Source organism: Abrus precatorius, unplaced genomic scaffold (assembly GCF_003935025.1).
Source record: "Abrus precatorius isolate BTA unplaced genomic scaffold, Abrus_2018 Scaffold11, whole genome shotgun sequence".
Classification (NCBI taxonomy): Eukaryota; Viridiplantae; Streptophyta; class Magnoliopsida; order Fabales; family Fabaceae; genus Abrus; species Abrus precatorius.
In genome coordinates this window covers 6,959,585-7,089,229 of record NW_020874303.1, presented here as the reverse complement: position 1 = coordinate 7,089,229, position 129,645 = coordinate 6,959,585, and the positions used below count along the sequence as shown (strand labels likewise).

The 129,645-nt window shown below is 29.3% G+C and overlaps 11 protein-coding genes across 17 annotated transcripts; 7 read left to right on the top strand and 4 right to left on the bottom strand.

Moving 5' to 3' along the window:
- Positions 1–14,876: 14,876 nt before the first annotated feature.
- On the bottom strand, positions 14,877–17,549 carry LOC113854643 (probable BOI-related E3 ubiquitin-protein ligase 3). The gene is made up of 3 exons (XM_027485778.1): positions 17,173–17,549; positions 16,734–17,094; positions 14,877–16,507 (listed from the first exon to the last, which is right to left on the bottom strand). The coding sequence occupies exons 1-3, from the start codon at positions 17,226–17,228 to the stop codon at positions 15,896–15,898; spliced, it is 1,029 nt and encodes a 342-aa protein (XP_027341579.1). The 5' UTR covers positions 17,229–17,549; the 3' UTR covers positions 14,877–15,895.
- Positions 17,550–33,650: 16,101 nt separating this feature from the next.
- LOC113855354 (cysteine-rich and transmembrane domain-containing protein B-like) lies at positions 33,651–34,345 on the top strand. Of its 2 annotated transcripts, none has more exons than XM_027486970.1 (3): positions 33,651–33,818; positions 33,982–34,144; positions 34,241–34,345. In XM_027486970.1, the coding sequence occupies exons 1-3, from the start codon at positions 33,785–33,787 to the stop codon at positions 34,284–34,286; spliced, it is 243 nt and encodes an 80-aa protein (XP_027342771.1). In that variant the 5' UTR covers positions 33,651–33,784; the 3' UTR covers positions 34,287–34,345. The 2 variants fall into 2 exon arrangements, with proteins under 2 accessions (XP_027342771.1, XP_027342770.1); XM_027486969.1 differs by having other exon boundaries at positions 33,979–34,144.
- Positions 34,346–39,126: 4,781 nt separating this feature from the next.
- On the top strand, positions 39,127–39,980 carry LOC113856491 (cysteine-rich and transmembrane domain-containing protein B-like). The gene is made up of 3 exons (XM_027488323.1): positions 39,127–39,222; positions 39,594–39,780; positions 39,893–39,980. Exons 1-3 carry the CDS (start codon positions 39,189–39,191, stop codon positions 39,936–39,938), a joined length of 267 nt encoding a protein of 88 aa, XP_027344124.1. The 5' UTR covers positions 39,127–39,188; the 3' UTR covers positions 39,939–39,980.
- A 1,009-nt stretch (positions 39,981–40,989) lies between these two features.
- LOC113855408 (protein Iojap, chloroplastic) lies at positions 40,990–45,788 on the top strand. The gene is made up of 5 exons (XM_027487042.1): positions 40,990–41,390; positions 42,354–42,480; positions 44,267–44,405; positions 44,515–44,603; positions 45,318–45,788. The coding sequence occupies exons 1-5, from the start codon at positions 41,151–41,153 to the stop codon at positions 45,437–45,439; spliced, it is 717 nt and encodes a 238-aa protein (XP_027342843.1). The 5' UTR covers positions 40,990–41,150; the 3' UTR covers positions 45,440–45,788.
- A 6,921-nt stretch (positions 45,789–52,709) lies between these two features.
- Positions 52,710–53,369, top strand: LOC113855550. The gene has a single exon (XM_027487189.1). The coding sequence runs from the start codon at positions 52,710–52,712 to the stop codon at positions 53,367–53,369; it is 660 nt and encodes a 219-aa protein (XP_027342990.1).
- Positions 53,370–61,710: 8,341 nt separating this feature from the next.
- Positions 61,711–62,331, top strand: LOC113855549. Its single transcript, XM_027487188.1, has one exon. The coding sequence runs from the start codon at positions 61,711–61,713 to the stop codon at positions 62,329–62,331; it is 621 nt and encodes a 206-aa protein (XP_027342989.1).
- A 3,681-nt stretch (positions 62,332–66,012) lies between these two features.
- On the top strand, positions 66,013–66,618 carry LOC113855548. The gene has a single exon (XM_027487187.1). The coding sequence runs from the start codon at positions 66,013–66,015 to the stop codon at positions 66,616–66,618; it is 606 nt and encodes a 201-aa protein (XP_027342988.1).
- Positions 66,619–71,672: 5,054 nt separating this feature from the next.
- On the bottom strand, positions 71,673–76,148 carry LOC113854527. Of its 4 annotated transcripts, none has more exons than XM_027485552.1 (4): positions 75,928–76,148; positions 74,016–75,087; positions 72,963–73,299; positions 71,673–72,201 (listed from the first exon to the last, which is right to left on the bottom strand). In XM_027485552.1, exons 2-4 carry the CDS (start codon positions 75,055–75,057, stop codon positions 72,186–72,188), a joined length of 1,395 nt encoding a protein of 464 aa, XP_027341353.1. In that variant the 5' UTR covers positions 75,058–75,087; positions 75,928–76,148; the 3' UTR covers positions 71,673–72,185. The 4 variants fall into 4 exon arrangements, with proteins under 4 accessions (XP_027341353.1, XP_027341352.1, XP_027341350.1 ...); XM_027485551.1 differs by having other exon boundaries at positions 74,016–75,137; positions 75,928–76,107; XM_027485549.1 differs by having other exon boundaries at positions 74,016–75,120; positions 75,928–76,013.
- Positions 76,149–78,864: 2,716 nt separating this feature from the next.
- Positions 78,865–83,673, bottom strand: LOC113854529 (serine/arginine-rich splicing factor SR45). Of its 3 annotated transcripts, none has more exons than XM_027485553.1 (12): positions 83,351–83,673; positions 82,725–82,793; positions 82,449–82,537; positions 81,940–81,986; positions 81,745–81,825; positions 81,492–81,657; positions 81,170–81,395; positions 81,026–81,094; positions 80,821–80,937; positions 80,192–80,255; positions 80,077–80,111; positions 78,865–79,348 (listed from the first exon to the last, which is right to left on the bottom strand). In XM_027485553.1, exons 1-12 carry the CDS (start codon positions 83,575–83,577, stop codon positions 79,279–79,281), a joined length of 1,260 nt encoding a protein of 419 aa, XP_027341354.1. In that variant the 5' UTR covers positions 83,578–83,673; the 3' UTR covers positions 78,865–79,278. The 3 variants fall into 3 exon arrangements, with proteins under 3 accessions (XP_027341354.1, XP_027341356.1, XP_027341355.1); XM_027485555.1 differs by having other exon boundaries at positions 79,111–79,348; positions 80,058–80,111; positions 83,351–83,659; XM_027485554.1 differs by having other exon boundaries at positions 79,111–79,348; positions 81,504–81,657; positions 83,351–83,633.
- A 2,119-nt stretch (positions 83,674–85,792) lies between these two features.
- LOC113854737 (protein NARROW LEAF 1) lies at positions 85,793–91,560 on the bottom strand. The gene is made up of 6 exons (XM_027485925.1): positions 91,378–91,560; positions 89,633–90,133; positions 89,355–89,498; positions 87,607–87,847; positions 87,010–87,510; positions 85,793–86,548 (listed from the first exon to the last, which is right to left on the bottom strand). The coding sequence occupies exons 2-6, from the start codon at positions 90,119–90,121 to the stop codon at positions 86,115–86,117; spliced, it is 1,809 nt and encodes a 602-aa protein (XP_027341726.1). The 5' UTR covers positions 90,122–90,133; positions 91,378–91,560; the 3' UTR covers positions 85,793–86,114.
- Positions 91,561–103,197: 11,637 nt separating this feature from the next.
- Positions 103,198–111,372, top strand: LOC113854262 (protein PAT1 homolog). Its single transcript, XM_027485169.1, has 5 exons — positions 103,198–103,588; positions 104,341–104,483; positions 104,618–104,674; positions 106,585–106,648; positions 107,783–111,372. Exons 1-5 carry the CDS (start codon positions 103,498–103,500, stop codon positions 110,083–110,085), a joined length of 2,658 nt encoding a protein of 885 aa, XP_027340970.1. The 5' UTR covers positions 103,198–103,497; the 3' UTR covers positions 110,086–111,372.
- Positions 111,373–129,645: the final 18,273 nt, after the last annotated feature.

Below are 129,645 nucleotides of genomic sequence, written 5' to 3'. Positions count from 1 at the left end.
CCACCTTTTGTAAAACACTTTGGTAAAGACGGCCATTAGCACGTGACAAGTTCTAATCAAATGAAGATCTTTGTTTTTTCTTTTTGGGTTTCTTTTGTTTTGCTTTGTATGAATTGGAAAAAGAGAATACGGCTTAAAGGAGCAACATCAACCTAAATGGTTCTCAGAATATGAGGTTCCACTTGGAATATTATTTGTTGAACATTGATTGATAAGAAACTATTGCATGCGAATCCAGATTTATGAATTGCCTCTAAACTAAGGACTCCTGCATGTTCTCTTTGCTTTGGTGGATTTGTGGTCATTTAAATTCTTCCACTTTGTATCCCGATATGATGTGATACTTCGAGAATAAAGAAGCTTATTTATTCCTTCTTACTAGCAATTTTTTAAACTTGGTATATATTTTTAGATCTGCATCAATTGTCCATCGTTGTGATTTTATTATTTAATTGAATCCCTGGCATTTCATGTAATGATTCATTAACCAATTTAAACATGAATTGACCTCACAATTCAGTGGAGCATCTGAAAGCATTTGGAAATTAAATCCATAGCCATTAATTGAGTAATATATTTGCCTGTCAGTTAAGTTCTGAATTCTGATGTGTCTAATTTGTACCCCACACACAAATATATCCTGAACCCTTCTACAGCATCACCAAGTAATCCCTTCTTTTTAAAGTGGACCTCATCAAATGGTCACATAGATACCTATCTTATCCTAGACTACTGGGGTTAATATGATTTGTCTCTTAAGATCATTTTACTATACAATAAGTATTTACTTATAATAATAATAATAATAATAATAATAATAATCCTGAGCATTAAAAAGAGAGTAAAGTCTTAACTTAGTTCCCAAATAATATAACATTCAATTGTATTAGCCTAAAAGATAAAAATTACCTCATAGTTTCTGATATCATTAACACAATATCTAATTTGACAGGTAAAATATCTATGTGAGGTCTTCTGATAATTTAGAAACTAATTTGGATATTTATTGTCAAATTGGTATTAAAACATCTGACTGAATGATGAAAATGGTTACAGCTAGCAGCAGCAAGAACTTCTCTGATTAAAACGCCAGGTGCTACCACATGCAAAGTACTTTCAATCTCGTTATTAAGACAAAAACAAGCTTCCACTTCACTCCTTGATTTTTTTCTAATAATAATCCAAGTGGTTCTTTTCTTTCTTCCCTGACTTTTCCTGCATGCACGTAAGTGGCCCCCAAATATTAATGTTGTTCAATCAAAATCATATCAACTGTTATTTGCTTAAGGCCTTTAATAACTTTCTCCCCTAAAAAAATACTTAAATAATGTCATTAATATTAGCCCCATATTTTTCAATTGGAATAGAATTTTTGCTTTTACTGATATCACATAGTAGTATCACTTTATCTCCTAAAATTCTCAAACCCAAAATTCATGGTCATGGACAATGTCTCATAAGGATTATGCTACCCCTTTGAGATGCATTTTGTTTTTTCTGGCTAATAATATGGAAGATTAAACTGTAAGAATGGAAATGAAGTGATAAAATTAACTTTTGTAGGACTACACATAATGCATTAATTATCTAGTGGCCCTATTCATATATTAGTCATTTTCAACTTTCAAAGCATGTAAACCACTAGGATCTGTTAACTAAAAGACACTCATTTCGACGTTATCTCCTGTCTCTTTGTATTGACGTGTGCATTATGTCTGTCGCACACACTTTTTTGCTTCACATGCATATCCATGTTTTCGTTTTCTAGTTAACACACTACTATCAAACAAGGGTGTCTATTTCAGCATCACTATGATTTGTCATTGTGCATCACTAATTGAACACCGACTTTTGTATTTTACAACATTTTTCTCATCACTCATCATTTTAAGGTACGTAATTATTTGGGCTCATCTTTAGATTTTAGCTGAGATATGTACAAAAATTGTAACATCATGTTAGCACTCAATCAAATTCGTGTTCATCTTGAATTAGTGTTAGTGGTGGGAATTTCCATCTCATTCACAAATTTTCCAGTAAGGAATTTTTTTTTCTTTCAATTTATATCCATGTTATATTTTGGACGGTAGAAAAGGCCTTATAGCCTTCTTTAATATACTTCTTGTCGCTTTGTGATAATAGATTATTATAAAAAAATAATTTTAATTTTTTAGATTGAGTTTAAACAACTAATAATAATAATAAAATTAAATTAAAAAAACATTGATTATACTTTTAAATTAATATAAATAAAAAGTTGTTATAATTGTTGAAGGAGAGGGCAACAATCATCTGCATCATCATTCAATTTAATGTGTCATTATTAATTTCTGGGATATCACCCCTATAACATCAATGAATGATAAGCACATGGGGAGTGTTAACCTCATACTACACATTCTGTGATGCCAAGGTGGGGACAAGTCTAAGCTGTGCAGTCACTATCAGTTATTCCATTATAGGCTTAAAAGAGTCAGATATTATTAAAACAGGGACATTGCTTCATCAAATAGGTCAGATCGTTATTGCCATTCAAGTGGATCTTAGTGCCATTGAGGCCCAACACATTAATTCACACCTGTCTTCCTTTTGTTCAATACAGCCCTATTTGTTTTTCCACAAGTACACTAAACTAACATTTTAGGCTGTGCAATATCATTAGAAGCTTCAAGTGGCAAGTGGCAAGTGGGTAGATGATAGACATGGCCTCAATTATGGGTGAGTAAAAGTGATGGCAATTGAAAATGTATAATAGGCAGTGCTAGAAGACAATTCCAAGATGGAGTGTGCTAGTCCTTGAGTTACTATAACATAATTGTGACATACTATCTATCTCGTGTTGTAGGGTATACCACTAGGACCAACTCATGAAAAAAAACAAAACAAATATTACCAAGATCAAAATTAAGGGTCTACTTCCATAATGTTGTTAAGATAGAATTGGAACATGAAACATGTTGTTACCATTTTAGTCTACAAACACCAAGAATAGTATGCCTGCCATCCAAGTCAGAATTGAATGGATGAATTTGATATGATATAGCAATTGATGCAATCTTTTGATCTTTCCATTGATCCTCCACTAAATTACTGAATTATGAATTGATTGGACATGCTAATAGTGGAAAGAACATTGAGGGGACAATTCCCAAGTGTGAAAACACTATGATCCTTCTTTAAAAAGCATGAGGGGAAAGGTAAAACTGATGGTGTACCTCCTATTTGACTAGAATCATGTAAAAAAAAAAAACTTCTTGCCTTAATTATGTTTTATTTATAATTTATTTTTTATTCCATAAAGTGAAAAACAGAAGCTTGAGTGATTGTAGAAAACCCACAATAGGAATCTGCCAGAGTTATCAAAATGGAGTGTCAATTCCAACAACAAAATTTTATGGTCCATTACTAGTGTGGGCCTGATCTTCCTCCTTCACAAGAATTGTGGACAGCACAATATGATGCACTCCCTTATTGATGATAATACCAAATATTTTTCCTCTCATATATTCGGTCCAAAAGTGATAGCTGGTCGATTCTCTGTGATGTCAATCTCAATTCTCTAGCTCATGACTCAATGTACGACTTTCAAAAAGAAAGGGGATAAAGGAAAAAATAAAATATCTTTTTATCTTTTTTTCATTTGATATATGTATATTTTTTTTAAGTGGGAAAGAGGGTTACATAGTACATATCTATGTCAACCTAGCTCTTGATTGGAGATCATTCACTAGAATGACTTAAAATATTTTATGACATGGTTAGTCCAATCCCATCCCACTACACACTATCCATCCACTTAGAAAATCCTATCTATATGACACTACATATCATGAGTGCCCACGTATCTCAACCGAAGAGCAAGCATGAGGTTTAGCATTTAGTTGTTAGAGGGGTGCCTAATGTAGACAAGAAGGGACTATTAACACACTTTTAGACGAAGTCCCCACTGAAAAGAAAAGAGAGGTAGAGAAAGGATGGCAAAGGCACAATCATTTTACCCAAGATGGGGGAAGTTGGGTTTGTGACCACAAACTCCAAGAAACCATTAATGGGATGAGTAAGCCTAGGTGGCCTTGGCACATGGATATTATTAAGTTAATGGGAGAAGCTGATGTTTACACTCGCACACACCAATCTATATAAAGGTGAGATGAAAACAGTAGTTAACAATGTTCCTCCTTTTTATTCTCATGTTTCTTTACTTTCTCTTTTCCATGTTTCATCCATAGTGGGAGAGAGGGGGCTTCTTCATTCAAAAATGCAATAAATAATGTCCTTATCTTTAGCCTTACTCCACCTATCGCACCAAATCCATCCTTGTAAAGTAGACTCATGGCAGGTCATTCAAATACCCCCTGTGAAGAAATTTTCATTATGTGAGATATGATTTCTAGGTGAATGGTTCATGCCTCTTTTTTTGCGAGGATTCTTAATTACTTATCTTGACCCACCTTGCCTTTTTTATCACATTATCCTTACAAAGTAATTTGAGAATCAAAGAATACAACAAAGAAAAGAAAAGATATATAGACGCCAGCTAGACACATCGCAATATACATAATCCCAAAAGAAAATTTTTTGTTAAATGAATAGTCAAATAGAGGACACCAATTAATAGTCGGTGTGATGCTAAGGTTTCTTATTTTAATATTTACTTTATTTAGAGATCAAAATTTTATATTTTTGTATAAAAATTGATGTATTATTGTCACAAAAAAAATTTAAAAAGTAGCCGTCAAGGTTTATTTTGATGGGGAGTATCCTTTTATTTTAAAAAAATAATCTACAAAAATCAGGTTAATAATTATTAATCTGGTTATGGAGATAATTTAAATCATTTAATTAAGAAGGGAATTTTGACAATAATTCAAAGCTAAATAAAAAAGTAAGCATTTAATATTAAATGCAATAGTCATATTTAAAATTAAAAATACTTAATAATTTAATAATAATTTGTGGATGGTTTAAAAAAATTTAAAATGTCAAAAATAATATAAAATATCATACGTTAAAGTTAGGTTACACAAAAATTTGAAAAGAAAAATGATCATTTCAAAAGTAATATATAATAAATAACGTAAGATGTTCAAGCTTTACTTCCTTTTCTTAACATTTTTATTTTGAAAAGGAATCAAAAGGAAAGCAGAAGGCTCTCTCATATCGGCTATGGAAAGAGAATGGAGTATGACCATTCACATCAATTTCAGAAGTAAATGTGATTTTTAAAAGTTAGGCCAACCTCAAATAGCAATATGCCATTGGTGATTGAAAGGCAAGAATTTCATTCTTTGGATTTCTAAATGCCTTTCACTGTGGCACCTTTAGACTTTGAGATTCACAATTGTTATGAAGAGAGAATTGGATATGCTACTTTGGGAGCCAGCTTCATTCATTTCAATTCTATCTTACCCTAGTTGTTATCATTTTATTTTTCTTTAAGCTTGTGATATGGGAGAGAGAGAGAGAGGGAGAGAGAGTAGTAGTAGTAGTAGTGGGGTCCTCTTCTTTAAAGAAGAAAACATGTGTTAGGATAGAACAAAAGGAAGCAACAAAATCAATTCTATGGTGATGGACTAGTACATGAGTGCCCCCTTTCACAAGGGAAGAAAGTTAGGTTCACCATCATGGACCCCTCATTCTTTCTTTATTTAGATCCATATTCTATGCTTTGTACTATCCCAAGACTTGGAGTAGACCCACCCAACCCCCAACTGAAAATTTGGAATATGTATATCACCGATATGGACAACCTATGTGACACACATTTCTAACCCTTTTGCACTAAGTCTAACACGTCTACACATTCTTGAGCAAGATAATAAAAGAAAGCAACATGGCATGGGTCTAGATACTTACAACGGTTTCCTATCACCTTAGCCCCCTTATGAAAAAATGTTTTTTTTATGTGCCATTGGGTTAAGTATCATTGTCCTAATTGGAGGACAGGTGCGTGGTGTATACGTGACGATGGATTTGAACCTTCCCTTGATAATTTTCAATTCCACAATTAACTATTCCTATGAGTGGATAGATAAAGATGTTTGTTTAATGAATAATTTAATTACTCATCAAAGTGAATATCATTGGAATGAGAAGAAGATGGAGAGGGTGGGAACAAAGGTTTTGACCCCACATAAAATGGATGTGTGATTCTAGGCAGAAAAAGGGACCAAAGCAATGAAAGTGGGTTAGTTTATTCACACGTCTCTGTCTTAAAAGGGAGACATAGAGCACTGTGGTTTAGTGTTTGTTGGTTTGCCTTTCCCTTAGGCAATAATATTATTCAGTCATATATTGATATTGGGTGTCTCTGATTGGTTGATGTTAGATGATGATTTGCGTAAAGGCATTTCAAAGCTTGGAAAAGTTTTGGATTCCAATGTGCAATGCACCACTCAACAAAAACACCCTTCATTAGATATGCCGTTTGACAAACTCAAAATACTTGAAATTGAAATCCCCTAGTTTGACAAGTCCCAATTATATATCTTCAAAGACATCATTTTAAACAGAGTTGCCATTTCTTTAATCCTCAAAGACCCTATAATATAGGTTGAATTTTTAAAATTAATCCTATATCCCTACGTTACACCGTCACCATCAATTGAACCTTGTGATAGTATGCAAAGGGTCCCACACACATTCATCAATGTGGGTGCACTAAAAAAGGATTGTGCTTAATTGATTAGAAACAACATCCTTCTCAATTGCAAGTTACATTTTAATTCTCCCAATCAAATATAATTGATGTCCATTATTATATTGATACGTGTTCTTTGACTTATTTATTTTAAACTATGTTTATTTTAAATAATAGAACTTGAGCCAAATGTTCTATCATGCTTAAGGTCAAATTTCTCAAATGAGTAACCCAATAACAGTTGAAAAATGGGATCAAAGCTCATAGTATAATCAATTCTAGAGTCCACGATGGCTCAAGGTGCTTCGTAGACGCCTAATTAGTGGTGGTGCCAATCGTTGAAAACAAAGCAAGAAATGGAATTTATAAGTGGATGAAGCTTAAAAGGAATAATGTGATCATAAAATGGAATTTGAACCCATCACCTCATTTAAAAATAAGAGTCAATAAATAAAGATGTGAGCATCGTTGATTGTGTTAGTGACTCAACCATTTGGATCTCTTGTATAAAATTTAGGCAAGTACATTGTAGCTTGTAGGCCAATATTCATAGTTATGGGTGCAAAATGCCGGTGGCCTTGGTAACAATCTTCCCCAAAAAAAAATCAATAATAACAAATAGCTCCAAAATGAACGCACTAAAGCAATTATTTTATTACTGTTATATTATAGTACTCCCTTTCTAATTGACATAGTAAGACAAGGACCTCTCAATTTCAAAGTACAATAGTTGGAAATCCCAATAAAAATATGTGAGGGGGGGGGGGGGGGGGGGGGGAAACAACCACCGCCAAGAATATGATATCTAACATAACAAGATTCCTAATGGGCAATCAAATTCAACACGGCAAATTGATGGGAAATAGAAAATTTATAGATCATACATTTTTGTTTTTGGGTGTCATCCATTGCAAATCAAATAAATAAATAAAATTAGTCAAAATTATGTTGTCTTATCATAGTGTTAGAGGTGACCCAATAGAATGCTTCCACAATCTATAATTGAGAAAACTAAAAATAAATAGTCAATTTCATGGAGCAAAATATGATCCATACATAGGTGCGTGGCATAGACAATTCAGAGAGAGAGACATAAATGCCATTCTCAACGATCATATGGGTTGTCAATGAATTATTAAATATAAAAGTTAAAAAAAAACACTAATTATAATAAATGCTAAAACTATTGAATGGTTTATTAAATTGCAATAAAATGCAGGCCAAAGAAACCCAGAAGAAATAAAAGGACGATATTTCCCAATCACAGATGATGTCCACTAGCGTCTGAATTCTGAAGCCTGCAATACAATAAATATTGTTTGAGATAAAATATTGCATTATTTTATAAAAGCATGCCCAAAACGAATCATTTCTTGATTAGGTAAAATGTTCACTAACTTTTTTTTGCCTAGATTCCTAGGTAGAAACATCCTTTCCAAGTCTATATTTTATTTTCTCTCCATTTTTTAATAATTATTCAGGTGGTAAGTCCAACTCCACTGGCTCACTATGATTATTAAACAACTTGGCCATAAATGTCAGTAGTTTTAAATGAACGTGTTCATCTTTTGAAGAATATAAAATGCTCAGATTCATGTGCAAACACAGAATGCATTATACAATTATCAAAATCAATAAAATAAGTAGTTTACTTATTTAACACACTTTAATTCAACAAAGTTTCACAGCAATAATCTCGATGAAGCAGTTTTTTATTACATTTAGAGCTTATTTTAATCAAACACTAGAGTTATTTTACAATATCTTTCAACCATATACTATCATAATTTATATATGTTATTCTTTTAATAACATGATAAAAAAAAGTTAAAAGATAACAAAAACAAACTTTATACCAAAGCAAAATTGAAATTAAATTAATTGAAAAGGGAATAAAAAGATTAATTAATTGGTTTAATGATGATATTAAATTGAAAAGAATAGAAGGGGATGAGTGGGAATCAGATTCACGTGTTTTGGAGAGCTGCCGGTCACAAAGGGACAGATGGTCCTAATCGAGTGGGGGCCCACAAGAGCCCAAAAGATCCCATCCTACAAAAATGAAATCTACCCATTATTTTTGTGTTGTCCTTGTTAGGGACTCATCACTAAATGCTACCTTTGGCGTTTGTACCTGCTCGATGTGGGGTCCTCTCCAAGGGCTCTGTCCCCCAACTGCATCAAATCAACAAACATCATTTTTTTGCTTTTTTCTGTGTGAATACATAAATCTCTTTTGGCCCATCTAAGCAGGGAATTGAGTGGGACTGTGACACTGTGTGGAGGGTGGTGGTGACTGGTCCATTCATTTGGAACCTTTGCCTCTATCACTGCACAACCAACATGGAACAATGTCACTGCTCCTGTGCTACCTAAGCTATTTTCTTCTCAATTGGAAAGCCACTATGCCATACCCTTTTATTTATTTACTATTACTACTTTTCTATTGGATGAATGTCACCAAATGTTATTGAAGCTGATTCCAATGTCATTACACTATCTGCTTTTCGAATTTGTCCCTTTTCTTTCTTTATTCATCTGTTTTCTGAATCAAATCCAACTTGTGAGTTCAAGTATCATCTAATTTCCAATTAGCTGCACCAATTAAATTGAAGTTTAACAGCTGTGCTTAATTAGTACCCATTTGTTTTTCTCTTAAATTATTCTTATTTTGCACTATTTTCAAAACATTGTTACTTATAACTAGTATTGTTTTCATTGTACGAATTTTATTAAATTTGAATAAAAAAATTTGACTTAAAAAAATATAGTTACAGCATAGGATACAGATATGATATGATACCAAACAAAATTTGAGATCATATGACACTACATAATCATAATATATAAAATTAGTCTACAATTAACGTATAATAAAAAAGTTATATTTAAAGAGAGAACATTCATAGTTTAGAAAAATAAAAATAAGTCATCGTACATATAATAAAATATTATCATTTATCTAATTATTTCAATATTCTAATTTTTATTAGTACGCGAGTTTATAAATTGAAAAATATAAAATATAGTTTAAAATATTCAAAGCATTCGTACAGTTAAAACACGTATTTTTATATAATTAATTTGAGATAATGTATCAAATTTTGAAAAATAAATTGAAGTTATCATTTATTAAATTTAAGAAGATGTTTAAATAAATATAAAAAAAAAATATGCGATATAATTTGTTAAAATGAAAAGGTTAAATTCAAGTTTATTATTTAAAATAATTTGATATGGTGTATTTAGATTTATAATTTAACTTAACTTTAGGCTGAGACCAGTTAAATTAAGTAATAATAGTTGAAATAAATAAAAATCTTAAGTGAGAAAATTGAGATATTTAATAAAGAAGATATTATAAGACTTAATAAAAAAAAAGTTATAATATGAATATAAAAGTTTAGAACAATAATTTAACGTGGGACAATAATATATACCTGTTTTATGAAAGATAATACGTATACTCCTAGTCTAGGTTATTATTGGACATGTTAAATTAGGGCACTATATAACAATGAAATTGTTAATCATATAGTTTTTATAAAATAATTTTGCCAATAACGTCATTCTACACTTTACTTATAAACATTTTAAATTACAAAGTTGTTGATGCAAGGATCACAGTGTCTGAAACTTGATTTGTGAAAGATACATTGATTAAAAGTCAGAAACTTACATAATAACAAATATGAAGTTGTTGATATAGTCTTTATCCGTGATGTAAGTTGATGAATTCGATTGATGTTTCATGAGATGTTTTCCATTCACCCAAATGCATATTACTCATTAATCGATACATAGGTCCCACAAATGCTTCCATCAATTAAATTAATTAATTTAAATTAAATATACAACTAAATAAATTTATATGCTAATGTAGGTTATACAGCTAATTAATAATTAATTTAGGTAGCTTTAAAATTCCACCAAACACAACATCTACATTTAAAAAAATGTAATGTATAATTTATTAAAAAATTTCAGAAACAGAAATATAGTTTCAAGAAAATGTGTCTCATGGGTCATTTTCAGTACAATGACATCTCCATTTCTATTTCTCTGTAAATCATTGCAATAGAAATTATAGAATAGATTGAAATTCAATCACATCATTCTATTAAAGATGAAATGGCGCTACGTGCTAGCAAAATGGACCTTTCTTTAGCCCTTGCATTTGCATTTCAAAACAAAGTAACACAAAAGACAACGAAACGTTGGTTGTCAAAAACCATGTGATTAGCGTCCAGAGCTACCGAGTAATACTAGAAATTGTATTTATTACCATATTATTAAAAATATGATTTCATAAAAGTATAATTATTTTAAAATAATATATTAAATGTTGAAAATTTTATATAAATTCGCAGAAATTTTAAAATTTTATATATAATAAAAAATTAAATAAAAATTTGTATCTATAAAATTTAGAATATAATTAATTTAAAAAGTAGAAAAATAAAACTATTACAATAAAAAAAATCTATTTTATACATTATTTTCAAATAATTTTAATTTTTAAAAATAAGCAAAAAATAATTTCACTGATGTTTCACTTTATATTAATATTAGAACATAATAGATGATTAATTAAACTACAAACTCAATTACAGTCCATGTTCAAGGTAGTCGTAAGCTTTTAATATTTTAAAAAAATTATAACTATTATAATATAATGTTCTTATTTTTATTTTTATTATTATTATTATCTTTATATGCCATTAATTAACTTTATTATTAGGAGAATCATCCTTCGCCATAATTAGAATTGTTAATATTATTCTCGTTATCACTTTTATCACTAAACATAAAATTAAATTTTATAAGATAAATATTTAACCTAATTGTTAAATTTAAAGCTTAAACTTAACTTATCTATTTTTTTAAAAAAATATGAGTTGATAACTTATAAAAGAAATTTAATTAATTTTACTTTTTTATTTTTATCTTTTGAAAGTACTTATTAAAAAATTTGTTCAAATTAAATTATGGGAGAAAATGAAAAAGTAATTCATAGAAAAAAAATTAACAAGGGAAGGTAATTAATTGGAAAGGGATTGAAAAATAGTGACTAACAATTTTTTTAAAATTAAACAATGTTACTTTTATTCAATTTAAAGTGTATTGTATTTCTTAATTAAAATTAAAAGTGATATATATATATATATATATATATATATATATATATAATTTCAATTAATATATAAGACCATTATTCTTAAATTTGTAATTCTTAAAGTTATAATCTTCAAAAAATAAAGATGAAAGATCTATACAATTTCTATTATACTTTAATATGAATAGTCTTTATAAACTTATTTCAGAACATCCTTTGTAAAATTTAAATTATGCCTCAATCAAAACTTAGACAAGTTGTTAGAATATTAATTAATAAGATTAACCAGATGATTATTAAGGATCTGATCAGAAATCAAATTTGGATTCTCTTATAATTAATCTTGTAATGACTTTTTTGTATTTGAACATAGAAAGGTTTGATCGAACCTTATTATCAATAATTTTTAATCTATGATATATTTTCAGAAGAAAAGAACCTAAGTTTCAATAGTTATATGGCATATAACATTTATGGATGAAATATGGATGACAAAATTAAGTATAATATTATGAACATGCCTCAACATGTAATCATCGTTATATTGTCTATCAAAAAGCTTACGAAGAATAAGAATTCTATATATCTATCTTTCGAGAAAGATAAATTTTCAACAAATGTTATATTAAGGTAAAAACTAATTAAAGTATTAACAAACAGTAATTTAATATTAATAAATATAGTTCTATTGTAAAAGTTCCTTTTTCTAGAGAAATATATTTTTATTCAAAAACTAGAGAAAAACTTAGTAAGAATATCTCATACCCTCCCTTTATATATTTATTATGTTTTAATTAAACTAGATTTAAAGGTTTAGATAAAGTTAGATTTTGCGATCAATCAAATTGTTGTTACAAGTCTCATTCGTTTTAATATCTAATTCACATTTAAAAAGAAAAAATAAATCAAAACAATATAGATGAGATAGGAAAAATGGTGCTTTTCTAAATATATTTTACTTCATTTTCAAGCGAAGAAACAAATCAAAACATAGAAGAACATCAGTTCTTTTCTTATCTAGATCATCAATAATGATAGTCGAGCCAAAAGAGAGTAATTAGTTGAGAAGAAATAATATATTGCTAAATAGTATGAAAACATTTATTAGCATACAACAGAGTTTAGAGGTTAAATACGACAACAATTTATTGCATTGACAATCATGAAAGATTTCCTTTCTCCTGTGAAAAATTCAAATACAGAATCGCAGTTTCCATCCATTTTATTTTTCCTTTTCTTTGTTGACACTTTTTTCGTTAAATTGAAGTGTAACTTTTAAATACTAAAACAAATCTAATAACCTAGTTGTTACTAATAGCTTTCTTAGTTTATCGTTAGTCAATATGAATATTTTGTCAATAGTTACTAATTGCTACTGTATATTGACTTGTTCTCACCACCCAAATCCGCACGACTCTCTCCTCTCTTGGTCACCTCTTATTATAGAATTATCTATCTATCTATATATCACTTTCATCATGTAAAATGCTCGAAATATTCTTCATAATACAAAATTCAATTGAAAAAGCATTAATGTCGTTTTTCATGATGGAAAAGAAACCCACTTCCCATTATCAAACACACATTCAATGAACAACATTATCCTTCTGTATCTACAATTTATAATAACATTTTTAAAAATTTACAGAAAATTTTATTTAAGATAAAATCATTATAAATGTGACAAAGAGTTTACATCCATTTTGTTTTCCTCTTCTTCGTTCTTAAATAGATATATAAAAAGTCGACAATTAATGATAGATAGTCAATATCTAGCTATAACTCCAGAAATAACTGATGATATGGATAGGAAGATTATTTTGGATATTTATAAACCGATCTAATACAACACGAATTGTAAAAATTTAATTGATAAAAAAATAAAATTAAAAAATTTAAATCTTTTTATTACATTGCATTCAATTTTAAATCTAATTTTAAAAATAATCACAACTAAATTGAACTATAGTGTGTGTAATTTTATTTAATAAATTAACTACTTACTCATACTTAATTACTTATATAATTATATATTTATGACAATTTTCGTACTTAATTCTATTTTCACGATTTTACTCTTAAAATTATTTATTTATTTTTTTAGAGATAATTTATTAATTTAATGCGTTTATCAGTATTAAATTTAAATTCTTTTTCACCTCATTTTGACTTTATAAATACAAGATTTTACATAAAAATGTTATAAAAGATATGTAAAATCATATTTATCGTCTTCTAACAAAATAAAACATAAAATATTAACAATCTAACCTAATTAAATTCTTTTAAATTGGATCAAATTGAACTGATTTAAAATTCGATTTAAATCAATTTAAAATGATTTATATTATATTTTATGATCGGATTAGATAACTTTTTTAATTAAAAAATAGATTTAAATTAAAACTTGTATTTCTCCAATGACTTTATCTGACGATGTATTGTTTTCATTGTTTTGAAACAAGCTCGAGTGAAGTATTGATTTTCAAAGTACGTTTGGTTGCAATTTTCTTTTGACGAAATGTACACTAATTAAAACACATAATAGCAGTTGATTTATTAAATATTAAATTTAGACAAGCAGTGCAACAGACGTAAGAAAAGTAACTAGTTGCATAAATTTTGAATGGTAGTAACTTGCCCAACACATTTGATCTTAGTTAAATGGAGTGTTTGCATGCAAATATGCTAATTATTTTGTTAAACCCCTTCTTCTTCATCGCTGGCTAATTGACTATTGTTTTATGAAAATAAAAGAGAAGCTTAAAAATGGGATGCCCCGATGATTGAGTTGAATTAGGGAGACAGAGAATAAAAAAGAAAAAAAGAAAAGCAAAGGAATAGACCACTCACAGGCATTAAACCGAATAGCATTATTGTGTGTTTCCTGTTTTCGAGGGAATGAAAATACTGAAGCAGTAGCAATGGATTCGGTAAAAGGCATTGATCATTGAGTCGGAATCAGAAACAGAGGTGAGGCAGCACAAACAAAACGAGTAATAATAGGAGTGAACCAGGGGTTCCTATTTTTAACCGCGTTCTGTGAAATCTTAACTGCAAGGGATCTTAATTTGTACACGCACAATAATTAGTCAAAGGACGACCGTACCCACCTCGGTAACAGTAAATTTTCAATTTTTCTAATTAAAATTCCAGTGAGTTTGACATAAAGGAAGAGGAATATAATTGGAGTAGCTACTCCTAGCTCCACTCCCTATTTAACAGTGACGAGAGAGTCGCACAGTAAGTTTCATATGACACGCCGCACTCAACCCCCTCTCTTTTTCACTCCCCAAAACGATCATGATATCCACCTGCACCGCCTCCGAAATTAACACCACCTTTTTTGTATTTTCCCTAAAAATAAAACGCCCTCGTCTTATGCCCCTCTCAATATCATCATCACAATTATACTAAATATGATTATTTACTTCGGAACCACCGGTTATCGTGTCGGGTTCTGGTTCTGTTTCTGTTTCTGGATTGTGCATGATGCAAATGCATCCACCTTTGCTCTAAACCCACAGCTCTAAGAAATGCCCGTTGCAGGCACTCTTCAACAACAGCGACATTTGCGCGCGTCCTACGTGTCAGCTTTTGCCGCACACCTGTTGCTTTCTGCCTCCACTTCGTTGACTCCACGCGCGTAGGGATGTGCGTGTCCACGCGCACCTTTATCGCTTCCTATCGGGGTTACCTAGTTTCTGTATTGGGAAACTGTCCAGTAGATGCATCGCGGGTCCCCCCATTCTCACCCTTTTCTTTTTCCGTTTTCACCTTCCACAGCTCCGAATGCGCCACCCAACTCCACCACCTTATCTATGTTCATTTTTCATCGTTCCATAAACAACTCGAGAACCTAACTCTCATAAACTTCGATTTTGATTTTTGGTCAAGGAAATTGTGCCTTATGGAATACATCGTTTTGTATATTATGAAATTCAAATTAAATATTTTTTATTCGTTCCTTAGACACTCGACTGAAAACGTTATTAGATTATTTTTTATCCCTTCAAACTTTACTGGATAGGAAAAAATAGAAAAAATTTGGGATCAAAATAAAACTTTTTTTATATATGAAAAATGAATTTTACTTTTCTATGTAAATGGGCTAAGACTAGAGAGAGTTTTCTCCAAAGTTAGGACATGTTAACATGAACGCTAGCAGTCTTGAAGGATTTACATATGGGACAAGTGTGCAGAGTAGACCCACACCCGGTACACACACACAAATGTCTACACGGCAAAATCAGCACACAAGACTCTACTTTCATACAGTTCCTGCATAGCCTGCTGATCCCGTTGTTCGCCATTTTCGTCCTAGTACAACCATCATCTTCATATTCATCCTTATCCTTCACCCCTGCGCATCCTGCTAACTTGCGCCACACCTCTTTCTCATTATCCCCAGTGCTGCCGCAACAAGACTGTGCGTCGTCCATCACTACGGCGGGGCACACGGTGACCCCCTCGTCGTCGATGACTCCGCCGCGCTGCGCCAACACTTGCTCCAGATTGGTGCGCAAGGCATTGGCGGTGGCTTCGTTAGATTGCGCTAAATCACGCCATATCTGATTCTCTATGCACAGAGCCTTCACTCTTTCTTCCAAAGCCCAATTTAATTTCCCTATCTTCTCTATCTCTTCTTCTTTTGCCTTCAGCTTCTTCATCACCATGTCTTCAACCTCTTCAATCATCTTCCTCGCATGCCTCTTCCGCTTTTCTCTTATCTCCACTCTAACTTTTTCCATCTGAGAAAAAGTTAATAAATAAATAAGTTTTCGCAAAATGACGGTTAAACTTTAATAATTTTTTTTTTAAGAAATCATCTTACAGAATAATGCAACTTCTAATAAAACTTGCTTTATATGTATAAGAAATAAATAGATAAAAACTTTTCATATGTATATAAATTTAGAATACCCAGAATTTTTTTTTTAAAAATCCACCTAATTAAATGACTAAAATGAAACTTACTCGTTGCATAATGAGTTGATCGATGGCTAGTTGTTGTTGTTGCATCTGAACAGAAATATCTTGACCGAGAAAAGAGTAGGAGTCTGAATAAAATGGTAAAGAGAAGTGGTTGATGGAATTGGAGTTGTCTATGTAACGCTTTCGCAACATGGGAACAAAATTGTTGTCGTTATTGTTGTAAGTAAGGCCACTCTCAGATTTCACGGCGGGTTTTCGCAGAAACGAATCGGCGGCAAAAGAGTTATACGGCGGCGGTGGAAGCGATGCTTCAGTTAAGGCAGTAGTGGCCGAGAATGGAAGAAGAGAAGAATAATCGATGTGGGTGTTATACAGATTGGCCTCAATGGGATTCATTATTTCCCTGCACAAATCAGCCACAAACACTTAAAAAATTGGACAATGAAGGAAATAAGAAGAAAGAGAGTGAAAGAATATCTACCGGTTGCATATGAGTTGAGAGGGGAAAGGGTTGAGTTGGTGAGCCTCAACGGCCATCTGAGTAAGAGGGGAAATGGTTTATATTTGCTTCGCTTGGTTGAGATATTCTTCTTGAGAGCTTTATATATCTATGTCACTCTATATGCGTTTTTGGCTCTTGGGAGAGAACTCGGTGAGAAGAGGATGAGGGAAAATTACAACAACTCTATGCAAGAAAATGGCATGCAAATAGAGGTGTCAAGGCTATATGGTGGGGTTTATTCAGGGTTTCCCTCTGTCCACACATTGTTATTAATATATATTATTTTATTATTATAATAATAAGTAACCAAACGTTACAGCAAAGAATTAAAAATAAAAATAAAAAAGAAAGAGTGAAGAGGGTGTTTGTTCTAGTGCTAGATCTTTTTGTAGACCAGAGAGGTAGATAGAGATTTGATGTGGCAGGTTCTTCGGCCCATTCTTAAAGGGCATTCTGGTAAAATCAATGGGCTATGTATCGTAGCCAGAGATTGGGTATGTATGCAAAGTACATTGATTACCCTTAATTTCTTTTACCCAACAATAAAAAATAAAAATATAAGAGTGCCAGGTAATACCTGCCGACTAGAGGTGCCACGTAGGCAGCGCTAGAATCCAACAAATTATGTTGAATATTTTTAATGTTAGTGTTCTTTTAATATTTTTATCTGTTCTGGTCGTAGAAGGAAGAACAACGTGATGTGGTGGTGGGCCCGAGGTGTGGGAGAAACACGTGTGTGGCAGGGTTGTGGGGGAACAGTACAAGGTGAGGATGGTGGGCACGTGCGAAGTGCCAGCGTGGAAGAGGGAGGGGGTACGGTGTACCCGGCGGAAGGGGAAGGGCTTTTTGGCAGTTTCCTTTGCTTTTTCTGAGAAAAATGTTTTTGTTTGTTTTGTTGGTTGAGTCACGGTGGTGGCATGGGAAACGTTGCTTCTGCCCTACGACCATTCTCCGCCACGTGTCCTTTTCTTTGGGTGGCTTTTATGGTCCACACCACTTGTTACGCTGCACCTATGTCATTTTGAAAAATCCTAGCCCTTGGAAATTGTAATTTTCAACGCTCTTGATTCTTCATGCTCGTTTAGATGCTTCATCACATTTATGTTTTCCTAAACATTTATTGACTATTGAAATAAGAAATGAAATTTCAAATTTCCAAAATAAGTAACTTTTTTTTTTATAATTTGTGCAATTAAAAAAATTAATAAATCTACGGAAGCATGAATTAAGGATACTGGATGATTTCAAAACTATAGTATTTCTTAAAGTTAATGGACTAGTGTTACTCAAATATTAAACACTGTTATTTTAAAAAATCTTATAATTAAATAACCAAAAGCATATCAAACGTTTGCATTAAAGATCCATTTTTAAACCAGAGAAGGTAACTGAAAAACAAATTAGTATATTAAATTGAATCCATTAGTAAAGTAATTAACTCATTCTAACCAATATGCAAACTAGACTAAACTAAATTTATCTTAAGTTATAACGAGATATTTTTTAATTGACTAAAATAAAAAAAATTGCAAAACCAGAAAATTAAAAAATAATATAAGATAAAATCAAATTTAGATCTACGTTAAAAAATTAATGTGATCATATTCATATCAAACAAACAAATATATATTATTTTTTTATGAAAATAACTTCTCATTTATACATTTATATATTTATAAATTTTAATATATAATTATTATTTTTCTTTATTAATTCTTTAAAAATTTTATTTTAATGTATTTATAAATTTTTAATTTAATTTTAGTTATTCTTGCATCTCATTTTTTATCATATAAATCTTATGTTTTATGTTAGAAATATTTTAGGCACAAAGACAAACATTATAAGCACTTCGTTTTGTAGCATAGAAATATTTTAGGTTAAATTAGTTTTTTATCTTTTAATTTTAAAATAAAATTTGATTTTATCTTTTAATTTTACAAAAAATCTAAGAAAAAAAATAATGAACAACATCGCAGAAAATACGTGTATAAAATGACAAAATATTTTAATGAAATTAGAATTTTTAACAGAAAATAATCTATTTAAAACTCTTATAAAAATTAAAAAATTAAAGTAAATAAAAAATAAAATTTAATATTAAAATTAAAAGATAAAAAACTAATTTTATCAATATTTTAAAGTAAAAAATAGTGTGAAATTGATAATAAAAATTTTATTTAATTTTTTAAAATAAATTAAAAATAAAAATATCTAGAGAAAATCATACAATTCATCAATTCAAACTACTTTTTGATGTATCAAATTGGATTAGTTTAAAAATTTCTTTTAAATAAACCCAAATTGATCCTCAATTTATTTTGAGATTAAACTGAATATTTGTTTTTACCTAAAAATCAATTCAAACTAAAATGCAAACGTCCCAAACAAAAAATCTAAATTAGAAAAAAAAACAATGGGACCAAAAAAATTATAAATTTTGAAAAAAAAATTCTTTTTGTATTATAATTATTTTGTTCAAATTTATAATGGATAGAGAGTTTTTTTTAGTTATCAATAGAAAATAAACAATGCATTGAACGTAGACGAAGGAGTTCAATTATACGACAAAATTCTAAATTCAAAGTGATAATACATATTTTTCATGCAAGAAAAGGGGAGAAAAAAAGGGTATGCATTAACTACTAATAATTAATGTTGAACTTTTGTGAAGATATCAAATTTGTCATGTGCTCGACTTTTTATCTTTTTCACTTTTTTTGAATGCGTAGGCTTTCTTCCATTGAAATTTTCTTCCAAATCTAACTTCTAGTAAGGTCTAATTAATTCGAGATGCCAAGAGCTGATATAATGCATTCTCTAAATCTAACACTTTGTCCACATCCACCAATTCATGGCAAGAATTTCGATGTTGTGGATAGACATGGATGTGTTGAATCCATTATTGTTTAGCTAGCCTCCATCCATGGTTGCGTATAATATGTTACCACTTTTCCATGAAAGTTGCTTGTCATATATCGTGTACTCTATCCAGTGATTATTTTACTACCTATGTTTCTTTTCAAGATGTTAATATCTATAATACAAGTTAAAATATTTTTTACTTACTAATCATATTTGAAAATTCAAATTTTATGATCAAAATATCAACGTATGATTATTTGGCTATTGATTCTCTCCATTACGTATCATTAAGACTTGCCAAGCCAAATACAAATTTCAAATTAAATTGAGCCAAAATTGACACATATGAGTGCAGTGGTTCAAACTTTGAACAAACTTAGCCCCTAAGGTTTGGCTAGAAAGGAAAGAAGTAGCCCATTATTCTCCAAAGTCTTTATAGAACAATTTGTGGGAACAACTGAAAGATATAGACGACATTTTAAACATTTTTAATGAAATATTTTATATGGTATGATGCATGCGTGTGTCTTTTATTCAAAGTATACAATTTTCGGAAGTAATTTATGTCATTAATGTTTGAATAAACTTGCTAATTTCTTTTGCTTATAAATTGTGCTTAAAATCACGTCAATCTTTCACCTTACCATCAATATGAACGCAGAGCATCATACACTAACGTGTAACATAATAACTCTAGAAATAAATTTTAGATCCTTCTTAATAAATTAGCAGTATAACCTCAATTATTTAATGGTAAACATTTTTATATTTTTAAAAGAATACATTTAACACCCTAAACAAGAAACGTAAATACACAGTAAATATATAATAAAATTTTTAAAGTAAAAAATCTACCATGTACCGTGATAAAAAAAAAAAAAGTCAACAAATCACTTTTATTGAAATCAATTGATTATTTCTCTCCATATGATTTTTTAGGCGAATCTCAATATGATATTTAAATTCACATTGTGACCACTTTAGGAGAGATCTTGCTTCAAATTATTTAATTAGCACACATATGTTGGTGCCATTTCAGTAAGTAAACATATCCCAGTTTGTTTCATTTAAGAAAATTAATTTTTATTGTTATTAATTATAAAAATGTTACTTTTTTAACTTTATTAATTTTTTAAAACTGTACTTATGCAATAATAAAAAACATTGTAATATTTTCAGAATTTATCATACAAATTATTAAAAAGTAAAAAAAAAATTGATATTTTCATATTGAATAATAAATTAAAATATAAAAAACAATTTTCTCATTGGACATTATCATTACAACGAGACATGGAGGTGTGGTTTGTCTAAAATAGTGATCTGCATATGCTCTTATTATGATTATTATTTGTTATTATGGGTGACACAAGGACAAGGAGGGCTGCAATGATATTCAATTAACACAATGAGCTCAAACAAAATAAGACCATACGACGTTGTTGTAGATTTTTCACTAAACATTTTATATTTTTTTACCTATCCAATCTCTTGGACATGCTAGCTTGCTTTTAGGAGACAAAAAATAAAATAAAAATATTTGAGCGTCTTATGCAATTGGCAATCAAGGGAGTGTCGCTAAATTTAATTCCCAAATCAAAATTAATTGATCCAATGAAAATTAAAAAAATTACAAAGCAAAACTAATTAAAGGTGCTAACTAAGGATTTCCCAAGTTGGTTTAGTTTTCATGCAAATTATTATTATCAACCTACTGATGAATTGAGGAGTCTTAACCTTATAATAACATGACATAATTAAATATGATTAACATGCAGTCACATTAGATTAATTCAATAAATAATTAAGTTTATCATAAAGTAAAGTAAGCTGCGTGAGGCAAGCATGCCGTACAGACAGGGAAACAATGCATTGTTCATGTATGGCAAATTGGCTTATTTTTTGTAGTCCTCGATATTCCCTTAATGTGACTTTAAATTTAGCTTTAATGTTAGATTAGAAAAGGGTATATTAAAAAGCTGGAGACATTAATTTGGTTATATTATTATGAATTATGGAAATGAATGGGGCGTGATCATCAAGTAACATGAATTATTACATCAGGATCTTGGCAGAAAGAAGAAATTATTATTGCATATGGAGGGCCACCTTTTTCCATGATTTAAATTTTATAACCTTTTTTTCCCTTCAAGTATGGCCCTTGGCATTAATAAGACGGAAAGTAAGAGAACATTCAAATTAACCCAATTAATTAGCCAAAGAATATGAGGTTTAAACAATTGCCAACCTTATCAAGCTTCTTGAAAAAGTGTGATGAGTTAGACAGATAAAGGAGTCCTTGCAAGATGAGTAGATGAGAAGTAGCTGCTAGATTGATTCCACCTTGTCAACTCTCTTCATATTTCTCTTTCACCCTTAGCTCCATTATTGCTCATATATACTCCCAACCATATTGACACTACTTTATTTGTTAACCACCAACGAAATGAATATGAAAAAGAAGAAAAAATAAGTAATCAAAAGTTGGGAGAGAAAAAAGAGAGGTCATAAAACAACTACATTTTGATTAATTACTTTAGTGGAAGATGGATAATAGGGTGGATCATGTGTGTTTGTGCTTGCCCTTCTTTCAAGGGAAAATCGTTTGCATCTTGACTTGTGAAAAATAGTTTCTTTAATACATCTTTTTCTCTTTTTTCTCCATTCAACCTAAAGTTTTTGTTATTCTACATGTGATCTCCACTCCCTTCTAATTCTTGCACTGAGAGAATCTCCTACTTTCTCTCCCTATGGCTTTGTTTTCTTTATTTGGGAATCTCATTTATCACCTCCACAATACAAGCATATTAAACCAATCTTTGAACATGTCAAGCCTCAATCTCTCACTTTCTCCCTTGTCAGTGAGTGTGAGAGAGAGGGGAAGAAAAAACAAAGGTTGATAATTAATGAAAGAGGATCTTTTGCATGACAAAGTGGAACTAAAGAATACTTTTTTTTTTTCATTTTGTTTTGAGTTTACTAATTATTATTTTTTAGTATTTATTTATTTTTTTATCTGTGCTAAGACAAACTTGAGATTTTTTTTTTTTTTTTCCTGAATGAGTTCTGTGAGTTGAGCTATCATTATATCTTGTATTGGAAACATACCTTACTTTGTGCTCAGGATAGTTGAAAGAGGGTAGCTTTATATCTATCTATGGCCAACAAAAAAATTTGACCGTTAGGTTGGAAGGAGTGAATTTCAGAGAAATTGCACGCACTCATCCGTGGGGTCTTTGTGGACCTCCTTTTAAGTAAAGTTGGGGTGCTTGATTCTTTTCCTATCTTATAATATTTTTTTTAATGAACCTTTTTATTATGACATCTAAAGCTTTGCTTGATTTCTAGGATGTTCTAAATTATGATTTGACCAAAAACTTGTATTTTTTTCCCTCAATCATGACTTTGTAATTATTAAAATTAAACTAAATATGTAAAAATTTAATGAGGTAATTTATTTAACTCTAGTATCTTACATTTTTACCTCTAGCACTTCCCTATTCAGAGCAGCATGTCACTTCGCTATCAGAATTCAATTCCCATGAAATGAAAAACTACCAAAATTGAATGGGGATGTGTCAATGAAAGTGAAAGTGAGAGATTTTGGGAAATGAGGCTTTGATGTGGTCAATGGGAATGAATATATACTCAGCGAAATCCTTCCTCTGAATCTGAAGAATACATTTCCCAATACATGAGCTATTTTTCTCGTAAAAGTTAACAAGTATTCATAATATATATTTTTCATTTTTTTCTTTAACACTTTCGTAATTTTGTTAATTTTATCTTTAATAATTAATGTATATATAATAAAAATAACAAATTAATATAGTATATGAAAGATATAGTAAAAAAAATTGTTAATAATTATTTATAAAATTTATAATACAATTATTTTTAAATTTTAATGCAAAATATTAAATGTTAAAAAGAAAAAATACAGAGTAAATAATTTAAAATATTTATCTCTTATAAAAGGAACGACTAACAAATTACAATATAATTTTAAATCAAACATTGTTCATTATTTTTGTTTAAATCTTGAAAATAATTAATAGAGCTTTTCTTCTTTCATTTATTTATTTGTTGGTGTGGCTTCATAATTCCATGTGCATTAATGTGTTTCTCCTTCCCACAATAGGACAGGTCATTTCACATTTATTTCAAAGTTGTCACACCATGTATTCAAGAAAATATGCTTATTCTAGAGGAACCACGTTTGCCTGTGAGGATGATGAGCTTGCAGTAGCAAGTAGGGGAAAGAGGGGTTTTGTCTATACTATTTCTTCACTCATTTGCCACAGTGAATTTCCATGCATTTATTGTCTATTTTGCTTTTCGGGTTCCATTGGGAACACCCACCCCTTAAATAGCACTGATCATTGCAAGCCTCTTAACAAAACACAAAAACATGATCGAGATTGGTATGAAATGGATCAACAATGGTGCAGCCATGTGAGAAGAAATAAAAGTTTCAACCAACAGCATATATTGTTGTTTAGTAGGGTAGGTAAGTTGATCAGAGCTTGGTTAATGAGGAATTAAATTTAAGTCATAACAAGCTTGAGTGCAATTCATGAAATAACAATAATAAGTGAAATCCACCCTTGATAAAGCAAATGCACCATTATGCACACTATGACATCCTGTACATCACCCACATGTGTAAATAAATATTAATCTAGATTTAATTAAAAATTGTTTTACATTTTTTGTCATTTGGGTTCTGTTGTTGTTTAAGAAAAATTACAAAAGAGAATTATAAAAATAATAATTGTTTTACTATTCATTTTTTCTATTTTTTGTATAGAGCACACATATTTTTCCATGAGACTAAGATTATTGTAGATGACAATGTTTTTATTTTTATTTAATATCAGTATTGTCATCACTGCTTTAAGTAATTTTGTTGCTTTTTAAAATCAAGCGTAGCCCTCAAATGACAAAAAGTCATTGCTTAGTCTTACACACAGCTAAGTAAATCTTTAACTCAACTTTTTTTGATTAAAAATTTATACCCATCAGCCCATACAAAAATTAATGGGCTTAAGTTAAATTGAGAAGCAGGTGAAAGTTAATGGGCCAAAAATAAACCTGACCAAGAAAATGCTTTTGATGATTTTCCATTTTTTTCCCTTGAGCCTGGCCCGGATAGGTTATATAATCAACCCCACTATAAGCTATGACAATCCAAGCATATTAAAACTGTTCAAAAGGCTAGCATATATCATCATCATGGGTTAAATTTCTCCCCCTTTTTCTCCTTTTTTTTTTTTACCTTTCTGATTATCATACTAGTAGACTGTTTTAGTGTTAGGTAGGAGTGTTTATAGAATAGTTTGAACCTTGTTTATCTTTATTTTTATTTAACTTGAAATTTTGATAGGTCATTATTTGAATTTAAACTTGACTTGACTAAGACTTAATTTGTTAATAACACATATCAATTATAATATTTTATATAGTTAAAATTATAGAATTGTTTTACAGTATATATTTTAAAATATATAATATGACATAATACCATAGTATATGCTATAAAAAAATACCATGATATACAAATTTGTTTTATTAAGTTAAAAAGTCTTATTTATCTTGCTTTTCACGTAATAAATAGATATTAAAAATTAGTTAACATAGAGATAAAAAAAATGAATAAAATTATTTTTATAAAATAAAATAAAGATAAAAAAATATCATTATATTTTATTTTATAATAATAAAATGAAGTTTAAACTTAAAACTCGTTACAAATAATTTAAATTCATCCTCACTACTATATTACTACTCAAATTCTAATGACTTAATTTTTTTTAAAAAATTTTTATTCGGTTTAATCCGAATTCAACTTGAGTCATGTACTTGAATGTAGTATATGAATTTACTATTAGATATTTTTTTACATATATAAAAATTTAAACTTGAAACCTTATTTAAATAATACTAAATCACTTGTTACTCAGACTAACTTTCGTTAGTATGATATTTGAACTTTATTCTCCTCGTCAAAATGCAAATAATGAAAGGATAATTACACTTAATCCTCCTAATCAACAATGTCAATTTTAAATGATAAGCAAGGATTGCAAGAAGTTTAAGAATTTCATATATGGCTATGTATTGCAAAATGTAATATGATATGAACCATAACAGTCCAAGCAATGTATGATAGACTAGAAGATTTCCATCAAACATAACGCATGGTACTCGTAAAGAAGGAACTTAGCATTTATATATAAACACAATTCAACCCCAGCAAACTCTCTTATCATGTGGCCATAAAAGAAAATAAACTTACATTGTCCAATGTCTGACTTATTATCTCTTTCATATAATAGATCAATAACTTATTTTCAACAAAATCCAATAAAATACTAAAAAAATATAAATATACAGAAAAAACTCCATGCAAACAAGCAGAATCAATGACGAGAATACACACAAAAAACACTTAAAAAATGTGTAATTTGATATCTTTTGTTTCCATCTGTAGAAATGTTTCAAGTTTCAACACAAGTTCCACTATCTTAAACTAGATTTCAAGTTTTGTAGAAACTTGAAAACTTTCTCCTAATGTTTATCACCTTTCAAACTCGAGTATCTACACATTTAAGAGTTACAAGGAATGATAAACACTCACTTTTTACATCATAAGAGAGTCTCCATTACTTGAGTAACCTCTCACACTTGCTTACATATTTTACTCTTTTATATTGCACTAGATACATTAACTCTTCACAAGATAGATAAATGCGTATTAATGATTTTTCACGCTGTTTAAATATGTCATTTTCCTTCTTTCAAAGATGATATCTTATGAGCTTCATAAGTAAAATAAATAAATAAATCCAATAACATAGCAATTAGCTATTCATTGAAAACACATAGAAATCATCCATCTTATTTTATCTAAAACATTAAATTAATATTCTCAACAAGCCCTTTGTTAATTAAAATTTTAAGATCTCCGCTTCATTAATAGATAAATTTACTGCATTTTTTCTTTTGCCACCATTACTTGCCTTTCTCATGTCTTGTCTTTCTAGTTAGCAGGTATTCTTCTCATTTTCCCACGATTTTATGGCGAAGCAACTTCCACTGTACACCTTACATCTCGACTTTGACCCAACATATTTGAAGACTTGCAACATCATCTCTCTCAAAGATACCATATTAACACTGGTAGAAGGTACAAACTTCACACTGGAAAATTTGGACTACACAATTAAGAAGTTTTATGTTCATGCTCTTAATGCCTCTTACCTTCATTTGTGTTCATTTCCTAGCTTGTAATGATCAAACTTGCGGCTAATCTTCAAGATGCCAAACATTATTCATTCTTAACATGTATAAATGAAAGTTAGAACAGAGAATAAGAGTTCAATCAAGTTTTTTTCATTTTACAAAAGTTAAATTTGAAAAAACTTTTATGCTTGAACAATAAGTTTAATAAAAGTATACCAATAAGGGCAAGGAAGAAAGGAACACAATGATATATACTACTTCATTTCATGACTCTATACCTATACAATCAATCAATATTTTTAGTGTGAAATACTTTGTCCACAGTTTCACTCTTTAAGTATTATTCCGCAAGACTCTTTACGCTTAAATAAAAAATTCTTCAAATTGTCTCTTCAAACTTTATAAACTTAAAACACTTAAAGAACAAATAAAAGTATTATGAGAATTTACAAGAAAGCTTGACGATTCTTAGAATTTGAATACTTTTGAGGGTAACGTTTCTTACTTTTGGTATCGATATAATTTTTTTTTTTATAAAATTGTTAGCTTATGTACATTAGAGACAACTATGTATATGTTAGACACAAAGAACACCTTTTTTTTTAATTTTTTATATAGGCACAATGCTTTTATTTTGAAAAAAGTACTTTTTGAATTATTCCTTTTATTTATTTGTTGAGAATGTGCTTAACGTGTGGAATATATTTGTATTCCTTGAGACAAAGATATGTTTCTTTGATCAACAATTAGATTTAAGTAAAATGTTTTTGTGCATATTGGTGATAGATAATATTTGTTACTTTTTTATTTTTTTAATTTATATGTATTGTCAATTTATTTGATGCCTTACAATATAAAATTCATTTAAATATTGATAATTTTCATACATCAAAATTTCGTGACAAAATGTCTTAGGAGTTAATCCTCATGACTCTTGCCATAAAATTAAAATACTAAAGTAATTTCACTACATCGTCACATGACATTTTCTCTATTTTTAAAAAATTTAGTAATTATATTATTTTTATAAAAGTTTGAAATGATTATAAAAAATTATTAATCATTCATAAATTAGAAAATAGATGTATATCCAAATAATTAAAAAAATATACATTATATTACATTTTCAATTATTCAAAATTTACTTATATATAGTTATTTTTTAAAAGATATTTTTGATCAATTAAAAGTAAATTAATCCTAAATAATAAAAATATATTATAGTAATTGTATTGATCATAATTAGAGAAAAATAAAATATATTAACATAACATAAATAAATACTATATATTTAAATTATTTATGAATTTGTATCTTTTAATCTTTTTTCTTACAAATTTGAATAAAAATAAAATTTTGAATAGTATACGTTGAATTCAATTGAATTTGGCTTTTGAAAGATTAATTAATCACACGTTTCAATATATCATATTTTACAGACTTATGCACCAAACAAATATTAAATCTAATTAATCTCGAAACTTATATGTTAACTCAGTCACTTTGTTGAGTCAATAACCAACCAGCAGAAGGCGTTAGGTTTTCAAAATCGAACTATATATTTATTTATTTTTTAATTTAGATTACTTTCATGTATATTTGACAAATATTAAACAACATATACCAAATTACTAAATCATTGGCTCAAAAGTCGTAATTTGAGCTGTACTAAAATATTTTAACATGTCAAAACTAAATATTCGAGCACTGTTTAAGCATTCAAATCTTGATCTCTTTTATGATTAAACAATCTATGCATAAAACAAAGAGTCAGTAAAGGTTTGGTTTATAATATTGGACCAAAAAGCAAAAGATGTTGGTTCATTTCATTTACAAAATATTAAATATAAATTGAATATATACCATACTATACATAGCATGCAGACTAATATTAGCCGCCCCCAGTAACATCTGGGCCACATCTCACAGGCTTATCAACACTGTTTCAATTTTATTTGTCAGTTCTTGACCAAAAGAGAAAAACCTTATTTGTTAGTGGATAGTGTTGGAAATTTAACATTATTTGACGATTAATGGTATCTTTGACTTTTGGTTAAAAATCTCTAATGCAGTGAAAGCCACCTTCGAAGGAGTTTACCAATATCTTATCAGCAAAACGAGTCATTGTTTGTTTGTGGTTGTGTTTCAGATTATCAAAAATTATTCTGTTTGGTCTTACTCATTAAATATTTTAATAAGACCCACATAATAAATAATGGATGGATTCTTCCGTGAAGGAAGAAAAATGTTCTTGAAGAAGCAGGATTCTCATTCAACTTGTGCTAGAAATATTTTAAAGTAATGATATTGATAATCATGTTCCAATTTATCATCACTTTTTAAGTTCTTTATCATTAACCCAATGGAAACTTCCTGCGTGTATTTGAAGAAATTAAATATATTAGCAATAGTTATCAGTTATCGTAAACCATTTACTTGTACTACTGACCTTATCCACTGGTCCCTTTTAGAAATAAATTAACAAGTATCTTAGAATTATTAATAAAAAAGCTGAAGTTAAATAATAAAACGTATAATGAATTTTTTAAGATATTGTTTTCTGTATTGAGTAATATGAGATTTTCCCCGGAAGATACATGTTTTCAATTTACAAACTGGTTTCTTTAACAGAATATTTTTTTATTGTTCAGGGAATTGGGTAATTATTAATAATGAAAAGAGTAAAGTTTATATGATTTGTTTAATTAACGATATATTTTTTAATAATTTTACTATATTAAAAGTATGTTTGTTTCTATTTTTAAAAAGAATTTAAAAAACAAAAATAAGTATATTTTATTTTAAAAAAACCTTTTTAAAAATGGAAAACATGTTTTAAATGTTTTTATTTTTCATTTCACTCTATTTTTAGGGGGTTGAATTCATAGTTTTCATTTAAATTTCTTTCCTAGCGTAGTGAGAAAATAGATACTTAAATAATAGTGTCAAAGAATTACGGCGTCGTTCGATGTGCGCAGACGGAACAGAAGAAATGAAGTCGGTGGTGCCACAAATACGGCGTCGTTCCGAGGCTGCTGTCAGTTTTAGCCTCCACCAAGTTCAATTATTTCGTTTTATTAGAACAAATTATATTCCAATTAAAAAATTTTATAATACAACAACATTAACCTAAAATTCATACCAAATCATTTAGTATTCATTTAATTTAAAAAAAATATTTTTTAGAAATAATTGAAGATAATCAAAATAAATTTTTTATTAAAAAATATAAGAATTCACTTTGTATTTTTAAAATATACAGGACTTTACTTTTTAGTCCTATCCCAGGTAGGCTTATTGTTCTGCTTTTCATCTCACCTAAAACGCGCTTTTAAGGATGCAGCGGTCCCAAAAACCTATTTATATACATTATCTTTCAAGGCTTACCACAATCACTTAATTTCACACTCTTTTCTCTGCCTCATAGAACAAAAAATTCAGAGCAACCTCATCACAACTATGAGTCACCAACAACAAACTCCTGGTAAATATTTAACGAGATTATTTTCTTTTATGAATGATTAAATTATCATTCTTTCATCAAAATTCACCTCCATCATGAAAAAGTATTAATCTTTGATTGTATCTAACTGGTGTTGTATTTTCCACCAGTGATGGCATATCCAGCAGTGGATCAAACCAACCCTGCAGCTCCACCACCACCTGTGGGTTACCCCACCAAGGATGATCCTGCCCAACAAAGTGTTCCAGTGAAAACCACTACTAGGGGTGATGGCTTCTGGAAGGGATGGTGAGTTTCTAATCAAAATTTTAGTGCATATTTGATCATGCTTAAGTTTTTTAAAAAAATTACTTACTTGTTAAAAGAATTCTCAAAAATGAAAAAAGTTAAAGCAAACTATAAACACAGTTTATTTAATTATGTACACATTGATTTCTACTTTATGTTTGATTCTCTCTCTTTTCTTGCGCAGTTGTGCTGGACTATGTTGTTGTTGTGCCCTGGATTGTTGCCTCTGATTGAACATCATTGGACATAAGGATTTGTGCTTGTTCTCATCTTGGCTTTCTCTGTCTTTTTTTTTTTTTACTTTACCAAACTATTTTTGTAATTGTCTAATAAGGATATTTGTATCCTCTGGAAGAGCAAAAAATTATTTATGTGACAGAATTTGTAACTTGTTGATCTTTTCATTTGTACAATGAAAAGAGAATTAATCACATGGACTTGTGCAATTAGAAACCAGAACTCCCCGTGTTCAAAGGCTTTTGTATCTTTATGAGGTTACTTTATTTTATAATTACGAAATAATTCTCAAACTTATATAATAAAAAAATGTGTTTTAATAGAATATGTATAATTTAAGCACATATTAATATGTTAATTACAGATGGATTAGCCCAACAATGGCTGTGCTTGTGTAAAACTCTTGACTTTTTAGCCAATAATACTGCATTTTACTAGAAAAGTTGTACCAAACTTGCATAATAGAAAAGATAAATTTGAACGAAAAGTAGTTTTATATAAACTAGGACACGCGTGACGTAATCAATGTCAATATTCATTTGTTCAAGTCATATTCAAGTAACAACGGACGCCAAACTCTAATTGGTTTTGAACAATGACTCAGCTGACCAATCACCAATGAACAACAACGTACCAACCACAATAACTTATAAAGGATAGAGTTTAGTGTTGTTAATAATGTTTCTAAATATTTAATGTTAGTATATTAATCTTTAGTATTAAATTTTATTATGTAGATTATTAAAGTGAAGTTTCAACTTTAATTAAGAACTGCACTGGTATAATAATACAACATGCCTATATATTTACTGAACTATGAGGAGTTACTAACTCCTAATTTGAGGTTAATTTCCTGGGTTAACATAGGATTACAATTTTTAGAAAAGAAAATTAAAATTTTTTCTTTGTTTTAAAATTAAAATTAAAAAGAAAAAACTCTAAATCCTAAACCATAAAACAGAACTCTTAAGGATAGATTTAACTATCTCAGTATTAGACTTATTTAGTTTAGCAATTAAAATTATATTATTAACAAAAAAAAAAGTAACAGAAGATAATTTAAACTCTATTATTAATTTTTTCGTTGATTAAATGAGCTAATCTTTCTATGCAAAAAAATTTAAAAAAAAAAAAAAGGATCGATTACCCCATCTAAAACCCCTGAATAAGGATTGAAAATATTTGTTAAGACTAAGAAAAATAAAACCTATTTTAGATGCCAAAACATCTCAACTATTATTATTTTTATTTAAAAAAATTTTGACATTAATTTTGGTTATTAATTATATAAAATAATTTTTATTTGTTTTTCCCATATGTTTTATATTATTAAATTCTTCGACTATTAAAAATATCACTAATCTAGTTCTTAAATAATCAGATAAACTTAATATTAATTTTTTTATATCTAATCGTGGAAATTATAATATTTAAGTCCTAAGTGATTTGACTATATATAGTAAATTGTGTTTTTGTTAATTTTTATAAATTAATTGGGGATGAATAATAAAGGGACGAGGTAAAGAAGTAATTTTACTTTTGATAATATTTCTTATATATAGTTTTGAAATGCTTGAGAGTATAGATATAGATTCTAAGAGTTTAAAATCTACCATGCATATTGAATAGCATTAATGAGAGATTAATTAACTACCAAAAAGCAATTTCAATATATATTCCCTTAATCTTTTAAACACTCTCTTTAATCTAAAGTAAGTATCGTTTTGGAGTGTTTGCTCAAGAATCAAAGAAACTTTAAATTTTCAGAAGGAAAAAACAATGATAAGATTAAGTTATCCATATTTTGAAAGTACATGTTATTAATATTTTATCTCTTAAAAAAGACCATCTATTAAGAAAGGATGTAATTAAAAATAATAAATATTTTCTAAATAGTATAAAACAACAACTAGTTTTAAAATTACTCAAAGATACTTATTTTAGAAAGGTGAGACCAGTAAAATATATATACATTTGGCTTGTCCAGTTTATAGTTTAAACGTCTTAAACCAGTCCTTGTATGCATAAACTTGACAAACTTGCAAGGAAACGACAAGGAGAATAAAATTAGAAAGAAAATACAATCAATTATATGTTTAATCTGATAGCAAATCGTATTAACAATGTGAATTATGTGCATCCGAAGACCACAACAACTTAGTCTAGAAAGGTCTAACGTAACTACGCGTGGAAATGGGAAAAAAGAAAGGATTAGGGATGAATGGTTTGTAATACGTGGCACGCCACGAATACCGAATACAGGCACCTGGCATAAAAAGCTAAATGGAAACACCGTCTTTTGTTTTCTTAATTACAATAACGCGTTTGTAATTGTCCCACACGTCATTCGAAGTTCCACTGTGTTAAGGAACCATAGCCCCCCAGTGAATATATATACACAAATTTGCTTCCATTGTTTCCAATTTCATACCCATTTCCCCATAAACTCTTTGGATTGTATAAGAAAAGAACGACTCCATCAACACCATCACCATGAGTCACTTCAACAATCAGCAAGACACCCCAGGTGAGTTTTTCTAATCAATCAATGTAATATGCACTACAAAATATGTTTCCTAAGTGACATTTTATTTCGATCTAAATGGATTTACACAAATGAAGATGAACAAGTGAATTGTGAAATCTTTCTAAATGGGACTAATGATATGATACTATATATGATGCAGCAGTATCATATCCACCACAAGGTATGGCCAATCCTCCAGCATCATATGTTACTGCCCCACCACCGATGGGTTATCCTTCCAAGGATGGTCCTACAGCTGAAGGGTACCCCCAACAAAGAGTTCCAGAGCAAACCACAAGCAGGGGTGATGGTTTTTGGAAAGGATGGTGAGTTCATTGCCAAAATCACTTCACCTTATTTTTTGTGAAAATATCAAAAAAGCTTTGTTCTGACCTTTTTTTTTTATTTCTCTTTTCTTGCAGTTGTGCTGCTTTATGTTGCTGCTGTGTCCTGGATTGGTGCTTCTAATTGAATAATAGCATAGATTTGATTTGTATTTGTTATATTTTTTTCACCCTGTTGGTTCCTATTGTATTCTTTGTAGTTGGTAGAAGAATAAGGATTTCTCATGTATTTATCCATTTTATGGATGCTGTTATATTCTTTGTACTTTGAAATTTTCTGTGAAGGAGTTTCTTAATGTAATACATTTTCTTATCAGTAAGAAAAAAATATATCATAAGTTTTTTACATTTCCTCGGACATTGTATTGTATTAAAGATGAAAATGGGAGAAAGAAAAGGTGTATCGATTTCTTTAACTTATGAGATATACATATTGACAGCTACATTCTGCGCATCCTTATCGGTGAATAGGTACAGTGAACAACAAAAAATTAACTCAAATATTAAAAATTAATCAACGTATGTAACAAATGACGCGTGTACAGATAAGCGTTAGTAGCTATCTGCCTATCTTTATTAGTCCCTCAATTTGATAATAACTAATATATTAAATTAAAATAAATTTAATATTATATATAGATATTTAAATTTACTAATTTCGTAATTTAAAAAAAATATATTTTAATTATTAATAATAAATAATTAAAAATAAATTTTAAAAATAAATTATAAAAAATTAAATTAAGATCAAATACGTATAAAATTTTTTAGCAGCAGGTGCACATCTCATGAACTAGCTTGATGACATCGACATTGACCCTTTCTTTTCTCTAACTCTCCGAGTTATAACAATTGTATTTGTTGACTCTTGAATTTTTAAGTTATGATTGTTTTTACTCAAAGGTTGCTAAATGTGCACGTGACTTTTCATGCTTTGAGACTACACTTTACCTTATTTATAAAGTGTTGATTCAACATTTTGTTACGCTAGTTATTTTGTTAAATAATTTTACTTTATAAAAAATTAATTGACATATTTTGTTCATTTAATTAAGTAGTTATTAGTTATTACTTGTTCACTTTTAATTACCTTTGTATATATATATATATATGGTTTAGCTTATTTTGTAAGATCATTTTTTTCTTTATAATTTCCTAAAAGAATTAATTATCTTTGGTTGACAGTATGCTATTCCGAAATATTCATTGTTATAAATTATACGTGTGATAAGAACAACTTTTGTATGTAGGCTTGATAATGAAGTTATATCCATTTATTTATTTATTTATTTTTATGATACAAACGTCAATTTATTTTTATATTTTAAATAGATTTAACTGCATTTTAAGCTCTATAATTTTAATTTTGTTGTATTTAGTCTATTTAGTTTATCAATTGATCAAATTAGGTCTTGCATTCCAAAATTATATTCAATAATAAAAAAATGTAATATATCATTAATTTATATAAATTTATAAAAAAGAGTATATAAAATAATTAGACAAAAAAAATGATATTTTATGCATCTCATTTAGCATTTTTATTTAAAAAATTAGGTGTTTTTTAATTTATATAAATCAACAATATATCACTCTTCCATTGTACTTTTATTAATTATTAAATAAACATTTGAAAGTATGATAAAAGATATACCGTTTTATAAAATCAAGAATTAAACTGAATTTTTGTAAAGTTAAATACTGAAAATGATCGATGCTTATAATTTGAGAGAATAAAATAAATTTTTACTCACTAAAATTAAAAACATACTAAAGAATAATGATGAATTGATTTGTGTTTTTTTTTTTTTTCTGAAGATCATTGATTAAGATGCCAAACAACTCTTATAAAAATTAAAAGCTGGTAAAGATATAGAAGAGCCCCACAGAGGGAACTCAGTGAGGACAAGGAATGAAATGGTAGTTTGAAGTTTTTCAAATGATGTGTGCTGGAAAAGAAGAATGGTCAAGCATATACACTGTGGTGTTCTTTCTCACCGCAACGCGTTGTCCCTCACATCCTTTCAACCTTTTAATATTTTCCAAAGATAGGTATATTTCATCATCCACTCTCATCTTTTCGTCTTTCATTATACAAAATAGCAACTTCTTCAATCATCATCGCCATGGGTCACTTCGACACTCACCAAGAACCACCCCGTGAGTTTTATATTTTATTATCTTCCAATAAAATGTCAGCAATCTTTCATCTTTATCTCAATGTGAATTCTTTCTACTTCCAATATATAATAATTAATTGCCACAAATGAAGATGGATTTTATTTGGGCATGCCCAATTATCAATTTTTTATATTCCCTTAGAATTCCTCGTGGCATTAATAATCTTTGTTTTATATTTTTGTCTTATAATATATTTTCTTTCTAACTAAGATTAATGTTATATATATAATATTGCAGCAGCAGCAGCAGCATATACTCCAACAATGTGTGTTCCACCACCTGTGGAGTATGCAGCCAAGGATGGAGCTGTAGGGTACACTCAACAAGACCAAACAACAAGCAGGGATGATGGGTTCTGGAAGGGATGGTAAGTTTATAGCTAAAATCTTAATTTGTCTCTCTATCTTTGAATTTTACTTCAACCTGTCTCTCTAAACTAATTATGTCTCTGTCTCTGTTGTGTTCTTGCAGTTGTGGCACTGTGTGTTGCTGCTGTTTTCTGGATTGTTGTTATGTTGAATCACAAAACATATGCGCGCTTGTTCTCAAATTCTGTTGTACATATCCAATGTATTGTTAGCGTTTCTTAGAATGTCTTTCTTCTTTTTATTTTCTGAAAAATAAATTCATTAAAAAGAAGGATTGAGCACCCACCATAAATAGCGACTGGGGAGGCAACAGAAGATGTAACTTCCTTAACTCACTGTCTTTGAGAAAGCGTTTGTAAATTTAAGTTAAAATTAACTTGATTATATAGAATTGATTATTTTTTAAATTCAATAAAAAGTTACACAAAAAGTTACAATTTATCACGTTAGTTTAAATGTTAATTTAAAAATAAAATAATTTTAATTGAGCGTATTGAAATATTATTCTTTTACAAAATCATATTAGAATGAAATATGAAATAAAAGTAATTTAAGATTGACTTAACTTATATCGAGACGTACACTTAAATGATGTCTGAACTAATTAAAGATAAAAATTTACTTTTCTTCTCTTTACATGAAATATTTAACTTTTCGTAGAAAAAAATGAATTTTTTTAAGGTACAGTATATAATAACAAAATTAATATTTTAATAACATAAATACTATAACTTTTAATAAAAAAATACTATTTATGAATTTTTTATTTATGAAATTAGAGAAATGTTAGAAAAATATTTTATAAATTTATGGTTAGAAGAGACTTATGAATACGTGTATTTTAATCCATTAATTTCCCTGTGATTGGCGGAACTTATCATGCCTTTCCTGTTTTATGTTTTTGGTTTTTGGGTGGGTGGGGGAGGTACTAAAATACTTTTTTATAGGGTATTTTTTACAAAATTTTAAGTGATATTTATTATAAAGTATTTAATGATTTTTATAAAATATTTATCATTAAAGGAGAAATAAAATTATATTAATAAAAATTATATTCACTTTTATATCGCTTAACAATTTTTATTGAGTAAATTAATTATAAAATTAATAGTTAAATTTAAATTTCCAATTAACAAAATAAATATCGACAGTAGAATTAAGTTTAACGATATTAATTAATAAAGATAAAATTATAATGTCATAATATTTTTTTTAAAAATAATTTATTTTATTTATTTTTATTAGTTGAACAATGATAAGAATGTATTTTTTTTAAAAACTTTTAATTTTTTTATAAAAATTTATTATAAACTACATAACTATTCAAAAATTCATTAAATTAAGAGAGAATTATTACATTACGAGGCATATTTACATATTTTTAATTATTTTTAATAAATTTTAACTAATAATTAAAAATGTATTCCATGATACGTTACTAATATTTTTTTATTAATTTATATAATTTAATTGAAAAAAATTATTAAAAAAATACATACGTGGATTGGTTCAATATATTAGGAAAAAAAAAGGTTACTAATACACTTTAACACGATGTTTTAAACATTTTTTTTAATTATTATGTAAAAATTAATCAGAAAACTTGTGTGGGTAAATATACATTTGAAACCTCATTTTAATAGGCTTTAAACTCACTTTGACGTAAAAAAAATACAGTTAGCACAGTATTAAAATAAAAAAAATTATGATGATTTAAATATGATTTTAAACACATATTTAATTAAAAAATTACTTAATGAGAACTCACATAATTTTATCCAAGTGTATATTGAAAATTTATCTCTCATTTGTTCATCTATTTATATCTTATATAAAATAGAGTAATAATCATTTCCCACTTTATTAATAGATCTAAAATGAGTAGAGAGAAGCAAAAGATAAAAAATAATTAAAATAAATAAGTTACGAAATAAAAAAGTGTAAAAAAAAAATTATAAGAATCCATATAAATATACAAAAACTTAAATGCAAACCACGAAATTGAAAATAAATGAATAATCAAATAAGAAATAATGTATAAAAGATCTTCTAAGAAAAATCGAAGCCATTTTTATAAAAAAAGTTTTATATAAATTCAAGTTAGTACTATTCAATATTTCAACCCCAAACCCCTAAAAGACAGTTCACGTGATGACTCAATCAAGAAAGGCCAAATGTTGACAACGAACGCGTTGAACTCATGTACAAACTGTGGTACGTGGCATGCCACAAGCACCAACATTTTTCTTGGAAAGTTCAAAATGCAAACATGTTCTTTTCTTTCTCTCGTATAACGCTAACGCGTTTGTCCCACACGTCATTGGAATCTTCTATTTCATTAAGGAACCATATGCCCCACTGTGATCCTATAAATAATACCCACTTCTTGTTTCGTATCACAGACCCTTTATCGTCCCTCTGATTCATTGTTAAACTCTTTGATTGCGGTAGAAAAGAGAAACTTTCATCATCACCATATGAGTCACTTCAGCAATCAGCAAGAAGCCCCTGGTGAGTTTTTCTCATCATCCCACATGATGTAAATGAATTACTATGTTGCATCCTCAATAATCTTATTTTATTTTTCTGAACATAAAGCTTAAGCTGAATACCTTCGTTTCCATTTGAATTTTTAAATGGCTCTAACTAGGACTAATGATCTATGTGATATGTCAATTGTGAAATCAATAATCCTTTTCTACTAAAAAACTAATATCACATGTGATATTGCATGTAATTATTTTTTATTTCTGTCTTAATATTTTAAATCCTTTTGTATCCATACATCCCTAAAATACCCTTCTAAAATGTAGAAACATCAAAATTTTCTTGTGAAATTGTGATATGACATAATCAAAAACTAATATGATATTCTGATGCAGCACTATCATATCCCCCAACAATGGCATCATATCCACCACAAGGTAAGGCCTATCCTTCAGCTCCATATGTTACTGCCCCCCCACCAATGGGTTATCCTTCCAAGGATGGTCCTACAGCCGAAGGGTACCCCCAAAAAAGAATTCCAGAGCAAACCACAAGCAGGGGTGATGGTTTTTGGAAAGGATGGTAAGTTCATTGCTAAAATCACTTCACAATACTTGTATTTAGTTCCAGTTTTCCAGAAAATATGAATAAAGCTTTGTTTTGACCCGTTTTTTTTGTTTCTCTTTTCTTGCAGTTGTGCTGCTTTATGTTGCTGCTGGATCCTGGATTGTTGCTTCTAATTGGATCATAGCATAGATTTGTATTTATCATTTTTTTCACCTTGCTGGTTACTATTGTATTCTTTGTAGTTTGTAGAAGAATAAGAATCTTTGTCCTCTTGGACAGCATGTACTTATCCATTTGATTTGATGTTCCTTATTCTAGTACTTTGATTTATTTTGTGACATATTAGTAATAATCAGATTATCTTTATTGATTAGAAAAAAAAAATGTTACCAGAATTTTATATCGAGAACATTGATCGGTTAGTCTGTAGATCAATTAGACAACCTTGTCATGAATTAAATTTATAATACTTCAATATCATTGCATGCATTAATTCATTGAAGCAATTTGTACCTTTTCACTATCAAGTATTTTATAATTTATTATTTCTCTTAGAACAAATACAGTACTTAAATTTAATTAATTTAAATTTAAACACATCATATCTTAATTTAAATTTATATCTTTAATAATATTTTTATAAACTTTTGAATAATTAATTATTGATGATAAATTTTTTAACTTAATAAATAATTTTATATATAACATGATTATATATATTATTTATTTATAAATATATTATAAAATATACCTTGATTTAAGTTTAAGATTTTTATGTATAATACTAATATATTACGTTCATAAATCGACTCAATCGGATCCATCCCTTTTCATATATTTTCAAGTTAAATTCAAATTTAAATAAATAATTCTCGAAAAAGTTAACCTGAATAAAAAGTACATTAAACCTATTTAAACTCATCCTTAATTTAAATTATGACATAAATTTATATAGTAAAAAGTTATGTGTTTAAATTTTATTGTTTATAAATTCTTTTGGAACAAAGAGAATCACTCACCGCAAAAAATAAAAATAAAAAAAAATTAAAAGCTTAAAAAATTCTCATAGATCCTAATCTTGATTAAAAGAAAAATACCTCTAATTCATTCAAAGAAAAAACTATTGTTTTAAATATGTCTATGTTATTTAATTTTATGCGAATAATTTTATTACATTTTACAACTTTTGAAACCACTTTCAATACAAGCTCTGTTACTGGAAAATGAATAAATTCGGAAATAAAAGATGCATATTGAATCCTTCTTTTTTGAAAGGGAAAAAAAATTCAAAAGAAAAGGAAATTACAAATTTACGATAATATCGCAATCCCCACCTTTTTGCTTCCCTATCTTTTGTTTCGTAAATATCTCTTTTGCCGCGACAAATGCTTCCATCATCCACTGTCCTATCTCTCGCCGGAGCCGGAGCCGGTGCCGGCGTGCGGGTGAGCTTTTCCGGCGAAGTGGGTCGTCTCGAAACTCCAAGACCTAAAAAGGTTCTAAGCTTTTGCTGCAAAAAAGGGCTTCCTTTACAACAACACAACATCAATTGTTTCAATTCGAAGAAGAACAACTCACTTCTGAGCTTCGCATTTGGTAAAAATGCCGAGGACAGCTTTTTCCCGGTATATTATATTATTCGATGCAATTTCCTCCTTCTGTTTTTTTTTTTTTTTTGTTCTTAATTTTGTGTTGGTTAATTTAATTTAGTTGCCAAATAGCATGTTTCAATTTTTGGTTGCAAATTGGATAACGTTCCAACATTTTTCTTCAATATTGGGTTCAGTTTAAATTTTGGGTTCCATGGAAAGTAAAGAAATATTGAAATTTTAAAGCTTACTTTTGTAAATGTTAAATATTTATGCAACTTAGATAACCCTGAGGATCCCCCTTCTTTCCTATATTGTTCTCTTCTGTTCTTTGATGTGTGTAAATTCAGAATGGATGTTTAAAATATTTTGCTTAGGTACATTTAGATAGTTATAAGGTTTATAACATGTTGGGGAGTTAATTAATTATAAAGGAGTGTAACACGGAAAGTAAAATACTTACTTTTAAGTTTTAAATTATACCAATATTTTAGTTCCCCTATTTCACCCCCAATTTTTGGAAAGAAAATATTGTTATTTGAGGGAAACATAGAGGTAATTAATGCCATGACTACTTTGCCTTCATATCAGGAAGGGACCTTTTTTCCCTTCTCGTCATTACCTGTCATCCAAACATGGTGTTAAGGTGAATATGTCGGAATTTTGTTATTTGCTCATTATTCTCTTTTCCTTTAGGCAATGTTGACTCTTATGTACAACATTTTTCATCATTATGTATTCTAATCTTGAAAACAATGTAACTTATGCTCATACCACCGGGATGTTAACTGCTAAAATATGTAGAATTCAGTCTTTTATGGGATTCTTTTGCTCTTTTTGTTTATTTGTGTGCTGAATGAGTTTATAATCAGGATGGGTTGTGTGAAATTTCAATTGGCTGCAAATAAATTTAGAGAACTTATGTAAATTTTTTCATTTGAACTGTGGTTGATGATCTTCAGTAAAGGTACATAAGTAACATAAACCTTATACTTGCAGGATGTAAGTGGAGATACTGATGATATGTACGATGAATTAATTAATAATTATGGAAAAGTGGTATTTAGTAGAAAAGACAAAAAGCCTGCTAGCGCAGAGGTTGATGATGATGCTGAAAGCCTGTCATGTAAGCTGAAAAGCAGTTTTGTCAAAGAATTTTCTTCCACCTTGTTCACATTTCTTGTGCAATCTGTCCTTTTTAACATTTTGTGCCTTTTTATCGGGTTTATTCTTAAATTTAAGAATAATCATCTCAGAATATCTGAAGGATTATAAATTACACAAATTCTTGTAAAGGAATTTAAAAATAAATAGCCTTTCTGAAGAATTGGTTTTGAACAAAACCATCAGCTCGATTTGATCATATAGGCTACACCACCTAGTGCGAAAAGGCTTTGGTTGTTGTAAAAAGGCTCATTGCTTGAAGCTGTCATTTACTGCTTCTAGCAAATGCTTAATTTCTTTATGAACCTCTAATCTTGGTCAGTAATGAATTTCTCCTGAAGCAGTCTACAGGGTAGTTTTCCAAGAACAAACACTAGTACAGTTTTTCAAACAGTTTTATAGGCCCCAGGCCAATGCAGACATTGATAAGAAGAAAAGTATCCAAATTCTATTCATTTCTACATGTTACAGGTGGGTAGGTATATTACTTAGATTAAAAATGTATGTGTGGGTTTAGGAGGTTAGGCATGCTGAAAATACATGAAAGCGCTGTTAGAATATGGTTTTGTGTAGTTGTCTAACAGTTTTGTTGCATAAATAGAGAATACTAGTTGTGTAAATTAATACAGAAGGAAATAGGGAATACTCTATGCTACTGCATGGCTGTAAAGGGAAGTGGGTACCCATGAATAGCCTGACCTGCCTGCAACTTTGGGCAGGTGATTGGAGCTTCATTTGTATAAACAGCCTAAGTTCCAGCTTTGTAACTGGGCTCAGCTTGTTTGATATTTTTAATCTGTATTGCATATCTATATGTTGATAAAAGATTTTTATTGGTATGTTTTCAACCAAGAAATGTAATTGTTATCATGCATTTTTGTATAGGAATTGTGCTACATAACTAGTCTCCATCTGAGTTTAGATGGTCCCTCAACATATTCCTGTTTGGCTGAGATTGATCCATGTGCAATTCTGACTTAATTCTTGAGTAATTAGCTGTTTTTTGGTAAAAATATTATGTCATTATGTGAATGAAGGTAAAACGTGGAATTTATTAGCGTAAGTATTGACCTTTTTCCCCCAACAAACAATTTGATTGTATGTAAAAGAGACGAGACAAGGTTGAAATTTTATCACCCCTGAAGCTTGAAGCACCATTTCTATTATACTTGGATTTGGTCTTAAACTAAATGTGAAGCATCCTTGGAACTTCTGAGGTCAAAGTGGTTTAGAAGCATGTAATTTGAGATTCAGCTTAGACATATATGATCTTCAGAAGCTGACTGAAAGTGCTAGATATGATGGAAAAAATTTGGATTGATTACACAATTGGAGGAAATATAAAGAAAAGTGACATAAATTATGTACTTCTCACAGAAATTTTCTATACCCGAGTACTGAACCTAGAGCTGAATTGGAAAAACTTGGAAAATAAAAACCAATGATACGGCAGTTCTCGGTCATTTCCTATACCTGAGTACATAACCTAGACATGATTGGTTTTTACATTTTTTTAAGTTTAATTCCTCACTACCATGGAATCCTTCTTCTGCAAAATTTTATTGTTATTTTCCTCTGAATACAAACATACTATCTAGGTTGGCCCTTGTCATACTTTTGTGAGTTCACCAGTTAGAAGAACTAGTTCAGTTACTTTTTGTTTATATGGATCAACTATATATATACAGAGAGAGAACTATACTGATGGGAATCAAGAATTTTCTAATTGTTAACTGTGGTGTATGTAGTTGCTGTGGAATTGGCCACTGTTGCAAGTGAGGTTAAGGCAGCAGATATAAGGGTCTTGTTTGTGAAGCCACTTGTTTACTGGACTCGATTTTTTCTCATAGCTACAGCATTTTCTCGTCCCCAGATTGATGCTATCGGGTATGGACTTTGCCATTGATCTCTTTATATTTAGCTGGCAATGCTTGAGGATTTGTCTTTGTTGCGCTAAAAGCAGGATATATTTATTTATGTTTATGTTGCATTTTAGGTCCAGAATTCGAGATCGAGCTGAAAAAAAATACGGAAAAATTCCAACCGGAGACACAAAACCCAACTCATGGACCCTGTTGGACTTTGGTAAGTGGTTTTACACCATAATAGCATGACATGCAAAAAGAAATTCTTTTTATCACTTTACTGAAGAATAAAGTTTTAGGTGCCATCACATTCTTATATCCCTTTAAACAGGTGCTATGATGCACTTCCACCCAAGTTTACCCAAATCGTAACTTGTCCTTAATTTACTAGAGAACATCATCAATTTTTCAGTGATAGCTCACCAAGAGAGGAATGTACTTTCTTGAAGGATACATTAACCACCTTAGACATTCAACAAAGAATTTGTCTGCACTCTGCAGAAAGCCATGATACTTTAGTATAATATATCGCGTTAGCTCTCTGCATTTTGCTTAAATAATCCCTTGAACATGTCCATTGCATTTCTAGAAGAGGTACCGAAGATACTGCTAGGATCTAATTACAAGGTATGAGATTGAGTCCCACTGGGATTCTAATGTGGGGTTTATAAGAGCCTACAAGATACACTTTTAAGTATTCTAATGTATCATTCCTCAAGAAGATTCTGCCCTCTTTGCTCACACCAAAACCTTTAAAACCAACCAACATAAATCATTTCAAATTTCATAAACCGATCAAAACCCTTGTCCGCGCATCAAGAATTCATCGATGGCGTCACTAGTTCTGCATTAGGCTTATATATCCACAATGTATGGAATTGGTACCCTTGTTTTTCAATACCTTCTGATCCTTATGATTGTTTCTTGATCACAGGTGATGTTGTGGTTCACATCTTCCTTCCCTCACAGAGAGCTTTCTACAACTTGGAAGAGTTTTATGGTAATGCAACACCAGTTGAGCTTCCTTTTGAAAATCAGCCACCATTTCGCGGTTAAGGGAGCCTTTGGTATTTTGCTAATGATGCAGACAGTTGATGGCCAACTTTTGAGATGGTCAATAACAGCTGCCATTTTTGGTTTGTTTACATTAGTATTATTATGTAAACATCCAATGAGCATATCTCCACAATACTCAGCTTTCTTTTAGCTGGGATGGGAGTGGAGCATCATTCAATGAGGGAAGCCTAAAGGGGAGAATTTAAAAGCATTCTAAAGTTGTTTTCTCGACTTGTACATTAGAGGGTAATTACTAATTCCTCCCAAAAAACTGTTACAACGGGAATAGACATTTTTATAGTTTGTGTAAAATTTGGTTTCAATTATTTAATATCAGGTAGTGTTTTTTAAATCTTTTATCCTTCCCCCTCTTCCCATATTGTTTTTTAAATTAGTTTGGATTCAAAAGTCAAAACCAATAAATATTTTTCCAATTTTTAAATAATCACCAATCTCAAAAAATTGTAAAAACGATCCAGTTGTATTTAGTCACCAAATTTTGAAGGTTGGCATACATGCTCAAAGGTTTGTATATGAATCAAGTTAGGTTAAAATTTTATAGACTTATCAAAACATGTTTTATTTTTTAATCTTTGGTTTAAAGTCTATAAAGGTCTTAAGTTAAATTTAATTTTTATGATTTTTTGAAGAAAGAAGATTCATTAACTTTAGGAATAACTTAGAGTAAGTCTTGAATAACTTTTATACATACATATATATATATATATAATTTTATTAATTTAATCATCGAATTAAAAATTCACATTAAATAGATTAATTATACCAAATTGCATATAAGTTTAAATATGTTGTTGGGCTTTACATTTTAATGAATTTTTTATTTTAGTTTCTTCAAATAACTTTTTTCTTCATTTTTATAAGTTTTTATTCGTAATATCTATTATTAACTTGGTCTATTAAGAAATTGTTAAATATTAACTTTTAATTAATGAGAAGGATTAAAAATAATAATTTATTAAAATGTAGGGCTAAAATAAAAAAATTATTTATAGAGACTAAATTAAAAAAGTACTAAAAATTTGTCAAATGAGCTAGTTTATCATCTCTTTAATTAATTTTGTAAATATGACATATATATAAGAAAAGTTTTATATGAGATTATGAATATTCCGTAGAATAGAACACATAATAAGAGAAATCAATTTTGATTTATTTAAAATAAAGTTCACTGCTTTTGAGTAATTAAATTTTAAAATCACTTTATGATATATTTTTAATATGGCCAAGTGGAGACTCCAAAAGATTGTTTTCAACTTAGCACAATGAACGGACCCATTACCATTAAAAGAAATAAATTTTGTTAGTTATTTGTCACTACAATCTCATATAATATTACCACAATTTATATTGTTCATCTTATAACTACCAACCACATTAATTTTATAGTATCCAAAATATAATAGATCCTATGACATCTCCAACAAAGAGGTAAGTTTGATAACTAATTTGCTTAAAATTAGCATATCTTTAAATTGACTTATGAAATTCAAAACATATTATTCCTTGAACACCAAAATCACCAAAGAATAAATAAATAGAAAATACAATTCTGGTCATGGGTAAGTGTACTCGTCGAAAAGTAATAAAGGGTTTTCAAAAAGAGTTTACAAGTTATCGTCCCACAAAAATTATTTTCAAGTATCAAGAATACCTTGATTCGATTATTTAAACGCAAAGGAGGTGTGATGAATTAAAAACAAGACTTAATATTAGCAATTAATTAAAGAAGACAATAATGCAACGTATGAGAGAAATCAATTGGGATTAGCCTAGGACTTATGGTTTCACCTATTATACTTCTTTATGTTCTGATTATTTTAATCCCGCTATTGGTATCCGAATATTTGTCAACCACTCATACTAGTTCTATTAACACCCAATGATCATGCAATGTTAATATTCTTTTCCCTGAGTAATATCCTCTAATGATCATGTGAGGCAAATGGTCGAAAAAGCATAAAAATCCTATAAATTTGTTAATTCAAGAAAGAGAGGAATTAGGTGTGATTATCCTAACCCCTTATCTCGTTTTATCCTATAATTCTATTAATTACATGTGGTATGATCGTCTACGATATAACTAATTATGAAATGCTAAGGGTAATCAATTCTTAACATAAACAATATGATTCAATAGGATAAAAGTCAAATATTAAAGGAAAATCAATAACGATATTAAAAGTAAAAAACACACAAAGTGTGCTATAGAATCCATTATAGTCTTAGATATGGATTTAGTTACTCATGATGAAATAAACAACCAAAAACATAATAAATCAATCCATAAAACACTAGGGAGAATTCAAATAAGAGAAACCCAAAAGGGAAAAAGATGAAAAGAGTTCTCATTCTCCAAAGGTGCTCGATCACTCGCTTGGACTTTAAAGGGATTCGTCGTCTTTACCAATGATCTCTAATAACTCTCAATTGTAAAGTGAGTCAATGATCTCTAATATATTAAAATATGAACTTATCAAATCCCTATGCCGAGTTAAGGTAACAATCCAAGTAGTAGTAAGGTGATAAAAATTACAATGGGCAAATGACACCTTAAAAGAAACTAAACTTTTTTAGAGTAATGACAACCTCTTAAGATAAAGATTAATATCTTCAAGCTCATGAGAACACGTAGGACAAGAGTTTGAAGAAATAAGACCACAATGATTATGCAAAGTATTAGTGGGCAAAGATCCATGACCAATAAGGAAAATTAAAAATTAAACTTTCTCTATTACTAACAATTTCTAGACCTAATCAAGATTTAAAAGTGGTAAAGGGTTGGATCTCAAATTGTTGAGTCAAGTATAAGTTGTCTTTACATAATAAGTTTCTTTTGTACTTCTTCAATACTAGTGGTCTTCAATAATTTTGTCTATTGCTCAAGAAGTTGGTGCATATGTCTTTGATGTGTTGTGAAATATAGGTGGTAAACCGTTTCAATTTTCAAGCCCTACAAACAAACAACTCACTAACTTCGAGGTTTGTATATAAGATGTGAATAAAATCAACTAAGTTAGCAATTGGGACAAGTCAAGTCCATCCATATTACTATATTGAAGAAGAACCATAGTTTAGCTGGAACTTGAAACTTTTTCAAAATGCTATAGACTTATAGATGCTTTTCCAAACATCAGATTATTTTAGGTCTGGTTGAATATCTTATAATGAATTGTCTTCATATATTTAGCCTTTATAATTTAAACTCATAATTTGAGTTTATCCTACAAAATATCTTACTCCAATTTACCTACAAGAGAGGTATTAACCATTCACATATCACGAACACCTAAGCTCTCCCTATTTCACAGGAGAGATAATTTTGTCCTAACTAACTGGATGAATTTCAATATCTAAACTATTAGAAAACTAAATAAAATCTCTAACTACCTTATTGATATAGTAACAAATAGAGGTAACCACTAAATTTACATGAGATAAATAGAATAAAAGTTTAGACAAATCTTGCTAAGCAAAGTTTACTAGTTCTGTCAAGTAGTTTCCTTTCCATGTTGTCACATTTTTGTAAATTTTCTTTAGTAAATGAGTAAAAGTTGTTCCTTGGTCAATGGAAAGACAAAGTATATTTTCAAATATGAAAAAAATTGAATGAAAGTGAGATCATAAAAAATATCACGCTTTAAAGTTGATTTTAAAGCGTGATATTAAAGCCAGAAACATCACAAAATTTTTGCACCACGGTTATAATAGTTTAGACCTAAGTGTTTTTAGCTTTAAAAAGAAATAGAAAAAACATTGTCAACAAATAAAAGATATTGGACTTGAGTATTTTTAGCTTTACAAAAAAGAAAAATCTTTGTCAATAAATAAAAAATAAGTGATGTTATGGTGACTCCTAAACATATGAAAACCTATTTAGTTATATAATAAAAGATGAAAAATTCATGTAATAAAAATTGTCTTTTCATCTATATTAAATAAAAAATAGTTGTACTAATTTTATAATTATATTAATACACATTAAAAATAATTTAATAATATACAAAACAAAAATTTGTAAGTTGTGCACATTTTTTTATTTTTAAATATATTTAAATTTTTAATAGATATTTTTATTATTCAATATATTAAATTAATTAATAAAGCATTTAAATTAAGATAATAAATGAAATTTAATTTTAATTAATTGATAAATATTATATTGATAATTAATGTTCTTATATTAATTAAAAATTTTGAACAATTGAAATAAAAAATAAATATGTCTAAAACGTACTAAGCAATTATTAAAATATTTTATTTTTTCAAAAAATTAGTACTATTTCTATACTACTCAATATTTTTACTCAATTTAAGATGTCAATTATGTTAATACATATTGAATAATAATATAAACTAATAATTTTAATATTTTAATATAATTTAATGATACTTTTATTTAAATATATTTTAATTTTAATACACATTTTTATCAGCAACATTTCATGGTCATTTTATGGTCATTTTTATCAGCAATATTTTAATTAATACTTTTTCTTTCTGCTGTCAACATTTTATGGTCATTTTTTTTATCTTTATAAATAATCAATTTCAATAAAATTTATTAAATTAATTTATAGCTAAACAATTGTTTTCATTTTTAACATTGTATATTATTATTGTAAAATTTTTATATACAATCAATTCTAGGAAAAAAAATTTAAATACAATTCAGAGCTAATAATTATGAATAAATTATAATTTAAATATTTTAAGTAATATAAAACACTAAATAATTATTTGTAGAGAATTTCATCAAACAGAGACCCAAATCATCTACCACTTGATTATTTACATCATAAAACTTCTTACTAAAATTAAATTTCTCATTTCCTTGAAAAATAATTAAAAGCAAATTGTATACAATATAGCCCTTAAAATAACATTGTCAACAAAATAAACAGCAACCGAGATTAGCGATTACTGTGAGACTGTGAGTTACTTATTTTCCAACCATATTTACAACAATTAGTGAACCGATTTGTAGCTATTAAACAATAAATAATGACTCAAATAGTAACTATCGTATAAATAATTTGATTTGCATTGCGGTCACTGATTTAATTTTAATTAGCAACAACAAAATTGGTTACAAAATAAATTTTTACAACCAACATTTAATAATTTGTCATCAGTTAATTCAGTTGCTAAATTGATAATTAAGTCAACAATATCTCTAGCCATCAACTCTTTGATACTACAAATAACAAATAAAAGGGTAGTATTTGTGGAAATTAGAAAGTCCTTCTGCCATCATGGAATAGTCCTCCATATCCAGCCATGCTAGAGCTCCCTATGGAGCTGCCATCAACATTTAATTCAATCATTGATATAATACTCATATGAAAATAATAATTTCATTCCATTTAATTCATTTTCATGTTTTCTTTTTTTTACAAACTCGCATCTTTGATTCATTATCTAACCCTATAACTTTTATTTTAGATATTTTTAATATCTTGTTATACTAAATCTATAATTTTATTTATTTTATCAATTTATATTTATCATTATCTCTATTTTTATGAAAGTGATCCCCTTAATTTCATATTTTAATAAATTAAGTAAAACGAACAGCATCTTGAATTAAATTACATTTTTTTATTTTTTAAAATATTGATTATATTTAATATATTTTTTGAATGAATTATGATGATAAAAACAATTTAAACAATTTTATGCAATTAATTAAATATTAACAAAAAAATATAATTACTTAAATTAATGTTTTAAAAAATTACTGTCATCAATATATTAATTATTTTATTACAATCAATTAATAAATATATTATCCACCTGTACACATGATTCATGATTCTTAATTTTTAAACAAGAACATTTCTAAGTATTATTTTTTTATTTTAATTTTAATTTATATTTTCATTTTTAAAAATTTTGTAGGCGATTCCTAAACTTCTAGTTTTATTTTAATTTGGTCTTTTATTTTTTTATTTTTTTATTTTGATTACTTAACTTGTATAAAGTTTCAAGTAAGTATTTATTTCGTAAAAAACATTAACCATGTTAAAAATGCATATTTTATCTTCCTTAACTCTAAATTGTGGATCATGAATGTCTTAGTTTCTTTTGTGAAAGAAGGAAAGCTTGTGAGAAAAAAATAATTGTGCCATTGAGCTTCAAGAGGCTTCCTCAAACTCTACGAAAGTTGAGGCCAATGAATACACTTTCTCAACCAAATCTTGCAAGTTTAAAAGGAATGTTTGTTGAATTTGTAAAAAAGACGCATCATTAAACATTTAGGAAGTGCTTAATTGTTTGCCACCTTCGTAGAGTCTATTGAAGACTCGTTTGAAACCAAGACATTTGTTGCATGGCATTTATTTGGTCTTTGGCATAATTCACGTACATTGCATGGCATGACAAGAGGTTAGGAAAAAAAAGAAAAAAGGAAGGAACAAAAAGATTTGTTGAAATAAATTATATTTTTCTGTAATTCACAGGAGAAAATAGATGAATACTAAATTTTTAACAAATTTAAGTTTTTTTTTAATTATTTTGGTGAAAACACTCATGTAAGTTATTTTTATAAGAATAATTTTTAACGAACGTGAGCGAATTTTTATAAGCATTTGAAAGTTATTTTTCGTTTTCAATAGCTGCAGTGCGGCTCTTCCTTCGCCTAAAAAAGAGGAACCACTGCTCCCGACATCGCCAGCACAAGATCATCACCGGTGTTCCTTAAGCAAAAATTTACTTTTTAACTAAATTCACTTAAGTTAAATTTTTTGGCTTAAACTAAAATCATGTTTGTTAAATTTTGCTTAAACAAATTTTTTCACTTAAGTTAAAATACACTGCGCTCCCTGCATTTTCCGCCAACCCTACAGAGAATCTGGATCCATTTGCCACATCTCCAATGCCCAAAATCCCACCTACAATGAGCGTTTCAAGAACCCCTCACGTGGCGGTGGCGGAACATATGACGTGGGTGTGAAAGTATGTTATTTAAATTATAGTTTTAGAAAAAAAAATCTTAGAATATGTTATTTAATTTTCATTTTGAAAATAAATTTTTATTTTAAAAAAAAAGTAAAAACAAACATTTGGGGCATGAAAATCTGAATTTAGTTTTTAATAGTCCGAAAAGTTGTACACCTCAGAATCTTAATTCACGTATTGACATCTCAATTTTTTTAAGAAACAAACTGTAACAGAATTATTGGTTACAAAGGGCCGGTTTATAATTATATTATACCTATTATTTTGTTTCAAATCACACACTTCATCTTCAATGGATAACTTCTCAGACAAAGAAAAGGAGCACAAGAACATGAGTTCAGAAGAGGGTCGTGATCTTCTTGCTCTCTCCCTCTCAAACAATCAATCAACGCTTTCCTCCTCAACCTCAACGTCTGCAAAAATTTCGTCCCGTTCTCGTGGCAATCGCCGTTCAACAGAGCAAAAAGGCAAAATCATAACTCCACCATTCCCATGGGCGAAGGACCAGCGAGCCACCGTGTACAGCAGCAAAGAGCTCTTGCAAAAGAATATCTTCACCATCACTGGAATGGTGCACTGCAAGAGTTGCGAGAGGAAGTTCGAATTGGGGTTTGATCTTCAGGAGAAACTCATTGAACTGCGCCAGTTTATTCAGAGGAACAAAGCCACAATGCACGACAGGGCACCCAGAGTGTGGGTGAGTCCTGTTCTACCCAAGTGTGAGTTTTGTGGAGAAGAAAACAGCGCTAAGCCCTTCTTTGGAGACACCAAAAAGAAAGCCATTAATTGGCTCTTCCTGCTGTTGGGTCAAATGCTTGGATGTTGCACGCTTAATCAGTTGAAATATTTTTGCAAGCACAATCGAAGGCACCGAACTGGTGCCAAGGATCGTCTTCTTTATTCTACGTATGTTCAACTCTGCAAGCAGCTCGCTCCTGAATGGTTTCCTTGATCATTTAAGTTAGTGCTTTCAAAACAACAAAAATATCTAACCACGAAAACGAAAAAAAAAACAAAAAAAGAAAAAAAGAAATATATATGTGTGTGTGTCTTGGTAGGTGCATGCATGTATGTTTATGTTTTCTTAGTGAATTTGTTTATGAACATTATGGTAGGTCGTGACAACGGTTTCTGCCATTTCGTTTTGGAATTTGCACGTTAGTTTTCCATTTGTAATTGTCTTTCTGTGTTTTGTTGTTTGTTTATTTGTTTCTAGGACTGGTCCCTGTTATCGTTTTTCTATTTATGAATAATAAAGGCATATTAGTAAAATAACTGCGCCTTCATCTCTTCTTTTGACTGTTATATGTAATATATTTCTTGGTGGAGAGTTAATAGGCATTTTTTTATTATAGTTTTGGCCAATTCAAACTCTTTTCGCGTATTGCATGAAGACTCCTATAATGGCTCCATTGTTGATGACTACTCAATCTATATTCCTGTGGTAGATTGTCCATTTACCTGGTTAGTTTGTAGGCATTCACCCCCCACCTATTTACCTGTTGTTTAGTCAGAATAGACACTTGTTTCATCCAGAAAATTAGTAAATTTACCCGTGTATAATAACAACATTAACAAATATAGAACAAATTTTAATTAAATTAGAAACAATTATCTTAAATGATGTCACCTGTTCTATATAATAGAAATCGATTAAAACTCACTTTGTAAAATACTTCCGGTTCAATCATGTCCAACATGTAAAAAGTCTAATAAAATCATTAAATATCATTTATCATAATTTTCTTTTTGTTAGCGACCAAATCTGGATAGTTCGAGTTACAATAGCTTAACGAGTCCAGTGCCGTCGCTGTTGCCAGGATAGGTTGGGATGAGGAAGTGCTGATGCTTGTGTGCGAGATGCAGAGAATCAAACCTTTACCATTGATGCTGTATCGATATACGATTAATGAAAAGTGATAATCAAGTATAACATTATACGGGTTTGCTAATAATAAAGGCCCAGTTAATGGTTCATGAAAGAAAATGGACTTCGAATTTCATCCTGAAAAATAACATATCATTGCAAAATATAAATTGGTGCAATTATTTTTCATTAGTATAAACTCATTGAATAAATACATCAAACATAAGTATTGTTTTTTTCATTTGTTTCATCCATTTGTATATAAATTTTCTTATTCTTTTGAAACTTGGAAGAGCAAAGACCCAAAGCAAAAAGATAAAGATGCAGCAGTTAAACTCTTTGCTTTACATATGACAGATGCCTATGAATTTCATCATAAATAAAGCAGTGAAATTGTAGGGTTTTTTGCCTGTGTAGGGTTAAATCAAAGACATTTTATCCGTATGGGGTTGTTTGATGAAAAATTTCCTGGCTAGGGTGATTTGTGAGTGTCGTAAAAATTGTTGGCGACACATGATCAAGTATCGGCTGAAAGAATACCGACACAGGTGCCAGACCCGACTTCTGAGAGCGATTACTTTCAAACCACTCTCAAAAGTCCATTTAAGACAAAAAATATTATTATAAGGTTAATAAAATATAAAATGACTTTCAAACCGCTCTCTTAAATGACTTTTGAGAGCGGTTCAATTCGAACCGCTCTCTTAAATAGACTTTTGATTATTTTCCTATTTTTCTCTTTCCCTTTTTTTTATTTTTTTACATGCATAAAATTGTAATTTATTATTATTGATTAAAATCATTTAAATAACTACAAACTTTTTAAAATATTCAAATGTCTAAATTAATATTGATTTAATATTTTTATTTTCAGTCATTTATATTTTAAAATAATATTTTCAATTTTATTTAACTTACATTGCTTATATATTCATCTTTATTTCACTTAATTCCTTATATTTGACTCTAATTTTTTTTAATTAATCTAATTTATAATTATTTGATGCATAACTATATTTTAATCTTTCACAATTTTAATTTATTTACTATTTCTTATTTATGTGACATAATATTTGTTGAAATATTATTACAAATTTAACAACTGTAGATTCTTATAATATAAATTTATTAATTAATGTTTTTCATTCTTATTATTTCAATTTTATTTTTTTATTCATAATTTTATATTTTATTAACTTTATAATAATAATCACACATAATTTTTCTTCATATATTTATTCAATTTAATTCTTTTATATTTCTTATTTAATTATTTTTTACATAAGTAACAAGAAAATTATATATTTTAATTTAACTATTTTTTTATTTTCCTATTTTTCTATTTTTCTATATTCCTATTTTTCTATATTCCTATTTTCTTATCTTTTACATGCATAACAAAATCACTATAAATATAAATTTTTACTAACCTCATTTTAGAGAGCGGTTCAATTCGAACCGCTCTCAAAAGTCATTTAAGAGAGCGGTTAAATTCGAACCGCTCTCAAAAGTTCATTTTAGAGAGCAGTTCAAATTGAACTGCTCTCTTAAATAGACTTTTGAGAGCGGTTTGAAAGTAACCGCACTCAGAAGTTGGGTCTGGCACCTGTGTCGGCATTCTTTCAGCCGATACTTGATCATGTGTCGCCAACATTTTTTACGACACTCACAAATCACCCTAGCCAGAGAATTTTTCGTCAAACAACTCCATACGGATAAAATATCTTTGATTTAACCCTACACAGTCAAACAACCCGAAATTGTATTTTGTCACTATTTGCTTGCTGAACCATAGTATCCTCGCTAAATATTGGGTTGCACTATTGACAAATGATGTGTACGGACATATTGGGTTGCACTATGACAAATGATGTCTACGCGATAAAAGTTTATTATAATCAACTTTCGTAAGTGAAGTAAAATATATTATAATTGACATAATTTACTTTTATAAAATTTCATAAGTAAAACGATTTTGACTTTTTACTTAGCTTGACATTATTAGAATTGAAAATATTTTATACTAAAGTCAATTTTAATTGACATTATTATATAAAAAACAGGACATACACTTAAATGAATTAGCTTTAAAATATATACCTAATATGTAATTTATTTTATTTTATTTTTTAGAAAACTCAAAAGATTGAGAACAAACATAGTTAACAGAATAGGGGAGTTTACAATAACTAGTCTCAATAACTCGGATGTTGAAGTGATAAGATGCAGTGATGTCTATTGCGATATGATTAACTGGAGTATTATTATTTATTTCAAACGGAAAAGATGAAGATGCTGTCTATTATGATTTCTAAAGTAACAACATTTGAAAAAAAAAATTGAAGATGGATATGTTAAATTGAATTAAAAAAAATTGAGAATATGGTTTGCCAATGCAAAAATGAAATGTACAAATGATTGAAGTAGGACGGGTTTTAACCATTTTAATAAATTTTAAAACTTTTATATTTTTATTTTAGGTTTATCTCTTATAAAATTAACTTTCTCAAATCCTTATTATGTACATTTAATCACTATGTTGTATTGACAGACAGGCTCATATATCATATTTTAACCATGGAAAAAAAATATAACTATTAAAATTAAAAAATAGTCATAGTCAAACAACAAGAGGTATTAAAATTAAAACAAAAAGTATCACAAATAATTGAACTCTATTAAATAATCAATATATTTAGAGAAAAGTTTTTTTAAAATATTAATATTTTATTAAACATAAATTTAGAGTACAAAAAGTATTCTAACTCGTTACACTATTAATAATATATGTCAACTACTATTAATTTAATTAACAATTAATCTTTTTTGAAAGTCTTTTCAAAATACATATTTTAAGTATTTGGCTAAAACTTAGATCTTTCATATAATTATTTTTCATAAATTTAGATCGAGCCATGACTTAGAATTAGAATTGTGTTTCTTTTTTTTTACCTTGTGAATTACACTCTTAACATTAATTCACATTACAACATTAACAATATATGTCTACAATCATTAATTCAATTCACAATCAATCTTTTTTGAAGGCCCTTCCAAGATACATATTTCAATATTTGGTCCAAGTTTTGATCCTTTCACAAAATTGTTTCTCATAAATTTAGATTGAACTCGTAAGAGTTAGAATAGTGTTTCTTTTTTTTTACCTTGCAAAGTACACTCCTAATATTAATTCTTTTCTATACTATTATCTCAATAACAACATTAGATTGAAAGTAATCTACTTATTAACTCAATATTTAGAAGAAAGTTTCGATGGTATAATAATTATATCTCAAGCAAGATAATCTCTTGTGGAGAATCTAAACAATATAAGATCATTAATATATTTGAATCATTATTTTACATTATTTAAATATATTTTGGTCATTAATATATTTATCCATACTTAAAATTACTACAAAATTTTAATTATCTCAATTAGTCGAGCACAAATTATTTACCACTTAATTCTTTAGGATCGTAAATCTTCTTACTAAAATCAAATTTCTCATTTTTTTGAAAATTAAATAAAAGTAAGAGTATTCAATATTAGGATTTAAAATAACTCTATAAATCATTCTTCTTATCCCTAAGAAACAATCATCAAATTGTTCATAAAAGATAAACAGCAATAGAGATTAACGATCATTGTGATTTACTTACTTTTCAACTATATTTACATCTAGTAGGAAAAAAAATTTATAACTACTAAACAAATAAATGAAGACTCAAATAGTAACTACCATATAAATAATTTGATTTCCATTGCGGTCACTAATTTAATTTTACTTAGCAACAACTATTAACTTAATTAGTTACAAAATAGAGCCAACATCTTAATATATAATTTGTCACCAGTTAATTCATTTGTTAAAACACTATTTAATAAAACAATTAAAATCTATTTTTTACTAATTTTTTAATTGCTAATTGAATTTTTTGGCTATATTGATTTAGAAAATAAATAGAAATGCCTAATACCGAAGAAACTTCAATCATTGATATAATACTCATCTGAAAATAGTACTTAATTTCATTCCATTTAATTCATTTTTATGTTTTTTTTTTTTACAAACTCGGATATTTTATTCATTTTCTAACATATAACTTTTATTTTTAGATATTTTTAATATCTTGTTATAATAAATCTATAAATTTATTTATTTTAGCAATTTATAATTATCATTATATCTTTTTTTATGAAAGTGTTAATTTTAATTTCATATTTTAATAAGTTAATTAAAACAAAAAGTATGTTGAATTAAATTACATTTTTTATTTTTAAAAATATTAATTATATTTAATATTGTGTTGAATGAATCATGATGATTAAAAAAAGTAAGTAATTTGATATATAACTTAAACAATTTTATGAAATTAATTAAATATTTAAAACAATATGTAATTACTTAAATTAATGTTTTCAAAAATTAATATCATCAACTTATTAAGTATTTTCTGACAATCAATTAATAAATATATAATCCATATCTACATAATTTACGATTCTTAATTCTTAAACAAAAACATTTTTAAGTACTTATTTTTTTATAAATTTAAATATATAATTTTTTTAAAAAAATTGTAGGTTAGATTAGTAGATTGATCCCATAACTTTTAATTTTATTTCAATTTAATCTTTTAACTTCTTCTTTTCTTTTTCATATTCTAGTCTCTTAACTTATAAAAATATTTCAATAATTTTTTTTTCTATCAAAAAGTGTTGAATCATTAAAAATTCATTATTTATCTTTGTCGTCTTTGCAAAGTGAAAACACAATATAATCTAACAAATTATTAAATTATCTTTTTTTTTATTTTCTTTTTTCATTACTATTGTGAAAAAATGGAAACTTACTAACCACAAAGAAGAAGATAACTTTATCATTAACATATAAATGAGCCTTCCTAAAACTTTACAAATGTGACACGCTAATGAAAACACTTTGAAGGTCAGTGCCACAATGTTCTTCTTCATGGCCACCACTATATTTCTATTGTTCCATAAAAGAATCAAGACATTGACCTATATTCAGCCTTTGATATGGTTCAGGAGCAGTAGAATAACATGGATGAAAGGTAAAAGAAAAAAGAAAAAAGAAAAAAAAAGGCAATTACAAAAATTACCGGAATATATTATATTTTGTAATTTTTGTGGAAGTTAACAAAGAAAAAGAAAATAAATAGTGAATATTTAATGAAGTTAATATTTTTTTGTGAAAAAATATTTATTTAAAATAATTTTATAAGTTAATAGACTAGAATAAAAAAAATATTTAGTCAAATTGAAACAAAATCAAAAATTAAAAAACCAATTTACTAATTTAGTCAAATTTGTATCTTTAATTTAATTTTATCTAACATAATAAAATATTTATTATTAATAATTAAGATATTTTAATTTTTAATTTATAAAATTTATTATTTTAAAAATATTTATAAAATATATTTTTAATTTTAATTTAATAAAAACCGTACAATATACACAAAAAGAAAAAATACATTGACCCAATTCAACATCGATTTTGACTGAAGTGAAAAAATTGACTACCTATATATATAGCAATTTAATTATACCCATATTGATATAGTACGTAAAGTCCCTACATATAGCACTCGAAATCTCAAGAAAGCTAATTACTTAATAACCTAAAATTATATTTTGGAAGAACAAGATAGTGCTTAATCTAGGTGAGTCCACGACGCGAGAATTGATAAAATTCTAAACACTCAGTTTGACACTTAGTTAATGCATAATCAAATTCAAATAAAGAGATAATAATAATTTATCTATTATATTTGTAAGGTAATTTTTACATTATCTTATAAATTAAGTGTGCTTTGTCCTCACACGTAGAATATTTATCATATTTAATTTTATATTAATAAATAGTAAAATTAATAATTTATTTAAAAAATAATTAAATATTTTTAAATTTCTAAGATATTAAGAGAATCAAAGTTAAGTTTATGAGTACAATACCGTGGCTAGAAATAAAAATAAGATAAGTTTTGCATGAATAAATTTAATTTATTTAATAATTTTAAATTTTAAGTTTGATATATTATATATTATAAACTTTTTATTAAGTTTAACTTATTTTTTAAAAAAAATATTTTAATTTAATAGTCTTTTTTATACCAAGACTTTTAATTATTAAATTTTTTTATAAATAAATTATTAATTGAATTTGTTATGATTGACCATTCACAAATACAAGTACAACATTTACTCTAAATTGGAGGAAGATTTTTTGGGTAACCTAAAATATTGAAAAAAAAAATACAAAATGATGGATAAGACAAACTAATAATATACGTGTTTAAGACAGTGTAAATATAAATCAGTTACATAAATCAAATTAAATATCACACAAAAAATTTTATTAAAGAAGAAGAATATTCATTTTAATTTAGTAATTATAGTAACAATACTCTTCACCTCTAACAAAAATATTAAAATTTTTAATTTAATATTTATTCATTTTAAATTTTAATTTATTTAATATAATATTATATTATAATTTATATTAAATTATTTAATATATTTTTATAAATTTTAAATAGATTATTCTAACAAATTTTATAAACTTTATTTTAAATTTAAATCTAATATAGTCAATTAATTAAATTTTTTAAGAAATTTAAATTAAATGAAGAACTTACCCATTTTCATCCTTGCCGCAGCAAATAGCTATATGTACTTCCAACGGCTAAATCTCTGTAACAATCTCTATTCAATTAAAGGCAACACATACGTTACTCCTCAACTTGCTGACATGGAAATTCCTACATACATCTCTCAGTTCATCTCAGATATACATTAGTTACTACACATGTTAGTCGCTTTGGAATAGTATCCATCATCCTAAAATTATATAATATATTAAAATAATAATAAAAACTTACTATCAATCAATATATAGTCAACACTACTGATTACATGATAAAAATAAATACTAAATAAAAAATTAATTTAAAAATTTTTATTTTAAAAATTTATTTAAAAAGTATATTATTTAAATAAAAAGCTATCTAAACAGGTATTATGATTTGATTAATTATTTATAGGAGGTTTATGAAATTCTTAAATTAGGAAGGTTCCAGATAAATTTCTTTACTTAAAATTATAGTTTAAAAAAATAAAAGACTTAGAATGTGTTATTTAATTTTTATTTTTAAAAACAATGATAAAAACAAAGATTTGGTGCTTGAAAACCCGACTTTAGTTTTTAGTCGTCCGAAACGTTGTACAGCTCAAAATTCTAAAACAAACTTGTAACAGACTTGTTGATTCACTAACACGGGTATATAACAGAGAGAGAGTTATAATTATGTTATCTCCATTGTAATCCCAATTGTTTTGTTTCAAATCACACACTACGTCCTTGGTCATTCCTCAGACAAAGAAAAGGAGTACCAGAACATGAGTTCCGAAGAGGGTCGTGATCTTCTTGCTCTCTCTCTCTCAAACAATCAACCAACGCTTTCCTCCTCAACCTCAACGTCTGCAACAACTCCGTCCCGTTCTCGTGGCAATCGCCGTTCAACAGAGGAGAAAAGCAAAACCATAACTCCACCATTCCCATGGGCGAAGGACCAGCGAGCAACCGTGCACAGCCTCAAAGAGCTCTTGCAAAAGAATATCTTCACCATCACTGGAATGGTGCAGTGCAAGAGTTGCGAGACGAAGTTCGAACTGGGGTTTGATCTTCAGGAGAAACTCATTGAACTGTTCCAGTTTATTCAGAGGAACAAAGCCACAATGCTCGATAGGGCACCCAGAGTGTGGATGAGTCCTGTTCTACCCAAGTGTGAGTTTTGTGGAGAAGAAAACAGCGCTAAGCCCTTCTTTGGAGACACCAAAAAGAAAGCCATTAATTGGCTCTTCCTGCTGTTGGGTCAAATGCTTGGATGTTGCACGCTTAATCAGTTGAAATATTTTTGCAAGCACAATCGAAGGCACCGAACTGGTGCCAAAGATCGTCTTCTTTATTCTACGTATGTTGAACTCTGCAAGCAGCTTGCTCCTGAATGGTTTCTTTGATCATTTAAGGTAGTGCTTTCAAAACAACAAAAATATCTAACCACGAAAACAGAAAGAAAAAAAAAACCGAAAAAAAACAAAAAAAGAAATATATGTGTGTGTGTCTTGGTAGGTGCATGCATGCATGTTTATGTTTTCTTAGTGAATTTGTTTATGAACATTATGGTAGGTCGTGACTCCGGTTTCTGCCATTTCGTTTTGGAATTTGCACGTTAGTTTTCCATTTGTAATTGTCTTTCTGTGTTTTGTTGTTTGTTTATTTGTTTCTAGGACTGGTCCCTGTTATCGTTTTTCTATTTATGAATAATAAAGGCATATTAGTAAAATAACTGCGCCTTCATCTCTTCTTTTGACTGTTATATGTAATATATTTCTTGGTGGAGAGTTAATAGGCATTTTTTTATTATAGTTTTGGCCAATTCAAACTCTTTTCGCGTATTGCATGAAGACTCCTATAATGGCTCCATTGTTGATGACTACTCAATCTATATTCCTGTGGTAGATTGTCCATTTACCTGGTTAGTTTGTAGGCATTCACCCCCCACCTATTTACCTGTTGTTTAGTCAGAATAGACACTTGTTTCATCCAGAAAATTAGTAAATTTACCCGTGTATAATAACAACATTAACAAATATCAGAGAACAAATTTTAATTAGAAACAATTACGGGAGACTTTTTTTAGTTATAAAGAGATAGGGGACTTTTACAAAAATAAAATAAATTACATACTACGTATATCTCTTAAATAACTTCACCTGTTCTATATAATAGAAATCGATTAAAACTCACTTTAGTGTAAAATACTTCCGGTTTAATCATGTCAAACATGTAAAAAGTCTAATAAAATCATTAAATATCATTTATCATAATTTTTTTGTTAGCGAGCAAATCTGGGTGGTTCGAGTTACAACAGCGTGCGAGTCCAGTGCCGTCCCTGTTGTAAGGATAGGTTGGGATGAGGAAGCGCTGATGCTTGAATGCGAAATGCAGAGAAGCAAAACTTTACCATTGATGCTGTATCCATATATGGTTAATGAAAAGTGTAACCATGTATAACATTATACGGGTTTGCTAATAATAAAGGCTCAGTTAATAGTTCATAAAGAAAATGGACTTCAAATTTCATCCTGAAAAATAACATATCATTGCAAAAGATAAATTAGTGCAATTGTTTTTCATTAGTATATGTTCACTGAATAAATACATCAAACGAAGTATTGTGTTTTTCATTTGTTTCATCCATTTGTATATGGATTTTGTTATTCCTTTGAAACTTGGAAGAGCAAAGACCAACAAAGCAAGAAGATGAAGATGAATCAGTTAAACGCTTTGCTTTACATATGATAGATGCCTGTGAAGTCCATTATAAATAAAGCAGTTAAATTGTATTTTGTTACTGTGTGCATGCTGAAACATATTGTGTCCTCGCTACATTGGATTGCACTATGACACATGATGTACGACTAGAAGTTATTTTAATCGACTTTTGTAAGCAAATTAAGATATATTATAATTGAAATAATTTACTTCTATAAAACGTTAACATTATTAGAATTGAAAGTATTGTGTAATAAAGTCAAACTAAATTGACTTCTATTATATTAAAAATTGACACACGTAAACGAATTAGCCTTAAAATATATACATAATATATAATTTATTTTATTTTATTTTTGTAAAACACTCAAAAGATTGAGAGCATAGTTAACAGGACAGGGGAGTTTACAATAACTAGTCTCAATAACTCGGATGTTGAAGTGATAAGATGCTGTGATGTCTGTTACGATATGATTAACTGGAGTATTATTATTTATTTCAAATGGAAAAGATGAAGATGCTGTCTATTATGATTTCTAAAGTAACAACATTTGAAAAAAAAAATTTGAAGATGGATATGTTAAATTGAATTAAAAAAAAATTGAGAATAAGGTTTGCCAATGCAAAAATGAAATGTACAAAAATAGAAATGCCTAATACCGAAGAAACTTCAATCACTGATATAATATTCATCTAAAAATGGTAATTTCATTCCATTTAATTTTTAGTTTAATAATTCCTACTTACATCTCACAGTCCAACTCCTCCACAAATACAATAACATAGTTTTGCCTGATGTCCATGACATGTAATAACTTAAAACTATAGTTTAATAATAATAATAAGACTTAAAAGTAGCATTTAATTTAAAGACAGAAACATTAAGACAAAGACAAAAGGCATGCGTATTATATTTTGTTAGTATTTAACACAAAAAATAGAGACACAAAAAAAATTAAAATCTTAAATTCGAAACATAAAAAAAACCCTAAAAAAACACGCGAACATAAATTCAAAAAATATCAATGTATCTTCTAAAAAGAAGATACTGTGTCTTAAATCCGGAGAGATTATATTTATGAAGACTAAATTATTTCTAATAATTTTACAAAATTATATATACTTGTATTTTGTCTCTTACATCTAAACATAATATAATATAAGACGCAATATACAATATTTTATCTTCGCTATAATATAAAACGCAAACGCAATACACAATATTTTGTTTCATACATTTAAACATAATATAATATAAAATACAGTACATAATATTTTATTTTTATTGTAATATAAGACGCAATGCACAATATTTTATCTCACTTCTAAATATAGTTCGCTCTCTATCATTCGTTTTGTAAGTGTCACTGTCTCCGTTCCATTGCATATAAACGCTACCAAACTCTGAAGAATAAATAAGTCACATGCACGGAACTGAGAGAATGATAAAAAAATGTGTCCAATTATCTACTAATACGTGCGGTAGCACCAAAACTTGGTCTGTAGTCGCAGGAAAATAAACCAATTTGCAACGAAACTGGTTCGTTAATTAAACCAGAATACTATATTTATATCTCCAATATAATCCCAACAACCAAATCCCTTCTCCTTCTTTATTATTATTTTGTTTCAAATCACACACTCTTTGGTTTTAACGAATAACTTCTCAGATAAAAAAGAGCACAAAAATTATCATCTCATCTTGTCCAACACTTCCGGTCACGACACATGTTAGAGTTAATTTCTCTAAAATAATAATAAAAACTTACTATTATTCGTACATAAACCATATTATTGATGACATGAAAAAAATAAACACTAAATAAACTAGCAAAAAAAAATACTAAATAAGAAATTAATTTTTAAAAAATTATTTAAATAAAAAAAACTGTCGAACAAAGTATTATAATTTGATTGATTATTTATGGGAGGGTTCTCAAATCCTGAATTAGGATAATTTCAAATAAATCTCTTGACTTAAAATTATAATTTAGAAAAAAAAATAGAAGAATTAGAGTATGTTATTTAATTTTTGTTTTAAAAATAATTTTTTATTTTAATAAACAACTGTAGAAACAAAGATTAGTGCTTGGAAACACGAATTCAGTTTTTAGTCGTCCGAAAAGTTGTATACCTTAAAATTCTCATTTCATAAACAGACACGTCCACATATCAGATTTTAAAGGGATTCTAATTTATTTTATAAACAAACTTGTAACAGAGAGATAATTATAATTTTATTATCTATATCTCCAATATAATCCCAACAACAAAACCCCTTCTCCTTCTCTACTGTTATTTTGTTTCAATCACACACTTCATCTTTGGTCTCTTCTCAGACAAAGGAAAAGGAGCACAAGAACATGAGTTCAGAAGAGGGTCGCGATCTTCTTGCTCTCTCTCTCAAAAACAATCAACCAACGCTTTTCTCCTCAACGTCTGCAAAAACTTCGTCCCATTCTCGTGGCAATCGCCGTTCAACAGAGAAAAAAAGCAAAACCATAACTCCACCATTCCCATGGGCGAAGGACCAGCGAGCAACCGTGCACAGCCGCAAAGAGCTCTTGCAAAAGAATATCTTCACCATCACTGGAATGGTGCACTGCAAGAGTTGCGAGAGGAAGTTCGAATTGGGGTTTGATCTTCAGGAGAAACTCATTGAACTGTTCCAGTTTATTCAGAGGAACAAAGCCACAATGCACGATAGGGCACCCAGAGTGTGGGTGAATCCTATTCTACCCAAGTGTGAGCTTTGTGGTCAAGAAAACAGCGCTAAGCCCTTCTTTGGAGACACCAAAAAGAAAGCCATTAATTGGCTCTTCCTGCTGTTGGGTCAAATGCTTGGATGTTGCACGCTTAATCAGTTGAAATATTTTTGCAAGCACAATCGAAGGCACCGAACTGGTGCTAAAGATCGTCTTCTTTATTCTACGTATGTTGAACTCTGCAAGCAGCTTGCTCCTGAATGATTTCTTTGATCTTTTAAGTTATTCCTTTCGAAACAACAAAAATATCTAACCAAGAAAACGAAAAAAAACAAAAAAAGAAATATATGTGCGTGTGTGCCTTGGTAGGTGCATGCATGCATGTTTATGTTTTCTTAGTCAATTTGTTTATGAACATTCTGGTAGGTCGTGACTACGGTTTCTGCCATTTCGTTTTGGAATTTGCATATTAGTTTTCCATTTGTAATTGTCTTTCTGTGTTTTGTTGTTTGTTTGTTCGTTTGATTTTAGGAATGCTCCCTGTTATCGTTTTTCTATTTATGAATAATAAAGGTATATTAGTAAAATAACTGCGCCCTTCTTTTGACTGTTATATGTAATTTATTTCTTGGCGGAGAGTTAATAGGCATTTTTTAATTATAGTTTTGGCCAATTCAAACTCTTTTCGCGTATTGCATGAAGACTCCTATAATGGCTCCATTGTTGATGACTACTCAATCTATATTCCTGTGGTAGATTGTCCATTTACCTGGTTAGTTTGTAGGCATTCACCCCCACCTATTTACCTGTTGTTTAGTTAGAATAGTACACTTGTTTCATCCAGAAAATTAGTAAATTTACCCGTGTATAATAACAACATTAACAAATATTCAAGTACAAATTTTAAATGAGAAACAAATATTCATGGGTAAATAAAATACAGACGGGCTCGTCTGACATAATTTAAAGATGAAAAAAAAACGTTACTATTGAAATTTAAAAAAGAGTCATCGTTAAACAACAATCGATATCAAAATTGGAACAAAGCACACATGATTGAACTTGATTGACTAATCATTATATTTGGAGGAAAGTTTTGATGGTATAATTAATAATCCTATCTCGAGCAAGATTATCTCTTGCAGAGTGTCTAAACAATATAGGATCAGTATGTTTGAATCAATATTTTACACTGTTTCTATTACTTTCCAAGACTCGAAATTCTTATCCATGGAATAACAATATCACCATATTTGTTCAATAAAATACTGCCGCCTACGAGACTATTTCTTGATATGTTAACAGTATTTCAATCCTTTCTTTCAAAGATACGTGGAAATAGAATGGCTTTCAAAGTCAAAAGCTCTTCCTTTAACATCATCACCTTTCTTTGAACGTGTCTTGATTTTTCCTCGTGAGAGATAGTGATTGCACTACACAGGTATGGATACACTTAGCCCGCTGCAGGGATACAAAACTTTTGGACTTAAAAAGAATGGAGGAATGCTGCATGAGATTCAGATTAGACTCCAGCCATTACTACGATTGGACCACTATATTTATAGTCACCATTTTTATAATCCGGCAAAATTGAAATGAAAGGATCTTCATTCTCTAAACGGAAAATTGTAGCTAACATTAAACGGTATTGTCCACCCAATCATGGATTGATGGCTCCTAGCTTAATCTGAACAAACGTGATCAAACTGCTTGTGATAATATTATTCGAGATTTAGTCTTGCTCTAGTTTAATGGCAGAACTGTGGAGTGTATACTATGGTTACAACTTGTAGTGAAAAAAAATCTAGAAAAATATCATTAGAGGTAAACTCTCGAGTAACTCTTTGCCTGGAACTTGGTTGTCTTGATCATTACTCATGATTACAAATTCTGCAAGATATTAGTCCCTATGGATGAAAGTAATATGCATAGAACTATAATCGGAGAGAAGAAAATCATGTTGCAGATGTTTTGGCTTTACGTGATCATGATCTGATATTTCAATGTATTATTTTTTTAATATTTTTTCTTTCTTTCTTTCATTTCTATTTTGGTTTATTCTTTTATCAGTATTGATAGGGATTGTCGTAGTTGGCCTTTTCGGCTTCTTTTCCTTGTGTTCACCAAAAAAATATTTTACACTAGTTTTTATCAATTTTATTTTATAAAAAATTATTAATTAAAATATATCTAATAAACATAATTCTAGAAAGTTAATTTGGAAGGAATCAATTTCCTAACATATCTTTAAAAAGACCAAAAAAAACCTGATAAAAAAAGGAATAAATTTTAGAACTTTGACCAATTATTATGTTATTGCATTTTAATCCACATATCATTGAAGACTAATAAATTTCTTTGTTAAGAGTCTCATCTCGAATTAGAAACGAGAGAGAAAGACGTAATAACTAAAGAAGAGTCATCGTGTAATTTGATAAACACGGGTATAGATTTATTATCATTATTTCCTTTATTCTATCATCATATATAGCATTCTTTGAAATATATATATATATATATATATATATATATATATATATATATATATATCATTTGATATATTCGGAAAAAATGGGAATATATTAAGAATTCCTCACTTTTCATATAAAAATACGAATAAGAATTATTAATTTTTGTTTTGTGTTGTATAATTTTATAAGAGATTAATAAAGTGATAGAATTTCAAATGTCGAACACTTAGGAGTTTTTATCTATTTCAACTAGCACGCAGACCCAAAGGAGAAGAATTTCGAGAGAAAAAGATAGAATAAATACTTCAATGAAAGAAAAGAACCGAATCTTTAAAGCAGTTCTATAAAAGAATTGTCTACATGTGTTGCAAACAACATCTGGCCTTGATTTAAAGCTATTAAATGGTTAAAAACTAAACCAGTTGTTAAAACCCTTTCAATTAAGAAGAAAAAGGCTTGCATTTTGGCCTTCATGTTTTGACGTAATATTCCCTTCTCACTGTTTTTTTTATTTTAATTTGATTACATTTGTTTACTTATGCAAAAAAAAATAATGAAAAACACTTGAATTGATATTTTCTTCCATTTTAACTATTTTTAAAAACCTTTTAAAGAACTAAAGAAGGTTTTGAAGGAAACGTTCAACAATCTGTGGCATTATATATTATTATTATTATTTAAAAGATTTTGGTAGGACATTGAAAGTGTGTTACAGCAGTTTGTTATTTTCTTATTTAGGGTGAGTACTGGTTACTTACAATCATTTTTGAACTTTGAGGGTCAAATATCATCAAAACCAATCTAAACATTACGAGACCTATCTTTTATTAAGCAAGTTATATTATAAAATTAATTTGTAATTTATTTAAGAGCTTGTGTTTTATTGATTAGTTAATAAAGTTGTAAAGTTAATTGGTAAGTATAGAATAAAAAAGTTTGTAACTATTAAAAGCTTAATTTAAAGTAACATTTAACTTTTATCGGTTAACTACTAATATTTCTATTATATTTTTATTTTCAATTAAAAAAAATCACGCGTTATACAATTAAAACATCACGCGTGTACATTGATATCATTATCTTTTGTTCTCTTTATCTTCGTACCATTTTCATTCCTTATTCTTCTTTCTATTTTTTTAAGTGTTTCCCTATTCCTTTTGTCCAAATCTATTTTATATTAAAAAAAGCATATAGTTTGAAATATTTTTTGTTTAAATATATATATATAAATTATTTTTCTATATAGTTACTTAATTAATTGATCATAAACAAATAAAATAAATAATTAATTTAAATATTACATTAATATAATATTATATCTTTTTAAGTTATTTAACAGAGAGAGATCAGCTAGTTGCATTGCACAGCTAGTTTGTTACACAATTTAATTCTATAATTTTAAAAAAAATTATTCTGTCTAAACAAAAGATCTAAGAATCTTAACTTAATGATAATTAAATTGATGTAATTTAATTTCTTAAAATTTATAATAACTCTACCCAGAATACAAAAAGTGTAAAATCCTTCTATTTGCATTTGACAATAGACATGACAAATGTTACATGACACGGAATGTATGTAAATAAGTCTTAATAAACATGCAACGTTAGCATGCAATAGGCTTGACTTGATGTTAACATACTCCAGTGCAATATTAACGCACAAAACATGGCATCATCGTGCCAAAGTTGACATTCAAAATACGGTGACACTACATTAAAATAATATTTCCTTTAATATTCTTGTAATATCAACTTTTCAATCATCAATATGCCTAGTTTAACAGATTTTTATTATATTTCAAAAAAAGTAAATGAGAAAAAACTAACTATCCAGGAAAAATGTTATATAATTGTAAAATAAATAAATACTTTTATAGATATGGATAGATAGATGCCAATATCTTTTCAAGGTGTTAATTTGTAACTTTTTATTTTAAGATAGTTTTATTAAGATTTTTATTTTTTTATAGTCACTTATTTGATTTTTAAGTAGAATTTGCATTTATTTATTTATTTTTGTTTTACTAGCAAAAGTTCTCATGTTTAAACAATGCGAGGTTGGGTACTTAGACATTGAAGACTTATGCTATATAGGGTGTTAAATTGAGTTCAATAAGTACTTAACTCGCTAAAAATGATAGATCAAATTGAATGCTTTGAACTTGTATGTTTATCTAATTTCCTCTATTTTAGCTTGCTAATAATGAGTTAAGGTGAGAACGCCTATTTTAATTTAAAAAATATTTTTTTTTATTAATTAAATATTAATTTTTATTAATATAATTGTTTTTTATTATATTTTGAAATTTTTTTATTAATTTTAGATAAACTTACTCATTAACTTATTAGTCCACCAACTCTTTCATATTTTTTTCATTTTTTTAGTCTTTAACAGATTACTCCGTTAGCCAACCAGTTCACCTTTAAACTAGATAGAGTAGAAATTTTAACTTATTTTTTAAAAGCAAGTTAGTCCGTTTTCACAATCCCTAGCACTTTGGTAGCTAAAAAAATAACTGTTCAAACAATAAAGGGGCCTTCATGGGCATTCATTTGATTGTTCTGCAATAGAGAATCAGTTAGTTGCTACAACTTTCTTTGAAGCTTTAGCTCATGATTCTTTTTACATATAAGCCTATCATAATAAATTTAGGGAGTAGTTCTTCGAGAGAGATAATATTTTCCAGTCTTGATAAAATTTCATTGTAATGAAAGATTATGCCTCTTGGTATGCACCACCTCTGATCTCACAATTATAACTAGGCAGCATAAGTAAAAACGTCAAGCTACGGGTTCACATAGCATTGTAACAAAATACAGCTTCATAATGAAAGAAACTAAATTAAAAAGAAAGGTTGCAATGCTTCAACGCTATCTCACTACATAAAGCTGTGTGTTCACACACTGAATTTTCTTGCAGCTTGACATAACTCAAGCACAAAAGGTTACAATTAGTTGCAGAACATTTGTCAAATGGCCTTAGATGAGTCGTGCAGGAAAACCGAGTAAGAGAAGCTCATAGTTATTCTATTGATTTGTAAACCTTTTTCTCTCCATTTTATATATGACTGATACGGGACAAAACGACCTCCATCAGCTTCAGAACTGAGTATACCCTTAATTTTGATTGGATTGGCGTCTCATAACCCTAAGAGCTTCTAAGAAATCTGTAACAACGCATCTACGGAATTCATTGCAGCACGTTTCTTTCTTTAATCTGCTTCAAATCCATACATAAAGATCAGCCACAAAAGTCTAAACCTAACCACAAATATAGGTTAAGAGGCCCCTGAGAACTATATCCTTTATCTTCACAAGACCCTCACAACCTGATCATATGTTGCCCATGTGTTGGATATCAAGGGGACTGATTCCTGCAGACACCAAACATGCACATAATCTTAGTATCACCAAAAAAGAGAACACAGTTTAATTGTTAAATTAAGTACTATTCCATACAGTTCAGGTTTCAAATAGTCAACTCAACTTTGTTTTGAATCTTACTATTGTGCCTACACTGAAAGCCTCCCATATAAATTTATGCAACACGTTTCACAGTTATACTACCATAATATTTGTTCTGGTTCGTCTATCAACCTTTGATCATTCTATAACTGTATTTTAGGTGTCCAACAAGCTTCCACCTCCTGTTTTGGATCTTCCACTTTATAAGTATTTCTAGTTCCATTCAGTGAGATATATGTAACTCGGAGCAATTTAGTTCACTCCAGGTTAAAAAAAGCACAATACCTCAAGAAAAAAGGCATTATATATGTAGCTTTTCGATCCATTCAACCCTTTACTCTTTCCTAATGCCATGGTTCGTTTGATTTGCAATTGAAAAGTTATTTAACATCCTTTGATGTTGCAAAACATAGCATTGAACATATTGCGTGATGAATATAATTGGGTTAGCCATAATCATGTGCATTAATCATTTATGTTAAACCACAATTTCCCTTAACTTTTCTATCAACTTGAAAACAAAATATCCATATACTCAGCTTTGAATGCACCACAACTATTTCATAAGACAGATATGAATACAAACTAGAGTATACAATTATGCATGGTCATATGGACATGAAACTTGCACAAGAACAGTTCAGTTAAAGTTAGCCGAGTGTTGACTAGCCTGTCCGAGTTCTGATGAGCTTCTGTCCAACCAGGTTCATATGCTTCAAGAAAACCCAGCTTTGCCTTATTTGGTAAATCATGGGGATGGACAAATGGAACACCAGGTGGCCAACCTATCTCCATTCGTATATTAGCACATGGGCTATCTAGGGTGTGAATGTGACTTTCACATTCCTTGAGATTACAGAACCGCAGCTTGATGCCTTTCTTATCTGCAATGTCCTGGACCCTTTCTTTCAAAACTCTCTGCGCCTCAAGCCTTAGCCTCTTGGAAGGTGGCAAAGGTTTGCTTTTAGGATTTTGCTTCCTTCTCCGGATCAAAGTCTTCATAGATCCTGTACCAGCATTTCATCGATCCAAGGACCTGCTGTTAAAAACTTTCCACTAAGGACTACACTTGAAGGCACACTAATTCAATCTCAATACAGTCAAACACATGAAATAATGAAAATTGTTCATGAAAACACCAACCAAATACATAAATTTTAACTTCAAATCTCTGAAAATCTGAAAGTGAAAAGCTAAATTTCAGCTAGAAAAATAATCTAAGCGCAAAATTTATGAATTTTTTCCATTTTCCTTATTACTTAGGAAAATAAGCATTTGCCAGAAGTGTCTGAATCTTATTTCATCTAATCATTCCTTTAAGCTAAGTGTTATCCATAAAAGTGAAAGAAGCTAACTACTACTAGGTCAAACAATAATAATATAGTTTTAAATTTATCTCACTACTCACCTTGAGCATGACTAATTTACAACATTTATCATGTATAACAACTAAGATACAGAAATAGCAATTAGCAAATTACTAAAAGTAGATTGCAATATAAATTATGTTTTAGCACAATCTCATTTGAAAAATAGGAATAGTATTCTTTTTTCCAAATTTTAATTTCATCAGAACTCTAGAAAGCTTACAGATATTGCAAATCAACATCGACATCATTCAAAATTAAGCATGTTCTTAAATGAAGTTTTGAAGAATATGAACAAGTGACCTACACAACAAAATGACAAGTCAGATTCCAAATTTAATTAGAATGCAACATACCATCATGTGTTGGTTGGAAATTGAAGCACTGGAAGCCAGGCCTATTAAAGAGATGGTCAGTTGGATGAGATCTTTGCATAAAATCATCCACTGCAACAGGAAGCTGGAACTGAGCTTCAATTCCATAACCTGCCGCTCTCATTTCTGAACAATCAAGACTGGTCATTGATTTAGGAAAAAGTTTGAAGGATAAAGAACATCGTCCATACATATTAGCCTCCATATTAATCTCAGTTTTGTGCAATGCAGGGTTTACATATCCTGCAGTCGCTTGATAGAGAGCAAGCCCAGGATAGACAACAGCCTCTTGAGGCCCCAGATCTCCATCCACAAGAATCCACCGACCTTGAAAGTCTCTGACATGTAAACCTGCCCTGTCAGACTTAACAAGTGATAGCAAGCTTTTATCGACTTGGTGATCATGGTCAGGATACATCATCAATTGTCCATCCCCTTGAGTAGTTATATTATGATGTTGAGTTCCCTGAAATGATGGCCTTGCATGACAGCAAACAGACAATACTGAAGATGAAATTTCCCTATTTCTCAGGGGAACATTATCCAGTATTTCTGAAAATGGAGAGCTGCGCAAATTCAAGTGGTAGCTAATTGCATCCAAAATATCCCTTGCTGCTTTTCCAAATAAAGCAAATATATCTAGCAAACCTGCCGGAGGGAACTCAATTGAATTATTAGGTTCTGAAGGAGTCAATCCTGGTCTATAATCATAGGTTTCTTGCCACAAATGAGAATCAGCATAATAACCAGATGTTTTGCACCACTCACGAGACTCACTAGTATGGATTATATCTGCAGTAGGATATGTTTCTTTTTGATGGAAATACAGGCGAGCAGATTCTAAACCAGATCTTAAAAGAGCCCCATCACTAGCTGGAAACTGGATGATGACAGCTGAAAACTGAGCCAGTGATTCCCACAAAATTGAAACAGATATTTTATAGGAATCAGATGGTAACCCTTCTGAAGGAACTAAATCCGAGAGCTTCACACGACCCAAAGATGGCAGGCCACTGCCTGCCATGAAATCCCACAGCCTGCCTGCTACCTTAGTCTAGACAGGTGGAACCAACCAATAACAACAGCACTAAAAACGTTATCATTCTGGGAACCAATTATAAAAAAGACCATGCAAAAGGAGAAACATTAAAATGAGTTCAAGTAATGGCAAACAAAAAATAACAGGATCTCAAATCTAGGTGGGACCTGAATGATCAATGCTTCTGCTGAACTACAAATACGAGAGACAATGATGGTTAAGAAAAGGTAAATCCAGCTTTAGAATTTTGTGGGCGCCTGCTACAAGCCATAATATTCACAGATTGGAACAGTTTTACTAAACTTGGAAGATAAATTTTTATTGACCTACTCGCACAGCACTGCAAATAAGTTGCTGAAGCGGTACTTGGATTCGTGTTATCATAGATATATGACAAGAAGTTTATCACTCGTGATTGGACTGAAAGCCGTACTGAACCCGTTTTCATTGCAAATTCCCACCCTTGTTTCTTTTTCATGGGCATTAACTGTTGTTATTTAATACTATAATATAGCACATATTTGCATATAAAAAGGCTTCATGTACCATGACTATGTATTGTATCAAACTTGAGTGAACTAGAATCGAATTAGAGTGAATTATCTTCGTCCCCTTCATGTTCCGTGAGCGTCAGTGGTGAGTGAGAAAAAAAATTAGTTTATTAATGTCCCACTTATATTAGAAAATACTATGATCAAACACACACCGTGTATGCAAACGAACTTAACTACAACAATAACTAAAAGAATATTTGGAATTGAATCAATTCCAATGAAATTGAAGATTAATCAAGCTCAAAGCTTTTGAGGAAAAAATATATTGCCAAACAATTGACAAACAAGCTTCAAAATTTACCTTGTGTCAGCCTTTTTCATTCTGCAAAGTGTGTGCTCTTCAACGTGTTCTCTTTGAAAGTGGCGATCGCAGAGAGAGAGAGAGAGCGCGCAATTTGGGAAGTAAAATTGATTAATGTTCGGACCAATTTTCAAAATGGAAACACTAAACAAAATTTGCAAGCAAAAAAGAACCCTAGAGCAGAGAGAGAGAGAGAGAGAGAGATGGTAGCAGATGTGGATATGGATCGGGTCGAAATAAAGGTCCAAGTTAAGATCGGTGGTCTCTTTTGTGTTGGGTTATTTGGATCCGAAACATACCATTTTCTTTTCTATTTTCCTTTTTTTTAAATGAGCGCAGCGTGAAATAGTGAGTCATGACTGCGTTTTAGTTTTGAATAATCAATCTTTAGTTTTGGTGGGAAACGATTACATTATTAGATGATTTTTTTTTTCCTTTGGTGCTGATTGTATTACTAATGAATTTATTACTTAAAATAATTTATGTATTTTTTACTATTTTAGGAATTTATTTTATCTATCTTCTTCAAAAATTAAGGTATATAATTTAATTTAACTTTTTGAAAAAAATTAATTCATTTTATTTTTTTTATTTTATAAGTGTTTATTCTAAATTTTGTCTAAACTGAATTTGATCAAATTGTTTTTTTACTTTCAAGAAATGTTTGTGAGATAAAGAAAAAATTGTTCATTAATTTATCATGTAAGAAATATTTAGAATTTTATTACATATTTCATTTTTTTCTCAACTATTTTTAAAATTAAATGTAAAGTATTTTGAACTTTCAGTCTTTGATTTTATTTTTTTTGCAAATTAAACTTTTAAACCGTTTATTGCAATAAAAAAAATTACACTTGAATAAAATCATAAACCTGGTAATTATTACTGAAATTAAATTGATATTTAGATGTAAATTTCAAATTGTATGTTTCTGTACCAGTTTCATTCTAATTATATTCAGATATCATATAATTACTTTGATACAATGAACAAAAATCTAGCATAAAATTATCAGTAGTTTTAAGCCAATACCAATTAGCATACAATCAAAGATCCATTTATATATAATTTGTAAAATTAATTTTTAATTAAGTGCACTTAAAAAAAAAATCAAACGAGTACTTTTAAGGGCTCTATCTCTCTTTCATCAAGTATTTTTTTTTTTCTACGATAAATTTTATTTTAAATTTAATATTAATTAAAAATTTCATTAATTTATTTTTAAATTTAAAAAGTTCTTTGTTTAATTTTATTTTATGTAATAAAATATTTACTTTTTATAGTTACAAATCTTATTTTTTTTAATTTATTAATGTATTAAATTATAAATAATCATACAATATATTTTTAGTATTTAATTTTAAAATCCTATTTAATTTAATAGTCACAATATAAAAACAATCAAACTTAATATTTTATTAAGTAAAATCATTTACATGAATCACAATTTTATTTAAAAAATAAATTTTCTAAGATATTACTTTTTATTAAATATCTTTTAACTAGATTAAAAGTTATGACAATAACTCTTTTATCATACATTAACAACTTTCTTTACACATATTCAAATTATTTTAATTAACTTTTTATTTTTTTTTATGATAAGTACTACTTTAATATTCTCATTAATACAATTATTTTTTACTTTGTCATTTTTGGTATAATCACTCGTTCATATTCATGTTTTTATTTATATAATTCTCTTTTTTTTTCTTAAACAATATGCAAGAAAAAGTATTAATTCATCAAACTTAGAACCTTTTCTAGAAATAAAATAAAACAAATTACATCTAACATATATCTTTTAAATTAAATACAATTACATAAATGTCTTAATTTTGATAAAATATAAGTCAACTTGACTTTCATTAAAAGTTTCAATAATTTTTATCCAGAATTTAATTATAATCAATTTTTAAATTGTTGCATTTTAATTCAATGACAAGACAAAAATTAATTATAAGAGATTTCTAAAGACTATAATAATTAATTTTATTGCGATACAGAAATAGATTATAATAGATTTTAATTCAGCACAAAAATCAATTATAATATACTCAAATATTTAATACAACAATTCAACATTAAAGTATAGTGATTTTTTTTTAATAATTGAAACTTTTTTTATAAATACTACATATTTATTCCATTCAAACATTTTTTTTCTTTCCAATGAATTTTAGTCCCATTAAAATACTAGTTTTTATAATTAACTATTGTATACGAGTCACTACAACTTTTGAATAAAAATCAATTTAAGTTAAATTTTCTTTTGCTTGAAAGTCAATTTTAATATACTTCTATTTCATCAAAATTTGAACATTAAAGTAAACATTTAATTTAAAAGATATCCGGATTATATAATTTATTTATTTATTATTTATGTAAAAAACCCTCAAACTTACGACATTATTATTATATGTAAAATGAATTCCAATCATCCAACCGTACATCTTTTTAAGATGTTATGAAACGAATTAGTAACTTATTTGCAAATTTAATCATCCAACCAAATTGTTTTAAACAGCTGTTTAGTAAACAATACTAAATATGCAACTGTATCTCCTCCAGTTTGTCTAAGTTCCATGAATCGTCACAATATAATTTTGTCTTAATTAGACAATCTGAATGACCTGTATAGTGGTAATCCATTCAATAATTCAACATGCTCTGCTTTGAACAATAAAAAGTGACAAACTTATGGTTGTCCAATCAAAAAATTTTCCGAGTACATCCACCCACTAGTTACATTTTCATTTGAAAATGGATAAACTGTAGTGAAATTTCATTGGAAAACTTTAAACTTGATAAAATTAATAAAAAATAAATAAAAGAATTTTTAATCAGAGATTTAGGCAGTTCGGAACTTGAAATTACGCAATGTCAGGGCCTAAAAGCAAATTAACCTACACAAATGATAAATGATAACCGAGATAAAATGAATTTTCTCGTATCATCACTGTAGCCAGATTAATAAAGCTTACCTCAGTTCTGCATTTCGTGGCAATTCCAAGAAACTTACACAACAAAATATCTACTTTTCCCGCATACGCAAATATCTAAAGAAACTAATCAATTGGATAGAAATCCACTGACTAGGAATTCCAACTGTTCCGAATACAATAAATCTGGCAAAATAACAAAAAGCTAAAAGTTGAACCCAAACGAAATTGAATAGAACGGCAAGTTTCGAAAACTATTTTTAAGTGCTAATAAGAGAATGTGTTAGAATAGACAACAATGAAAAGTAACACATATCCCCAAGCATATTACCCCTAGAACAATTCATAGTTGGTACAGAATCTTGATAAATACATCAACAGAAAGAGACAAAAGATGTACAGGAATTATCTATGGTTTGCGTGCTGGGGGTGGTGAACTGCTGCTGCTGCTGTTGCTACTGCCCCTTCCTCTCAAAGGCCTACAATTAGGGAAAAAAAATTTACTTAAGCATACAACTGGACCAAATATTACATTATCAAAGTAATATTATTGAATCAAAGCAAACACAATTGCTGGTATCGCTGACATTTATCCTTTAATGAAAATCTACAAATGCCAAAGTGTTTTCACAAGACAAGGAATTTGTCCTTGACATGTGTGCACTTGAATAATTATTTAATATCCAAAATCCAATTGCTGAAAATTTTGTTAGACGGGAAGAGAAGTTAATAAGATTTACTTATACACTGACCAATCCTATTTACATCAAACATATATATGTATCTACTTAATATTGTATTCATGTGCGACGAGTGAAGCACGGAAGCTAGGTGGAAAATTTCAAGGCTTGAACACTTTTGAGGTCAGCCACGAACCAAAACCATATCAGTGGTTTCATTTACATAATGCTATTAAGTGTCTTTTCTGAAAGGAGAACAAATCTTTCACTTTGCAAAATTTATACCGAGCATCAGCAGAAATTTGTAAAGGAATAATCTTAATCTTACTTTAGTCCGTAAATGGTTGAATTGCTATAGAAATTGAAAAAGAGAAAAAACACAGCAGCAATATGATAAGAAAAAAATTCTTCTTTCAAACATTTCACATGAATCTTCTCCGGAAAATCAAACAATGAAATTTACTAAAAAATAAAAGGAATTAAAAGATTAAACAAGAGAATATTGTACCAAATACTGCACGCATTACCTTCTTGGACTGCGACTCTTTGATCTTCTTGATACCTGTCAATGTTATGGAGGACTGAGCCATATAACATTCCAAATAAAAATAATGCCATCTATATAAATGAGAAGTCAAATACCTTGCGTGGACTTGGTGAATCAGAGTAGGATGATGACCTTCCACGTCTCACAGGAGGTCGACCTCTGTTAAGAGAATAAAACTCATGCAGTGTTTAAATATTTTTGAAGTGCAGCTTTCAGTCAAACATAATAAGAAATCTGGAAATAACACTAATAGTACTAAAACTTCTTTTGTATTTTCATGGGTGCGCACCATACAAATGTTGACACAAGTCATTGAAGTAAATTGTGAAATTTAATGCAAAATAAGCATTTCTTTGGTTCTTTCTAAGCACTAAAATTGTCAACTCTACGAAACCCCTTTTACTTCTGCCATTATTTATCAGGTAATGAAGTCATTTTCTAACACATCCAACTCTACACCCTAAATTACTAGTATTATGTATCAAGTTAAACATCTTTAGGTCAGCTATATTGACAATTTGAAAGGACATGGAAAACTACAAAAAACCATCAGGTCCTAGTATCATATTTTCACATGCCCATTAACATCTCATGCTGTTTTATTTTTACTTCTATAAGAATATTCTATTGCACAAAAGGCCAATGAATCAACAAAAGTAAGCCATAATATAGGGAACAAAAAAATACAGTAGTCTATTCAAAAATAGGTATGCACTAAAATTACCTGCGAGGTGAGAATGACCGTGAGCGTGAGCGTGGTCCCCTTCGAATGGGAGAGCGACTACGTCTACGACCAATTGGAGATCTTCTAGGAGGACTACGAGCCCGTCTAGGTGGTGAACTAAAGGAAAAGGCAAGGGCAATAAATAGAACATACAATTGATTAAAAATGTAAAGTGATAATTGCAGGAAATTTTCGGGTTATTTACCGGCGCCTTGGAGGAGGAGGAGGTGATCGTCTCCGACCTGGGCTTCCACGCATCCTTCTAGGTGAAACCCTACAAAGATTATATATAAATGAGTAGATGACTAAAGAAATTTTTAGCCAAACATGTATGCAATTGCAAGCCAACCTTGCAGGGGATCTAAGGCGTCTTGGTGGAGATGGAGAACGACCTCTTCCAGGAGACACAGGTCGCCTCCTAGGAGGGGTGTCTCCACGACGATAAGGAGAGTCTAACCGACGACGGAGAGGAGAATCTGCACGACGGCGCGGAGAGTCTGGTCGTCTTGGAGATCCAGCTCTTCGAGGCACAGGAGATCTCCTCCGTGGTGAAGGAGGAGGTTTTCTCCGAGGAGCTGGTGTTATCAATCTACAGTTTAGTACACACAAAAAGCAAGCAATACAATAAATACAAACAAAAAAATGACTGCACCAACACATTAGGTATATACATTCTCTTTGACGCTTCGGTCCATCCTTTTCAACATCCACATTAGCATTATCAGCCCTGGGGGCATCTCTTTTTGGAGCAACAGCAGAAGGCTTTGGAGGTGGTGAAACTCTTTGTCTTGGAGGTAGAGTAAATCTTGCCTTGATGACATTGCCATCTATTTGGGCCTGCATTACAAAAAATTAAGGCATGAATTTCCATATGCCAGAAAGCTTGAATGTGGAAATCAGTCCTACTCAATCACAGAAGCTTACACCATCCATGTACAATAATGCTTTTTCAGCATCCCCTCTGGTCTTGAATTGCACATATCCATATCCTTTTGGTAGATTAACCTAGAAATGAGAACAAATATATATATATATGTATGTATGTATGTATATAAATAAAAATACCGTATCGCACTAAATTCTGGTAAGGCTATGATGCCAAAGTAAATACAAACTTACAGTCCGATCCATGGCCAACTCCACACTTACAACCTCACCAAAGTTACCTGAAAAATTAAAGCATAGGGTTTACTCAAGTGTTTCCAAAAGAGGATATGTGCACCTTAAGTTATAAATGTCTCTAAAAGGTTGCTAAAAGCTCTATTTGAATTACAGATATAAGCTCCTTAAGATCACTTATGCAATAAGCCATCAAGCCAGTATAAATAACACTAATACTACTAATATTGAAGTCTCAATGACAAAAAGTAAGAGCTTACTTACTGACAAAGAAACAAATTAAAAAAGGAACGAAAAGAGAAGTTGCACTGAGCTTAATTTATGTATGCTATCACCATGAGACATTGCTTACAAAGTTATAAGACCAGACAAATTAAATGTGCATTGCCAAATAATAAGTCTTCTAATCTAACTATTTGGCAACCATGTCATGGGAACATGAGCAAAGACCTATATTATTGTATCCATGATGTAAGACAAAAATAGAAGCTAGAAAGAATTAAACATACTGAAAATTTCTTTCAAATGCCCTTCATTGACATTTCTACTGAGCTTTTCAACATGAAGAACAAGTGATTCCCGTACAGGTGAAGGTTTCCTATGTTCAGACATAAGAAATACACACATAAGCAAAAGGTGCAAATAACACAAAAAGGAATAAAGTATCACAAAGGAGTAACATATTCAATAACATAAATTGAAATGACAATTTCAAGTCTACAGATTCATATTCAAGTAATATCACAGAGGAGTGAAATCAAAATTGCAAATTTGAATCACTTTACCTTGGCGGAGGAGAAGTTCTTTTAGACGGAGGTGGAGGAGATCGACCTCGCCTAGCTGGTTCGGCAGGACTGCAGGACAAGATAATGTAGTGGTAGTATAACATCAATCTGGTCTTCAAAAACCAAACTGACCAAAAAGTGAAGGAAAAACACTTGCACATCTACCATAGCCATGTTTCCAACTTACACTACCAACTGAACATAGATGTTCGCACATTAACCACGTAATTTTTATCAATTGACCATTAATTTTTTGTACTTTAATTACACCTACTCAGCACAATTACAGCACACAACTCATGAAACACAAACAGCAAAAAAATAAATAAAAAAAAATCCAACACCATTAACATGCCAAGACAATCCGCTTCAGAAACAACAACGAAAAGAAAAACAATCAATGGACCAAAAGCTTCGGTCAGATTCCATTTCCACAAAACCCTTAATCATACCGGACCAAAATTCAGCATGAAATACAAATAAAAAAGGAGGTATCAACATCAACCAACAACTAAGATAACAACGCGCACTTCAATGCATTTATTCCAATAAAGTCAAATTAAAAAACAGAAACAAAAGTAGAACGTCGCGTTTGTTTCACGCTCCGATCGGAAAATTAACGGTACCTTTTCCGCCTCTGAGGAGGAGGGCTCCGGCTGTGGCTACGGCTGCGAGAACTGCGAGATGGAGAGGAGGAGGAGGAAGAGAAAGATCTGGAGCGCGAGGGCGAACGAGAGCGAGAGAGCGAACGAGAGCGAGAGGAGGAGCGAGAATCGGAGGGGGAAGAGGAGCGAGAGGAAGAGCCGGAGACGGAACCCGACGGTGAGCGACGAACTCGGCCAGGTTTCGCCATTGTTGCAGAGAGAGCGAATGAAACCCTCGATAAACCCTAGCTACCTCCACAAACAAAGCTAGTTCGGCAGTGAAAGGAATCCAAGATAAAACAGATCAACGCCTATCCCTTTGTTAATGCACTTCAAGAGACGGAACGGATCCGGGTCATAACCGGGTCTGTCCGAGTTTGCACGTCCCGTCTTGTTCTTTTTTTATTTTTTCTTTTCTTATTCATTAATGACGAAATTTATATAATGTTCTTTATGTTTACGGGTGTTTATCAATTAAATTTTTATTTTTATTTCAATAAAATAATTTTATTTTATATAATTACAGATTATTAAGATAAAATTTTAATTCTAATTGAAGGATTACACTTAAATAAAAATAAAATTAAAAATTTAATTTTGATGCAGTTTTAATGCAATATTTTTTATACTATTAACTAATTAAAATACATAATAAATATAATTTATATTAATTATTATAAAAATATTTTAATTAATATGATAATCTATAATTAATGACAATATAAAAATATTTATATTATTTGAATATTTAAATTCAATTTTGAAAATAATAAAAAGGGTTTTTCTAACGGAACATGTATGTAGTATTAAGCGTAAATAAGAGATTTTTTTTATATTATATATTGCATATAATATTATATTTATTCTTTGATTTTCAGAGAAAAATCAACAAAAATTGCATACAGGTTACTTACTTCAAATTTTGAATAAAAAAAAAAGTAATGGTTATTTTGTAGGACAAGGCTTTAACTGAGTTCGTGCTTTTTATAACATTTTATTATTTTTAATGACTAATATTAAGTGAGAAATGAAGCTATAGTTATAGGATACAATGGTCAGTATATTAAGATTACCATGTATTTTATATAAATTTGAGAGTGAATGCATTTTATGTAATTTACAAATAATCTCATTTTAAAGGAATATTATTAAAAAGTAATAATTTTTTACTTTAAATATTTGGTAAATTTGGGATTAGCTTTTTTGGTTTTTTATTTAGAACATGATGATATTTTTTTAATATAATGATATTCTTTACACTTGCCTAAAGCTACAGATTTTAAGCTCATTATCCCAATTGTATCATAGAGAAAACAATTCTGCTACGCATTTGAACTTTGAAATTTTTATTTTGTTTTAAGTATATAAATATCTTAATTTTTTAAACTTTTAAATTATTTTTTAAGAAGATGACACATGCATGTGTATATTTATTATTTTGATAAACTAGAATAGCACTTGTGTTTTTGCAAAAACAAAAAAAAAAAAAAAAAAAAAAAAGAGCATGCACATGCTCTAACTGAAACTATTTTAAAAAGAAAATTACTACGAAGACAATAGTGAATGTGATTGAGCACTAAAAAAACTGTTCAGTCGATTTATAGATTATCTTTTGGACAGATTTATATACAATATATAATACAAATATAAATAATGAACGAAAAAGGAAAAGCAATGTCCATTCAAAACTATCCATCATTTGCATAATAACAACTAAAATGTCCTCAATAATTGAGGGAAATAATAAAAAAAAAGAATAAGAAATTAACATGTACAGGATTTAGATAGGTTTTTATTATAATGAATTGATGATACCATCACATAAAAAAACTTTAGTTATTTTTATAAAAGTATAAATTAAGAGTAGTTTTAAAGAGAAAAGGAAAACGAAAATCATTCCTTGTACAACTCTACTACTTGGTGATGATTTGCCACTTTATAACACGAGTAATCAGCATGTGATGCTATTTCTCTTCCTCTTCATCACCCAATGAAGACCTTTGAATGTTACTTAACCAATTCCACATACAAGCTCTGAAAAAATAAAAATTATAATATATTTGCATTAAGTGCCTTGTTCATGTGTAAAAATTTGCCAATTTTATTTAGAACTTAGGTAGAATAATTTTGTAAGCCCCATTCATGTGGCTTTCTAACTTTGACTTTTAGCAAATAAAGAAAACTAAAATTCATTTACTAACAACTAAGACACTGTTAAAAAGTATGATGTAAGAGCCAAACCTAAAATAATAGTCCATTATGCAAGAGAACTATATAACTTAAGGTACCACAATAACACTAAGGTCATTGATGTAGATTCTTTCTTTAAGCCTTTTTTTTAAATTTTTTGTTGGTTTAAAAGTATCTCCTTTTTAATTACGTGGAAAGGCTTTGCAGACCAAGGAAAGGGGGAAGCCCAAAAGAAAAGCAAATTAAACTCATGGCATCAGTTCATCCCAGTATAAACAATGTTCAGTGCCATGTGATGTGATCTATCAGGTAATAGGCAAAGTCGTCTTCATATGTTTACTGAAAAAGTGACATACTTTAGGAACTGAATGGCCCTCGAAGACCACAAATTTACTTGAGCTTCTTGGACAATGTGAACACCACTCACAACATTGCTCATTGTCATAGCTGCTAAGCATAAATACAGTATCACTATCACAGTGGCCATAAACAACACATTCTGGGGTGATTAAACTTAAAACAAGTCAGTTGCTCCAGCTTATGCAAATAATCTGTTTCATTGAGGTTCCTCAGTACTAGTTGAGGCTTCAGAGCGCCTTCTCTTTGCTTCGTTATCACCCAGCTGCAGCGAAACACACAAATCTTCATCGCAGTCATTCCTCAACAAAGACAAGTTCTCTGTTGCAGCTCTGTCCTGTATGTTGTTTTTGTGCAATGGAGAACGCCCATTGAAGCTCGGTATAAACTGGTGTTCGATACTAGGACCAGCCTTGATTCCATCTTCTAATTTAAATTCAGTCTCCATAATTGATGGCTTCATGTCTTGGCTGCTTGGCACAACACCTAAGGGAATAGACTGAATTTGAAGACCAAGTGGCTCATATTTGTCTTCAGCTTTATCTTTTGGAAGTACCCCATCAGGAGTTGAGGAATCGCCAACGGTAGAGCCAATTACTGTGGCTGAGGCAGTTCTTTGTTCTTGCACTGCTACTGCATGAAACAACAACAGAAAATCAATTGTCATTTTAGTTGTTAATCTTTTCTTCCACTTACAGTAAATAATCCTTATCAATTAAAAGACTTCAAACTTGCCTCCAGATTATTCCCATGAGTTGTGTCCATATTTTCACATTATCTTCATCATAAATAAACAGTATCATAGTAATCGATCTCAAGAAAATGATTTTGTGTAGTTGATTTTAGACAAGCAAATAAAGAAACTTATTGCACCCTATTCCTTCAAGTATCAACATAATTACAGACCATCAATAGCACCAGATGTTTTTCTGGACTTCTTTTAAGCTTCATTCATTGAAGAAGCCCTTGGCATATCACAAGTAGGAATAAAGCACCCCAAAGTAAATTCCAATCCCTTATTTGAGAAAGCTAAATTTAGAAGAAAAATTAATAGATGAACCAAAAAATGATCTATTAAAAAACGAGTGACAAACCTCTAAGTCCTTCATCTGTTGTTATCAAATCAAGTTCAAGTAGATTGAGAAGACGCCCCAGATCCACCCCACTAGTCCAATTCTCAGGAGGTTGCCCAACTTTCAACTTAAGGCGGCCCCTGTTAGCAGTTCCTCCCCATATTATCCCAATTGGTTGTGGTTTCTCACCATTGTCACCTTTTAACATGATGAGACTTCCACTATCTCCTTCAAGGTCAAAAGTTTGTTGGTTCTCACCAACCACAAGAAAATCTGTTAGAAAGCATATACCTTTCTCATCGTTGTACTCCAGGGCATAAGCCAAAACAATTCCTGTAGTCAAGCCGGAGCTTCTTCCAACCTTAACTACCTGTTTCCCGATAAGGCTACTAATAGGAGCCTGTAGGTCAATAATTTTCACATCACCAATATCTCCAACCCCTCTTACTGAAGTAGTAACAGTGGACATGTCAAAGTCATCAGCAAAGGGAATGAATGCACCATCAGCTCTCACAAAAGTCTCTGCAGGAGAAACACATCAGGATGACTGATAAGTATGAGCGGGAACAAAAGCTGTAACCAACCCAATTAAATCAATCAGATTTCTAAAATTGTTACCTGGGTTTATGCCAGCAAATATGCCATACCAACGCTCATCCGTTATAAATGAAGTTGCTCTTTCTACTGCGCCAAGATAAACCCCAGGCCCCAATGTAGGGGGAAGAGGATGAAACATCTTTTGGTTTGGATAATCTAGGTCGACTGCTACATGACGATTTGTGAGAAAACCAACTTGCCGACTACCTGTTTGGCTCTTCACGATGGCACCCAAAGTTCCATATGTCTCCTGGCTAGCAACCTGGACTAAGGAATTCAGTGGTTAGAGACCAAGAGGTTCAATATATTCATTGAATAGAGAGCACTACAGGAATTCCCTACTAGAGATGCTTCTATGAACTGCATTGATCTCTCAAAATAGTAAGTGAACAGTTTTCCCATTATGAGATAGCTATTTTATGATGAAGATTGGATGACCTAGAATGTTGACATTAAGGTCACTTAAGAACACTATAGGTAGAAGATTAAAATATATAGGAAAGTTTTGCAACTATCTTCAGCAACTCAGATCAGTTGGGTGGAGGCCCAGTAATAGCTTTCATATAACAATTGATTTTACAAATTGACTTATTAGGTGGATGATGGCCAGCTGAGAATCTGATAGTTTAATTTACCACACACATTGAATTTCTACACCACAATAATGTTCCTGTTAAGAATGAGAGATATTGTTATTACGCTGCCAGCTGACAATAGATATCGAGGATCCCACTATTTCAGTCTTTAAATATCTCAAACGACAGCTTTTCACAAGACCACCACTAGATCTGTATTCTGGTTTTCCTAAATTTATAACTTATTCAGGTTAGAAAAATTTAAAATATTGAGTGATGTATACTAAAAACCCAGATTAGAAAAGATTAGGCTGAACCTTGAAAGATCATGGAAAGAAAAGATGATTTCCATAGGCCAGTGACATTCCAATAATGAGATTGTCCAAGGGTAAAACTTAGGTGTAGTTGCTTAGACGCTGTTTACCAATCAAATATGAAGTTTTACCTTAGTAATCTGCCATAACATTAAATGGAAATATTTTACAAAAAAAAAAAAAATTTAATTGGTAAACAGCACTAGCAGCACCTAAGTTTTCTCTATCCTCAAATAAAAGACATTGTGAACCAGATTTGTGGTCATTAAAAACTGGATATATGAGTGTGAACGTAAAAATGCAAATCAGGAAATCAAACATATAAACCATTGTTTAGAAGCATAGACATCAGTCTACAGGTGCTAAGAATTAAAAACATGTGGAGATAAATAAATAAATATTTAATGCTTAGAGAAGTTTTATATACTATATAGAAAATTATGAAACTTGAAATCAAAGGTATGAACTAATAGTTCATGAATCGAAAATATCATCACGATTCTATCATAGAAAGTCAAGCCCATTAACATATAAATATACAAACCCTAGCATATATAAATATATCAGTATCAACTTCTGAGAGGTGAAAGTGAGTCTTGTCAGAGGAAAACTTTAGTTGCTTTGTTGAAGTTACACCACAACCTGCAAAGTTAGACCCCACGCAAGCAAAACTTTGCTTACTAGAGTAAAATCTCCAAAGCAAATTAATATGATGCTAGATAAAATCAAAGGACAGTAGTTACATGGTAGTTTTTAAGTGGAAAGCCTAAAAAATGCTCCTTTAATCATGTCATATATGCAATATTAATTGAATGAAAAGTTAATCTTTGGTAAACTGGAAGGGTACTTCCATAGGAAACATTAAAGAGTAAAGAAACACCTGAGATCCTGAACCAATGCATGGATCACCCCCACGTAAGTCATCTACAATCTCGGTGTAGAGCTGTTCTTTTGGAACCGGCTCAGGTGCACCAAAATACGAGAATTCCACCACATCCACATCACACCACACTCCACCCGGCCCCTGATTCACAAATTAAGCATCAATTTTAACTGCACCATAAGGCACTAGAGAACAACTTAACAATTATTCATGCTATATAAATATTTCAAAACTCATATTGAATCAGGGAGGTCAAGTTGAACATCTTCACGAACCTCAAGAGCAGTAGGTAGACACTGGATTGGGCTGAGCCATTGCTTGTGAACTTTCCTGGAAACAAACACTAGAATGGCGGGAATATCTGTTAATACACCTCGCCGGATGCGAAAACCAATCGCTGTTCCAAGGCTGTAACAACGCAGAATCTTGCTGTGAAATGCCCTGATTGTCATGAGTTCAAGCAATGTGGTTGCCTGATGCCCCTTTGGCAGCCGACCAAGGGTTTCAGGTAACACCCCCTTTTGTAAATTTATAAAATAGTTTGCTCTCTCTTCAGCATCATCATTCAATCGGCTAGGCCATGAAAAATAAGCAGCACTGCTCTCACAATGCTGTCCAGCTGAAGCAAAGGGTTGAAGCGTTGGTGGACTCAGTGAAGGCAGATTAGAATGACCGCAACAGTTTCTTTCAAGATCCAAAGCAGACTCTTCTGAGGGAGTTGAACCAGAGCAACGGGCTCTCATGTTTAGCCTGGGGCGCTCCATCTTTTGATTAACCTGAAATGATTTTTGTTTAAACAAAAGGTACTAATAGAATGCAAAAACTGACAACAGAAGAGATAGCAAAGAGGATCTCCAGCTTAGTTCAAACTTCAAAAAACAATGAGAAGGGGTATCAATTCTAGGACAAAAGAACTAAATGTCGGATATTAATTAAACATATTATCTACAAAAAAAGGAGATCCCAAAGGAGAGATTCAGCACATAAACCTATACTTTTTCATTTATAAATAAAAGTAGTTTGAAAAGAAGAAGAAAGCACAGAAAAAAAACAATAAATCAAACTATCAAACTTGAAACCACTTTTAGAACAATAAATAGAAAGGCGAAGCCACAAGCAATGGTAAGGAAGATTAAAGGAAAAACCAGATTATAACAGTGTAGCAAGGAAATTCTACCACCAATGAACTAGTATAATACGTCAAATAGTGAGTAAGAAAATGAGCCATGATAATAAACTATACATGATGATTGTGTTCCATATGTATGCAATTCATACTGCTATGAATAAAACTGAACAACATACTACATAATCAGAAAACCATAAAAGAGGAACAGTTTCTACCATGAATGATTAGCAGACGCCGGAACAGATGGTTCAGAAGCAAACGATTACATCAACAAAAGGAACAACATAAGAAAACACACTCCTATACCAATCAAAAAGTCACAAAAGTTAAACCATTTAAACTCTGATAGAGGCACGATACAATAAATAAACAACAAATATTCCTCACAAGTAGAAGTCCATAGAAGTGATCAATAAAACGGAATTGGAAACTGATCCTGACATCTATTTATGTACACCTTTTAATTCTCAGATTCAAGCAAATGGAAAATTTCAAATTCAGCAATACACCATAACACCATGAACAGTAGCAATGATCCAAAGCCAAGCTAAACTTCAGGAAGCTTAGCTAGCACACTCATACTCAGAAAAAACGACAAAAAGACATGATTCAAGTTTATATTCCATCCATAAAAAAAGGATTAATTTTGTAATCCTCCTATAGACAAATCAAGGAAAAACGCATGCCCTTGCTGTATTCGTGACTTAGTTCACCAAAATTTCAACATGAGTACTCTTCAGTTCAACAATCAAACGCCATAAAGCAAAGATTTTTAAGGTTTCCACGGAACCCCAGAGGCCCAAAACATCTAAAAAACATGAGAAAAGGAGAAGCACATCCAGATACATATATATACATATGGTGAGAAAAGAAAGTAACAGTGAGACTGACCAGTTGAGGAGCAAAGTGGAAAGTGGAAGAGCCTCATTGACATACCCAGTTCAGCCAAAAGAGGATATGGAGTGAGAATCTGCAGAAAAAGTTGCAGAATTGTGGGGGTGTTTGAAGGGTGCAAAGGGTAAGTGGTGATCGCAGTTCAATCCCATGAATGCCAAAGCTGCATAGGAATGGGGTAAAAGTAAAGTAAGTTCAGTGTGTCTCTTTGTAGTGTGTTAAGTTGGGGGGTGCGCGCGTGTCTTTTTATTTTATTTTATTTTTGTGCCATAATTTTTTTTTAATAATGATGGATGTTGGATGGAAATTATTTCACCCTTCAACTAATATTTTTTATTATTAATTATTCAATTTGTGTTAACAAAAATTTACATCTGATAATTTGGTATGTAGTATTCAGTAAGAAAATAGTTGTCTTGTTTTGACTTTAATGTTTAAATTTTAAGTCAAGATTATTTTTTATAAAATTTTTAATAAATATGTATAAAAATAAGAAAATGAGTAATAAAATAATTTTTATAAATAAAAAATATTTTTTACTTTTTAAAACTTGCGTTTAATTTTGTTTTTAAATTTTTTAGATCACATGCTTTCACTAAAAATAATCTTATTTGAATTGGATAATATTATTATATTTGGCAAACCAAATTTTTAAATATTAAATATAGCTATATTTATTAAATTTTTTAATTTAAAATCATAAATTAATAAATATAAGTTGTTTATTTTATATTAATTTTTCTTTAACAAATACTTATTAAAAGTGTATCTAAATTGAGCTATGTTAAGTTGTACAAATTTTTAAAAAGATGAGGTAGTAACGTATTTTAAACAAAATAAGTTGTTATATTCAAAGAATTTACAAAGCACTTTGACATAGAAGGCAAAAAATTATTGAAATCGTATATATCTTTCATAAAAAAATAATTTTATTTAAGCTGGAAATTTTTACATAAAGCTTAGTTAGTTCTTCCAAAGAAAAAATTTAATCATATGATACATGACAAACAAATTTGTCATTTGATGATACAAATTTTCAATCGATATAAATAGTATAAGATTATTTTATTTATTATTTTTAAAATCAATCATTAAATAATAAGCATACTAATGTATTATTTCATGATCCAAGTGTAACTAAATTGATAATAACTAAATATTTAATGTTATATTTAATTAAAAAAAATTAAAATAGTTTAATATGCATTTGTCTAATAAAAATGAATAATAATTATTATACAAGTTAAATCCATTCGAAATGATTAACATAAAAAAATTATAAAATATAAGAAATAAAAAAATATATTAACGGCATATGAATTTTTTCATTAAATCATTTATGTTATTTTTCTGTTTAACTTTAAATCTAATTTTCTCGTGATTACTAATCATTTATACGAATACTATTAATACCCAATAGTCATGCAATATTAATATTATTTTCTCTAAATTAACATCTCTAATGGTCATGCAAGACATCAATTTAAAAAAGCTTAAAGAACCTATGAATTTGTTAATTTAATAACAATTAAAAGAGAAAAACTGTTTTGGTCCACTAATCCTTTGTCTTTTGTCTCGTTCTACCCTATAGATCTATTAATTAACCAAGATACGGCCGCCTGACGATATAATTAATTAGGAATAAGAGAGAAACGCAATAGGATAAAATCTAATCACGAAACGGAAATCAAATTTAGATTCAAACGTCAAAACCCCATAAATTCATGAACAATAGTTTTCATAACTCTAACTATGGACTTAGTTACTCACACAAAAAAAAAAAACTAAAACAATCATAAACAAAGTCATAATTAAAATAAATAACAAACTAGAATGAGATGAGTTCTCAGTCTTCAAGTACGATCACTCGAAGCTCCAAGTCTGCCAAGAGTATGCCAAAGATCCCGTGCAAGAGAGATGAGATGTATCCCAAAGCAAAAGCCAAGGTAAAAATGATGTCCCTACAATGTCTGAGGTCTGTCTTTTAATAGAGTTTGAAAACCCTCAAGATTCTTCATAACTGGGCTTCGCGCAGATGAGCACGACTGTGCAAGACCTTAAGCACAACCGTGCATGGGCTTTAAGCACCCCTATGCTTATTGAATGGGTCTAGGCGTGCTGACTGTTGCAGAACTCTAATCTTCCATCAATTTGGGCCCAAAATGCACTCAAAATCCATTTGTCACTTCTTTATACCAAACTGCACAATTAATATATAAATTAGTGTAAAACTCAAATAAATTAAAAGTTAAATATGAATATATGGATTATAAAAAATGGCCTAATTACAGACTTATTAATATCTATAAATACCATATTTATAAAACAATCCCATCCAAATCTATCAGATTTTGGAGGATTGTTTGAAGTGATTTTTCAAGTGCTTTAAAAATTTTCAAATGAGTTTTTCATCTCATTTTTTTCTATGTTTCTGTCTTCTCCATTTTTTTCTCATATAATAATATGCATTACTGCTCAAGATTTTAAGCTACTAAAATGATGCTATAATAAGGAGGAATAGATTTAAAGTGGCTCAAGATAAGTGTTTATTTTTTAAATAATGATAATAATTATACTAATATTATATATATATATATATATATATATATATATATATTGCATAACAACATAAGTAATTAGATAAATATTTCTTGATAGATTGTAAATTTCCTAACTGACGCCAATTTTTAGCTCCATTTCAAGGTATAAGATATCATTTACAAAATTTTGCAGATCAGGATAATAATCCTGAAAATGAGAAAGAATTGTTCAATCTTCGTCATGCATCTTTAAGAAATGTAATTGAGATAATATTTGGTATTTCTAAATCAAGGTTCACAATTTTTAAGTCAACACTTTCATTTTTATTTAAAATACAAGTAGAACTTGTGTTAGCATGTGTAACACTACATAACTTTTTTCACAAAAAATGTTGTAATGATAAATTTTCAATTGAACCAATGGACGAACATTCATCTTCAACATTACTGATTAATGAATATCATAATTTTGGACCTATTATTCAAACCTAAGACCAAGAGCGAAAAGATGTTAATGCTTGAAGTACTAGTATAACTATAGATATGTGGGTGAATGCTATTTAGGAGGATATAATATGATAGAGAATTATTATTATTTATTCAGATATTGTTGTTTTTTATTATTTTTGTCTTTAACTCTTTTTAAATTTGAATGTATGAAAAAAATCTTAAACTCTTTATGTCAAAAATCTAAGAAAATTTGTAAAGTCTCACAAAATTCATTAAAATCCATACTTAAAAGTCTTGCAGAATCCATTAAAATTCTAATTTTAAAGTCTTGCAGAATCCTGCAATGTCTTTTAAAATTTACAGATTTTTTTCAACTAAAAAAATTATTTAAAATTCTAATTCAATACACTATTTGAGTTAAAAGATAGTTTTTAAATATCATAACAAACAAGGATGACACCGATTTAATCTAAAATTAAAAATTTAGTAATTATATATTTTAAAATTATTAAAAATTGATTTTATTTTTATTTTAAAATATTTTTATTAAGTGAAATGAAATAATATCTATTAATTTATATTATTATTTTATTTATTTTATATTATAAAATAAAATTTAATTATTTTATTTTATTTTAATAAGATTTATACCAAAGTGATTTAGAAAAGTTAAAAAACAGTGATATGATTTTAAAATTTGAAGAGATAAAAGAATAAATAGTTATAAAATAAAATAAAATAAAAATTAAAAATTGCTTTCAGCTCCTAGTTAAAAATAGTTTTAAAAAACACAAGTTAAATAATATTTAATTGCCTCTTTAAATTACCTTATCAAACAGGAATTTAATGTTCAAATTCAGGCAAAATTACTAGACAATTGGATTTTCAAAGAAAGGCAATTTAAATTAAAAAAAAAACTCAGATTAACTTGTATACTATCATACCTTGCATGTTTCAATTAAATTTTAATTAAGAGCTATGCAGATAATTTGTGTAAATAATTTGTAATAAATTTAATTAAATTTCTAGACCAGGTCAAAACTTTTTGTGATGTAAGCTTGTGAATGAGATTTTCAAACTGTTCAAATTTTGATCCCTTTCACAAAATATCAAATTAAGTTAAGAAATGAAAAAACAGTTCTGTAAGGGTCATGATCAAAGTTTTAAAAGCAAGTTTAAATTACTTAAATCAAAACTCATTGTAAAATCGTTCATTTAAATGTTTATCACTTAAGCTTAGAGCATAACTCTTCACAGTAAAATGTATACATCGTTTATAATATGATAAAATAATTATAAATTAAAATAAACTATCTGATCAGCATATTTAATTGGTCAACTCAACTTGTAATTAGCGACTGATAACCGCAGTGTCTTACCTTAAATGTGTATGAAAAACTCTATTTCATAGGATTCCAGATTGAAAAAGTCCTTGGGAAACACGAAATGCCTTTGTGGAACTAATTAGATGTTTTAGACAACTTTTAACCATTTTTTTGACCTTTCAACATACTTTTGAAGCTTTTGATGGCAACATTTTTCTAATATTTTAAGACAAATTCTTGTTGGTAACATTTAGTTTGACTTCTAATTCCTTTTTAATGTACATTGACAATATCTTGGGTAATGATTATTGACTAATTTCTTCTAATGATGAAGAAATTAACAAAATGGATAAAGTTTATTTTACCATTACTTTTAATAAAATAAAACGTAAATTTGAATTCTAATTAACATGCATATTTTGTCTCAATTGAAATAATAAACTCTTCATTTAGGCTTTCCTTTCCCTAAAAAAGCTTTTATCAAAATATTGAAATAATAAAGTCTCACATTAATAAATTAGTGAAATATTTAAGAATATATAAATAAAAAAATCTCAATTGTAATTTGTCTCAAACTTATAGTTCACTCAATTTCTTTTAATACTGAATTGGATCACTCTCCAAATTTGTATAAGACCAAATTTAAAGTCCAAGTGGATGCTAAATTGAGTTTAGTTAGATTTCATAAAATATCAAAATAACAAAGCCACACATTAATAGATTAATAATAAATTAAAAAGTATATAAATAAACAACAAATTAAAGATATATAAACAAAACTTCATATAATCTAGCCACGTTTAAAAACTGAATACATGTCATGTAACTTATAACTTGCAGAGATATATGAACAAAATTTGAAAGTTAGATTTGTTTATTTTTGTAATCAACGTTCTACGTATAAAATTATCTTACATTCTACCGTACATATAAAATAATGATAAGAATTATAACATAAAGTATTTATTTTACCACTCCAATTAAAAATTACCTAACTCTGTATCTATGATTATAGCAAGACAAATTCTTAATTCTATAATTTTGTCGCTTCCGTGAATGGGACAGAAATTATATTAAAATATTTTAAAATTAATCGTTCAAATATACACAGATTTAAATTAAAAATGAATTAAATAACAATAAAAAAATAAAATAAAAAATGAATTATAAAAAAAACCTAAAGTATTAAGATGAATAATTGTTGAGTAGTGATTGTTTACTTTGAGGGGTACAAATGTTATAAAAATAAATTAAGATTTTCTTAATTGCATCTTATTGAAAAAAACAATAGCAAAATATTTTGACTAATGATCCAATAGTCTTGTAAGATTGTTTTTATCATTGTCTTATGATTCATCAAGATGAATAAACAATATCTATTCTTAAGACAAGTTCTGATAAGGTAGTCTTAAGTATGTATTTGACACAAAAACATAATTGATAGAGAAAGTGAACAAATAAAATATATTCTATTACATGTCATGAATAGAAAAATTAACTATGACTAGGATCCAAATTTCTATAATTAAACAAAGGCAAATATTTGCAATTTGATATTCTACCTTTAACTATTAAAAAATATACGTTAAATATTGTTGGCTTTAGAGAGTTTATATTTACTATATTTCGATTACCTTAAAGTATTAATTATTCAATACAGTCACTGTAATATCGTTAATTAGTGTGATAATTACAAATAATCATACGTTGTATCACCTTATTTTCTAACTAAAAATATAGATTTTGCTGTAACTTATTTTTTATTAACCAATTTTTTTTACATCATCTTACTGCAATACGATTCATAAACCTTGTTTTATAAGATGTTTCGTTATAAAATTATTTTCAAAATGTTTAAGGTGAAGAAATATGATTCAATCCTCTCTCATTTTATTTATTTTTAAATGACAAAATAAAAAAAAAATATTTTAACTTAAATTCCACTAAACTATAATTATATTAACAGGTTTTAGAAGTAAATTAAATATTTTAAAAATTTTATTACATAAATGTCCCTTTTAAAAAAAGTTTACGTTAGTATCCTAATTTTAGTAAAACAGAAGTCAATTTGAATTGATTTCTTATTGTTTAACATTTTTTGTTCAATTCAGTAATAAAAAAAATAATTATTTAAAGTAAATTTTTGTTTGATTAAAATGACCGAGTCGCACACCTGGATGTGGTAGGTGAGTCTACCATTGAAGATTTGTTTGCATACACAATGACTCAAACCTAATATCTTACTTAAGCAATATTGAGTCATTTACTACTGAGATCAACTTTTGTTGGTATATTCGTTGTAATTTATTATTATTTTTTGCTAGATAAGAGGACTAAACATCCCAAAAATAACAAGGACACTTAGGCAAAAAGGAACAAGAGGGGCAAGGGGAACATCAAACTGGAGAAAAAGAAAAGGGGATCAAGACCAGTCTTGGCCAAAGCATCCGCACAAGGATTTGCCTCATGACAAGAATGAGCAAACCTAACAAAATTATTTATACTAAGAGATTCCCTAACAAGAATGAGCATAAGGTAGAGGGTTTCGTTGGAATCACCTTCAATTTAGATAGTCTGAATGTTCATATGAACCATAAGCTGAATGCCTATAAAATACTTCAAAGTTCAACTTCTATTACAGGTTAAGATTGATATAGAATCTAGCTATAAACTTCCCATGGCAGTCACGAATTAGGTCACTACAAGTAGCTTTATCACTAGCTCTAGATATAGTCCCATCAATATTACTTATAATTTTATTCATATATAATATGATATCCGATATAAACATATTACAACAACATTATACTTTATACTTAAATTAACTATCTCATAAAATAGTTTTAACAAAATGTATAACTTAATTAACATTATCAAAATGTATAAAATATATTAAAATAAACAAACAAATTATTACAATATGAATCAACAATTAAAACTCTCAAAATATAATTAACACTCACTAAATTTAAATTTTTTCTAAGTTATAATCTAAATGTTTACTTGCCTAAAATACACTAACAGTTTTATACAATATATGTAACAATTAGATTAAATTAACAAAAATTTAGATAAAATAAAATAAATTTTTTAAAATATTTACCTATACCACAATTTACTTGTAATATAATCAACAAAATTAAGTTGATTTAGATTATTATTTATCTTTATTATAACTATACTGAAATCTTTTTTATGTAGAAACAAACGGGCCAGTACATAGCAAACCAAAATCAATTTAAATCAATTTTTATAGAACAAAATAAATAAATAAAATCAAACAAAGTCAATTAAAATCAATTTTTGTAGGAGTAAATACAACGCAAGTCAATTTAAACCGTATTTTATTTTTAGAAGAAATCAATTTAAATTGTCTTCTTTTAAATATTAATAAGAATATTTGTGTAATTTTTTTATTATAAGATAATTATGTAATTTTAATTTTATTTTATTTTAGTATGGTAAAAAAATGCACATTAGTTCTCTAATATTTGAGTAATATGAAAATTGATTATTAAAGTTTAGAAGTGTGAAATTAATTCTTAATATGCAATGTTAAATAAAGATAAACGTTAGGTATAATTTTTCAAATATTTTTTACACTATTTTTTAATTAAAATTAAAACTCTATCTTTATAACACATTATTATATTAAATGTTGACTTTTTATCAAAGTAAACTTTTAATTATAATAAAAAATATATTAAATTATCTAAAAAATGTATCTAAATTTTATAGGCTCAATAAAACCTATATTACATAACTGTCAGATGTTAACATTTTTTTTTTCTATAACAGATGTTAACATTTTATTGATAACTGAATTATCAATCAAATAATACATTCGACGAATGTTTGGATTTGTTTATTTTTTAGAAACAAAGGGTTTTATTAAGCTTTATTTAAAAACTTTAATTTAATTATTTTAATAATAAGACAAGTTTAACATAAATATATTTGTTTTAATAAAGTATTAGTGTTGAAAACTAGATTCGATACTTGACAATTTTCATAAACCTAGAATTCATTGTATAAGAAAGTTTTAAAAATATGAAAATTTTATCATATTTTTATTTAAATAATTTAATGAAACATAATTAATATTATTTTAGCCAATGAAATACGTGCATTAACAACATTTTTTGTTTTATAAATCAAATAATTAAATGACTTGAGAAATTACAGTATAATGTTGACTCAATTGAACTTTTCGGTTCTATACTTTGACAAATATATAATTTTAGTTCTCTAAATTTAGTTTTTTTAAAATTTTTAAATGTTTAAATTAAGTTAATAATTTCATAATTTTATTCAGTAATTAATAAACATGATGTATGACATATAATTAATTGATAAAAATATAAAATATTTAAAAAATTAAATAAAATAAAAGGTATAAAATATAATATTTTTTATTTATAATTAATTATTTTATATTCTTTCCTTTATAAACTCCTCAATGGTATCATTTGTATTTCATGACATGTTATTTGAAAATAATGGAATATAAGGAATATTCTTTTATCATTGTTTTAAAATATTTATAAACAAGACTCAATTGTTATGTTTTTATTTTCTTACCCTTTTATTATTTTGAACATGAAGGAAAATAATACATTTGTATCCAAATTCTTATTAGAATAAATTGATATTGTTGTTATTTTTTAGAATAAATTATAATATTTAGTACTTTGATTAATTCAAGAATTACTGTTAAGCTTTTACGAATTTTGATTCAATTCTATTTCTTCCCAATTTATTTTGTAGCATTATTTATGTCAATATTGTCGTATCACTCGTTACTTTTAACTTACGCAATAATAATATAAAAGAATAATTTATGGCATGACAATAATTGAGGTTAAATCAGTCTTTTAAGCTCTTTAATTTTGTACTTATAAGCTGATAATGCAAAATGGAAAAATTAATGTTCGTTAAAGAACGAATATTTAATACAGATTGCATTAAATTTATTTCCAGATTATAAGTATTAAATATTAGTTATTAAACAAAAGAATATATATATACATAATTATGTAATTTTCTTAAGTGGTTAACATTACAAATAACATTATTGAAAAATTAACAAATAAATTTTGCTTTTGGTTTCACTGAATATTTAAAGATTACTGCATTCTTTTAGAAAAAAAGAAGAAGAAAAAGATTACTTACTGCATTTCAATGAATGATCATCCCTTATAATAAAGTTGATAGTAGAAATAATTTTTTTTATAGAATGTATAAAATTAGAAAAAATAATAACCATTATTTATTAATAAAATAATTTAGTCTTCACCTTTCTTTGAAGTCAAATATTAAATTAAAATTTATTATTAAATATATTAAATTTACAAAATATCATACAAATAAAAATTAATTATTAATTCGTCAAAAAACTTGATTCAACATTAGATATATTTTTAAAATAAAAAATTAATTATAAAATTATATATTTATAATATTTAATTTATTTTAGATTTTATATACATAATCACCACAAATAGATACTTTATTTAACAGTTGAATTAATAAAATTTAATATTTTATAAAAAATTATTAAGTAAATTTGTTGTAATTTTATTACTTTTTAATTTATTTTGAAATATTTTTATTCAAATTAAACTCATCTGAATTTAGGAATATTTTTAAATGAGAATATTTTAAAGATTAGTTCCTTTTTTGCTATATCAAGTAATTTTTTAATATATTTATGCATTTATTTTTAAATTTGAATATATCAAAAATTTATTTAAAATAGTATAATATTTACTTTTTATATTTTACAAAATTTTTAAAAAATTATATAATATATTTTTAATTTAAATTAGTGATATCTCTTTAGTGCAGAAAAAGATTAGGCTAAAATGATAAAGACTTGTAAAATAATTAAATTTAAATTTATTAAATTACTCGTTAAAAACTAATATGTGTATGTTTTAAAATTAAAATTGATTGAAAATGTTGTGATATTTATATATTTTTATTATTATAATTAATTTAATTTTTTATTAATTTCAATATAAATTTTAGAGATAAAATTGTTAATTAATATTTTTATCATTTTATATAGATTTTCTGTATATATTTTGTATAATAATAAAATATTAATAATTTTATATGAAAATTTTAATTTGTTGTCAATACTTATGTTTGTAGTTATAAAAAATATTATTATTTTATATAAAATTTGAAAAATTTCATAAATAATTATGTATATTTATAATTGTTTATTATCTCACAGAAGTTCTTAAATTTCATAGAAATATTTATATTTATAAAATTTACAAGACTTAATCTATTTTTTATAATACTATCAATCAAAATATTTTGTAATTACACATATTTAGTTTGTAGAAGAAATCTCTTTGCAGTAAATTTTAGAATATATCATTTTAATCTATTTTCCCTAAAAATTTATATTTTTTAAATACTATTTCTCAATATTTTTTAATTAATTATAATAAATTTAATTTTAACATTATTATGTTTTTTACTATTTTCTATTTATCTTAATATCATATATATATATATATAATTTTAATTTTTATAATTTATTATAATGTTTCAAATTTATAATTTCATAAAAAAATTAAATTTTCACAATTTTTTAGTAATTTTGTTATATGATTTTTAATTTGTGATAAGTACCATGTGGGAATAGTTTCATAATATTTTATTTTATAAATTTTAAAAATTCAAACAACATTTACGTGTATATTTTATTGTACTTAAATACATAGTTTTGTATTATTTATTTATTTATTATTAAATTTTAATTTTTTTGAAGAATTTATATCTTAAGTTTGTAAATATTAATATATATTAGTTATTGATATTTAATTAAATTATTTTGACATTATAAATAAAAATATTATTTCAAATTTATTTAATATTTTTAAAATTTAATAGTTTTAATACTATATTATTTGTAGTTGTAAAACTAATTTTTTGAATATTAATATTAAAATTAATTTATTATACATATGATTATTTTTAAAAATATAAAATTTAATTTTTAATTATTAAATTATATATTTGTATTTATTTATTTTAAAATAAAATATTCATACATTACATGAATTATTAGCTAATTTAATATAAAACTTATTTGATGTTAATAAATATTAAATATTCTTTAATTAATACCATGAAAATTCTTACTTAAATTTAAGATAAAACTTAAATAAACATTATAAATTTTAGCATTTTTTAATTAAATACTCTGCGACAAATATTAATAAAACTCATGTATGAAAAATTAAACATTAGGAAGTAAAGTTTAGCATAATTATGAGACGAAACTCTAATTTCAATTATTAAAAAAACATAATTTCAATTAAAAGAATAACGCAAAAAATACTGTACCTAAATTTTGTACTTAGCTGTCGAGAGTATTTTTTTGGCTGCCAAAATGTCTCGTTCTGCTTTTACATTAAATTAAAAAAATAAGAAAAAACAAAATGAAGGAACAATTTTTCTGTAATAAAATTGGATCAATAATATCTACTTTGTAGGGTTCTTCTCTGTCTTTGTCTCTCTCCTCTCTTTGTCTCTCTTTCCTTCTGTTTTCTCTCTGATCCAAATCCACCCCTCTTTTTTTTTTGGTTTGTTGTGCTCAATTCTCAGCACAGATCTTCTTCTCCCCCTTTTTATTCGTTTCACCGTTCTAGCTGAAACACTATGAGAAAACCAAAAAACAAGGGGTTCAAGTTTCAACCTTTTTCACATTGGGTTCTCATTTCTCTCTAAATCTTCGATCTTTTGCGTTTTTCTCTTTCTGGGTTTTCTTCTGCGTTCGTTTTATGGTGGATATGGATGGGTTTGGAGCTGGGGGTGATGTTGGGGGAGCTTCCAACACACAGAATCTTAGGCAGTTGGGGAATGTTCCCTCAGGTTTGCTTCATCTTCTGGGATTCAAATCTCGTTTTTTCTAATCCTTTTATTTAATGGGTATTTGTTTCTGTGTTCTTTTATTCTACTTTTTCTTGTAGATCCGGCCTGCTTTGGCTAATGATTTACTTTGAATTTTAGGAAGATTTAGCTTGCATTTCAAGGTGCTTCCTTTGTTTTTTAGCTTCAGTTCAGAGATGCTTGATGATCAACCATTTTAGTTAGCTGAACCAAAACCTTCTTTGTTTGTGATTTTTTGTAGTTTTGTTTGTGATTTTTTATTGTCACCTTTGGATTTATGCTGTTGTCGGTTGCTTTAGTTGATTGACCTTAGTGTTTCATCATTCATGAGTGCATAATCTGTGTGTGTCTGCTTTGAGCTAATGATTTAGGATAGTTAGTTTGCCAGAAGGTCAAATAGAGATAGTGCCGAGTTAAGAGCACTTTCTCCGCATGTCAATGTTTTATTATACTGTATTATTTGCATTAATATTTTCTCCATTTTTGCAGTGAAAGATTTGTTGTGCTTTCAATGATATTGCATGTTTGTTAACTTTAAATTTGTCATGCCATTTTCCTTGGCTTTACATACTTAAATAGCTTCTTCTTCTTGCTTTATGGATCACAATATGCGTTAGGTGTTGAGCTTATCTGATTTTTGTTTTGTGCTTGTTGCTGGGTACGTGCAACAACTTTTCATGTTACATAGTTCAAAGATATTGGTGGGCTTTTGACTTGAATTATTTTTCATGCAGAGGGTGCAGTTTTTGACGCATCACAATATGCATTTTTCGGCAAAGATGTAGTCCAGGAAGTAGAGTTGGGAGGTTTAGAAGACGACGACCATTTGCCTCCTGTTGAGTCTAATGAGGAGGAGTTTTTTCTCAATAGAGAAGAGGTAATTACTTAATTTTCAATCTTCTAAGTTCTTATTACTAATTTATATACTTACTTTCACCATCATTTACATTTTACATACATGATTCCAAGGTTTGTTATCAACTTACTTTTACTTTCACTATGCATCTGCAGGCTGAGGATGTAAGATCTCTTTCTGATATTGATGATCTTACGACCACTTTTTTGAAGGTAAGGTTGTTAAAACAGGATTATCACCCTTTCTCTGAATGCTTGAGATTTATTTAGATTAGTGACATGTATTGTGATGATGATAATTTCTTAATTTGCACACATTCTTTTAAAAATTGAAAAAATATATTTGAATTTGTAAATTTTATAAAAAATATGTGATTCTATAATATTGTTGATGTAATGCTTCAAAGTATACGAGTTGAGGCACAATTTTGAAACTCTTTAGCTCAATTTTTAAAACCAATAAAGTAGTTTTACCTTTTAAATGTAAAAATAAATCATTCAATTCCCCCATCTCTGAATGATCCACCATTGCCAATTTGCCACCTCTGCCACCACCCACAATTGCCATCTCTACTGTTGTTGCCACAACCACCACCACTACCATTGTTATCATCACAGAAAATTGTTGTAGTTGCTAATGCCATTGTCCCTACCATGTCCATCCACCACCAAAATGACTGCTACCACCGCTACAATAATCATCACCATTGCAACTACCACCAAGTTAGTCTCTACTGCTACAACTACCACTGCCCTTGCAATTACCATCACCTTAGTTGTAGTTGCTACCACAAGCCACTATCACAACCACCATTTTTGTTGCCACTATTACCAATGCCACAATTCTACCATTCTTGTCACTTCCCTATCCCATTGCAACCTTCATCACTCGACTAGTCTACATGAGGACACAGAGTGATTTGTGAGGTTTGGGGTTAAGATTTAGCATCAAAACAAAATTTGAAAGATAAAACCTACAAAAATTTGTAATTAAGAATTATAAAATTGAAAACATTTTAGTTTTTATAAATTTCAAATTTTAAAACTAACTGTCAGCAAAGCCTTAGTTTTAGATTTTTTTTCTATAATAATGAGCCTCACTAAAATATACTGAGAGGCTATTTTTCAATACTTTTATATTATATTTTATTGACATTTCTGATTGTTTTAAGAAAACTGCTTTTTCTTTCAATATTACTAGTATCCTTGAAGTGTCTATCTCTATGGAGGTATTGGCTCAAGTGTTTGAGTTGACAAAATAGTTTTTTAATAAAAACCCAGTCAGGAATGTGTGACACGTCATATGGGTGTGAAGAAGGTATTCACGTTGAGAATGTGTTTGACAAATTGACACCTCATGCAAGTAAAATAATGGACTTGCATGAGAATAATTATATTGGTGAGCCGCAAATTATAGGTTATCTAATTATCTATGTATGTATGTAACACCTATCCCCCTTCCATCTGTTCCTACTCAACATTAGTCTTTCTCTTAAAATTGTGTAGTTTTTGTGTTCCTCTTTAGAGTTAGTATGGACTAAGGATGTCAATCATTTTACTGGTAATTGAGAAATGTGGGAGAACATTATGGTATGCAACTATATTGATAGGGACTGCAGACTTTTGGATCTTTTAATATCTGAAGATATTGGTAAAGGTTTTTCTGACAGTGCGTTAAAGGAGCTTGCCAGTGTACTATTGTATTTCTAATTTTCTCTGTGCAGCATGATAGTTTTAATCTGTATTCTTTTTACCCTTCCTGGCAGCTAAGTTCCTATGGTTGGTAAGTCCATTGATTTTTACTACATAGCCATTATCTCATTCATTCATCAAAAAAAAAAAAGGAAAATTGGAAGAAAAAGTTAAGTGAAGGTTAATCTGATTAGCTTGCTTCCTTTGGCATTTCAAACTCGAATGTTTTTGGAACCAACTAAATGTTGTCTCAAACACAAAATTTTAGTTGTTTGATATGTTCATGATATGTGCTCCCCCAATGCTTGGTTTTATTATCCAGTTTCACTTGTGATTTTGATCATACTGTTTGTCTGGTTGTCCTTATGAATGATCATTAGTTCTGCCTTATGCATATCAAAATGAAGATAATTTTTCATTTTTAATTTCAGTTGAACAAGTCCGTGAGTGGACCAAGAAGTGCAGGTGTTATAGGTGAACGGGGATCAAGAGAAAGTGAGTAAAGCAATTGTAATGAGTTCACTTTGCTCTTTCTTTTGTCAAGACAAAAATAATGTCATTTTTTACTTCTATCTTTTTATTATTATTTTTATTTAACATTTCTAATAGATATTATTCCATTATTTTCTGATGCCATGTAGTGCTTAATGGATTTTTTTCCCAAAGTGGAAACTACAAACTACCTGTTTGAATATAGGATTAATACTCGAAGCTAGGAACTGTTAATCTGAATTAAGCCTTTTTGTAATATGGAATTTTAATGGCAGAAAAACATGTGACTTCATTTATGTGTAACTAAGATGCATAGTTTTGATTTGACTATCAACTATTTGTTACCCTTTAGTTTGCACCAGGGGAATCGTGATCTGTGAGTTGTGGGAACACAATGATTCAATAAATCAAGGACTATGTTTTTAATAATAATTATGAAATTATAATTATTTATGTTAATTATTTTATTGATTTTTACTATATTTTGATCGTCACTTGCTGAGAAATAATTTGGTGCATGTAAGCAATCTTATTTATTATTTGTAAGAGTTGCATTGTTATTACTCATGATACATACATGGTTATATGTTGCTTCTAATGAGTATTTTACCATGACATACAGACCTAGTGACAGTGATACACCCACAATTTATGTTGGTTTTCAATATGCGAGTATGCATTTAGATATATGAAATTGTGAATACAAGCCTAAATTTACAACGTGTGATAACATGCCTATATGCTAGTGGATAGGGGATGGTGTTTCTGTTCTGCTACAAGTTTATCCCATAACTTGATGGTTTTTAAATAGAAAACTTCCTCCGACTAAGGAAAGGGGTCTAACAAAAGTGATAGTAACTTAAACTTTGCTGTGTTTCCTTTTGTCATCTTTGTAATAATTGCACTAATGATTGAGGAAGGACATGTAATTGAAGGTCTGAATTTTAAGGTCTGGTCTTGTGTGTATGTGTGAGTAAAATCTACTTCAGAATATTTATGCTTTAAGATAAGGTTATGTGTCTTGTCGTCAAACTAATTATGAATTAGTGGATTTTTCGCACGTGTACTCCCCCCTTCTCATTATATGAAACCTTTTTTCAGTTGACAGATTTATTGATATTTTTATATTGTATCCAGATTCTACTTCTGAATGGCCACAAAGGGATGATAGTCTGAATTGGTTTGATCAGAATGCTTATGACAGTGAAGGTTCAACGGATGGCAAAAGATGGTCATCACAGCCCCATTCTTCTCTTGCCCATTTACATGATTCAAAGCCCTTGTACAGAACATCTTCATATCCTGAGCAGCAAAGGCTGGAGCACCACTACCACCTCCAACATTGCTCTAGCGAACCAGTTCCTAACTGGCTTGATCAGCATTTTTATGAAACTGAAACTGCTAATGATGGCAAACGATGGTCATCACAGCCACATTCCTCTATTCCGCATTTACAAGAACCAAAGCCCTTGTACAGAACATCTTCATATCCTGAACAACAACAGGAGCTTCCTCGTTTTTCTAGTGAACCAATTTTGGCACCGAAGTCTTCATTTACTTCTTATCCTCCTCCTGGTGGTCGATCTCAGCAGGCTTCTCCAAGTCATAGTACAGACCACTTAAACATTCCTTATCATACTGGAGCAGCTCAGATGGCACTATCATCTCAAAGTCGTTCTCATTTCTCTAATTCTGCATTACAGTTGAGTGGATTAAATGTTGGGTCACATTTTGGGGGAAACACGCGCCAATTTCATATTGGTTCCCCTCTTAATCAGAGAATACATAATCAATTGGTAAACCAAGGACGGTTGTATCCTGGGGATCATTCAAATATCCTTAATAATATGTTGCAGCAACAGTTACACCTTCATAATGGATCAGTACCTCCCCACCTGATGACTCAATTGCAACAACAGCATCGTAGACTGCATCATCCTGTTCAGCGGTCTGCAGGCTACTTATCAGGTTTCCAGTCCCATTTATTCAGTCCCCCCCTTTCCTCTGGCTCATCCATAATTAACAAGTATGACCACATGCTTGGTCTGCCTGATGTTAGAGATCATAGACCAAAATCAAATCAGAAAGGTAAACACAGTCTTCGTTTTTCCCAACAGGGTTCTGATGCCAATAGCCAGAAGAGTGAGAGTGGTTCATTTCAGTTTCGGTCCAAGTATATGACAAGTGATGAAATTGAAAGCATTCTTAGAATGCAACTTGCTGTTACTCATAGTAATGATCCATATGTGGATGATTATTACCACCAAGCTTGTCTTGCAAAAAAACCTTCTGTAGCTAAGTTAAAACATCCATTCTGTCCAACCCAAATAAGGGAACTTCCTTCGCGAACCCGTACTAATAACGAGCCACATGCATTTCTTCAGGTTGATGCCTTAGGGAGGGTTTCGTTTTCGTCTATTCGTCGTCCCCGCCCTCTTCTTGAGGTTGATTCTCCAAACTCTTCTGTTAGCTCTGAGCAAAAGATTTCAGAGAAGCCCCTTGAACAGGAACCTACTTTTGCTGCCAGAGTCGCAATTGAGGATGGTCTTTGTCTTCTTCTTGATGTAGATGATATTGACCGGTACCTACAGATTAATCAGCCACAAGATGGTGGAACCCAATTAAGACGAAGAAGGCAGGTCTTGTTGGAAGGACTGGCTACTTCACTTCAACTTGTTGACCCACTGGGAAAAAATGGACATAAAGTTGGGCTTGCTGCTAAAGATGACCTTGTTTTCTTACGATTGGTATCTCTTCCCAAGGGTCGTAAGCTCCTTACAAAGTATCTTCTGTTGCTCCTTCCTGGTAGTGAGCTTATGCGGATAGTTTGCATGACCATCTTTCGTCATTTAAGATTCTTATTTGGTGGTCTTCCCTCTGATCCGGCAGCTTCAGAGACTACAAATAACCTGGCCAAGGTTGTTTGCCAATGTGTCCGAGGAATGGATCTTGGTGCTCTCAGTGCCTGTCTTGCAGCAGTTGTTTGTTCTGCGGAGCAGCCTCCTCTACGGCCCCTTGGAAGCACTGCTGGAGATGGTGCTTCCCTTATTTTAGTATCTGTTCTTGAGAGGGCTACTGAACTCCTAACCGATCCACATGCTGCTTGCAACTACAATATAGGTAACCGTTCATTTTGGCAGGCCTCATTTGATGAATTCTTTGGCCTTCTCACCAAGTATTGCATGAATAAATACCATAGTATCATGCAATCCATGCTTGTTCAAAGTACACCGAGCGTGGATGACATTGGGCCAGATGCTGCCAAAGCTATTAGCGGGGAAATGCCTGTTGAACTTTTGCGTGCTAGTCTCCCTCACACCGACGAACGCCAGAGGAAGCTATTACTGGATTTTGCTCAGCGCTCTGTTCCTGTGGTTGGATTGGACAGTACTGCTGGGGGCAATGGTGGCCATGTGAACTCAGAAACAGTGCTAAGTTGATAGACAACTACTACAGAAGTTCACCTGCTGATAATGGTTTTCAGGTTGAATATCACTCCAATATCTTAAGGACAACCTTGTATCTGTTCAAATACATCTGGAGCAATCTTAAACGTGGAAAGTGCGAGTTGCATCTATGATGGAGGCTTCTGCCTCATCCTTAATTGTCTACTTGTCATGATGCACAGAACAATGTGCAGCTTTATGATAAATTTGCAATCAGGCCCCTTGTGATGGACTCAACTTGATCTCTTGTCTTTTCTTTTTCTCTTGACAAGGGAGCTTATTTTGTTACCGTGTGTGGGCTGGTAGGAAGAACCCCAGTAGTGGTTAGCATGTACAGGTTTAGGTACATATTTGGTTCTCATGTTTCCTTATTATATATAGAAGGGGTGGGGGTGGGTTGTACTCCCATCTTATCTGTGATACCATTATACTGAAAAATGGTATGTGCCATTGAGGTTGTGCAAATTTGGCTGAGAAACAGGTTGAAAAATGGTATCATTGGGGATGTGCACATTGTTGCTGTGATAGAACCAAGTCACTGAAAAAATGTTATGTGCCATTGGGGGTTGTGCAAATTTGGCTGAGAAACAAGTTGACCGGTTGGCATGCTGGAATTCAAAGGAACAATGTAGTGAAGAATAAGTTATATTGAATTTGCTGCATAATTTTATCTTGAGTTGTCAATTTGTAGATATGTGTTATAATGTATTCCCCAACTTGAGAATATTTAGTTTTTTAATTTACTGTTTCACTTTGACTTTGGCATTATTTTCTTTGGAAATTTGCTTAGGTTCTTTGCCCACTTGCTTCTTTTTTCCTATCTGGCAATATATGGGTAAAAATAGTGAAATTAACAGGTCAATATTTTGGTTGGATGCTAGAAAAATGTGTGCCGATTCCACCTATGTGGATTTGCACAGATGATTTATGCTGCATGGTACATAATTATCTTGAGAATGGAGGTTCTATTCGAGTTTTTCTCTTTTATTTTATTGCGTGTATTATCCTTGCACTGGATAAATGTGCGTTTATATTCATTGGCAAGTGTTAATCAGTGTTCTTAAGGAATTAATAGTAAAAAGTTTTTATTAGAAAATATAACAATTCTTTTGTGATTTTTCATGCTATTTAACGTATTTTTTAAGACAAATTTTTACTTTTAATTTTTTAATCAATGTTTAAAGACCTATATTTATATTATTAAATTCATGATATGTAATAGATATGATTAAGTTAAGGTTTGTCAAGTTTTTTTCTGTTTTTTTGTTATTAAACGAGGCTGAATGTCCAAACAAAAAAAATTAGGCAGTAAACTCACATAAAGAATCAAGTTTTAAAAAGACTCTAAAGAAGAAGGAGCTTTATTAAAAAAAGAGAAAGAATGGTTAAGATCAGAACTTAACTTAGTTAATCAATTGGCACTTTGGTTTGTCAACGTTTTATGAAAAAAAAGTATATTTAGAAAACTATTTACTTAAGTACTTATTTTAATTTTAAAAAAATTACTTATATTTTAAATTTAATGATAAAATTTTAAAATAAGTTATTTTCATTTATTTTAATAAAATTTATATTAAAAATTTATTAAATTAACTGAAAAATAGTTTAGGAGTGATAAGCTGTATAAACTATTAGTAAACATTTTTAAACCAATAATTATTTTGCAAGCTTCTACCAAAGCAATAAACGAATTGACCTCGTCACTATAAGAACCCCAAAAATGCACATTCAGCCTTTATTCTAAGAATCATGATTAAAATAAAGTTAGAGAAAGAGATGACATCACTAACTAAATAAATGGTATTATAATAGGCAAGTATGAGTGAGATTACATATTTTTAGACCACCCAATAATTTTTATTTTTTATAATTTTTCTAAAAATATCATATTTTGATAATTTTTTCCATAAAAAAAGACCCAACAACTCATATATAACATTTTAATATATATATATATATATATATATATATATAATATGTTAGTAATGTATTATGTAACATTTTTTGTGATTGATATATTTTTATAAAAATTATTTTTTTGTCTTATAAATTAATTAATTTTTCAAAATTACTTCAATTTTTTGAAAATAGATTGATCATAAAAAATGTATTAAAAAATTTGCGGCTAATGCTCTTTAACTCTTCTATGCATAGAAGTTGAAATGTTTATTTGATGAGGTGGATGTGAAGCAGATTAATTTTTAAAAAATTACTTTATCTTTTTAAAAAAATAATTCAAAATTTACGTTAAAGCGTGTGTTTTAAATAATTGTAGTTTGTTTCTAATGAACAGAATGCAGGTATGCATATAGATGGTGAACCTCTAAGGACAACAGGGAGTGGTATTGAAGCATTCAACACCAAAAAACTATATATATATATATATAATGCCATAAAATGCGTTTAAAAATAAAACATTGAAAAGAACAATAAATGCACTACAATCATTTTTATTTTACCTTAGCACCTTTTTGTTTTTAGTTGAATCAGATCATGTTTGATATATTTTAGATTATCACTGATTAACTTTTGGACTCCCGACTTTTAATCAAAATTTAGAAAAAAATTTCAAAGTTAACTCAAAATTTAAAGCTAGATAAGTTATAATTAAAATATAAATTTATATTAAATATTTATACTTTTATGTTTAAAATATTGTATTTTGTAATTAAAAATATTATTTTTTAAAAATAACATATCCTTGCTATGTTGTGTTTTCTTTATTTTAAATGAACTATGTGAACCTTGTTGTGTCACGTTTGTATTTCATATTATGTTTGTGCTTTTTAAGTTTAATTTAGATAAATTTTTAAAGGAATTTATAAAAAAATAAAACTAATATAAATTAAAAAAAATTATTCCTTCAAATTTTATTTCATAAAAAAGTTTCTATAAAATTAGTTAAAAATTATGAAATTATTAATAAATATTAATGTGTAATACACCCGTAGTATTTGGAGTATAGATAAAATGGAATAGAACGAGCTGTCATATTCCTTTCTACTTTCTTATAATAGATGTGCCATTTTTTAAAAATTCATATTTTATGGTATCTTTTTCTTTTAAAAAAAAATACTAAGTAAATCAGAACCTTTTCTGTTATTCCCATTCTAGTACGTCTGTCTATCCTATTATATGAATTTAACTGATGAATTTGGTATTCTTATAAAGTAAGGTTAACAAAATTTTATATAATTTAAAAGTTAAAAATTAATTGATGTTTCATTAGTTAATTTTATTTTAATGTATAATATATTTTTAAAATATTTATAAATGTTAATTATAATTTACAAATTAATAAATGTTAGTTTTATGAGTAAATTATAGTTTTTCCTATTGAGAAATATTTAAATTATACTATATTTTTAATTTAAATTCTAATTTTTCCTGAAAAATTCTTATAGTTTTATTTTAGCTCGTTCTAATATAAATGAGTATTTTATGTTAAATTTTCTCATTTTCATGAATTTTAGTATTATATATTAATAAATTATTTAACAAAAAGACTAAATTCTGACATTTTAAATAAGTTAGAGAGTAAATTTTAATAATTTTTTAAAATAATTTATTATCATAAATAATATTATTTTTACTAGAAAAAAATATAATTAAGTTATTTTTTTTATTAATCCTCATTTTTCTTTTCCTTCATTATCTTTTAAACTTCTTCTTTCTTTTCTCTCCCAAACTCTTAACTTTCCTCTAATACAGAGATTTTTTTGTTAATTCTCTTCTTTTTCTTTCTTTCCCTTTCCTCTCTTAACTCTCAAACTCTTCTATCTTTCTCTTTCTAAATTTTCAAACAAAGTGTGAGTGAAAATAACTTTGGAGGCTTAATATTTTAGAAGTGTTCAAAATTTTTTATTTAACTTATTTACTATAACTCCATTACATTAAATGCTCCTTATTTCCAGTAACATATTACTATTTTTTGTAAATGCTCTCGTTGCTATGTTATTGAAGAGGATATTATATTTGAATTAGATTGTGCTCATTTTAGAGCAGCTTAGGGGGAGGCATAAGATTCTTCAATTTTGATTATTTTCTAACATGTATAAATTTTATTAATTGGATAATTTATTTCATTAATTTTGTTGAAAACTCTTTTGTAGTGGTAATCTCATGGTTGGAAAAAAAATTGTATTCTATAGCATATGTCACAATTTCAATAGATACCATTTTCTAGACTATTTGATATTTAGTATAAGTTTTTTCTATTTTTATGACTCGTGTAGTGTGTTTTAGTTCAATCTTCTCATATAGTTTGAGGGCTTCTCGTCCTTTAATGAGGTGGATGTCAATATTAATAAGAGTGTTGAAAGTAATCTTGACATTAGTAGCTTTAGTGTGTTTATCTAAAACTTTTGTGGCATTTAACATTGGAATTTCCATGACCATGATAAAAAAATGTAATATAATTTTTGTTTAATTTTTTACTATACTAAATTGCTTATTTACTGTGAAGGTTATTGTTTGGGATAAAGAAAATTTTCCAAGTTAAAGATCATTTTGTAGGAAATTTCATTTTTCGACAAAATTTTGAGGGTCAAAAAGGAGCCAAAAAGAAGCCTGAAAAATTATCTAGGACTTAGTTTTAAGGGACACATTTCAAGCTATTTTTAGCGATTTTTGCAACATTGTTGATTTTTTCTCAAAAAACTGCTTGAAAGACGAAAATATTCCAAGTCCACAAAACTGAAGGCTTTTTCGAGGAGTTTTAAGGAGTTTTCAAATCACTGACACTCAAAACTACTCGAAAAATAGAACTGGCAAGAAAAAATACTTAAAGTCCACAAAACTGATGGCTTTTCGAGAAGTTTTGAAGAGTTTTCAAGTCCCTAACACTTAAAACTGCTCGAAAAACAGAACTAACAGGAAAATATTCTAAGTCCACAAAAAACTGATGGCTTTTCGAGGAGTTTTGAGGAGTTTCCAAGTCCCTGACACCCAAAAATGCTCGAAAAAAATAGGAAGTGATCAGAAAATATTCTAAGTTCACAAACCTGACTGAGCGCCAGATTTCCTCCAGAATTGCTCAAAAAATAGAAATGGACAAAGAAAAGATTCTAAGTCCACAAGACCAAGACAAAGTTCTCAAAACTCCAGAATGGCTCGAAAAGAGAAGTCAAGAAGAAATTATGCCAAGGCCGTAACATTAAAGGAGTCTCTCAAGTTTCTCCCAGAAATACTCGAAAGATAGAAAAACAAGAGTCTTGATAGGTTAAGTCATTGAAAAATTCAGAAGCGGTTACCAGCAGTTATCAACATTTACCACTACACAAAGGAGATCATGGGCGATAGCGGTTACGAAAGAAACCTCAACCAACAACACGATCACAAGCAATCGTGGATAGTGGACATCAACAGTTGAAGGCAGTTACTAAGAAGTGCCCGCAAAAGGAGGAGAACGATGGTAGTCTTCATGTCTATAAATACTCCAAAGCACCATTTTACAAAGGACGACTTTTTGCACCCAGACACCGCACCTAAACACTCTGAGATGCTGAAACCCTGCACCGCGCCAGACACCAGCTACAAGGAGACCTACGGTGGCCGCTGTTCGCTGTTGTGAGGAGTCGTACGTTTACATTCACGCACCTTTACATTCCTGCATTTACCATTCTGCATTTTAATTTCAGTTCTTGTTACTTATGTCTTTGTACGTTGTTTAGTTCCGGCTTGCTACATTTCTGTAAAAGCATCTACGTTTGATTTAATTCTGCACATTTATTATTCACTATTCTTGCTTAATACTCTTTTACGTCGTTAATTTGAGCATTACGTTAACAACACACTTAAAAGAACTCAAATAAGACCTAAATCCAGTCCTCAGAATGATCTTTGGATTATTTGTTTACAACTGTCATTTTTCACCGTAAACAGTTATAAAAAAATTTATTATTGTACAAATTGTATGAAAGTAATCCATCAAGTTAACAGAAATGGTGTACCTTTTACAAGTACAATGCAATGCTATTGTTAGACATATTTAATGTTTCTCATTGATAATGTGATGTTTTTAATGATCATACATGCTCATGGATAATTAACTTGTTATTGATATATCTTTAAGTTTCTTTATTACGCCTTAGCCTTTCCATTTTTCTTTATTTTTTAAAAATAACGCTCTTAAAGCGTCTAAAAATTTGTTAAAGCCACGTTATGTGACTCATCTTTAATAGTTATTTATTATTTAATTTTTTTATATTAACTAGAGTATTTTAATATAAAATATAAAATTAACAACTTTTTTTCAATATTTAAGAACAATAGTATTATTAAAATAATAATTTGCCTAATTATACATTTATTTTTTAATTTAGTATTTATTTAAATTTAAAATTTTTTATTATATTTTTAGTTTTATGTAATATACTATATTTCTCTTATTAATAATTATAATATTTTTCAAAATTTTTATAAAATTTGTAAATTTAAAAATAATCACATAATATATTTTAAGTTATTTATTAAAACATTCTAATTTGATTATATCAGTGTAGTAGACGAAAATATTTTTAGATATCCTATGTAATAAAAAGATAATAAGTAAAAGTTATATTTTGTTGTTCCTTGGAGAAGGTAATTATTTTGAAGAAAGAGGATTTACAATAATTGTAGGAGATTATGGAAGGTAAGAGGTCAAGTAAAAATGTGAATGATAGGTTAATGTGAAAGTGTGATAGTAATAAAAAATATAGCGTGTAATTCACTTATTATTATATTAATCATTTTTTTTTACTGCAAGTAGCAGTTTGGAGCTGTGTCTAGTACATGCTCTTACGCAAAATTTGGAATGTCAGTGTGTCAAGGAAAGTAGTAATATTCGTTTGGTGCCTAGTACTTAATGCAGTTTTGATGCAGCTGTGCAGAGTAATTTGACCAAATGTGGATTGACAATTCCCTCGGAAGCTTGTGGATTGTGTGATACACTGCATCTTTTTTTCATTGCAGTATCTCCATGTTTGTGGTACATGATGTTTGAATAATTTAGTGTCAGTTTATGCTTAAATTGAAAATTTGCAGGAGGCATTGCTGTGAATATGTGGAATTCAACATGGAATAAAGAAATGGAGGAGAATTATAATGTTATGATTTGCAGTAGTATGAACAATTTAACTTCAACGAAATAATATTTTCTTCAACAACAGTGTGTTAAATGCTACTGAAATGTTGATTTTGTTAAAATATCGGTCTTGAAAATAATATGCAATTGAGCCTTTGGGAAAATCGATTAGATCGATTATGTATGTGGATTGAATTAATGATTTCTTTACACATATTGTTAATTTCTTTAGAGTTATAAAGGGTTGGAGTACCTTGTACCTAAGTTTGTTCTTAATAAAATATTGATGCTTAACAAAAAAAAAAAAGTTATATTTTGGTGGCATTTAAAATATTGATAATTATTTATTTTAAATCTTTAAATTCAAATACAATATAAAATTTCTACCAAAATAGAGTGAGGGATTGTTTGTATAATCTAAAAATGAAGTTTTATTGGTGAAAAAAACTCTTTATTAACTTTATATATAATTTTGTGATTATTAATTATTTAACAATAATATTTTTTGATATTTTTTTGAATGATAATATTTTAAGGATTACTTATAATTATTTATCTTTTAAACAATTTTTTAAAATTTATCTCTTTATTTAATTATATTTAGTATGACATAATGTTTATTGTTCAAGAATTCGTATATATAAATTATAGAGGTTATATAAAAACCTAAATAAAATTTGAAACATTAAAATCCTGGGACCCCTTTTTTAACATTTAGCAACCCTTATTTTTTCAAAAAGGTGGGTGAGTGTCGTTAGGGTTTTTGCCCTAGCTACCCATACAATATCATCTTTGTGCAACGTTTGGAAGAGAGACAAACGAGGTCGGGAGTGGATGTGACCTAGGTCTAGACCATCGACTTCGTCAACCTTGAAGGATAGAGAGGAATGAAGGGGAGAAGATGTCCAAGGAGGAGGTGAACTTAATGGATCGAAGTACAAAGAAGGTAAATATTGCCTCCATTGCTTCGATAGACTTGCTGGAGGGATGCATGCACGAAGAGCCCAAATTTGAAGAGTTATTACTTGAATAAGTAATTGAGTAGTATTTGGGAGAAAATGGTTCCCTGAAAATCTTGAACTTAAATAATAAATTCTTTTTAGTTAAGTTTGAAAGCATGGAAGATTATAAGCTAACCCTATTTGAAAGGCCTTGGTTGATCCTGAACCATTACCTGTTAGTTCAGAGGTGGAGGCCCCTCTTTAGGATTAAAGATTACAACCTTAGGAGAATTGTAATATGAGTTTGCATCCTTGATCTACCCTTAGAATTATATAATAATAAATTTCTTTGGTAGGTTAGTTCCTGCTTGGAGTCGATGTTAAAAGTTGACCCCTATGCTTCCTTACTTTCTAAGGGTAAATTCGCTAGAATTTGCATTGAAATAGACTTTAGGAGAAAACTGGTCCCTACTTTCAAAGCTTTAAGACATGAATTTAAGGTGGAATATGAAGGACTGCATTTAATTTGTTTTGATTATGGTAAATATGGGCATCATCAAGACCAGTGTGTTGAGATAGAAAAACCTAGTTAGCCTAGTTTAGTGCCTGAACCTTGGATACCTAATAATCTTGAAGGAGTTGAGGGTTTGATAGGGAATAACTCTGATCTAAGTAAGGACATGGTTATTGATAGTACTGATAATAAGGTAGGAAAGGAGGATGCTTATCAAAGGCTTTGAATGCTAACTAAAAAGCAATTTCGAAGAAAACCTAGTTATCCTTTTCCAAATGAGGTATCATCTAAAAATAGTAAAGCCAAAGAAGTCTCATCAGGGTCAAGATTTGATTTCTTAAGTAACCTTCTTAATGACCAGAAACCTAAAGCAAAATATAGTATTAACAGACTCTCAGGTCCCTCTTAGAATAAGGTTGCTTTTGTTAAAGACACCTTAACTATTATGCAACATAATAAGTCTTATACTTTTCCAAAACTTTTGCTTATGTTAAGAAAGGAGCTAAATCTAGACCTAATCCAAGTGAGGGTGGCACAAATAAAGGTTCAGAGGTGAGTACTCAACTTGTCCAAGGCATCACTGATAATAATAAACAAGACGACCAAGAAAGCAATTTCAGTAAGGAAACTCTCTTGTTAATGAATACTTATCAGCTAAATTCTCCAAATGAATAAGGGCTTAAGTCAATCCAGGATCTTATAGGACTCAACCCTGAGTTTCTTTGGAAGAAGCAGGAAATCCCTCACCTTGACCCTACTAATGGACCTCTTTATATGGCCTTAACTATGGATCTTGATAGAGCTCATGTTCAGGAGTAGATTAATTTGATTAATAGCAATCCTGCAACTATTTCTTCAAGTTTAGTTTAGCATCCTGAGGATGCTTCAAATCTTAACTATGAATTGTTTTTTTTTTTTTGGAATTATAGGGATATTGGAGGAAGACTTTCTTCAGACTTATTAATGACTTGATTAAGATCCATAATCTGGATTTTTTTGGCCTTCTTTGAACCTAGGATTAATCTTAGTGAAGCTAATCTAGTCCTAAAAAAGTTCCATCTTGATGGTTCAGTAAAGGTTGATGCAGTAGGATTTGCTGGGGGAATTTGGTGTTGTTGGAACTTAGGAAAATTAAGGTAGATATTTTAAACAAGATTAAATATTTTATCCAGCTAAAAGTGAGGAATGGCTAGAAAGATTGAGTGTTGTCCTCTATTTTTGTCAACCCTTAGGAAGGGCTCAGAGCTCAGTGTTGGAAATATCTCATAAAATTTAGTTATATAGTCAATGGTTCTTGTTTCTACAGTTCTTCATTGAGGGTATGGATCTGAGTGTGGACCATGTTCTCCACTTCCTTAGGTGCAAGAGAAATGACATCTTCGGTAACAAATGTAGGAGATATGGAGTCTGCAAAGTGGCTCCCCATGTCATAAATGTGGCCTTTATAAAGGCCACCCACTATCTCTGATCATATAGTATCCTCATAAACTGACTCTAGATCTTGAGAAGATGTCTCCTCAAGCTTTTGAACATAGTCATTCTACAGTTTAATGTAAATAATTATATATCAGTCTTAAGAACTATTTAATAAATCATTAATAATAACATATAGTGTTAATAAAGATGACTTACATATGTGTCATGAGATCATGCATTAACCCATAAGGTTTTGTCTCCCTTGTAAGAATGTGTCTCCTTGAACGCCTCTCCATGTGTAGGTGGTCTCTTCAATTACTTTTCCTGCAATTTCAATTAAATCACCATCTCAAATATGAATAAAATAAATTTTAAAAGAAAATTGAAAATCACATACCAAATTCGCCTTAGTGTCAGCCATAGTTATAGAGCCATCAGTATGCAATGATCCCCTTTTTAATGATGTCCTGTTCTTTATGGAGAGATTTTAAAACTCATCTGTACCCCAATACCCCTGTAAGGTATGAAGGAAGTTGGGTGCTATTGAATCAGCAGATGGATCCTGATGGGTCTTAGTGTACATCTGTCTTAGTCACTTTGCAATGCGACTCTTTTAGGCCTTGAAAATCATCTTTTTGTTCTGGAGGGAATGGAGAATTTGCTCTACATAAATACAATTTCATTTGAAAAGGTATAAGAAACAATATTTAATTACACAGTTGAAAATAATTAACTATTATTACCTTTCAATCTTTGAACCATTCCATCTTTGTATCCTTCGACACCTTTACAAAACTTGTGTAAGCGTATCAAACATCTTCTTAATGGTATTTGTCACCTAGTGGAGACCCTTTTGCGATGGTGTGAATACACATTTTTTCTTATGACAATTAAATAATGCAAAAAGAAAAGGAGGCTCTGTGAAAGAAGGAACAAGCAAGCTCCCGCCGCTTGCAAACATCCAGCCAAAATTGAAGTTACACAAAAAAAGGAATACTGTGAATGAACTGAGGTGAAAGGCGTGGATCATATGCAAAAAAATAAACGCATGGAGCATTCAAAAATAGAATAAAGAACAGAGAAAGAAAAAAAAGAGAAAAGAGAGGAAGAACAGAGAAATCAAAAAGAGGATAGAGCAAAGATTGAAGAGAAAAAATTTAAATCTAGAAAAAGGGGGAGAAAGAGGTCTGCGAGAGAAAAAAAGAGCAGCAAAAAAGGAGGAACTCAAGCAAGGTTGAAAGCAAGCTCATGATCAAGTAATTCATAATGTTATGGTTTGTTGGCATCACTTCATGTATAGTAGGTCATCGTTTTGTATCTTTAAATTTACATATACTTTTAGACTCAAAATGCTTGAAAAATTTTATCATCAACATTTAATATAGTTCTTCTATTTTCAAACATAATGCAAAAAATAAAAAATAAAATATCAATTAGTTGAGAAAATTACTTGTACTTTATATTCCTCATCTTCTCTCATTTGTCTGCTAATCTCAGATCTTGAAAGTTATATCCATCTTTAAACTAAATTTGTTAACTTTCACCTTCATCGTCATTTTGTCTTCGCTCAACCTCTCTTCTCTGTATCTCTCTCTTTAGATATGTACCATAGATATTTCTTAATGTTTGTGAATAGTATATTTGTGTCTTTCAAAGACGTGAATCTCTGTTTTTTTTTTTCACATTGTTACTATCTCTTTATTTCATTTTTTTCTTTTTCAACTTCGTTTTCCATCTTTATTGCAACTGGTCAGCGAAAGAAGACTCTAGAACCTTATGGCTACTTTTCAAATCTTTCCTTTTGTTTTATTGTAACGAGGCTTGATCCCAGACCTGCGAATCTGAGCATATGGACAATATCCTGCTGATATATATATATATATATATATATATATATATATATATATAATATAATATAATATAATATAGGAAAGATTAATTAAAATTGGAAAATTAGCTTAATTTTTAATAAGACTAGGACAATAACATAAATATAAAATATAAATAAAAAGTAAAAATTATTTTCTCTTAATAAATCTTCTTATCTCAAATTTGAAATCCAATATTCACCTTTTAAAATTTAAATTCCTCTTTTTTTTAAATTTTAGTGAATAGCCATAAAATTCATACATTTTTTTAGTAAACAATAATATATATTTTGAAAATATTTTTTTAATATAATATTCATTTTATTTTTTTACTCTTTGACACTATCATCTTTGTTATTGTTTTATTATTGCATAACATGAATATAATTTGATATATTTTTTTATTTATTGTATTTTATTTTCTTTCAATTTTTACAAAAATAGTAAATGAACAATAAAATGTTTATATCAGTTTATAACATTAACGTATGGTTTCTCTATCGTTCTATGTTATAAATTAGCAAGAACTGTGTATACTTACATTATCATTGGTCTCTCAGAATATAAATTTATCATGTATTAACTCTAATTAACTAGGTAATTATTTTATTAATTAATCTAAAATATTTTTCTATTTAAATATTATTATTTTTAATTAATTAAATTAAAATTACTTTATTAATGCAGCAGTTAATAATACTATTGTGTAGCTACTCTACCTTTATGTGTTATCAATTGTTGAGACATATGTATACTTACATATCTTTTGTTATACACACTATTAATATACTAAAAAATAATAATAAAATCTGACTTCTAAAATTAATAAATCACATATTTATTTAATTTAATATATGTCTAAAAATCTTTCTCACTCATATTATCAAATAATATACAAATTTATTATAAAAACAAACAATTTGTGTCTGTGTTTAATTATATAATATGTTATGTTAATCAATTAAAGTATTTTTTTTCTTTCTTTCTTTTGTTTATCTCACCTTATTAGTTAATCAAAATATGTCATATTTTTATAAAATCAAAATTGATTTATATAATTAATGCAATGATCTATGATGTTAACTTGTAGCATCTCAACCTTTATGCATTATAAATCATTGAAATTAATGTGTGCCTACGTTACTATTGACTTTATGCAATGTAAATTTATTAAATTAAATTATATTTTACTAATTATTTTACCTTTCTAAACCATATCCTTTCAAATATTTTATTTTAATCAACAAATGATTAATTTATTAATTAAGTTAATGACAATAATAATCTTGTTAATACAGTAATTTATAAATTAATTAATTTAAATATATTCTTTTTAAAAAAATTTACCCTTAATCAATACAAACTTGTTAAAAATATATTTTAATTTTTCTAAAATAAATGTCTATCTTTACTAATTAATTTAAATATATTAATTTGTTCTCTTTAAACATTTTTTTTATTAAATAAAATTAATTTCATATTTAAAAACTTTTAAATTGTTTCCAACTTTAAGAAAATATTTTTACTAAATTTTAGTAAAATATTCTGTGATGTGCAATTTACATTGTCTTTAGTCGACGGATAAGTCATGAGATATTTGTGTATAGCTTACGCTACCTTAAATTTCTTCAATACTAAAGTTTTTGAATTAAATTATATATTAAAAATACTTTTTTGTAAATTAAAATATTTGGTCTTAATTATTATACTTTTACAATGACTTACAACATGGATGTGTGATCTTTCTTCACCTTTCGTATTGTTCGTCATGTGATAACATGTATAGCTGCGCTATCTTATCTCCTAAAAAATCTAAACAATTTTTATTTTATTTTTCTAAGAAAATATGATAAATTTCAAAACAAGTTCTTTTAAAATCTTATAAATTAATAAAATAATTTTATCATTTTTATAAGAATATGTGACTTTGAATTCTCCATTGCACCCAGTGATACATAGGAGCAGAATCATATCTGTCGAGTCAAAATAATTTTTAAAAATACTTTTTTCTTTTCTAAGATATGACTTAATATTTTAAGAAATAAATTTCTTTCTTTAAAAATAAAAATAGCAATATTTATTTTTTAAGGTTTAGGTAAATACTTTTTAAAATTATAATAAATTTGCACAATTAATTTGAGGTAACAATTATTTAAACGAATGTTATAGGCCCTACACGTAAATGACTCTCGAATCTATTTTTGGTTTCAAATATCAAAATTTTAAGTTTTTTTGATTTTTTTTTATAAACCGCTACTGATTTTTCTTAAAAATGTTTTCGCCGTACTGTTGTGACCGTCCAGTTTCGACAGATGGTATCCAACTTAACACACAATAAAAAATACAATTATTATAACATTCACATCAAATAGAGTTATTAGTCTTATTTTAAATTTAACTTTCCAAGTAAACCATTACATCTCAAACTTGGAAGCAATGTCGATGATGTCTAGGTCTGTGATGACTGTTACCCACTTACAGCGGGACAACAATGGATCTCTCACCTGTGCACTGTGTAGAATGAGGCTGTGTGACGTGTAGTCGATGATGTTTCAGAAGAGTTTTTGGTGGAATGGAATGAAGAACGACATGGCTGAATATGTGGCTAGATGCTTAACTTACCAGAAGGCAAAAGTAGAGCACCAGTGTCCGCCTGGGTTGTTACAGCCGCTGGAGATTCCTGAGTGGAAATGGGATATTATTTCTATGGACTTTGTTTCTGGGTTGCCTAAGATCAGGAACAACCATGATGCCATCTGGGTGATAGTAGATCGGTTAACCAAGGCTGCACACTTTCTCCCAATCAACATGAAGTATAAGTTGGAAAGACTTGCGGAGTTATATGTGTGGGAGATAGTCAGACTACATGGAATGCCGACTAGTGTAGTGTCAGATAGATATCCGAGGTTTTCCTTGAGGTTTTGGGAAAGCCTGCAACGGGCGTTGGGGACTAAGTTGAGGCTGAGCTCGGCTTAGCACCCACAGACTGACGGTCAGACTGAACGGACTATCCAATCCCTGGAGGACTTGTTGAGGGCTTGTATGTTCGAGCAGCAGGGAACTTGGGAAGAGTACTTGCTGCTAGTGGAATTGACATACAACAATAGTTACCATGCTAGCATTGGAATGACACCGTTTGAGGCCTTGTACGGGCGGAGGTGCAGGACTCCGTTGTGTTGGTATGAAATCGGAGAGGTGACTCTGTGTGCACCGGATATGATCCAAAGGCAGAATGAGCAGATCAAAATGATCAGAGAGAAAATGAAAGCCGCTCAAGACCGCCAAAAGAGTTATTATGACAAAAGGAGGAAGTCGTTGGAGTTCCAGGTGGGGGACTATGTGTTTCTGAAGGTCTCACCTGTGACCGGAGTGGGGAAAGCTCTGAAGTCTCGGAAGCTGTCTCCTAAGTTTATTGGGCCGTTCAAAGTGTTGATTAGAATTGGTCCTGCTGCATATCAGATAACATTGTCTCCAAATCTCTCAAATCTACATTCGGTGTTCTATGTGTCACAGTTTAGGCAGTATGTGTCAGATCCTTCCCATGTGATTGATCTTGACCCGGTTCAAGTGAGAGAGGACTTGTCGTATGAAGTATATCCGGTGAGGATCACGGATCAACGTGTTAAACAGTTGAGAGGTAAAGATATATCATTGGTGAAGGTAATATGGAACTCGAGTGATGAGGGAGATGCCACATGGGAAACGGAGAGTAGAATGAGAGAATTGTATCTGAGATTGTTCTTGTAACTGTATATGTTTGGGTGAATTTCGGGGACGAAATTCCTTAAAGGTGGGAAGAGTTGTAACGCCCCGAATTTTGGTAATATTAATTATTAGTATTCTTATATATATATATATATATATATATATGTGTGCGTATATATGTGTATGTATAACTGGATAGGCTGAAAATAGGCTAAGTGCCTAAGTGTAGGACGTGATACTGGGCTGTTCTCGCTGTAGCGAGAGGGCCCTGGGAGGAAGGACCAGAACTGTCGCCTTCTCGTTGTAGCGACAGAGCGACAGTTTCAGGTGCATTTCTGGGTGCAGTCTCGCTGTAGCGAGAGGGCCTCGTTGTAGCGAGATTCTGCAGAAACCAGAGTGCAATTTTCTCTGGTTTTTTCGTTGTAGCGAGAGGGCGTGTCGCTACAGCGAGATATTCTCGCTGTAGCGAGAGTGTCGCGATCAGAAAAGGATTTAAAGGGGGTTAAGGTTCGGGGAGAGTTATTTCTCCCTCTCCCTTCGATCCTCTCATGCCCAAAGCTCCACCGATTAAATTGCTTCCAAAGTTGTTCGGGAGTTTGATTGAAGGTTGAATCCGTGTGGGGAACGCTTAAAGGTTAGTTTTGATGGTTAGGGTTTCGATTTTTCATCTCTTTCTCTATTTTCGGGGTTCTCATGGAGTTTCTCCATGTGTTTAGGATGAAATCCGTGAAAAGGAGCGCTTCTTGATGGATTTAGCGTGTGGGATGTCAATCCGAGATAAGGGAGGACTCTATCCTACTCTTTTGCGCATGAATTGTTGTTGTTTTGCTGAATATTGTGTTGTGACTGAGTTAGTGGGTAGGAAATTACTGAGAAATGTAATGTGGGTCAAGTGTCGTGATGTGTGAACATTATGTGTGTTGACCCGAAATTGATGGATTGTATGTAAACGTTGCATGATACAATGAGGGCATGTATGTTGAGTGTTGTGAATGGGTATGGGCACTTGTGCCGTGTATTTGAATGAATATTGTGAAATGTGGGCTCAAGGGCCTGTAATATAAACAATAATGGTATGCTATGTGCCGTGTGCTGTGAAATAGAATGTGGGCTGTGTGCCGTGTGTAAGCATGATTACTGCATGTGTGAATGGAATATGTGTGATTGGGCGTATTAGCGCCGTTGTAATCTGCTGTGAATGGTTCAGCGATACACTGAGGGTATGAAAGATGAGGACGGTAAGAATACCTTGGGGAAGAAAGAGTGGTGGTGACACCGACTGCGGAATGTGTGCACCATAGGCCACACACTCTCTTCTTGATTAGACCTCTGACCATTATATTTGCTGAGCGACTTGTGAGTGTCAACGTGGTATCCGTGAGGCAGGGGTAACCGGCGACCATTCATGGTATAAATCTGTGATCACAGTACTATAGTGAGTATGACTGGTATGCGTATGCATGGATTTGTGTTTTGTACTTATGGATGTGAATTGCTGCCTGTGGTTGTGTTTGTTGAATGTATTGGGAAGGTTCTGGAGGTGAGACTCTATGTTGACTGTGTGTTTGGGTAGTGTAGAGTACTCACCCTTACATTCATTTTTCAGGTAATCAAGACAATCAGCACCGGGCTCAGTAAAGGGGTAGATGGAACTGCTATAGGACTTAGGATATTATTTTGAAAAACTGTTGTATTAGAATAAGTCCTGTAGCAACTGTTTGATATAATTTGTAACACCTTTCTTTATTTGAAATGGTTGATGAAACTTGAATTAAAATTGGAAATTTTATTATTTCAAAAATTTGCAAAATTTCTTATTTATTAAAATTAAATTTAAGGTGTTACACCCATGCCCCTAGTCATACAACCTCTAGTCCTACAACTCTATATTAGAAATTTTAAGTCTCTATTAGACATCAAAAATTAAAAAATTAAACCGATTAAAATTAGAGTTTTGTATCAAGAAAACAATGATGCAAATTATTTTCTAAATGGATGCTTCAACCACTCGCAAAGGCCAAAAAACTGATAATGCTAAAGGGAGACAGAGACAGGGAGATAAGAGAAAGAAGAAATAATGGAAAGTGAGGAAGAAGAAGGAGTAAGCGCGGTTTTGATGAGTTTCACACATTATAAACAAAAAAATATGTTTGTAAATGGTTGAATAAAATGGTGCATTTTAGGAGTTCAATTACGAACGAGTTTTTCTGTCTGTAAATTTGCCAAAGACCATTATAAATGAAAAAAATCTGTCTGTAAATAGGCAGATGAAAAGTCAGAAAAAATGACCGTATTTACAGATGGATTTTTCCATTCTGTAACCTCTGTTCTAAAATTTCTACTAATTTTCAAATTACAGATAAATTTTTCTGCCTATAATTTTTTGCGCCAAGTGGCAGACTATAATACAAACAAATAATATAGATGAATTTCTCCAAAAAATAAAAAATATAAAAAAAATGAATATTCGTTTGTAAATTCATCTGTAATATAGACAGAAAAAATCTCTGTATTATCCATCTATATAAAGTGTGTTGCTGGTAGTGAAAGGCCTAGGTTAGATTCTAAGTAATGGTATGTCCATTAGGTTCTAGCAGGATAGTTGGATACCTAATGTTCAAAATTTAATTAGTTTTGCCCCTTAGCCCTTAAATGAGGATGAGTTGGAAGAGCTTGTGGCTCTGTTTTCCAACCATGGTTGCTGGGATTGGCTGAAAATCAAGCATGTTTTGCCTACTCCTATTTGTAACTTGATTACTTCAGTTGATTTGCCTTTGTTCTTTGATAACCATGATCAAGTTTTCTAGAGATATGCAGTTAATGGTAACCTTTCTATTAGTTCTTCCTATAACCTTATTTTTTATTGTAACCAATATAAATCTAGTAATAACCAGCTTTTTAAACTTATCTGGGACTGGGAGGGCCTCCCTAAAATTTTTGTTTTTATTTGGAAAGTTGCTCATAGAAAACTTTTAACCAATGAAGAAAGATTTAAACGTAATATAACTACTTCTTCTTTGTGTCCTAGATGCAATGAGGTCCTTGAATTTTTGATTTATGTCCTGAGGGACTGCTGGTGGGCTAATCAAATTTGGTCCAAATTGCTACCCTTTGATAAATAGGTTTCTTTCTTTAGCTTTGGCCTCTTTAACTATCTTAATTTTAACTTGTCAAATAAATACTTTCCTTAGCAAGTTTTTTGAAATTCTCTTTTTGTTTTTGTGACTTATAACCTTTGGCAAAATAGGAACTATTTTATTTTTCAAAACTCCCCCTTATGTAATGACGCTTTACCGCATAGAATTGTTCATGAATTTGATTATTTTTCTCTTTGTAGCAAGGGTAACTTGCATTCTATTTCTGGTCTTTCTATGCATCATGATCACATTAGATGGCACCCTCCCTTGGACAACCGGTATAAGCTGAATACGAATGGATCAGTTTTGCATGGTTTGAGTCATACTGGTTATGGAGGTCTTATCCAGGATCATAATGGAATCTTCATAGTTGATTTCCATAATTTTCTCACCTGTTGTTTGTTGCTGAACTTTGGAGAATTGCTTAAGACTTTAAATTGGTCATCTTTAAGAGTATTCATGTTATTTGGATTTATCGTAAGGAGGCTATTTCATTAATTGTGAATATTCAGAATAGTAGTTATCTTCTTTTTTTTAATTCAGAAAATTAGAATTCTTCTTAGATGTATCAAATTTGTTAAATTCAATTATATTTTAAGAGAAGCCAACCAATGTGCTGACTAGTTAATTAGGTTAGAGGCTTAAGTTGGGCTAGAATTTCGGTTTGATGGAGCTTCTTCTTCTCTTCTCTCCCTTCTTAGACTTGATTCTTTGGGATATTCTTGACCTAGACTTGTTGGCTAGCCTGTTTGTTATTTTTGGACTTTGAAAGTCGCGTTCAATAGCAAAAGAACAAAAATTTATAGAGGTTAACATGTAAAGATATAGTAAATAAAAATAATTTAAATTAAATATTATTACTTTCTCAATTACTACACATAAATTTTGATTTTTTATTTAGTTTTGG

What these genes read in the sequence shown, in the direction of transcription:
- LOC113854643 (XM_027485778.1), bottom strand. Translation starts at nt 17,228, where the DNA reads ATGGCCGTTGAGGCTCACCAACTCAACCCTTTCCCCTCTCAACTCATA. An exon ending in TCTCAACTCATATGCAACCG is followed by an intron (nt 17,095 to 17,172) that starts GTAGATATTCTT and finishes TGATTTGTGCAG; the next exon opens with GGAAATAATGAATCCCATTG. An exon ending in ATCAACTCATTATGCAACGA is followed by an intron (nt 16,508 to 16,733) that starts GTAAGTTTCATT and finishes ACTTTTTCTCAG; the next exon opens with ATGGAAAAAGTTAGAGTGGA.
- LOC113855354 (XM_027486969.1), top strand. Translation starts at nt 33,785, where the DNA reads ATGAGTCACTTCAACAATCAGCAAGACACCCCAG. An exon ending in CAATCAGCAAGACACCCCAG is followed by an intron (nt 33,819 to 33,978) that starts GTGAGTTTTTCT and finishes TATATGATGCAG; the next exon opens with CAGTATCATATCCACCACAA. An exon ending in GATGGTTTTTGGAAAGGATG is followed by an intron (nt 34,145 to 34,240) that starts GTGAGTTCATTG and finishes CTTTTCTTGCAG; the next exon opens with TTGTGCTGCTTTATGTTGCT.
- LOC113856491 (XM_027488323.1), top strand. Translation starts at nt 39,189, where the DNA reads ATGAGTCACTTCAGCAATCAGCAAGAAGCCCCTG. An exon ending in CAATCAGCAAGAAGCCCCTG is followed by an intron (nt 39,223 to 39,593) that starts GTGAGTTTTTCT and finishes ATTCTGATGCAG; the next exon opens with CACTATCATATCCCCCAACA. An exon ending in GATGGTTTTTGGAAAGGATG is followed by an intron (nt 39,781 to 39,892) that starts GTAAGTTCATTG and finishes CTTTTCTTGCAG; the next exon opens with TTGTGCTGCTTTATGTTGCT.
- LOC113855408 (XM_027487042.1), top strand. Translation starts at nt 41,151, where the DNA reads ATGCTTCCATCATCCACTGTCCTATCTCTCGCCGGAGCCGGAGCCGGT. An exon ending in TGATGCTGAAAGCCTGTCAT is followed by an intron (nt 42,481 to 44,266) that starts GTAAGCTGAAAA and finishes TGGTGTATGTAG; the next exon opens with TTGCTGTGGAATTGGCCACT. An exon ending in ATGGACCCTGTTGGACTTTG is followed by an intron (nt 44,604 to 45,317) that starts GTAAGTGGTTTT and finishes TCTTGATCACAG; the next exon opens with GTGATGTTGTGGTTCACATC.
- LOC113855550 (XM_027487189.1), top strand. Translation starts at nt 52,710, where the DNA reads ATGGATAACTTCTCAGACAAAGAAAAGGAGCACAAGAACATGAGTTCA.
- LOC113855549 (XM_027487188.1), top strand. Translation starts at nt 61,711, where the DNA reads ATGAGTTCCGAAGAGGGTCGTGATCTTCTTGCTCTCTCTCTCTCAAAC.
- LOC113855548 (XM_027487187.1), top strand. Translation starts at nt 66,013, where the DNA reads ATGAGTTCAGAAGAGGGTCGCGATCTTCTTGCTCTCTCTCTCAAAAAC.
- LOC113854527 (XM_027485552.1), bottom strand. Translation starts at nt 75,057, where the DNA reads ATGGCAGGCAGTGGCCTGCCATCTTTGGGTCGTGTGAAGCTCTCGGAT. An exon ending in TTTCCAACCAACACATGATG is followed by an intron (nt 73,300 to 74,015) that starts GTATGTTGCATT and finishes ATGCTGGTACAG; the next exon opens with GATCTATGAAGACTTTGATC.
- LOC113854529 (XM_027485553.1), bottom strand. Translation starts at nt 83,577, where the DNA reads ATGGCGAAACCTGGCCGAGTTCGTCGCTCACCGTCGGGTTCCGTCTCC. An exon ending in AGAACTTCTCCTCCGCCAAG is followed by an intron (nt 82,538 to 82,724) that starts GTAAAGTGATTC and finishes GTCTGAACATAG; the next exon opens with GAAACCTTCACCTGTACGGG. An exon ending in AAGAGTCGCAGTCCAAGAAG is followed by an intron (nt 79,349 to 80,076) that starts GTAATGCGTGCA and finishes CCCTAATTGTAG; the next exon opens with GCCTTTGAGAGGAAGGGGCA.
- LOC113854737 (XM_027485925.1), bottom strand. Translation starts at nt 90,121, where the DNA reads ATGGAGCGCCCCAGGCTAAACATGAGAGCCCGTTGCTCTGGTTCAACT. An exon ending in GCATTGGTTCAGGATCTCAG is followed by an intron (nt 87,848 to 89,354) that starts GTGTTTCTTTAC and finishes TCCTTAGTCCAG; the next exon opens with GTTGCTAGCCAGGAGACATA. An exon ending in AACAGATGAAGGACTTAGAG is followed by an intron (nt 86,549 to 87,009) that starts GTTTGTCACTCG and finishes TGTTTCATGCAG; the next exon opens with TAGCAGTGCAAGAACAAAGA.
- LOC113854262 (XM_027485169.1), top strand. Translation starts at nt 103,498, where the DNA reads ATGGTGGATATGGATGGGTTTGGAGCTGGGGGTGATGTTGGGGGAGCT. An exon ending in TTTTTCTCAATAGAGAAGAG is followed by an intron (nt 104,484 to 104,617) that starts GTAATTACTTAA and finishes ATGCATCTGCAG; the next exon opens with GCTGAGGATGTAAGATCTCT. An exon ending in TTACGACCACTTTTTTGAAG is followed by an intron (nt 104,675 to 106,584) that starts GTAAGGTTGTTA and finishes TTTTAATTTCAG; the next exon opens with TTGAACAAGTCCGTGAGTGG.